Source organism: Sorex fumeus, unplaced genomic scaffold (assembly GCF_029834395.1).
Source record: "Sorex fumeus unplaced genomic scaffold, SorFum_2.1 ptg000169l, whole genome shotgun sequence".
Taxonomy (NCBI): Eukaryota; Metazoa; Chordata; class Mammalia; order Eulipotyphla; family Soricidae; genus Sorex; species Sorex fumeus.
Window position 1 is genome coordinate 2,278,602 of NW_026606226.1, and position 142,184 is coordinate 2,420,785.

Sequence of the window (142,184 nt, forward strand, 5' to 3'; positions counted from 1 at the left end):
GGAGTGATTCCTGAGTTCGGAGTCAGGAGTGAGCTCTGAGCATCGCTGGGGATGGCCCAAAAACAATCTCCCCCAAAAGAAATAAAATAAAAAATAAAAATCAATTTAAAGTGTGTAGCTTGTGTTCAGGGAACGGCACAGACAAGGCAGAAAAGGCTGAGTTTGTATCTCAGTGGTCCGGGCCCGGGGGAGGGGCGGTCTGGCCGTTCTACGGAAGCCAAGCGGTCAGCACCCCTTGGGATGCAGAGACTCGGGTTCCAAGAGCCTCATTTACTGGGCAACAGTGTCTGTGTTCGACATCACAGACAACAAAAATAAATTAAAAAGATGTAAAAAAGAAACAACCCAATCAAAGGGGAAAACAAGGGGTTGAGGTGATAGCACAGTGGGTAGGGCATTTGCCTTGCATGCGGCTGACCCGGGTTCGATTCCCAGCATCCCAAATGATCCCCTGAGCACTGCCAGGAGTAATTTCTGAGTGCAGAGCCAGGAGTAACCCCTATGCATCGCCGGGTGTAACCCTTCCCCCTAAAAAAGCAAAGAAGAAAACAAACCCAAAGTAATTTCCTTGGAAAAAAGGCCCAATTGTAGATAGGCAAAGGCTCACTGGACGGAAGCCGCTCAGAGCACTGGAGGAGGTGGTGTGAGTGGTCCTGTCTCGGGATGGACAGATAAGACCAGTTCAGAGCTGTACAACCTGAAATGAAATTCCGGGTCTGCAAAGTGCAGTGATGGGGGCTGGGGGGAGGGATACTCAAAGGCCGATGTGAACAAACGGAAGGAAGAATCAGTGAATCTGAAGAAGGAGCACAGTGGAGATCTCTGAGGCTAAGGAACAAAAAGCGGAAAGAGAGACAAGGAGAGGAACGCGGCCTGTGGGCCCTCATGAAGTGTCCGGGAGACCCACAATGAGAAGAGAGGGAGGGGCGGGGCATATTTGGAGGAATAATATTAGTAATAATAAAGGAAGGACGAAATAGCCTCTAATCAAATGAAAGACAAGGTGTCCAGGAAACTCCACTAACTCCAAGTGGGATGAACTCAGGGTTCCAAATGGAGACACGTTGCAGACTTGATTTTTTTTTTCTTTTTTGGTTTGGGGTCGGAGCGATAGCACAGTGGTAGGGCGTTTGCCTTGCACACAGCCAACATGGCTGACCCGAGTTCGATTCCTCTGCCCCTCTCAGAGAGCCCGGCAAGCTACCGAGAGTATCTCGCCCGCACGGCAGAGCCTGGCAAGCTACCCATGATGTATTCAATATGCCAAACACAATAACAACAAAGTCTCCAATGGAGATGTTACTGGGCCCACTCGAGCAAATTGATGAACAACGGGAGAACGGGAGGACAATGACAGTGACAGTTGGTTTGGGGCCACACCCAACTGTGCCCAGGGCTTACTCCTGGCTCTGAGCTCGGCAGTCACTCCTGGAAGGGCTTTAAAGGACCATATGGGGTGCTGAATCTGGGAGGGAATTGACCATATGTGGTCAATATGAATGGGGGATTTATTAACCATGTGTGGGGGATTGAACCCGGGTCAACCATACACACGGCTCTACCTGCTGTATTATCGCTCCGACTCCATATTGCAAACTTTCAAAACCCAAAGACAAGATAGTAAGCAGTAAGATAGAAGCAAATGGTGACACACAGAGATTCCTAATTCAGTCATTAGAAAGTTTTTTACCATGCAAGCTGGAGGGTAGAAGGCACTTGACCAGCTGTCAATGTACTAAAAGAAAAAAACCTTTCAATCATGATTTCTTTGCTGACAAAACTGCCTGGCAAAAGTGAGGCTATTTCCCGACGAGCAGAGGCCATGGAAATTCATCTCTGCCATACCGTCCTGCAGTAAAGACTCACAAGAAACCTGCCAGGTAGAATCAAAGGACTTTGGACAGTGTCTTGAAGCTCAGTGGAAAAGTGAAGATCTCGGTAAAGGCATCAAATGGACAATGATCAAAATTAGGATTGTAGCAGTGGCTCATAACCCCCTTAATTTGGTTTCCACATGCTTTAAGACACGATGCATTTAAGACAAAATCAATACAAAAGCAGAAATGAGGGACAAAAATGTTTTAAAGCTTACAGAAAATAAATAGTAACCCGACGGAAGTAAGTCCCTTTTATGAGTAATTTTAATGAACTCCAGTACAAGACAAAGATTGGTAAAATGGCTTAAAACACATGACCATAACTTTACGTTCTGCTTCTATAATAGGCTGTCTTTTACTACAGACACAAACAGTTTGGAAGGGAAAGGAGGCAGAGAGGGTCGGAGTGATAGTCCAGCGGGGAGGGCGTTTGCCTTGTGCTCGGCCAACTCAGGTTTGGTTCCTGGCATCCCATAGGGTACCATGAGCATCGCCAGGAGTAATTCCTGAGTGCAGAGCCAGGAGTAACTCCCGAGCATTGCTAGGTATGTGGCCCCCCACAAACACACAGAAAGAAAGGATGGAGAAAGATATTTCATACAAATAGTAACTAGTAGAGACTGGGAATGACTCTCCTAATACCGGACAGAATAGACTTAAACGAAACAAGTTTCAGGAAATAAGAACATTTGGGTCAGAGCAATAGTACACTGGGTAGGGTGTTTGCCTTGCACACAAATGACCCAGGTTCGATTCCTGGCATCCCATAGGACCTCCTCAGTATCACCAGGAGTAATTCCTGAGTACAGAGCCAGGAGTAACCCCTGAGCATCCATTGCTGGGTATCACCCCCCCCCCAAAAAAAGAAAAGAAATAAAACATTTATATCTTTTTATATTTAGGATCTTATGGATCTTTTTTCATTCTCCCAGTGTAGTTAGAATATTTATATTAATGAGAGCATTGTTAAGGCAAAAAGATGTTACAGTCACAAACATTTACACAACCACAACATTTACACACCTATAACAGACCTTCAAAACATATAAAGTGCAAATTGGGAAGAATTGGAGGGAGACATGGAAAATTGTTCAGTAACAGCTGGATACTTCGATATTCGTCTCAGAACTGCATAGAACAACCAAACAGAAGATAGGAAACTGAGGACTTAACCCAAGGCGTGGAGATCTAGCAAGATTACAGAATACTCTGGGAGCTGTAGCACACACCTCCTCAGATGTGTGGGGGTACTTCCCGGGACATTTTCATGATATATTTCATGATAAATTAAATCGGTGTATTTAGAAAGGTAGCTGTTATTTAAAGCATCTAAGCGTTATGATGGTAAAAATCAGTAGCAGAAGGAAAATTGGGAAAAAAATTTTAAAAAGTAACCAAACAAAAATTTAAGTACCAAAGAAGAAATCCCCAGGGAGGATAGAAAATGCATCGTGACACAATGAAAATTAAACACATATCAAAACTTATGGGGCCCAGTAAAGGCAGTGCCCATGGGGAAATATAAATATACATGCTTCATAAATATAAATGCTTACATTAATGACAGAGAGAGGATCTCAGATCAGCTCCTAACTTGCCAATGCAAAGGACTTGGAAACAGAGAAACAAACTAAACCCAAAGCTAGATGGAAGAAGGAAATAATAAAGATTTGAGGCAGAGAGAAATGAAATAGAGAATAGCAAAACATTACCGGAAATGAAACCAAAAGTCAGTTCTTTGTAAAAAGATACATAAAATTGCCAACCTTGAGCTAGATGGACTTTTAGAAAAAGACTCAAATGACTAAAATAGTAAGTGGTGATGTTACCACTGAATCCACAGAAATAGTTATGAGAATACTATAATATTATTCCAAAGAATTGGGCACTCTAGTTGAAACAGACAAGTTCTTAGAAGCATAAAGAAATAGAGAATCTGTGTAAGCTCTGACTACTAAAGGGATTGAATTGGTAATAAAACAAAAATCTTCTGAAGGGGTTGGAAGTGCAGGTTCATCTGTAGAGCACTGCACTGTCTGCAGTGTCCTCCCGTTGTTCATCGATTTGCTCGAGCGGGCCCAGTAACGTCTCCATCATGAGACTTGTTGTTGGTGTGTTTGGCATATCGAATACATCACGGGTATCTTGCCAGGCTTTGCCATGTGGGTGAGATACTCTCGGTAGCTTGCCCAGCTCTCTGAGAGGGGCGGAGGAATCGAACTTGGGTCGGCCGAGTATGCAAGGCAAATGCCCTATCTGCTGTGCTATCTCTCCAGCCCATCTGTAGAGCACTTGCAGTATTTGGGGGTTCCTCCAGGCTCTGTGTCTTGGGGGGATGTTCCCAGGGCACTTGGGGAGCATGTGGTGTCAGAGCTCGAACCCAGGACTCGGGCTTGCCGTGCAGTGCTCAGTCTGTTTAGCTACCTCTCCAGTCCCAAGATGCTGTATTCTTTTTCCCGTATTTGTCAATGGGATGGTTTTGTAATTTCCATTTCAGATCGTTTGCTCTCAGTGTATAGAAATGCAACGGAGTTTTCGCATGAGACTTTGTGTCTTCCTACTTGGCTGACTTTATTTATTAGTTCTAACAGTTTTTTTCTTAATGTTTTCTTAATGTTTCTAGGTTTCTCTACATAGAAGCTAATATATTCTGCAGACATAGTTTTAATTCTTCCTTTCTGGTTGAAATGCCTTTTGTTTCTTTTTCTTGCCTAATTGCTCTGGCAAGAATTTCAAATGTCGAAGAGAAGCAGTAAAACTGGCATCTTTGCCTTCTTCCTATCTTAGATGAAAAGCTTTCAGTCTTGGGGGCCGGAGCTAGTATACACAGCAGGTTGGGCATTTGCCTTGCACACTGTCAACCCAGGTTCCATCTCTGGCATCCCATATGGTCCCCCAAGCACTGCCAGGAGTAATTCTTGAGTGCAGAGCCAGGAGCAACCCCTGAGCATCGCCGGGTGTGACCTCCCCCACCTCGGAGCCTAAATAAATAAATAGATAAAGCTCACTAAACCATATTTTTTAAAAGAAAGAAAAAGAAAAGCTTTAAGTCTTTCACCATTTTGCATTGCATTTTCTGTGGATATATATATATATATATATATATATATATATAGTACCTGGTTTCCATCTATTCCTGGTGTTTATAGTGCTTTTTATCATGATTATCATGGTGTCAGATTTGTCATATTCTTTTCCTGCATCAATGTTCCTGTGGAAAGGGCTTTCCTCCTTAATTCTGCTGGTGTAGTGTGTTCCATTGATCAGTTTGAGTTATTGTTTCCTTTCTGAAGTAAATTCCACGTGGTCATGCACGGTTTGTGGCTCACCATAGAATTTGTCTTTAGAATGTGGCTCCTTCACAAAGGCTCATGAGGGTCTTGGTCTGTATTCCACTTTCTTGCAGTGTCTTTCTTAGCTGTGGCCTCATCAAATAAGTCAGAAGACGTTCCCTCTTTGTCAGTAGCTTAGAATAAATTCAAAAGTTGAGATTTTTTTCTTTTTGGTTCACACCCAGTGATGCACAGGGGTTACTCCTGGCTCTGAACTCAGGAATTACTCCTGGTGGTGCTCGGGGGACCATATGGATGCTGGGAATCGGACCCGGGTCGGCTGCGTGCAAGGCAAACACCCTAACCACTGTACTATCGCTCCAGCCCTGAGCTTCATTTTTGTTTGGTTAATTTTTGGGGATCACACTTGGCAGTACTCAGGGAGACCAGGTCCGAGCTGCCAGGTCACTGGATCCTGGCTCAGTGGAACAGCTGGGCGCCGATGGAGAATTCTGACATCCGTCATTTCTGTACTTGCTGCCAGCCCAGTGCCGGGCCCCTGTGTCTCTGCATGCATGACCAATAGGGAAACAGAGGCGATGGAGAAGGAAGGCCCAGCCAGAAGTCGAGCTCTCCGTTGTGGAGCTGTTGGGGGCGCGTCCCGGAGGTTGCCCGGGTTGTACTGGTACTTCCCGTGAGCCTCAACACCTCCAGGCTCTTCATTTTCATCAGGAAGATCAGCACGAAGCTCCCCAGGGCCAGGCACTGCTGACAGGCTGCTGAGAAAACCCCGGGCCCTGCTTCTGTTCTGTTTTTAGGCAGTGCTCAGGGCTGACTCCTGGCTCTGTAAACAGGGATCACTTTTGGGGGGGCTTGGGGTGCCGGGCATCGAATCCTGGCGTGGCTGTACCCACCCCTGTCTTCCTGCTCTCCCCAGTGCTCCTTTCTAGAAGTTTTCTTATTGTTCCACTGCTTTCTCCTGGGGCCCCCTCACATGCCTTCATGCTAAGTGGCACGTAACACAGATAGCGTTGGCCTTATTGATTTATTTTTTTGCTTTTGGCGTCATATCCGGTAATGCACAGGGGTTTCTCCTGGCTCTGCGTTCAGGAATTACTCCTGGCAGTACTTGGGGGATCATATGGGATGCTGAGAATCGAACCCGGGTTGGCCGTGGGCAAGGCAAACGTCCTACTCGCTGTGCTATCGCTCCAGTCCCTTTGGCTTCGTTCATATATTTAGTCTTTGTGTGTGTGTGTTGGGGGGGTCATACCCAGCTGTGCTGAGGGCTGCCTCCTGGCTCTGTGTGCAGGGATCAACTCCTAGTGGGATTCAGGACCCCATATAGGGTGTCAGGGAAGGAACCCAGGCTAGATGTAAGCACGGCAAGTGCCTTATCTGCTGTACAATCGCTCTGGCCCAGCATTCGTGCATCTAGAATGCTGCTGACCTCCATCTATAATAAAGACGCAGGGGTCTTAACTCCCCACCCTGCTACAGCTATACTGTAATTTAAAATGTATCAAAATTTAATATTTATGCAACTGTACCTGTGTGCATATCACTGAACTTCTGGAGTTATCACTGAGTACTGCAGTAACTTTTTTCCTTCCCTTCTTCTCATTTTTCTGGAGAAATAATTGTCTTGCTTTTTAATTTGCGTAGCTTTTTTGTTGTTGTTTTGGGGCCACATCCAGGAGTACTCAGGGGCTCAGGGGTTACTCCTGACTGTGCACTCAGGAATATCTCTTGGCGGTGCTCAGGGGACCATAGGGGATGCCGGGATCAAACCTGGTCAATCACGTGCAAGGTAAATACCCTACCCACTGTCCTCTTGCTCTGGCCCCTGATTTGCTTAATTTGAAGGTCTTCACTGCCAGTATTTCCTACACTTCCTAATAGCCTCTCAGTCTGATAACCCAAGGTCTATCTCTCTAGGTGGTCTGTCACATGTATTTTGGGGTGGGGGTGCTTGTATTTTGCTCTGTTCCGGTCTGTTCTGGTATGTTCCAGTCTGTTCTGGTCTGTTCTGTTCCGATCTGGTCTAGTCTGTTCTCCCTTCCCCTCCCCTCCCCTCCCCTTCCCTCCCCTCTCCTCTCTTATCTTCTTTTCTCTTCCCTCTCCCCTCCCTTCCCCTCCCCTCCTGGATATCTCTTCTGGAAAGTTCCATTTTCCCCCTTCCTGGGTAATCACGTCCAGGGTTCCTCTCTGTACCCCAGTTATTCTGGGTCTTTCCTGTGCTGCTGCTCTCGGGCTTCCTAGGCATCTCTCCCATGCTGGAGTTCTTGCTCTAAACTCTCCTTGACGTCTTGCTTTTCTGCCTTGTTTTGGACACATCGCCCCGCCCTCAGCTTCCTCGCCTTGTGTGGGGTGGGAAGGCCAGGGGCTGCCCGTCCTCCGCCCAGCCTTCGAGCTCCGTTTGGCCTGACGGTTGTCCCCGCATTGTGGAACATCCCCCCCATTCTCCCCTCGCTCTGCTCTCCCCGCCCCTGTCTGTCCGCTCCTGTTCTTGTTTGGCAGAGGGGAACATTCCTGTAACCTTACAGAAAATTACAGGATACCGAGCTTTTGAGATTCTTTTTTTTTCTTTTTTAAAAATTTTTATTAGTGAAACACCATGAGGTACAGTTGTAGACTTACAAATTTTTGTGCTTGGGTTTCAGTCATACAATGATTGAGTACCCATCCCTCCACCAGTGCCCATTCTCCACCACCACTGATCCCAGCATCCCCCCCCCCCCCCCCATCTCACCCTACCTCTGTGGCAGGGCATTCCCTTTTGTTCTCTCTCTCCTTTTGGGTGCTGTGGTTTGCAAAAGAGGCATTGAGTGGCAATCATGTTCGGTCTATAGTCAGCACGCATCTCCCATCCTGAGAGGATCCTCCCAACACCCTTTATTTGGTGGTCCCTTCTCTATCTGAGCTCCCTTTTCCCCTAACATGGAGCAAAATTCCTGGTACTAATTTTGGTCATTCTTGGATGTTTGTCTCCTATTTTGTTACTTTATGTTCCCCAGATGAATGCAATCTTTCTGTGTCTGTCCTTCTCTTTCTGACTCATTTTGCTTAGCATGATACTTTCCATGTAGTACCACTTGTATGTAAGAGATTTGTTTCTTTTGGAAGCTGAAAATTCTAATCGAGTTACTTCATACTTGCTGATGGCTTGGTTGGGTCCATACTCCATGGTCGTCCCGGTGTCAACCCCCAGTTCGTGTCGTTCTTCCTTCTCTGAGCATGCTGCCTCAGACACACCTCACCTTGTTGAAGTTAGGCACGGTGGATTCCAGCCCAACGTGAGCAGGACTTAGTCTTCCGACAGAGGCTTTGAAAGATGGTCCGTCGGAGCCTGCATCACTTCCTGTCAGCAGTGCCTGCCGAGAGTTGCCTCACTGGGCAGTTTTTCTAGTATCATTCATGTGGGTTTCCACAGCCCGGCCGGTGCAGCCTCCTACCGCCGTCCTTCATAACCGCCGATAAACTTGGCTTCTCTGTGTGGCGCCGTTTGCTACCCAGCCAACCCCTAGGCCAGACAACCAGTCTTGGTTCTGTTGCATTTTGTTTTCTCCATTCCCAGAGATCTGTCTTGGTCGGCCTCAGGTTGGGACAGCGTCAGTGCGAGAACAAACAGCTCCGGCCTCTGAGTGGCTTAAAACAATGCAAGTTGGGGGCTGGAGCGATAACACAGCGGGTAGGGCGTTTGCCTTGCACGCGGCCAACCCGGATTCAAATCCCAGCATCCCATATGGTCCTCTGAGTACCGTCAGGGGTAATTCCTGAGTGCATGAGCCAGGGAATAACCCCTGAGCATCACCGGGGTGTGATGCTCAAAAGGAAAAAAAAAACCAATGCAAGTTGATTTCTTGTTCAGCTCTTCAGTGGAGAGAAGTGCCCAGCATCGTGCTCTGCAGGCTGCAGAGCCTCCCACATCTAGGATATTCGGTCCCAGCCACAAAGAGGGCCTGAGGGAGATTAGTCATGCACCCTCAGATCTACCCGGGGTAGGAGTGAGGGAGCCCAGGACCCCGGGACCCTCCCCCCTTTTTGTTTTATTAAACCAAATTTATTGGGAGCCTTTTCTCCCCAGAATATTTCTTTCTTCTTTTTTTGTTTTAATTTTTAGTGAATCACCATGAGATGCAGTTACAGATTTACAAACTTTCCTGCTTATGTTTCAGTCATACAATGATCGAGTACCCATCCCTCCACCAGTGCCCATTCTCCACCACCGACGTTTCCAGTATCCCTCCCGCCACCCTCTCCATCCCCCCCTCTGCCTTCTTTGGCAGGCACTTTCCCTTTAATTGACCCCGTGACCCTTCTCTGGACACCCCACCCCCACCCCCACCCCCACCCCCACCCCCTGCTCTTTCTTCTCTCCAAGCTCCAGATCTGGGGCTGCCTTTTCTCGTTCTGGGTAAATTGATTCAATTTCCTGTCTTTATCTTCATATTTTTTTTTTGTTTGGTTCTGTCTTGGGGCCATACCCAGCAGTGCTCGGGGGTAAGTCCTGGCTCTGCTCTCAGGGATCACTCCTGGCAGTGCTCCGTATTATAGGGAGCTGAGGCCTGAACCCGGGTCAGCTGTGGGGTAAAGCAAGTGCCTTATCTGCTGTACTATTGCTCCAGTCCAATGCCCTCTGTTTTATAAATTAAAAAAAAAATCCAGGACTCGGGGTGAAGGTGTGTCTCCCGGGGAGGACCAAGCTTCTAGCACCCCATTCTCTGGGGCGTGACCGTGGCCCGTGCTGTCTTCCTGCCCCAGTTTCTTTAGGAAGGGCAAGAACGGGCCTGTCCACTACCCCTGGGGCTGCCGTGAGGGACATCAGGGAAGGCCTTGGGCCAGGCCCGTGTGTGTTCTCCTGGGGGTCCACTCAGGCCACCAATGACCCGTGGGAGTGTCCAGTGGTCCCGTGTGCCCCTTCTGGGCATCCCTCCTGGCATTGTCCATAATGGCCTGACCCTGTCTACCTTTTTCCTCGCAAGTATTCCAGGACTTGGCTGCCCTTCCCCAGACACCTCAGGTAGGCACCCCGGAGGGGGCTTTGGGGTTTAGGCGTGCCATGGGGTCTGTCCCGCCACCTTGTGGGAGGTGTCCCAGGCCTGGCCCACTGCTGCCCGTGCTGGCCCTCATGGGATGTTCGTATCGTGGAGGAGTGCCAAGGCCAGGGGAGGGGCGTGAGAAGAGGCCTGGGCCCGGGGCAGGGTCTGAGAGAACCAGGAGGTACTCAGGGGCCCGGCACAGGACGGGGATCTCATGCATATGCTTACTCTTCAGCACCTGGGCTGAGCCGCCTGGGGCCTGGGCACTGTCCCCAGGGTGCAGGGCTGTTAGCCAGGCTTACCTCTGAGAAGTGTGGCCCTTGGGAGCCCCACTGCTTCTCAGTCACCTACTCTCCTTACTCTCCCTTGGCCCTCCCCTTACCGCCCCAGAGAAAAGGCGGTGCTGGGGGAGGAAGTTGAAGGTCTCACACTTGTCCCGGGGCCTCCCTAAGTCCCTGAGCTTCTTCTGGGCCCTTTCTTGCCGGCTGTCCCTGTGAAGGCAGTGATCAGGTTGCCGGAGCACATGTGGTTGCACCAGGGTTCGAACCCGTGACCTCGAGCTTGCAGCAGGGTTCAAACTCGCACCCTCGAGCCTGCTGGGCAAGGACCTCAAGCCACTGAGCATCTTCCAGGTGACTGATACTTTGACTCATATTCTTTCAGCCTTTTCTGCATATGTGAGTACATATATTATTCATAAAGAAGGATTTATAGGTAATATCTACCATTCCTACATATCTGCAACATAGTATAAAATAAATATGCTTCCGCAGTGTATATGCAAGATTATGCATGTAAAATATGTGACATATTTCCACTACAGAATTACCTGTAATTATAAATCATAGTAATATATCTATCTAAGTAGGTGAGAGGAAGGAAAATGAGTGCCTGCCTTAATTATTGCTTTTTAAATAGCCTTTCCCTTAGAATCGCAAGTATTTTTTTTTTTGGTCATTACATATTATTTTGTAGTATTTTGTTTGACTCTCCCATTATTTATTTACCCAACCCCTTATTACTATATATATAAGAAAGAATCGTTTCTAGGTTCTGCTGTTATAAACAGCTGGGGATCTGAAAATTAAGAAAAGTGTAAAACTTTGTTTTGGTTTTTGGGCCGTACCCGGCAATGCTCAGGACTCACTCCTAGCTCTGGACTCAGGAATCACTCCTGGCCCTGCTGGGGGTGGTAAGGGTCATGGGCTGGACCATCTGTGATGCTGGGGATCGAACCCAGGTCGGCGGCGTGCAAGGCAAGCGCCTTCCTGGCTATACGAAGCGTGAAACTTGGCATCCGGCCATCTGGCCTGTGGGAAGACTGCCCCTCTGTTGCTTCCCTGTGGGGAGGGGGTGTATGGCCCCCCACTGAAGACAGGCAGGCCCTGCAGGCCTGGTCTTGCCTTCCCGGGAAGTGGGTGAGCTTGGGCTGGTACCCAGATGGGAGAGGCTGGGGCTCGTCTCTGGGTCTCTGCTCCCCTGTGAGACACCTTGAACCCAGCTGGGTCCTGGAGTGCCGTGTGGGGTCTGTTGTGGGCAGGTAGGGCGGACCTCAGCGGCCGATTGGCTGGCTCGAGGGTCGTGGTAACCAGAACAAATATTTGGAGGTCGGGATTGCTTCGTTTCCCTCCTTGGCGTCAGCTGACTCTCGGAGGCTGGGATTAATTTGAAGAAATTTACTAGCGGAGTTTGTGGCAGATAAAACAGTTCGCTTATTTCACACTTGTGTGGCCACCTGCTAGGAACTGTTTGTTCAGTTTCGGATTCTTTAATTAAAATCAACATAAAACAGATTGAAAACATCCCAAGAAGGGGATGCTTGATTTGCTGGAGGATATTGTAGAAAAAGATGGAGCGAAAGCGCTTCCAAAAGTGCTTTGTCATCAAGCATGCCAGCGGCCGGCTGGCTGGCTGGGTGGTCTGAGCTGGGCGTGTGCTTGTGCCCACATACGGCCATGGGGTGCAGGGTGCAGGGTGCAGGCACATGGCGGGAGGGAGCACCCTTTCCCTCCCTCGCAGAGCAGCGAGGAAGCCCCATGCAGCTGCCCTCGGGCAAGGGCCCAACTCCTGATGACTGACCAGTGAATCCCTGGGTGGACGCGGGAAGGACGTGCCATCTCTTTGACCTTCTGGCACTCAGAACGAGCGAATGTCCCTGCTGGACCTCCCAGTGGTGGACATCAACTTTGGGTCGCTATGGGAGTGGGGAGGAGCAGCCTTGGGGCACACTTCAGCAATGCCTGGGGGTAGGGGGAGAACGGCCTGGGGAGGGGGACGGAAATTGGTGCCCTGGGAGCCTCACTCTGCCCCCTGCTGAGTCCCGGCATCGTGGTCTGTCTCGGAGGCACTGGCCACGTGCCTCCTCCGAGCCGGCCACCACGTGAACTCTTCCCTGGGCTCGGTGTTGTTCTCTTTCCACTGAAGGATGGCGAGAGAGTGGTCTGCAGAGGTTAGGCGTGGTGGGATGCGCCCTGATGGGGCTACCCCGGGGTCCGTATACCGTCAAGCATCAGTGAGCCGCTTTATTTGGGGACACATCTGGGCTTTATTTGGGGACGGGCTTCATGACATTCCGGGGGGCTCAGGGGGCAGTCTCACACATTGATGACCCTCCAGGCTCAGCCATTGGGCAGGGTGGGTCTTTGGGGGGTGATTCCCAGCGGGTTTCTAGGGATGCCCCCCGGGGATCAGTGGATGAAGCTCCGTGCTTCCCGTCCCGGCTGGGCATGGCTGGGAGGATTTTCAGATCTTGGGCTCACTGGTCAGGCTTGACCCCCTTGCCCTGCAGAGGGGCTGAGCAGCCCACGGCAGCAAGGATGGCATTTGCACTGGGGCCCATGGTGCCCTCTGGCAGATTACGGAAGGGACGTCGGCTCGGGGCTTCCTAAGGAATCCTCCGCCCCTCTCGGAAAGCCCGGGAAGCTACCGAGAGTATCTCGCTCGCATGGCAAAGTCTGGCAGGCTACCTGTGATGTATTCGATATGCCAAGCACAGTAACAACAAGTCTCACAAATTTGTTGTGAGACGTTACCGGTGCCCGCTTGAGCCAATCGATGAACAACGGGAGGACAGTGCTACGTTTTCAATAAGGAATGGGCATCTCATTTATATTGAAAACAAGAAGAAAGTAAGGCGGGTGGTTCTCAGCCAGAAGGGACAGCTGCCCCCTGTGGGCATCAAGCACAGTGTGATACAGGGACCCTGGAACGAGAAACCTCTGCTCTTGTAGCCCATGTCCGTTTTACTTTTTTATGTAGTGATTTGTTTGGGGGCTGTATCCCCCGGTGCTCGGGGGCTTCTCTTGGCTTGATGCTTGGGGGAAATGGTGCTGGGGGTTGTACCCAGGGTTCCCACATGTGAAGCCCGTGCTCGGCCCGTCGGCATCTCCCCGCCCTCCTGGATTTGATTGGCACAGAATTACCATCAAGTGGGTTTGCAGGATGGACACTGATGGTCCAGCCCCTGGGGGGAGAATCGAGGCCTCCTGCCCACAGGCCACCCCAAGAACCGGCCACAGGGCCTGGCTTGTGTTTGTCCCACCCAGCCCCGCTTGCCTCCAGCCTGAGTGGCCTCCTCCACCAACCAGCTTTTTTTTTTTTTTGGTGCGGGGGACACACCCGGCAGTGCTCAGGGCTTACTCCTGACTCTGTACTCAGGACTTAGTCCTGATGGGGCTCGTGGGGCCGTATGGGATGCCGTGTGCAAGACCAGTGTCCTCCCCGCGGTGCTGTCCCTCTGGCCCCCTCCCAGACTGCTCTGTACGTGGCCCTCGGCTGGGGGAGTGGTCAGGCCCGGGCCGGGTGTTTGCCCTGCCCTGTCCCCCCGGCCTGTCCCCAAGGGCCCCGCTGCAGTGCTGTCCCCTTTGTGCTGTCCGTGGAGGCCGCCTGCGCCAGACATCAAAGCCTCAATTAAACGGGCCGCTCGCAGCCCTCTTGCAAAACTCTGATAAGAATAGAATTTTCTCTTGGAAAATGGATTTTTATTTAGTTGTGTGTACTGTTGGCTAAATGACCTACTCTATACACAGGCGCTGAGATTCCGGGACAATTAGGGGCTCGTCAGGAGCTGGTTATCGGAAGGAAGCAGACGCCGGGCTGTCTCACACCCGACACGGCCGCAGAGAGGGGATAGCGCCGTGTCAGGACTGCTGTGTGTGAGAGTGTGAATGTGTGTGTGTGTGTGAATGCATGTATGTGTGTATGTGTTTGAGTACATGCATGTGAGTATATGTATGTGTTTGTGTGTGTTTATATAAGAGCATGTATATGTATGTATATGTTTCTGAGTATGTATGTGAGAGTATGTGTGCCGTTATAGGAGTGTATGTATGAGTGTGTGAGAGTATGCATGTGCATGTATTTTAGTGTGTGTGCATATGAGAGCATAAGAGTGTATGTGCACATGTATGTGAGTATATGTGTGTGCATACATAAAGTGTGTATGTGTGCAAGTATGAGTATATGTGCATACATGCATGTGAGTATATGTGTGCATGTGACTGTCTGTGAATGTGTGCTTGGGCATGTGTTTGAGTATGTGTCTGTTACTATATGTGTGTGCATATTATGAGTGTGTGTGAGAGCATATGTGTGCATAATGTAAGTGTATGTCTGTGAATGTATGTGTGTGTGTGCATGTATGTGAGTGTGTGACATAGTATGTGTGTGGGAAAGTATGTGAGTGTGTGTGAGTGTATGTGTGTACATGTGAGTGTGTGTGAGAGTATGTATGTGCATGTATGTGACTATATATGAATATGTGTGTGCAAATGAGTGTGTGTCTGTGAATGTGTGTGGGCATATATATTAGCGTGTGTCTGTGAGTGTATGTGTGTGCATGTATGTGAGTGTGTGTGAGAGTATGTGGACATGTATGTGTGTGTCTGTGAGTGTCTGTGTGTGTGTATGTGAGTGAGTGTATGTGTGAGAGTATGTGTGAGCATGTGTGTGAGTGTGAGTGAGAGTATATGTGAGCATGTATGTGAGTGAGTGTGAGTGAGTATGTGTGTGCATTCACACAGTGCGGGAGTTTCTGGGAGTCCCTGAGCGTCACCTGACCTCTTTTGGGGAGAGCGGACAGCTGAAAGGGTGGAGGGTGGCAAGGCCAGATTGACCCCAAGCCACTTCCAGCTGGTGGGCGGCTCTGGTGGACGGCCCTTCCTTTGTCAGGGCCCCCTCCCCCCTTAGCCTTCCCTGCGTGCAGCAGAAGCTGTCCCCTTGCCGGGGCACACGAGGGCGCCTGGGTCTGCCCCTGACTCAGACCACTGCTGTGTGACTCTTTTGGTTGTGCAGCCCCTTTGGCAGAGGGGTGTCCTCTGTCCCCGTCCCTTCTTCAGCTCTGTCTTCCACTGGAGAAAGCCTCTCTGCGGCCGACCCTCTGCCTCCCACTGCATTTGCTTCTGGAATCAGGGAGTGGGTGAGGGTGTGTGGGTGAGGGGTGTGTGTGTGTGGGAGAGGGTGTGTGTGGGGGAGAAGGGGTGCCTGAGTGGACAGTGGGCAGGAAGGCGCAGCATATGAGCTCACCCATCCCTGTGCTCACCCATGCTCACTGGCACTCAACCATCACCCATTGGTACACACCCCATCACCTGTTGGCACACTCCCTCATCCATTGGCACACTCCCCCATCATCCATTGGCACACTCAACCATCACCCGTTGGCACACTCCCCCATCACCCATCAGCACACGCCCCCATCACCCACAGGCACAATCAACCATCACCCATTGGTACACACCCCCATCACCTGTTGGTACACTCCCTCATCCATTGGCACACTCAACTATCACCTGTTGGCACACTCCCCCATCACCTATCAGCACACTCCCCCATCACCCACTGGCACGCTCCCTCATCACTCGTTGATACACTCCCCCATCACCCACTGGCACACTCAACCATCACCCATTGGTACACACCCCCATCACCTGTTGATACACTCCCTCATCCATTGGCACACTCAACCATCACCTGTTGGCACACTCCCCCATCACCCACAGGCACACTCAACCATCACCTGTTGGTACACACCCCCATTACCTGTTGGTACACTCCCCCATCACCCATTGGCACAGTCCATCATCCATTGACACACTCAACCATTACCCATTGGTACACACCCCCAAACCTTTGGTACAGTCCCCCATCACCCACTGGCACACTCCCCCATCACCTGTTGGTACACTCCCTCATCCATTGGCACACTCCCACATCACCCATTGGCACACTTCCCCATCGACGCCTGCCTCCCCTGGCGAGCCCGCAGAGCAGGACCGTATTGATTCAATTATTCCCTACAATGTAATACTCGTATTTGTGTGATAGCAACAAACAGAGTTGAAAGACATACAGAAATAAATGATCTGCGAGTTAATATGGCTGAATGGGCATCTGTGCACTCGAGGAGAGGTTTTGTCTTACATTGTGAGATCGATGGTGTGCAGAACAATGTCCCGACTCCCCCCCGGGGACCCGCGAGCCCGCTCGTATCGATCGCCATGCAAATTAATTGAATTCATGAAATCCACATTGCCGGGTAATTGATGCTTCTTATAATTACCTCGGAGTTATGAGCTTTTAGGGGATCACATCGATTCCTGGGCACGGCGAGGGCAGGGCCCCGGGGAAGGGGCAGAAACTGGCTTCCGGGACCTGCCTGCGGAGCGGGGGGTGGGGGATTGCCGGGGCCAAGTGCATTTCCCTTCTGTTGGGGAGTACTCACCACCCAGTTTGCCAGTTCAGCCTGTCGTGGCCAGGAGCTGGGGCAAACCTGGACACAGAGGGCCCCATCCTGTCCCGGAGCATGGCCGCCTGGCACTGGGACTCCGGGAGACGAGAGCCCCTTGGGGAGTAATGACTGCAGGCGCCCACTTGGCATGGTAATGCATCATTCCGAGTACTTTTTCCCACATAAATCTCTCCCAGCAGCCTTTGCGGTTTGCATGATTATCGTCCCTCCCGATGGGTGGACGCATGAGACTCAGGGTAAGTGAGTGGCCCTGGGTCACACAGCAGAGAGCAGGAGAGAGGGTGCTAATCCCTGACCTCCGCCAGTGGCAGGAGCAGGACACCGAGAGTGTGCCGGTCCTAGGGGCCTGTGGAGGGCAGGCTGGGCGTTTGCTTTAGGTCAGCACCGAGCCTGGCCATTGCCCGCCATGGGGGGGATGTGTGGGTTCCCTCCACCCTGTGTGCTCCCTGACCTGGGGGATGACCTCTGAACTCCCCCACAGAGCAGGAGCAGAGTTGGGGGGGTTGTCCCCAAAGTGCCACTGGGCAGGTGCTGGCTCCCCTGGGCCAGTCGCTGCACACAGGAAGCAGGTGTGTGGGGTCAGGGCCAGGACTCAGCCCTGCTGCCCCAGGCCACCTGCCTCTCCTCTGCCTGGGAGACCCGCGGGTCGCTCCGCAAGGCCCCCGAGAGCCTGGCCTGTGGCGGGCTCAGCCCTTCTCCCCGCTGGGGCTGTAGGGAGATGTGGGTGCTCTGGGCCTCGGGTGGGCTGGCCAGGGGGTCCCAGAGGCAGGTGGCTTCTAGCAGGTGCCAGGGCGCACAGCTGAGGGGAGGTGGGGGCAGGGGGGCTGCACCTTGGGATTGGTCCGGAGGAAGCTCACTTCTCCCCTGATTGGCCAGGCGGGTGCCAGGACTCACTCCCTCCCTTCCCCTTTCCTTCCCTCCCTTCCTTCTCTTCCTTCTCTCCTTTCCTTCCTTCCTCCCTCTTTTCCTTCCTTCCTTCCTTCCTTCCTTCCTTCCTTCTTACCCTCCCTCCCTCCCTCCTTCCTTCCTTCCTTCCTTCCTTCCTTCCTTCCTTCCTTCCTTCCTACCCTCCCTCCCTCCCTCCCTCCCTCCCTCCCTCCCTCCCTCTCTCCCTCCTTCCTTCCTTCCTTCCTTCCTTCCTTCCTTCCTTCCTTCCTTCCTTCCTTCTTTCCCTCCTTCCTTCTCTCCCTTCCCTCCTTCCTTCCTTCCTTCCTACCCTCCTTCCTTCCTTCCTTCCTTCCTTCCTTCCTTCCTACCCTCCCTCCCTCCCTCCTTCCTTCCTTCCCTCCTTCTTACCCTCCTTCCTTCTCTCCCTTCCCTCCTTCCTTCCTTCCTTCCTTCCTTCCTTCCTTCCTTCCTACCCTCCCTCCCTCCCTCCCTCCCTCCTTCCTTCCTTCCTTCCCTCCTTCTTACCCTCCTTCCTTCTCTCCCTTCCCTCCTTCCTTCCTTCCTTCCTTCCTTCCTTCCTACCCTCCCTCCCTCCCTCCCTCCTTCCTTCCTTCCTACCCTCCCTCCCTCCCTCCCTCCCTCCTTCTTTCCTTCCTTCCTTCCTCCCTCTTTTCCTTCCTTCCTTCCTTCCTTCCTTCCTTCCTTCCTTCCTTCCTTTGCTTTCATGGGGTCCTGTACAGGAACAGGTGTCTGGTCTGTTTTTGTTTGGGGGCCACACTTGGCAATACTCAGGGGTTACTCTGACTCTGTGCTCATAGATCACTCCTGGGGGTGCCCGGGCATCCATGTGGATGCAGGGGATTGAACCTGAGTCGGCTGTGTGCCAGGCAAGCGCCCTCCCCCCGTATCCACTCCACCCCAAAGGTGTTTGGATTTTGCCTCCCTCCCTCCCTTCCTTCCTCCTTCCCGGTGTCGGGGTTGGGGCCTCTCTGTGAGTAGAGATGAGAACTGGCATGAGGGGCCGTCCGTGTGCGGGATGTGTCTGTGTGCGTAGGTCTTGCCATGTGTCAGGAATTTCTTGGGGTTCCCAACTAATGAGCCAAGGAGGAGGAAGAGGAGGAGGAGACGGCGTGGACGAGGATTCTCTTGGGGTCTCGTTCTATGCCATGAGCAGCCACGCCCTCAGCCCTGTCACCCAGGACATGGTGTCATTCCACCTCACCCCAAGCACTGCAGAGGAGTCCTGATGTGCATGAGTCCCCGGCTGGCTCGGGGCAATGGTTCTGGGACAGAGGTGGCAGCTTGCTCCTCCCCCTGTCCCGTGCCTTGTCGGGAGGCCCCTTGGCCTGGGACTGTCCCTGCAGGGCCCGCTTATGGGCTGTGCGTTGCCCCGTCACGGGCCCCTATCCCAGCTGGCTGGGCCACGGGGTCCAGGGTTTAGGCACTGAGGGAGGGGAGGGAGAGGAAGTTGCTTTGCTCAGGCACCGCTTGGGCATGGCTGGCCCAGGAGGTACGTCAGGAGGGCGCTTGGCCCAGGGCCGAAGGGATGGGCCCCCAGGCCCACCTCTGCCACCCGACTGTCAGCTGTGTGTGGGGTCTGGCCACTGACCGGACGGGACCTGGGCACGACTCTGGACACCTCTGGAAGCCCTGCTCCCTGTCCCAAACAGCTTTCCTCCCGAGTGGGCAGCTGCCCGACAGGCTCTCCTGCGTGGGGGGCCGGGCCATCACCTGAGCTCTGTGGTGTCCTAACAGGCACCCCTGCACCCTCCATCTCCGGACAGAGCCCCAGCCTGGTGCTCCGTGACGTGGTGACGCCTGACTCCCTGGGAGGGTTTGTCCCTGGGGGCTGGAGAGATAGCACAGCGGGGGAGGGTGTTTGCTTTGCACGAAACCAGCCTGGGTTCGATCCCCGGCATCCCTTTGGGTCCCCTGAGCACCGCCAGGAGTGATGCCTGAGTGCAGAGCCAGGAGGAACCCCTGAGCACCGCCGGGTGTGATCCAAAGCAGAACAATCTCCCCCTCCACCCAAAACAAACAAACAAAAACAAACAAACAAAAACCCACCAAACTGTTCGTCCCTCTCCAGCAGTGCTGGGTGATGGGGAAAGGTTCCGAGAGGCTCGGTGCATCGCCTGAGAACACACAGCGAGCAGGTTCAGCCCGGCTCCCCTGGGCCCAGCCCCGCCCCCTCACAAGCCCCGCCCCCTCACAAGCCCCGCCCCCTCACAAGCCCCGCCCCCTCAGCCCCCCAACCTGGAGGGGGTGGAGCTTCATTGCCCACTGGCTCCCAGCTGGGTCCAAGCCTCATTTCCTCTTAGGTTTCGGTGCTGGAGGCTGCTTGTCTCCTGGCCCTCCAGTTTCCCCCGAGGGCTGGCACACAGCCCGTTCAGGCTGGAATCCACCCCCTTGAGCCCCCGGCCCCCTGGGTGTTTGCCGCCTGCCACGTTCCCCCCCCCCCCCCACCATGGCCCTGCCCCCCGCCGTGCTCTGGGCTCCCAGACCCCCAGCCTCTTTCTGCCTTAAACTGATTCAGCCAGATCAACTCTTCATCCAGCCCCACTCCCCTGGCCCCTTCGGCGTTGTTTCAGGAAGCGTTGTCCCTCCCACCTCCCCGGGTACAAGGCTTGACCCCTGTACCCCCACAGCCACCCCTCACTCCCCCCCGGGGAACACAGACCTATTGCTGTGCCGGGCTGCCTCCTGCACCGGTCTCCAAGGTTACGGGACTGTGGGGCTCCGGTCCCTCCACCCACTCCCCTCACTGTCCCCCTGTCCCCTCCTCTCTGTGCCCCCCTCCTCTTGTCCTCCCCTCCTCTCTGTCACCCCCCTCACTCTTGTCTCTCTCTGGGTTTTTTTTTGTTTTTTTTTTTCTTTTTGGGTAACACCCAGTGATACTCAGGGGTTCCTCCTGGCTCTGCACTCAGGAATTACTCCTGGTGGTGCTTAGGGGACCCTATGGGATGCCAGGGATCGAACTGGGATTGGTCGCGTGCAAGGCAAACGCCCTACCCACTGTGCTATCGCTCCGGCCCTCACTCTCATCTCTCTCTCTCTCTCTCTCTCTCTCTCTCTCTCTCTCTCTCTCTCTGCGTATCTTTCTCTGGAGCTCTGGCTGCGTTGGCACCTCTGCTGGTCTCTGACCCCTGCTTGCCATTTCCCGTTCTGAAGCTGCGGAGACTGGACCCCACGGGAGCCCTCACTGGAACCCCCATCTCTCTGAGAAATTTGAAGTTAGGACCCCAAACTAGGGCTGTGGTCAGGCATGGCGGTCCCCTGGGGGCTGAGGTAGGACATCCCACTTCTCTCTTTATTTTTTACTTTTTATTTGATAGCACAGCGGGTAGGGCGTTTGCCTTACAAGCGGCCAACATGGCCGACCCGAGTTCGATTCCTCCGCCCCTCTCGGAGAGCCCGGCAAGCTACCGAGAGTATTCGATATGCCAGACACAGTAACAACAAAGTCTCCAATGGAGACGTTACTGGGCCCGCTCGAGCAAATCGACGATCAACGGGAGGGCCTTTACCTTTACCTTTACCTATTATTATTATTTTATTTTTATTTTTTGCTTTTTGGGTCACACCTGGCAATGCACAGGGGTTACTCCCGGCTCATGCACTCAGGAATGACTCCTGGTGGTGCTCAGGGGACCATATGGGATGCTGAGAATCAAACCCGGATTGGCCGCGTGCAAGGCAAACGCCCTACCCACTGTGCTATCGCTCCGGCCCTCACTCTCATCTCTCTCTCTCTCTCTCTCTCTCTCTCTCTCTCTCTCTCTCTCTCTCTCTCTCTGCGTATCTTTCTCTGAAGCTCCGGCTGCATTGGCGCCTCTGCTGGCCTCTGATCCCTGCTTGCCGTTTCCCGTTCTGAAGCTGCGCAGACTGGACCCCACGGGAGCCCTCACTGGAACCCCCATCTCTCTGAGAAATTTGAAGCTAGGACCCCAAACTAGAGCTGCGGTCACGTGTGGCAGTTCCCCGGGGGCTGAGGTAGGACATCCCACTTCTCTCTTTATTTATTTTTTACTTTTTATTTTATTATTATTATTTTTTTCTTTTTGGGTCACACCTGGCAATTCACAGGGGTTACTCCTGGCTCTGCACTCAGGAATTACTCTGGGTGGTGCTCAGGGAACCATACCAGATGCTGGGAATCGAACCCGGATTGGCCACGTGCAAGGCAAACGCCCTATCTGCTATGCTATCACTCCAGCCCCCCCCTCTCTTTTTAAAAATTTCTCTCTTTGTGGGGGAGACCCCACTCTCTGGCCCGTTGGTGTCACAGATGGGTGGGGGGAGGTCTGAGCCCACCCACCTTCCATGTGTTTGGCCAGATGCTCAGAGGAAGCTCCTGTGCACCCCCCCCCCCAACACACCGGCCGTGTACATGTGAGCTGGGCCCAGAACCCTCGGCATCCCCCCTCCCCCTGCCCCCCGGGGTTCTCGGGACATTATGTAATGCCCTTGGAGAAATAAAGCTTTCCCCGAGAACTTGGGGTAGGGGAAGGGGGGGAGGCTTTTCTAGAAAGATTAACAGATTGTTTTCCTTGGGGAAAGTCCATTTCCCTCGTCTGCGGATTTCCATTTTTCTTTCAGACTTTCATATCTGCACCAAAACATAGTAAATGGCTTCTGTATTTCAGCGCCATCATTATAGCCTAATGCATCTCCTGTTCCCCAGCTAATAGCGGTGTAACTGCGGCCCAGGAACAAGATTGCATCCATGCGGGCTCTCCGCCCGGTTCCTCGGGCCCGCTCCTGGCTGTCCGTCTCGGACCCGTGTCCTGGGACGGGTGGAGGTGCGGTGTCCTGAGCCCAGAGCAGGAGAGGTTCACCCATGGGGGCCTCCAGCCTGCCCCAGGACGCCCCCAAAGCTTCAGTTCAAGGATTCCTCCCTAGACCCCCTTTCTGGCTTCTGCCCCAGAGGCCTTGGGTGGGCAGAGGAGGGTCGGGTGCTAGCTTGGCCCCCTAGGAGAATGAGGGGGGCCGTTCATGCCATTCTGCCCAGGATTGGGGGACACTCAGTCTCCAGAGCAGCTCTGGGCCTTCCCTCAGCTCCGGGGAAGCTGTCTGGGCTTCTCTGTGCATCTATAATCACCTCCTTCTCCAAACTCACCTCCTCCTGGAAGCCTTCCCTGCTGACTCCATTCACTAGGAAGGAACTAGGTGGTGTGTGTGCCACTGGCACGAGGAAAGCCTGAGTGCACGGTGCTTGCTGCGTGTTGGGGTCCTACCCCCAACGGAGCCCATGAAGAAGTAGGTGGTGGTCAGGCTCACAGGGGGGCCTGCAGGTGAAGGAGGCCCCACCCCTCAGGCACATGGGCACCTGGCGCCTGTCCCGTCCTCTGCGGAGTCGCCCTCAACCCTGAATCAGGGGCTGGGAAAGGCCCCTTTAGGCACTAGCGTGAAACGGGTCCTTCATGAGACAGAAACGCACTTCCTGGTCAGTCTGTAAACATGTCCCATGGTTAAGGTAGAAAAGTGGATCTTTAATAAATAGCAGTGCTCCTACATTATAAAAGAAAAAAAAAGAAAAAGAAAAGAAAGAAAGAAAAGAAAGAAAAAGTGCAGGTTTATTTATTTATTTTTTCTTTTCCTTTTGGGTCACACCCGACGATGCACAGGGGTTACTACCTGGCTCTGCCCCTCAGGAATTACTCCTGGCGCCCTACCCACTGTACTATTGCTCCGGCCCCAGGAAAGTGGTTTCTAATGAGACACGGATAGGGGAGGAAATTGATAATATGTAAATAATCATCTCCCCCAAATAGAAAATGTAGCGGAACCCCAGCTGGACGCTGATGACCACCTTTCGGAGGGGACACTTGTCTCTCCCTTGCTGGACCCTGCTGGGGGGCAGGGCAGGGCCCGGGAGGCAAGATACGGAGAGTAGGGGATCCCCATAACCCAGGGCCTCGCGTCTCTCTGGAGCAGAAGGTCCTCACTCGACGCTGCCCCCGCTGACCGGAAGATGCTGAGGCCACCGTGCTGTGGCTTGCAGGTTCGTGGAGGTCATCCCTGGCCACGAGGGGGCGCTCTGCAGCCCGGCCGCCGCGTGTGTCCGCGCCACCCCGCAGGGAGGGCGGGGCGGCAGTGCCGCATGCGGCCGATAGATGGCAGCACTGCACCGCTCAGGCGGGATGGCCAGCGGGCACAGGCTGGACCCTCCGCCCTGGACACTGGCACCGTGACTGCAGTTCAGCGCGACCAGAGGGCCTTTGTAGAGCGAGGCTGGATGCGGCCAGCGTTCCCTGCCCGCTCCATCCGCACTCCTGTATAGCTTCTCTGGTGACTGCAGGCACCGGGCAGGGAAGTGGCCAGGGGCAGGTACAGGCTGGCCCAGGGGTCAGCTTTCCTCCAAGTCCAGCCCTTGCACCTGCTGGGCTGGGCTGGGATGTCCCCCACAAGTCACTGAGCCTCCCTGTGTTCCCCCACCTTTCCTTGCTTCTCTGACTCTATTGTTTCATGTTTCCTTGAATCACCCTGAGATAGTTACAAAGTTGTTTGAAATAGTTACAAAGTTGCTCATGCTTGGGTTTCCTTCCTACACCTCGTCCCTTCCCCAATGCACATTTCACACCACCAACATCCCCAGTTTCCCTCTGGCCACCCCAGTCTCAGCCTGCCTCTATGTCAGGCACTTTTCTTCCCTGCCTGTCCGTCTGTCTCTCTCCATTTCAGGCACTGTGGTTTGCAATACTATGACTGAAGGGGTAACATGCATATCCCTTCATCTCCTGTCAGCACCCAGTTCTTGTTCAGAGAGACCGTTTCCAATTATGATTGTCACCGTGGCCCCTTCTCTGTCCTAAATGCACCATCCCCCGTAACTTGTGAACTTCCTACTGTGGACCCATCCTCTTGGCTCTCATTTCTACAGTCTTTGGGGGTCAGTTTCATACTGTCTGTTGTCCTTCCCCTGCGATTCAGCAGTGCAGACCCCCGAGCCACACCCCAGGGGAGAAGAATCACTGTCACTGTCACTGTCCTCCCGTTGTTCATCGATTTGTTTGAGTGGGCCCAGTAACGTCTCCATTGTGACAATTGTTACTGTGTTCGGCATATCGAATACGTCACGGGGAGCTTGCCAGGCTTTGCCAGGTGGGTGAGATACTCTCGGTAGCTTGCTGGGCTCTCCGAGAGGGGTGAAGGAATCAAATTTGGGTTGGCCATATGGCCGCTTGCAAGGCAAATGCCCTACCCACCATGCTATCGGGGAAGAATGTCAGGATTTATTATTTCCAGTTACTTGGTATTTTGTTATTGCTCTTTTTTTTATTTTTACAAAGTAGTTCACAATATTTGATTACATTTAATATTTGAACGCCAATCCCACCACCATTACACCTTCCCAACACCATATTTGGAATGTTCCCATCCCGAACCCCAACCCCAGCCCCAAAGCAGAACCGAAATAATTCATTTTGTATTGTTTGTTGTGAATAAATTGCTGAAAGTGATCCAAGAAAATTTCCTTAGAGGAAAGTGTGTGAAGATTGTTGTTTTTCACCCAGGGGCCATTAAACCCTTCTAGAAGAGATTACTAACATGTTGTTGAAGGTTGAGCCTTGTGTGCTTTCTATATATTATATAGACATATTTATATGTAAAAATTTATTTTCCCCTAAGATTGGTTGCTTTCTACTTTAAACCCCACCAAATATGGTGCGCTCTTCATGGAATATTAGTGGTGTGAGGTATGACATGTCATGTGGCCACGAATGTGGTCCAGGAGAAAGAACACTTGTGGGTGAGGCTTGGCCCAAGCATGTGGAGAGCGGCTGTGAGCATGACAGTGGTTGAGTTTTGGAGGTTTTCGGCTGCTGGGGGTGGGTCCTTGGGGCGGCGAGGGGCCTTACCCCGCCCCCTTCGGGGTGCCCTGGATGAAACCGCCTGGCGCGGAGTCTGGTGGCATGGCTATGGTGTGTCGTTTTACGCTCTCTTCTGAGAGAGAAGGACCTATTCTTGATCTTTTGGGGGCCATACCGGGCGGTGCATGGAGGTGAGTCCCAGCTCCCTGCTTGGGGGTCGTTACTGGTCTTGGGGACCTTGCAGAGCTGGGAAAACCCAGGCCTTCTGCTGCCCTGTCCTTTGTCTCCCCTCCCCCACCCCCAATTTGGCCCTTTCAGAACTTTTCCTCATAGTCTTTACCCCAATGTATCTATTTGTCCTTGTCCCCACCCTGTCTCAGGCTCTCCCCTCGGTAGCAGCTCAGCAGGACTTGACGTTTGGGGATGTGACCCCCTGCGCCACTTTCCTGAGGCTTACGGAAAGGCTCGACGAAGGGGAACAGGTTCAGATCCAGTGTCTTAACTCAAGGTCACACTGCAGAGCTGGGACGCTGGCCTGGATGCCCCGGCCGTCCCTCCTCGGACCCCTGAGTCCAGTCTCATACACCAGGCAGGTCTGGAGCCCTGTGTCCTGGGGCTGGGGCAGCGGGAAGCAGGCCCACGGGCTGACCTTGCTCAGGGGAGGAGGAGGTGAGTGTCCAGCCCTGCCCGTTGCCCGACGCCCCCGTCAGTGCTGACTTGTTAGCCCAGCGAGCTGACGCCCTAACAGGGCCTGTCAGACGCCGATGGGTTGATGATGTGGAAACTGGTGATTAAGCGAAATAACAGTGGTTTGGTTTGTCTGCGGCTCTGCCCTCTAAGTGCCCAAGTGGCAGCTGGCTTCTGCCTTGGGGGCTACTTTCTGAGCAGCCCGAGGAGGTGTCCTCGGTGTATGGGCGGGGGCTGGGGAAAATCCCAGGAGTCCAGGGAAGGAAGGGCAGGCCCGGGAGGGGGTTCCTGTGCGGGGTCCTCAGCACTGCAGGGCAAGTGGACCAGGGTGTGGGGGACATAGTAGCCCCCTCTGGGGCTGTCTCCAGCCTCCTGCCCAGGTCTAGGCCAGCACCCAGATGGGAACTCTGGGATGGGCTGAGCTTTATGCCTAATCACTGTTCAGGCTCGGGGCTTCGCCTTCTTTGCAAGGGAAGGTTTGAACGGGGACCCACATGCCCCAACCCAGCTCATTCCCGGAGCCGTGGGCAGACGCTCTGCTTCCTAACCTTCTGTGCTCGATATCCGATAAGGGGCACATTGCCAGGGCTTCCTCTCCTCCGTCAACATCCCGTCCGTCTGTCTGTCTGTCTGTCTGTCTGTCTAAGTGATTGGCTGCAACAGTCTGCCCTGCCACAGTCCCTACCCCTCCCGAATGACCCCCCACAGGGAGCTGAAAGCCAGCAGCTCTGACCCCTTCCAGGATGGCCTCCGTGCAGTCACTTGTCCATGTGCTTCAGAAACAGGAAGAGAAATCAAAGAGATTACAACAGGATTAACCACACACACGCACACACACACACACACACACACACACACACACACGCATTTAAAAGTGACTACTGTGGGGCTGGAGCGATAGCACAGCGAGTAGGGTGTTTGCCTTGCTCACAGCTGACCCGGGTTTGATTCCCAGCATCCCATATGGTCCCCTGAGCACCACTCGGAGTAACTCCTGAGTGCAGAGCCAGGAATAACCCCTGTGCATCGCTGGGTGTGACCCAAAAAGAAAAAAAAAGGTGACTACTATGTATGTACTTTTGTGTGTGTGTGTGTGTGCGCGCGCGCACATCTGGCGATGCTCAGGGTTTACTTCTGGCTCTGCACTCAGGAATAGCTCCTGATGGTGCTCAGGGCGCCCCAGGGGTCCCAGAGATTGAACCCGGGTCTGCCATGTGCATCCAGCCTACCTGCTGACCTATGTTACTGGCTCTATAGAACACCTTTTTTTTTTTTTTTTGGTGCGTGTGGTGTTTGGGCCACGCCCGGCAGTGCTCAGGGCTTCCTCCTGGCTCTGTGAGCCCTGGCCGTGCACAGGGGGCCACATGTAATGTTGGCCCAATCTGTATCATCTGAATTGATATCCCCCCCCCCCCCACTTCCTGCCCCAGCTCCCAGGAGGCCCCAGGCCCTTCTCTCTCCCAATACCCCTCTGGGAGGGAACTCATTCATCTCCGTGCTCAGGTCAGGGGGCTGAGTGTCCCCCTTGCTTTCATCCTCATCCCGCCCCACCCCGGGCCCGCAGCTGGCTCTGTCCTCCAAGTGTGTATATGGGAGGAGGCCACCACTGAAACCCACCCCGGCTGCCTCAGTTTCCCCATCTTGAAGGCACGCACCTCAGGGCTGTGGGAAGTGTCTGTTTGGGGTTTGGGTTTTTCTCAGGGTGCCGTTGCTGGCATGACTGGACACACCACATCATGTCTGTGGGCGCACTTACCAGCGGGCATACATGCCTGCATTTCAGCACAAAATGGGGCTCTAGGTCCTGGAGGTACTGCCCGAGCTAATAGTTGAGCCTTTTGGACAGACACCAGGTGGTAGGGATGCCCTCCTTATGGCAGTGGCCACTGGAGGGCCTGTGCTGTGTGGTGGCCTTGGAATGGATCAAGCCATCGACAAGGGCTCGTCCTGGGTGGTTTATCACAGTTTCACAGAGTAATCTCGGCTGCCTGCCCGGAGGTGCTGTCACTGTGCCCACCTTGGAGGTGGTTCTGGTCTCCTGAGTCATTCCAGGGGCCGGTCACGCTGGGGGCCCCGAGCACGGGCAGCCTTCCAAGTGCTGCAGCCTTGGGTGACGTCCTTGTGGGTTGGGTGTGTGGAGGGAGGGGCCGGAAGAGCCCCGAGAAGGGAGGGCCACAGCACAGGGGTGAGACCCCCTTCCCAGAGAACAAAGCAGAGGCAGTGTGCTGGGGTTCCGGGGTTGGGGGGAGACGGCCAGGAGGTGCCCCCTGTGAGCGGAGACCAAACGAGGGACCTTTAGACAGACAGGTAGGTGCGGGGGCTTTTCTGGCTTCTTCAGTTCATTGCTGAGAACAGAGAGGTCGCCCAGTGGTCAGCAGTCAGCATGGAGCTGGGCCCAGCCCTGCTCCCCAGACCCGTGGCTGCTCAGCTGTCCCCCAGCTCTCTCTGTCCATCTCCTGGAAACATCGGGTTCCCCAGACTTCCCGCCTGGCAGCTGCCTCTCTGCACCCCCAGAGCCGGGCACTGAGCCCCATCCGCGGGCAGCAGGATCTTGCTCAGACCCGGCCCTGTGCGGGGCGGGGGCACCAGGAGCGAAAACCCAGCAGGCAAGAGGCTCCTGCCATTAATTGCTCAGCGCAATAAACCCAGCGGAAATCGGCCTTCTCACGGCCTCGTTTAATTAATGCTAAGTGACTGGGGGGCCCGTATGGATTTATACGTTAGAGCCACATTAACACCGATCACGAGTAACTGCTAAAGTAATGAACACACGCACTTCCCAGCTAGCGGGGGACGGGCCACCCCAGCCTCCTGCCCAGCGGGGGGCGTCCATGGGTTTTATTCCCAGGGCTCTGTCCCCCCGCCCCCACCCCTAAGTTGTCATTCCCCTAAGTCTGTCCGTGTGTGTCTGCTATGTGTGTGCACATGTGTCTGTGCTCACGTGTGCATGTGTGTGTCTGTGCTTACACGTGTGTGCATGTGTGTGTGCATGTGTGTGCCGTGTGTGATGTGCGTGTGCATGTGTGTCTGTGCTCACACGTGTGTGAGTGTGCTACGTGCGCCGTGTGTGTGCCGTGTGTGTGCCATATGTGTGTGCTGTGCTCACGTGTATGTGTGCTATATGTCTGTGTATGTCTGTGCTCACACATATGTGCATGTGTGCTCTGTGCATGTGTGTGCCATGTATGTGATGTGTGTGCATGTGTCTGTGCTCACACATGTGTGCATGTGTGCGTGCATGTGTGCTCTGTGCATGTGTGTGTCATGTGTGTGCATGTCTGTGCTCACACATGTGTGTGCATGATGTGTGTGTGCATGTGTGTGCTCAAGTGTATGTGTATATGCAGTGTTTGTGTGCTCACATGTGTGTGTGCGTGTGTGCACATATGAGCCATGTGTGTTTCAACCCCCCCTGGGTCAATGGGGAGGTGCATGTGACGGTGAAAGCTGCCCACCTGCGAGAGCACTGTGCCGCTGAGGCATGTACCAAGTCTTCTGCATATTTGGGGGGTGGTACTTGTCAGTGGGCAGAAGAGCAAAATGTGCTTGTTGGGGACCCATCCACGGAGGCAGCTGGATGTGATGCCCAGATGTAGCCTCAGGAGCCTTGTTCATCCCACTGCCTGGCCTGGCCTTCTGGACACTTCTTTCCGGGGCATCTTCTGGCTTCAGGGAAGGCTGCCTGGAGGAGGAGGGCTTTGGAGGGCAGCCTCAGGCCGGGGTTTGCGGGTGCAGGGTATGGTGGGTGGATTTTCACCTCTCCTGCAGCCCTTGTCCACTCCTGCCTTTCAGCCTGCCGTACTCACACACTGCCCTTCAGTCTCCAATCAGGGAGACCAGCCAGTGCCCCCTGCAGGGGGGAATTGGAAGTGCACCTGGGTGCGGGCAGAAGAGGAGAGACTGGGGTGCCCCACTGGGTTGAGATCATGCGGGAGGCTCTGGTCCTTGGCTCTCCACCTGCACCCAGGGCCACAGAGGCAGGGCTCAGAGGAACTCTCCTTCCTCTCTGCGGGCGGACAGAGATGCGGGTACGTTGGTCTGAGCTGCCTGTCCAGGGCTGTGCTTGGTTTGCTCAGCCCATGAGCCAGGGTGCAGGGGGATATGTCCAGCCCCAGGCGGGACGCGTGTGAGTGAGGCTGCAGAACTCAGGGGCTGCTCACTTGTGCCAAGGGAAACGGGGGAGGGCGCCCCCTGGTGGGTGGACGGGGCCTCGCATCGCTGTGTTGCCATCAGGGCCAGTCAGAGGTGCAGAGGGCCTTGGGGGCAGGCTGGGTGTCAAAGGCAAGAGGAAGGGACGTTTTCAAGCCAACGTGGGGGAGGGCAGCCAGGCAATCAGCACTCAGAGGAATGGGTGAGGGCCAGAATGGTGAGCGGGCATGAGGGTCGGTGTAGGGTGCCGGGGGCCTCTGTGCTTGCTGCGATTCTGCTCTTCACCAGCGGAGACCCTCACCATCCTTCTGGGGAGTTTCAATAAGTGGACAGGGTCCTGCCAGCCAAAGCCAGATGCAGGCCCTCCCCCGAGCCCCCCGTTCTAGCACCTCTAGTCTCTGCACCCCACCCCCACATCCTTCCAGCCCCCCAGAGCCATCCCTGAGTTCTGCGAGGCTTCGAGGATCCATGCCAGCTGTGTGTGGACCTCAGGCTGCCCCCCCAGTCTGCGTCATAGGGGGCAGTAACTGTGGATTTTCCATCCTGGACCTGTGAAGACACCACGGCTGATCCCCGCCCCATGGTCAGCTGTTGGTGGGCCTCTGGCTGCTTTCCCTGTCAGAGCGATGAGGAAGATGGTGAGACGGTCTTCCTGAGTGCGTGACAGTGAGGTGAAATTTCAGGGGTGTCCAAGCAGGGGTTACCCCGATGCAGTCCCTCGGCATCACCTGGCCCCTGGAGCACCTCCAGATGTAGTCTGGGGGGGTCCCAAACACTGCGGGTGGCCCTGGCATCCTGGAACCCGTTGGCACGAGCACCACCAACCTCCTTGGGCCACTGCATGGAAACATCCGGCCAAGTGTCACTGGGCATGGCCCCTGGACCCCCAGAGCACTGTTTGGGAGGCCATCCCCTCTCTCCCCATTTTTTGTTTAGACCCAGAATGGTTGTTAGATTGAATTAAGATTTTGGTGGATGTTGGCATGGGATGATGCATTTTTCCTGGGGGGAAGGATGTGAAGTCGGGGGGCCCAGAGGGGCCAAGACAGAGTTTCCCCAGGAACACTTGGGACCCTCCTAGCCTGCCATTCCTGTTCCTGGGACCCATTGGGAATGAGGGTCTTTGCGGCTGTGACGAGGCAGGGTGATGGCCATGGCTCAGGCCCGTGATCGCAGGTCCCCATGGGCTCAGTGGGCTATGTCTTTCCTGCATTTACTGCATCTGTGGACTTGCACAGCTCTCCCTGGTCACATCACTGAGGGTCACATCTTCCTCCTGCTCCCTGTGGAGCCAGTTACAAGGAACAACTGGGGAGCAACTGGGGTTGAGGACGAGCCCCCGAGACTTGGCCCTACAGGGTCAGGTGGTAGGTGCCCCCCCGTATCTTCCCCCTTTTGTTTTATTTTTATTTTCATTTGAACCCTATCAAATATGGTACGACAATTCCGGAAGATGGGTATTTAGTGTCTTACGATGTGTCGCGCGGCCGCAAAGTGGCTGCGCGGGTCCGGAAAGCGTCCTGGAGTGTGGCGACGGCTGGGTAGTGGAAGTAGTGTCAAATATGGTAACACCTACAAGGGTGATTAGAGGTCGCTCCAAAAGCCTCTATCCCTCTCGGAAAGACTGGCAAGCTACCGAGAGTATTCCACCCGCACGCAAGAGCCTGGCAAGCTATCCGTTGTGTATTCGATATGCCAAAACCAGTAACTACAACTGGTCTCATTTCCCTGACCCTGAAGGCTTCACCGACATGGCAGCACTGAGAAGGATGAGAAAGGAGAGGCCGACAAAATCTCAAGGCTGACCTAGGTTGCCACAATGAAGGAAGACAAAAATGATCGTCTGTACTTTCAATGCACGTACGCTAGCATCAGATGCATCCATCGAGGACCTGATGGTGCAAGCGCGAATGATCGAGTACGACATCATTGGTCTGACCGAGACAAGAAGGCACGAATCTCACCATGCTGTTTTCGACACTGGAGAAGAATTGTTCCTCAGAACATGCGATAAAAGAGGTGTTGGAGGCGTCGGTGTCCTTGTCAACACAAACTTGGCCAAGAGCATTGATTCATTCGAATGCCTAACAACCCGAATCGGACGTTTACATTTGAATAGATGTGGCTCACTGCCTGCAGTTTCTATCTTTGTTGTCTACGCACGAACATCTCATTATGATGAAAGAGAAATCGAGAAGTTCTACATGGAGCTAGAGAAGTTCTATAAAGAAGACCACACCTTCTACAAGATCATTGTGGGTGATTTTAATGCCAAGATAGGACTGAGAAGATCAGCTGAAGAACTTCACATCAGGACCCATGGCCTAGAATGGAACGAACAGGGTGAGAGACTGTCTGAGTTCATCATGTTGACCAAGACCATTCATGGTAACTCACAGTTCCAGAAGGCAGAATCTAAACGATGGACATGGGAGTCTCCCGGTGGACGATTCCACAACGAAATAGACCACATCATATTCAATCGACGGTTTTGCCTGACTGATGTCGCTGTTGTCCCAAAATTTCGAAAGGGATCGGACCACCGTCTCCTTCGTGCAAAATTCTACTTCACAGAGCGGGGAGAAAGGGCTGCAAAGTTCAAAAAGAGAACTCCCAGAATGACCACCAACTGGGAACTCTTTGGTACTATTGTGGCAACATGGGAAGATGCCATTGTTGACAACATTGACGAGAAATACGATCGACTGGTTCAGCACCTCCATGAATGTGCGAGGAACGCCAAGAGAGAGATAGCCACAAAAAATTGCCTATCTTCGAAAACTCTTGAGCTAATTTGCCAGTGTGGTTTGGCGCATGCCTCAGGCAACCGCAAGCTAACATCCGAGCTCGCAAAGCAGTGCAGAGATGCGATTAAGGAAGACCTCAAAGAGAGAAGAGCAGAAGTACTGGTAGATGCAGCAGAAGCCGGGAAAAGTATTCGTAACGCCCGCCTGTCCTTCGCCAACTACAAGACCAAGATGACTGCCCTCCGACGTCCTGATGGATCCATCACATCCTCCAGAATGGCAATGGAGAAGATTATCCATGACTTCTACTCAAATCTCTTCGATAGCCATGTCCACTTGCCGACATACCAAATTCCACAGGATGGATATGTCGTTCCCAATGTCATTCCCTTCCGAAATCCGACACGCTATTTTGTTGGTAAAGAAACAAACAGCACCCGGCCCAGACAAGGTCAGACCTGAACACCTGAAGAACCTGCCGTCAGTACTCATCAATACACTGGCTCGGCTCTTCACTCACTACCTGTCTGAATGCAAGGTTCCGTCCCAGTGGAAAACCAACAGGACCGTACTACTGTTCAAGAAGGGAGACATCCATGACATTGGCAACTATCGCCCAATCTGCCTATTGTCTGTCATCTACAAGTTGTTCACTCGAGTCATCCTAAATAGGATTGGCAGAACACTAGATGAAGGACAACCATGCGAGCAAGCCGGGTTCCGCAAAGGATTCAGCACCATCGACCATATCCACACAAGAACCAAGCTCATTGAGGTTTCTCAGGAGTTCAAGATGCCGCTCTGTTTAACGTTCATTGATTTAAAGAAGGCCTTTGATTCTGTTGAGACGGAAGCGGTCATTGAAGCCCTAGCCAATCAGGGCATTCAAGCCCAATACATCAGGATCCTCCGTGAGCTGTATTGCGGATTCACAACCAGGATCTCACCATTCTACAAAGAAGTGATTGTTGATGTCAAGAGAGGGGTGCGGCAGGGTGATACCATTTCACCAAAACTCTTCAGTGCCACCCTCGAGAACATCATGCGACGACTGGAATGGGAAGGAATGAGGTGAAGATAGATGGTCGGCAACTACACCACCTCCGCTTTGCTGATGACATTGTTTTAATAACATCAAACATCAGCCAAGCGACACAAATGCTGGCCGACTTTGACCGTGAGTGTGGAAAGGTAGGACTACAGCTGAATCTTACGAAGACAATGTTTATGAGAAACAGCCTCGTTCCTGACGCCCCATTCGCTCTCAATGGAACGACCATCTCCGAATGCAACAGCTATGTGTACCCAGGTCAAGAAGTCAAGCTGCGCAGGAGGAAGAGAGCGGCTTGGAATGCCTTCAAGAACGTCGAAGAAATAGCTAAGAGGACCGGCTCCGGGCACAGCTCTTTGATTCCACTGTTCTTCCTGCATTAACATATGCCTCAGAGACCTGGGCCCTATGCAAGCAAGATGAGAACGCTATTCAGGTCTCCCAAAGAAGAATAGAAAGAGCTATGCTTGGAATATCACGTTTCACTCAAATGAGAGAAAGAATCCGGAGTTCTGACATCCATCGACGATCAAGAATCAGGGACGCTGTCTCATTTGCCAAGGTGTCGAAAATCAGATGGGCTGGTCACGTAATGAGATTTAAAGACGACTGCTGGACTAGAGCTGTTACCAACTGGATTCCACGGGATGTCAAAAGACCGCGTGGCTGCCCACCTACCAGATGGTCAGACTTCTTCATCAAGATCATGAACGATCGGTTTGAGGCTCTTCATGTTCCCAGAGCGAACAGATGCCATTGGGCTACACTAGCACGCGACAGGGACAAATGGAAACGTTACTGGCGCCCGCTCGAGCAAATTGACGACTAACGGGAAGTTAAGTGATTAAGTGTGATTAAGTGATTTATTTTCATACAGTTGTTTGCAATAGTTCATTAAAAACAATGTTCAAACACCAACTCCACCATCATGCACCTTCCCACCACCCTAAGTGGAAAGTGTGTGAAGATTGTTGTATTTCACCCTGGAGCCATGTAAGCCCTTATAATAAGAGATTACAAGCATGTATATTAAAACCAAACAAATGAGTGCTACTTTGGATACATCAATGGTCTAGTGTGTAAGAGGACATGTGGTCGCAAATGCGGCCTCATGTTCCAGGAAATTCTGTGTCACTTTCTTCTGGGAGCTTTATTTCATAGTCTGGGTCTTGGTTGTTGATGTTAGATGGTGCCGGGGGCAGTTTGTGGGTGTGACTGCCAAGCTACCGGAAAACTGGGGAGCTGAGGGGAGGAGGCCCAGTCCCGTTCCGAGCAGGCTTGGAGGTCTGAGCCACGGGTTCTGCATACCTGGGTTTTTCTGCCGGTTCCCCTGCAGGTGAGGCTCATAAGAGCAGGTGGAGAGCGGCCTTGTAGCTTCCCTTTTGGATTTCCTGGTAGCTGCCCCTCTCCTCTCCCCTCCCCTTTCCCCTCGGGCAGCTTGTGTGGCATCCAGCCAGCTGGGTGGGACCAGGGGACGACTGAGCAAACAGGGACCAAGAAGGAACGGCAAACCACAGCATCCTAAAACCTTTTTGCAAGCGTGTGCTGAATATCCCATGCAAAGAGCTTCTTCCCTGTTTCTTGAGGTACAGAAACCCGACCCTGCCTGCAATCAATCACCTTCTCCCTGCAGACGCCCCTGAGTGTGTCTTTGCACACGGCCCCCCTCGTGCTCACTCTCCCCAAGAGGGCTGTTTCCCACACCTACCCCCTCCTCCCCGCTGCAACCCGCCAACCCCAACCCCGCTACAGCGTGTGATGGACTGAATGAGGTGGGCTCGCGTGGCCGAGTCCTCATGCCACCGAATACACACATGTCTACAGACACACGTGTTAGTAAGATGTAGGGTGCATTTCACTTGCTTTGAATTTCTGGAAACCCTCGTTGAGATTTTGAAAGGTGCGCCTTCAATCTGCGACAGATCAATTCGGGACCCTCGGTATCACTTTGATTGAGTATCGTGGTCTATGAACACAGTTGGTTAAGTTAGGTCTTCATTGGTTCCTTTTATCAGAATCTTACCACTTCACTTCCTTTATTTTGGGGTAGAAGGTATAGGGAGTATAACTTATTGTTTTTGTTTGTTTTTTGCTTTTGGGGTCACACTCAGCAATGCTCAGGGGTTACTCCCACCTCTGCACTCAGGAATTACTCCTAGCAGTGCTTGGAGGACCATATAGGATGCCAGGGATCGAACCCGGGTCGGTCGTGTGCAAGGCAAATGCCCTCCCCGCTGTACTATCTCTCCAGCCCCATAACTTGTCATTTTCTTTTTTAGTTGTAAGCAAGTATACAACTTAGAATGGATATGAGGCACTTCTTGCCATAAATGGATTTTCCTTCGGTGGCTGAAACAAAGTTTAAAAATCAAGAAATAGCAAGGAAAAGCCACCCCGGCCGGGCGCGGAGTCTGCCGTGGGTACCGCGTTCCTTTCAGCAGATGAAAAATGCCGTGTGGCGTCCGCTGGCTTCTGTGGCTTCAGATGAGAGATTGGCTGTCACTGGAATCGGGGTTTCTCGATAGCTTTGTTGTGGGCTGCTTTTCAGATGTTTAATTTGTCATTTAGCCTGTCAGGACTTAATTATGCTGTTTCTCGATACGGGTTTCTGGAGAGATGCCGCTGCTTGGGGTTTGTGCAGCCTTTGGCTTGGTAAGTTTGTCTCTGAGACTAAACCAAAAAAAAAAAACTGTTTGGGGCAAAAAAAAAAAAAAAGGTAAGCTGTTCACTGTGCTCAGGGCTGACTCCTGGCTCTGGGCACAGGGATCACTCCTGGCCCAACTCCGGGGACTATATGGGATGCCGGAGATCAAACCTGGGTTGGCCACATGCAGAGCAAGCACCCTCCCTGCTGTTCTGTTGCTCTGCATTGACTCCCCCCAAATGTCAGTGCCTCTTATTTGTTGGAATGATTTTCCCTCTGCCCCCCCTTCCCGCTCTTGTTGCAGTGATTGGGGTTTGCACACTTGCTGGTGCAGTTCCCGGGTCTTGGCCGTCAGGTTGTGTGCGATGTTTGCACACTTGGTTATGTGCGATGTTTGCACACTTGGTTATGTGCGATGTTTGCACACTTGGTTATGTGGAGTGCCTGGGGCCATCCTCCTTTAGTGATGGCGCAGCTCTATCACGCTCAGATTGCAGTGCTCACCAGGCTGGCGCTCCTAGCCACAGTGCTCATTCTTTGCTGTGGTCCTGCCCCTGGCTGTGGTGTGCTGAGAGGACACTGTCGTGTCGTGGTCTGGGGGAGTCCCACAAGGCACAGCTGCTGGGACTATGCTCGGCGCATGTGCGTGGCTGGCGCATCGGACTTGCAGTCTCACACCTGCCAGGTGGGTGCTTCCTACCCAAGTCAGAGTCTCTCTCTCTCTCCCTCTCTCTCTCTCCTTTCTCTTTCTCTCTCCCTCTTCCTCTCCTCTCTCCCTCTCTTTCTCCTCTCTTCTCTCTCTCTTCTCTCTGACTCTCTGTGTCTGTTTCTTCTCTCTCTCTTCTCTCTTTGTCTCTGTGTCTCTCTTCTATCTCTCCCTCTCTTATTTCTTTCTATTTCCTCTCTCTTTTTTCTATCTCTCTCTGTCTCTCTGTCTCTTCTCTCTTTTCTCTCCCCTCCTCCCTCTCCCTCTCTCCCTCCTTCTCCCTCTCTCTCTCCCCTCTCTCTATGTCCTTCTCTCCCTCTCTCCCTCTCTCTCCCTCTTCCTCTCTCTCCCCCTCTCCTTCTCTCTCTCTCTCCCTCCCTTCCTTTCCCTCCTTTTATCTCCTCTGGGACTCACTCCTGTGGACACTGAATCTGTCTCCCCCGAGACCGCGCTTGCTCCTCCCAGATGTGGCTCTCTCTTGTTCCGGGACCATTTCTCTCTGCTCACTCTATTCTCCTCTTCCTGCCACTGCGGCTCGAACCCAAGGAGATGGCTTCTCCCAAAGCCTCTTGTCGGCCGTTCCAGAGCTACGGGCTGGCTCTTCCATCGTCTCTGAGACTTCAGGCTGCGTCCTGCTTGTCTATGTGGTTGTTTGTCAAATCAACAGGTTTTGTGAGTGATAGTGGCCGTGATGATGACCATTATTATTCTCGGTCACACGTGCGGTGCTGGGCGCCTCCCTCCTGGCTCTGTGCTCAGGGCTCCTCCTGGTAGTGCTCAGAAGACTGTGTTTAGTACCGGGAGCGAACTGGGTTGTCTGTGTGCAAGCACCTTAACCCCTGGACTGTCTGCCTTGCCCCCCTCCCCTTAATTGAATACTGAACCTTTTTTTTTTTAAATTGAATCACCGTGAAATACATCTACAAAGCTTTCATGCTTGAGTTTCAGTAGACAACGATCGAGCACCATCCTTCCACCAGTGCACATTCCCTACCACCAATCTCCCCAGCATACCCCCTCCCTTTCCAGCCCTCCCCCTGCCTCGATGGCAGACAATTTCCCCCATACTCTCTCTCTACTTGGGGCATTATGGTTTGCGATACAGATACTGAGAGGCCATCACGTTTGGTCCTTTATCTGCTTCCAGCACACATCTCCCATCCCGAGCGATCCCTCCAACCACCGTTGACTTAGCGATCCCTTCTCTATTCCAGCTGCCTTCTCTCCCGGCTCATGAGACAGGCTTCCAGCTATGGAGCAATCTTCCTGGCCCTTGTCTCTACTCTCCTTGGGTGTCAGTCTTATGTTATCTGAACCCTCTTTGATGGCTCTCAGAACTTGTCTCTTGCCCCAGAGTTCTTGCATCCGACCATACCCATGGCTCTCACTGCCCTCTTGCCATCTCTGCTGGGGACTGGGGGGATCCCTGGCATCTTTTGTCCTGTGTCTAGAGCCGCCGTTTGTCTGGCACACGGGCCTGCCCTGCTCTTGGGGGCACATTCCGGCAGCTGGAAGTTTCAGGGACCAGCCTGGCACGTGCCTCTGACTGTCCTCCCCGGAGGGAGTCAGGGAGCTGGGGGTGAGGTGCACTGTGCACTTGCTGGGCCGGTGCTGTGTGAACAGGGGTGGGCAGGAAGGACAGGCCTTGGAGGCCCTCGGGACAGACAGACAGACACAGCTTGGTGAGGTCATCTGCATGGCGGCCCTGGCCTTCCACTCACTGCCTGTTGGCATGGGGGGATGATGATGGGAGACCCCCCAGGCTCAGCTCAGGGTCCCTCTAGGGGGAGCATGGAGTGGGGGTGGGCACGCCGGGCTGGGACGGGGGGCCCTCTGAGCTGCCTGGCAGTGCCCAGCCTGATGGCCATCACACTGCACTCACTGCTGACCAGTCGGTCAGCCCCAGACCTGATGCTCTCTGGCCGGTGGGGGGTGACAGTGCCCAGCTCATGTCCCCTGACTCCTGACCACCCAGAACATCTGAATTCCCCCCCCCCCACATTCCCGCCCAAATGCAGAAGGAGCGGGGTCTTGGGGCGTGTGGGGGCACCAGGACGGAGCACCCTGGAGGGAAGGCGCCTTGGCGACACCCCAGGGCTCCCGGGCACCCTCTGCCACAGGGACACCCAGGTCCTGGCTGCCCCATTTCCCGCACGCCCAGCTCTGGCCTCCAGGGCCCTTGTCTGTGAGTCTGGACTCTGATTGGGTTTGGGGGTCACTCCCGGGGGTGCTGGGGGCCGCACGATGCAGAGGGGACTCCAGGACCTTTCCCGAGTGACCCGGTCAGCACTTCCCCTCATCTTCTCTCTGAGCATTCTGGGTCTGAGGACTCCCCGTTTCACCTCCCTGTGTTTGGGGTCCCATGATGCCCTTCCGCGGCCTGTGATGGGACACTCCCTCCCCCCACCCGGGGGACTCGGCCAGCCCCACCCCTTCCCCCCGCTGTGCTGATAGCACGTGAGCCCCCTGCACTGGCAGGAGAGTCTGGAGGATCCCCCCACCCCCTTGCTGTCCACTCTGGGCATGGCCAGGAGGGTCCATGTGGACTGTCAGTCTGGGGCAGTCTGTGCCCGGTGGGCTCCCTGGCACCCGGGCTGACCCTTGTGCCCCTTGGGCCTTGCTGGGGGCCAGGGCTGCCCCCGAGCCTGTGCCCAGCTGCTGTGACTGTCTGTGCCCAGGCTCCCCAGGGTCGGGGTCTCCGGGCGCTCCCCCCTCCCTGCCCCCTCCCCCCGTCTCCCTCTCCGCTGCCTCTTTGCCTCGCCCCCCGCCCCCAGTCGGAACCGCTCACAAAGTGCTGATTTTATTGAGTGCGACAAGTGGCAGTTCATTAAAAAGTGGGAGCAGATGGGGGACGGCTTGTGGAGGAAGATTAATGATGCGCACAGACCGCTAAGTAGGGCCAGGTTTGGAGTAAACACCGGCCCTGCTCCCCGCTCGCCCGCCCTTCTCCTCTGCCGGCTAATGCGGGGGTCCCCGAGAGGCCAGGAGGAGCGCTGGGCAGTGGTCAGGGCGCAGTCTGCACTCGGGGCTGGGGGGGAGGGCGGGTGTGGTGGGGTGGGGTGCAGAATGCTGAGGGCCAGGATGCTGAGGGTCGCCCCCATACACCCAGGGCTGCGAGTTCTGTCTGGGGGTGGCCAAGGTCCCCCCCACTCACCCCCAGGGCTGAGGGGCCTGTCTGGGCCTCTGCAGGGGGGTTGGCCAGCGTCCAGGTTGGGGGTGCCGTGAGCTCTCCCACAATCTGGCAGGCTGCACCAGGGCAGAGCGACCCCCGGACACGTTTCTCGGTGGATCCTGGAGTCTCGGGCTCCCGAGAGTCTCCTGAGTGCCCCTGGGCTATTAGGCAGTGACCAGTACCCTCCCCCCCATCCCCACCTCCACCACCCCGAGCAGCATAAGCTCTGGGCCTTGATGGCAGGAAGGGAACAGCTGGGGAAGACCCCCACCCCAAGCCCCTCCTGGCCTCTCATCTGGAGCTTTAGAACCACACGCAGCCCTTCAGGGTTTCTGGAGAGGAGGGGGCACCAGTCCGGAGCTGACCAGCCGTGGCACGTTCTACTGACCGGGAGATAGTCCAGGGCTCCGGGTCTGTCCCGGTGTTGCCCGACCCCGGCTCCCTCCAGCACCGGGTCCCCTGGAGTGTCGCGGGGCCCTGTCATGTGCCCCTCTGACTTGCTTGGCCAAGAATTCCGGGCAGAGAGAACTGCTTTCCCATTATGGATCATAGCTTTGCCCCCACCCTCCAATCCCCAGGCTTTGGGGACAGGAAGGATCCGGAAGCAGAAGAGATGTGGGCTGTGGCCCAAATAACAAAACAAACCAAAGGAAAAGAAACAGTCTGATAGAGATTTAAAATCTAAGAACGTTCTTGGGGCCGGAGCGACAGCACAGCAGCCCAGCAGGGAGGGTGTCTGCCTGGCATGTGGCCAACCCGGGTTCATCCCAGAGGGTCTCCCGAGCCCTCCAGGAGTGATGCCTGAGTGCAGAGCCAGGAGGGACCCCTGAGCACCACTGGCTGTGACCCACAAGTTAAAAAAGAAGCAGAACCTCAGAGTCCTTCTCAAGGTGCCTTCTGGAGGGCCGCTGGCCACTGCTGGCCCTGGCCAGTGCTAAGATGCCTGGTACTGGGCATCTGAGGACCCAGAGGTGCTGGCAGCTCACTCCACTCCTGCTGGGGTACGTGGGAGATCTCCAGGAGAGGAGCAGCCTGGTCAGCACAGAGCCGGTCAGTCTTGTGTCCACAGGAAAGTGTCTTTGCCCAGGAGGCTGACCTGGGGCACTCAGGCTCTGCATGGCCCCTCCTGAGAGGCGGGGGCTGACTCAGCCCCCACTTCAGTCCCCTTCACCTGCACCCTGGGGGGAGAATCCGGGGAGACTGGGGTACCTGTCAGACCTGCAGTGACAGGGTGACTCCCACCCCCTGCCCTCCTCCGTCTGGCAGCACTGGCCTGTCCAGGTGCTGACCTCACTCAGGAACTGAACGCCACCATGCTTCTGGCTGTCCCTATTTGTCTTTTGGGGTCAGGCAGCCCAGCGTGGTTCTGTGCCACCCTGCGCCCGTGGCTGGGGGAGCCTTGGCCTTGCCCTAGGGGGCTGTGGGACACCCCCTTCCCTGTGTTCATGGCTGGGCACCCCCTTTGACTCCTGGCTCTTCATGGGGTCCCTGGGCCTTGTGGGTGTAGCAGCTGCCAGCACCACATCCCGGAAGGTGCCCAAACCAAGAGGTAAGCCGGGGGGTGCCAGGTCTGGGCTCCGTGCCTTGTGGCGATGGGAAAAGGACCTGAGACCCCAAGCTTCTCGCTGCGTCTAGTTTTGTTTTTCGCTTTTTGGGTCACACCTGGCAGTGCACTAGGGGTACCTCCTGGCTCTGCACTCGGTAATCACTCCTGTCGGTGCTCGGGGGACCATATGGGATGCTGGGAATCGAACCCGGGTCAGCCACGTGCAAGGCAAATGTCCTACCCGCTATGCTATCGCTCGAGCCCCATCCCTGCCTCTGTTTCTGTCTCCGTGACGTGCCAGATTCTCCCGGTCAGCGCCCCTAAGGTCAGCGGAGTCTCAGGGCTGTGGCCAGGGGTCCGAGTGGCCGTGGGATGCCCCTCCCTGAGGCAGCGCTCCCGTCCATGGCGGACTCCCTGGTGGAATGGCACACAGAGCGAGGGACTGGGCAGGGGTGCAGTGATGGAGCACGCGTCTCCCGGGGGCTGGACAGCAACTGGACAGCAGCTTGTGTGCTGACCCACCAGCAGGGGGGCCTTCCTTACACTCTGTGCACCCAGCCCAGGGGGTTTCTCAGCCCCTGAGTCCCGGCTAAGCTGCCTCCCGGGGACTGACTGGGCCGGCTGTCGGGGCTGGACTTGGTGGCCTGGAGACGTAGGTGCCCCTCCTGGGTCTTTGGGGTCTCTTGGCTTCACAAGACAAGCTGACCCGCCCCCGCCCCCGCCCCCAGCATATGTGTTCCCACTTTGGGGGGGTTGGGGAGCGTGAGGGGGGAGCACATGGGGGGAGCACATGGGGGAGTCTGGGGAACATGTGGGGGGCACGTGGGGGCTCTTCCCGGCTCTGTTCAGTTCTGACCTTCCGGCTTTCATTTTTGTTCTTTTGTTTTGTTTTGTTTTTTAATGTATATATTTATTTGGGGGCCGGAGAGATAGTACAGCGGATAGGATGTTTGCCTTGCACATGGCCAACCTGCGTTTGATCCCCGGCATCCCATATGGTCTCCCAAGTACCGCCAGGAATACAGGAATAATTCCTGAGTGCAGAGCCAGGATTACCCCTGAGCATCGCTGGGTGTGGCCCAAAAGGCAATATATATATATATATATATATATATATATATATATATATATATATTGGTTTTGGATCACACCTGGCAATGCCCAGGGTTTACTTCTGCCTCTGTGCTCAGGGATCACTCCCGGTGGGCTCGGGGGACCATATGGGGTGCTGGGGATTGAACCCTGGTCAGCCGCATGCCAGGCAAGCACCCTCCCAGCTGTGCCGTGGCCCTGGCCACTTTCTGGTGTTCTGGTGCACAGGCACTGGGCTGAGACCGGTCAGGCCCTCGTGTGTGCTCCTGTGGGTGTCTCTCCAGGGCGGGCCCCTCAGAAGGTGGAAGGAGGTGCTCTGGGAGCATCTGGGAGCAGGGCCGGGCTCCCTCTGCCGTGGATCTGTAGAGGGGAGGGGGGCGCACATGGTGAGGCTGGGAAGGCCCCAGGGCCCCCTCTCCTGACTGAGGGGGGTGCTAGGGGGTGTCAGGAGCACAGCAGGGAGGCTCGGGGAAGGGTTGTGGGGAGACCCCGATGCCCCTCTCCTGCTCTGCCCTCCCTTGGTTTCTTGGGTGCCGGGCGGGAGTGGCCGGAGAGACCCGCAGTCCTGCCAAGGCCCTGGGCAGATCAGAGGGGTCGGCGCTGGCAGCCTCCACCCAGCGATCAGCGGATCTGACTGTCCCCCGCCCCCGCAGCCCCGACCCCCTCCCTTGAGCTCCCCGTGACAGTTTAATCCCCCTAATTGAAAGACTGCGGGGATCAAGCCAGGAATTTATCAAAGGGAAGGAGGGGAGCACGGTGCCACTGGGCTCTGGCACATTTGTCCTTCAAATCCTTGCAGCTCCGTTCAGTGCTCGCTGGGGAGCAAGAGGGGACGGGCGGCGAGCGGCGGGCTTTTCAGGGGTGAGGCCCCGCCCCCTCGGACGCTGGGGGTGAGCTGAGGCTTTCAGAACTAGGGGTGCAAGGATTGGAGCCATAGTACAAGGGGGGAGGGCACCTGCCTTGCAGGCAGCCGACCAGGGTTTGATTCCTGCCACCCCATATGGTTCCCCCCCCCCAGCCCCACCAGGAGTAATCGCTGAGCACAGAGCCAGGAGTAAGCGCTGAGCACTGTGGGGTGTGCCGAAACAAAAAGAACCAGGGGCACAGTGCTTAGGGACTCTAGGGGTCTGGCTGAGGGGGTGCAGCTGGCGGGGAGCGGTCGGAGGAGGGGGCTCCAGGAAAGGGACTGGGGGCATTCATGGCTCCGGCTGACGGGATGGGGCAGCCCGGAGCCACATCCCGGGCAGAGGTTGGGGTCCCCTTGTCACCCCATCTGAAAAGGTTCCCCGTGGGGATGGTGGCAGAGCCTGCCTGGACGGCAGCGTGTCCAGAGGGGGCTGGGGCTTGGGAGAGGAAGAGGGTCCGGGCTGGGAGGGAGTAAAGGGAGGCATGGTAGGTGACCCGAGGCATCTGTCCCCAGGGAGCTCGGGAAGGGGGTCCTGGCCATGAATCGAAGGATGGAATGAGCGAACTTAAGGGGATCCGTCAGAGTGCGTGGGGGCGACTGAGCCACCCTGGGTGGAGCTGAGGGGCCCCAGGCAGGCAGGGCGGAGGGAGAGGGCTCAGCACCCACTGCCAGGATCTAGCAGGGCCTGGCCAGGCAGAGGAGCACACGGGCTCTGGATTGTTGGAGCACTGTGTGGTGAGTCCTGCCTGGGGCTCTGTGCGGGCAGTGCTCCCTGCAGAGGGAGCAGGGAGTGTCTCAGGCAGGGGGGCTGGCCTGTCCCATCCCTGTCACCCCACAGACGTGTGCAACCCGCCTTGCAGGAGCTCCTCAGGGCGCCTCCTGGGAGCGTTTTGCACTGACTGCCCAGAGTTCCCGGGAACTTTGGTCCTTCTTAATGGGACCAAGAAGATGTAAGCACCTTGGAAAGGACGCAGGGGCCAGTCAGGGCCACCAAGCCAGGCATGAGGTGGACTCCAGGGTCCTGGTCAGTAGCTTCCAGACCCATGGCTCATGCTTAGGAATCACTCCTGGCAGGTTTAGGGGATGAGATGTCATAAATTGATCCCAGGTTGACCACGTGCAAGGCAAGCGCTCTACCCACTGCACCATCTCTCTGGCCCCTCCACACCCTTCCTTCCCTTCCCTTCCCTTCCCTTCCCTTCCCTTCCCTTCCCTTCCCTTCCCTTCCCTTCCCTTCCCTTCCCTTCCTTTCCCTCCCCTCCTCTCCCCTCCCCTCCCTTTCCCTTCCCTTCCCTCCCCTTCCCTTTTCTTCCTTTCCCTCCCCCTCCCCTTCCCTCCCCTTCTTCTTCCCTCCTCCTTTCTTCCCCTCCCACTCAGGTATGCCCAGAGCTGACTCCTGACTCTGCACTCAGGGATCACTCCATCATCCACCACTATTACCACCATCATCAGCATCATCCACCACCATCATCACCACTATCATGGGGCCCGGCAGACCCAATGGGCTGCCAGGGATCAAAGCCAGGTCAGCTGCATGCAAGGCAAGCACCTACCCACGGTACTATCTCTCCAGTCCCCCCAGCCTCTTTGTCCCTGTTCTCCCACAGACACCATCACTTTCAAAGATCCCATAGAATTCCAGCCCCTCAGAGACCCGGGAACATGGCCAGGCACAATTGGAGGGGACACTGGGAAAGTCTGGAGCCAGGCCGCTGCCCAGGGAGCGTGGGTATGGGGGCCCAGGGTCAGGGGCTGTGTCGTCTGTGGCCTAGTGCGGGAGACCGGGGGATGCGAGGGGATGGGGGAAACGAGGTTTGGCTGAAATCTGTGCCAGTAAGTGAAGCCCCTTCCCTGAGAAAAATCTGTGATCCCATGGGTCACACAAAGGTGCATGCACGGAGATGTGGGCTGCCCACTCTCACTCTCACAGCCGTGCTGTTGGCTGGATGCCCCTGAGGGCATCAGGAGGCCAGGAGTGATGACAGCAGTCGTGATGGTGGTGATGGTGGTAGAGGATTATGGGGGATAGTGGTGGACGATGCCGATGATGGTGATGATGGTGGGGATGATGGGGATGATGGTGATGGTGGTGGTGATGGTAGTGATGATGATGGTGATGGTGATGATGGTTATGATGGTGATGATGATGATGGTGATTATGGTGGGGATGATGGTGATGGATGATGGTGATGATGGTGATTATGGTGGGGATGTTGGTGATGGATGCTGGTGATGATGGTGGTGATGGTGATGTTGGATGACAGTGATGATGCTGGTGATGATGGTGGTAGTGGTGATGATGGTGATGGTGATGATGTGATAATGGTGGTGGGTGGTGGTGATGGTGGTGATGATGATGGTGATGTTGGATGCTGGTGATGGTGATGATGTTGATGGTGGTGGTGGATGATGGTGATGATGGTGGTGATGGTAGTGATGGATGATGGTGGTGATGCTGATGATGCTGATGATGGTGGTGATGGTGATGATGGTGATGGTGATGTTGGATGCTGGTGATGCTGGTGATGGTGATGATGGTGGTGGTGATGGTGGATGTTGGTGATGCTGGTGATGGTGATGATGGTGGTGATGGTGGTGGATAATGCTGGTGGTGGTGACGATGGTGGTAGTTGATGATGATGGTGGTGTTGATGGTGTTGATGGTAATGATGGTGATGATGGTGATGATGGTGGTGGTGGTGATGATGGTGATAATGATGATGTGAGAGTGATGATGATGGTGATGATGATGGTGTTGATGGTGGATGATGGTGATGCTGGTGATGATGGTGGTAGATGATGGTGGTGGTGATGATGATGACGATGATGGTGATGGTGATGGTGATGGTGATGATGATGGTGGTGATGGTGGTGACAATAAAGGTGATGGTGGTGGTGATGGATCGGTGACACCCCAGAGGCTGACAGGTGGAAGGATATGCCTCCCTGTCCAGGCATTACAGGGGTGGTCTGGTGGGATCTTGTGCCTGGAACCCCAAGGGGTGTGAAGAACCATGTCCCCCCTGCCTGGTTCTGCTTGGGGCTGAGCATGCAGCTCCACTGTGGGCAGGCAGACGCTGCCACGCCCACCGGTGCGTGCGAGGTTGTTGCCCCTCTTATGTCTAATGTTCTGGAAACCCATTAGACCCCCGAAATGGACAAGTTCTCAGCTGGTGATTTTAATTATTGGGAAGACTCGGTCATGCCCGCCTATTAGCAATTATGCACAGCGGCTCCCGACTGCGAGCTGGGGGCATTCCCGCTCTCCGGCACCCGTGGGGGCCACAGGCAGGCAGGCAGGCGCCGTTTTCAGGGGGCTGGAGACGCCTGGTGGGGCTCCACTCCTGCTTCCTCCCTGCCGCCAGCTTCATTTCACAGTGGGAGACTGAGCCCTCCCCAGAAGGCTGACCCGACGCTGCACTGCCCTTGGTCAGTGGCCACAGGGGTCACCTCCCCCCACCCCCAGCTCAGCCCTCCCCTGCCCCACTCCGCTGTCAGCACATCTGGCCCTGACCAAGCTGCACAGAGACTCTGTCCTGGGCGAGAAGAGATGGTATTCGGGGATGGAGCAATAGCACAGTGGGTTGGGCATTGGCCTTGCACGCGGACAATCCGGGTTCGATTCCCAGCATCCCATATGGTCCCCTGAGCACCGCCAGGAGTGATTCCTGAGTGGAGAGCCAGGAGTAACCCCTGAGCATCGGCTGGGTGTGACCCAAAAAGAAAAAAAAAGAGATGGTGTTCGCAGGGACAAGAGGGACGAGAGAGAGGACAGAGACCTCTGTCCCCTGCTTGTCACTCCTTGCTGTGCCTCCAACTTGGGCTCCACACACACTCCAGGCTTCCGTTCAAGGCCCGTTTGGTTTGAGATCGTGTCCCCTCCTCCACCCCCATCCTCTTGCCAGGCCAGCCTGCAGGTCAGTGGGTGTTACTGACCAGTAATGCCTCAGGGCCTCCCTCTCCCCCTGGACCAAGGTGGCAGCACTGGGATAAGAACAGAGGGTTGGGAGGGATCGGAGTGACACAGGGTGTTTGCCTGGCATGCAGCCAGTCCGGGCTCCATCCAGCACCCCATATGGTCCCTGAGCACAGAGCCAGGAGTCAGCCCTGAGCATCGCTGGACGTGGCCCCAAACCTAAAAATGAATAAATATAATCAGAATCGGGGGTCGAAAGGAGGCAGCTGCTCCCCCAGACCCCAGCAGTGTCCCAGGAAGATGCTGCACTCTCTCCCCACCCCACCCCCCCCCAGCGGGGCCCCCCACCCCTGGGCTGTGCCAGGCAGCCGGCCGCCTGTCTCTGGTCCGATTTTGAGAAGTGGGGGACGAGGCAGGAGGGAAGAAGAGAAAGCGCGCATGTGAGTAATGGGCCCCGAATGAGGCGCGCGAGATAACACTGAATAATAACACGTCAGAAACTACAAGATGTATTTTTTTATTTCCCACTGGAGTTTCCATTGCGCTAATCCATCACTGTAGAACAGGCAAGATGCTGCTTCCCCCTCCCCTGGAAAAAAAAGACCCGCAAAACTCTGGGAGATAAATGTGAGTAAATTAGGGTTTATTATATTATTTGGGCGATATAATTTCCAAGCGGGCCCTTATTAAATTCCTTTCTCTGGCGCGCGGCGTCTCCAGCCCGGGCCTGGCACCTTCGCCCCTCCCGGCTGAAGCTCCTTTGTGTGCTAATGTCTCTCATCATTTCTGGGTGCGGGTGGGGTGCGGGGAGCTGCCAGGCGCTGAGTCACGGCGGGCGGGCAGGCGGGCGGGCGGGTGGCGGGCACTGCGTTTCCTCCTCCAGAGACCGCCCCGCCACCCTAGGATGGACACTGTGACTGTGGCCCAGCAGGGAAAGTGGATAGCCTAAGGCCACACAGTGGGAGGGGCAGGAGAGAGCAGAGCCCATCCCTTGTGAATGCAGTTTCCTTGTGCCCCAGCAGATGCAGTTCCCCTGTGCAGAGTCTTTCTAGATCAGCCAGTCTCTCGGGTGGCAGGACAGGGCTATGGACCTTTGGGGGCTTTGGGCATCTCCTGAGAGACAGTCCCAGCAACCCAATAAGAAGTGGGAGAGAAAAACCCCGTCCAGAAGCCTTGGTCTGGCTGGTGTGCTGTGTGGCAGCAGGCAACTGTCTTCGCCTCTCTGAACCTTTGCTGCTGGCTGGGGTTGGCTGCAGCTCAGCAGGTTTCTAGGGTGTTTCTGGAACCTGCAGCAGGTGTTCGAGCTGGGAGTAGGTTTCCTCTAATGGGGGAAGGTCATGGCGCCTGGCCAGGCCCACCCCCAGCCCTTCTATCTTTCAGCACCTGCTTTTCAGGCCACACCTGGTGATGCTCAGGGCTACTCCTGGCTCTGCACTCAGGAATCGCTCCTGGAGGGGACCAGGGATGGAACCCGGGTCAGCCGTGTACAAGGCAAATGCCCTCCCCACTGTTCTAGCGCTCCAGCCCCCTTACCACCTGGTTTGAAGCTCCTGGACCCCCAACAGGGTGCTGCAGTGTCTCCCTGGCACTCTTGGCCGCTGCTGCCCAGGACCCCTCCATCCCGGGGTTTTCCGAGCATCCCCCAGCCCCGACCCACCCACTGTCTTCTTCTCTAGGTCACCGCTGTCCAGTGTGGCCGCACCCCAGCCCTGAGAAACCGACTGATTCCACTCCTGCGTGTTGCTCTCAGTTTCCTCATCTCTAACATGGGACAGTAGCAGTTTGAGCTGTGGAATCAGAAATGAGGACCCTACAGAGAAAACACTCCCGGGGGGGCTAGCCGGGAGCCGAGAATTCCACCCTGGGACCACCACCAAGTCTCACCCTTGCGAGGCTTTGATCCGAGGGCTCCTCCCAAGGCTGGGAGATGCTTAACAAATGGATAAATGGTGACTGTCACTTTTATTAGCCATTATGGTAATGGGCACCGTGGGGAGTCTGCGGTAAATACGGTAAATAAATTCGGCTCTGTCCTCCTCTCCAGGGACGCCCCCTGCAGCCTTGCAGGAGAGGTGGAGGGGGAGGGAGACTGGGGAAGAAGGACCCCAGCCCTGCGTTGTTGTCCTGCCGCCCACCCCCAAGAAGCCCAGGAGCCCTTTAGCTCAGCACAGCAGTTTGTGGGGACAGGAGGCCACCACTGGGGCACGGGAGGTGGAGTGGCTGGGGACCCCGGCTCAGGCACAGACACTGTGTGTTCCGGAGAGAACACCCATCACTCTGCACCGGAAGGGGTGAAGGGAGCACACAGGTGTAACGTCTAAGGGAAAGGGAGAGCGATGGAGCCCCCAGCACCTATTCCCCACTTATCTCCCCGTTCCCAGTTCCGAAAGAGATAGGTACAGCCCAGCGTCCAGACTGGCCCGCAGTGTGGGTGTGGGCGGCTGAGTCTGTGTCCAGGGGCTCTGAGGAGGGGCCTTCGTGGGGGCTGGTGAGGACCCCGGGCAGCACTTCAGAGTTGGGGTTTGGATTTTGCTTTTGGGTCACACCTGTGGTGCTCGGGGATCACTCCTGGCTCTGTGCTCGGGGATCGCTCCCAGGTCTGTGCTCAGGGATCACTCCCAGGTCTGTGCTTGGGGATCACTCCTGGCTCTGTGCTCGGGGATCGCTCCCAGGTCTGTGCTTGGGGATCACTCCCAGGTCTGTGCTTGGGGATCACTCCTGGCTCTGTGCTCGGGGATCACTCCCAGGTCTGTGCTTGGGGATCACTCCTGGCTCTGTGCTCGGGGATCGCTCCCAGGTCTGTGCTTGGGGATCACTCCTGGCTCTGTGCTCGGGGATCACTCCCAGGTCTGTGCTTGGGGATCACTCCTGGCTTTGTGCTCGGGGATCGCTCCCAGGTCTGTGCTCAGGGATCACTCCCAGGTCTGTGCTTGGGGATCACTCCTGCCTCTGTGCTCGGGGATCACTCCTGGTGGGGCTCGGGAGTATCATCAGGGATGCCGGGGATGCTGGGTCGGCCACATGCCAGGCAAGTGCCTCCTCACTGTCCTGTGGCTCCAGGCCCTCTAAGGTGGAGCTTTACCTGCCCTCCCCCAACGTCTCCCTGGCATAACCCCATGCCAAGATTGGGCTGCCAGGGACATGGGATCTTGGAGGAGCCTCTTAGAACCCTGCTGGTCCTGGGAGGTACCAGAGGAGGGACTTGAGGCTGAGCAGGTTTCCAGAGGTGAAGAGAGAAGGAGGGGTCGGCTCCCAGGGGAGTGGGTGTCGGGCCTCTCGAGCTTGTGATGCTCCGGGGCCTGATGGAGTGTTTGTGCTGGTGGAGGGTGGCAGTGAGGAGAGGTGACGTGGTGCTGGTGGGCCTGGGAGGGCCTGGGGTTCCCCACTGAGAGAGGGGAGGTTCCAGAAGAGAAGGGGCTTGTGTGACCCTGAGCCTCTCAGAACCTGGGTCAGTCTGGGGGAAAAGAAATGTCCTTCTTTTTAGCTCCTTCCTTCCTTCCTTCCTCCTTCCCTCCCTCCTTTTTCCCTTCCTTCCTTCCTTCCTCCCTCCCTCCCTCCCTCCCTCCCTTCCTTCCTTCCTTCCTTCCTTCCTTCCTTCCTTCCTTCCTCCTTCCCTCCCTCCTTTTTCCCTTCCTTCCTTCCTTCCTTCCTTCCTTCCTTCCTTCCTTCCTTCCTTCCTCCTTCCCTCCCTCCTTTTTTCCTTCCTTCCTTCCTTCCTTCCTTCCTTCCTTCCTTCCTCCTTCCCTCCCTCCTTTTTCCCTCCCTCCCTCCCTCCCTCCCTCCTTCCTTCCTTCCTTCCTTTCTTCCTCCTTCCCTCCCTCCTTTTTCCCTCCCTCCCTCCCTCCCTCCCTCCCTCCCTTCCTTCCTTCCTTCCTTCCTCCCTCCCTCCCCCCTCCTCCCTCCCTCCCTCCCTCCCTCCCTCCCTCCTTTTTTCCTTCTTCCTTCCCTCCTTCCTTCTTCCCTCCCTCCCTCCCTCCCTCCCTCCCTCCCTTCTTTCTTCCTTCTTCCTTCCCTCCTTCCTTCTTCCCTCCCTCCCTCCCTCCCTTCCTTCCTTCCTTCCTTCCTTCTTCCCTCCCTCCCTCCCTCCCTCCCCCCTTCTCCCTCCCTCCCTCCCCCTTCTCCCTCCTCCCTCCCTCCCTCCCTCCCTTCCTTTCTTCCTTCTTCCTTCCTTCCTTCTTCCTTCCTCCTTCCCTCCCTCCTTTTTCCCTCCCTCTCTCCCTCCCTCCCTCCCTTCCTCCCTCCCTCCCTTCCTTCCTTCCTTCCTTCCTTCCTTCCTTCCTTCCTTCCTTCCTCCTTCCTTTCTTCTTCCCTCCCCCCTCCTCCCTCCTCCCTCCCTTCCTCCCTCCCTCCCTCCCTCCCTTCCTTCCTTCCTTCCTTCCTTCCTTCCTTCCTTCCTTCCTTCCTTCCTTCCTCTTTCCCCTTTCCCTCCCTCCCTCCTTTCCCCTCCCTCCCTCCTTTCTTCCTTCTTCCTTCCCTCCTTCCTTCTTCCCTCCCTCCCTCCCTTCCTTCCTTCCTTCCTTCCTTCCTTCCTTCCTTCCTTCCTTCGTTCCTTCTTCCCTCCCTCCCTCCCTCCCTCCCTCCTTTCTTCCTTCTTCCTTCCCTCCTTCCTTCTTCCCTCCCTCCCTCCCTCCCTCCCTCCCTCCCTCCCTTCCTTCCTTCCTTCCTTCCTTCCCTGTCATTTGGGGGCAGACCCTCACTCTGGCAGCCTGGAGAGCCCTAGGACAGGGATGTACAAGTTCTGCCCACTTCCCTCCCCCCACCCCCAGAGAGGAGCAAAGAGGAGGCTGGTCCCTGTGTGGAGGCAGTGGGGAGAACTCCAGTGCTCCGGGGACCCTAAGAGAGGAACCAGGCCCCAATTACAGGTGGCAGGAGCCCTGGGGGCAGGCGAGGGGCCCCCAAGAGTGTTCCTCCTGGTCCCTCTGCCCATCCTGGCGCTGGGGGGAGCCCCAGACTGGCTCCAGGAGTTCAGCTCTGGGGGCGAGTGGAGCCAGCAGGAAGTACAAGACTGGGAATGGGCTCTGTGTCTCTGCTGGCAGCTGTGAGGGAGGGGAGGCTGTCATTAGGCCTGGCATTTTGCATGAAAATTGTTCCCATCAGCCAGTGACATTTTCGTGTTCCTTTTGGTCAGGAGACCTTTCAGCACCGCCAATTCAAATGACTCAAGCAGACCCGTTTCCCCTGCACCGGGTAGAGAGAGACCAAACCTCCCCCCCACCCCCCCAGTCCCCCTGGCCCGGAAGCCCACATTAGCCAAGGTTTAAAAAAAACAGAAAGTGGGGGCTGGGGTGAGAGCACCGCGGGGAGGGCACTGGCCTCACTTGTAGCCAAACAGGGTTCAATCCCGGAGTCCCCATATGATCCCCGAAACCCACCAGGAGTAAGTCTGGGGTAGAGGGGAGGGAGGCACTGAGCATCTCTGAGGACGGCCGTGGGGGTCTCGGGCCCTCTGGGGTCATGACTGCTGGGGATGCGGTGCCCCCTGCACCGAGACAGGCAGGGGAGGAGGAGGTGGGGTGGCGTGGAGGGCAGCAGTGGCCGTAGCTGCCCGCATCCCCTCCCGGGCATTCCTGTCTCAGGACTGGCTACTATGGAAGGACAATCCCCCCCACCACCCCAACCCTGCGTCCTTCTGACTTTGGGAACATCCCAGCACCTCCCCTTAGTGCCTACCACCCCCTGGTTTCTAGGGAGCGTGTCCAGCAGCAGCGGGCACCCCCTGCCCACCCTGCGCCCCCCCTGCCCGCATTCGCTGGGGTCTGGCAGGTGGCGATGCCCGTGTCCTGATGCCCGTGTACTCAGCTGCCCACAGCTGCTGTGGCCCTGCCGGAGGCCTGCTCTGTTCCCTGCATCCGTGGCGCAGGCTGGCACCAGAGGTGGGGCCCTGGCCCAGCTCAGACACTGGCGTTGTCTGCGTCTGTCCCTCCAGTTGGTGCCAGGAGCCCTTCTCAGTCTCCCAGGCAGAACCCCAGTGCCCAGGCCCCAGACCTCAGAGGTCTGTCCACTGGGATCTGTCTGCTTGTCATGCGCCCAGAGGTCTCAGGGCGAGGCTGGCCAGTGCCCCCTGGGACGCAGTGCTGGTGGGGACGGGGTGCCCGGGAGATGTTCGGTGGGGCCCGTTTGCACCCGCTCCAATCTGGGGGAGTCTGGCGGGGGGGTGTCTGGCCAGCTTCAGTGACAGACCCCCTGTCTCCTGCCTCCCCCCTCCCCCCGCCGGGCCAGTGGCTCTGAGCCCCTTCTCCAAATCTGGCCACAGGGCAGAGGAACTCAGGGTCTGGCCGGAGCGGGGGAGGTGGAGACCTTGCAAAGTTCCCCCTCACGTGGCCCAGGTGGGATGTTCTGGGAAGACCCCAGGACACTTCCTGAGAAGGGGACCTGGGGGTGGGGAGGATGGTTCCTCAAGACTTGTACTCTGTCCCGGTCCAGCTCTGCTCCCTCAGAGAGGACTCTTGGGCTCCTGGGGGTGAGCAGGGATCCCCAGGGGTCCAGCCTGGCCACCAGGAGTCCTCAGGAGCACTCGGGCCACCTGAGGCCAGAGGCCAGCCTGGGGCAGGTGGAGCCCATGGGGGGCACATGGACCCCTGGGAGGGGCTGGACCCGGGCTTGGGGGCCAGGGCTCCCATCTGATGTGGTCATTTCCCACATGCAGAGATCCTCCAATGCTTGGACTGGGGCGATAGGACAGCGGGGAGGATGCTGGCCTTGCACACAGCCGGCCCCCATCAGAAGTGACCCCCGGGCACTGAGCCTGGAGTCGACCCTGAGCACTGCCGGGTGTGGCCCCCAAAACAAAACAAAACTTCAAACCCATGCAGAGGGTTTGGGGCCCCAACTCTGTGGAGGAAACCAAGGCTGGTGCTGACCTGTCAGGGTGGCCATCACTTTGGGGGACACGGGGGTCAGACCCTGGGAGCCCAGTTCACTCTCCCAGCCCCACCCTCACAGCTGTGCCCTTTCCGTCTGCTCTGTGTCTGGGCCGTGGCATGGGGCAGAGTCCCCAGCTGAGCCAGCAATGAGCCCTGCACATCCACACCAGAGGGGTCCCCCTGGCCCCTGCCCAGCTGCCCGTCCCTCGCTCTCACCCCGGGGGGCTGGCCCTGCGGGGGGTGGTCTTCTGTTGCTGCCCCCTCCACTGCTCCGGCCGCCGCTAAACTTTACACTGGGCTCTGTCATTAGCCCAGCAGCGAGCTCCCTGTTTGACTAGCCCTGTCCAAATTTGCTCGGCGCGAGCAGGAACCCATAGTAAGTAAACGGGTTTCTGTTGATATTTGAGCACTAATGAAGAGGCAGTGCGCGGAGCCCATTAATAACGGAGGAGATGATGGTGTTTGCAGAAGCCCTGCTCCCTGCCTGCCGGCCCGGCTGCCCACCCAGGGCCCGCCTCCTCACTGATTTCCCCAGGAACTGCCCTGCTGCCCGCCCCATCCTGCCCTCCCTTCCCGGGACTTGGGGGGGGGGCCCTTCCAGGAGCTGCCGCCCACCCAGCAGGTGCCCTTTGCCTTTGTCTCAAGGGAACAGGGAGTCTCTTTCATTCTCCTTTCATTCACTGTGTCTGGATTGAGCCTCTGTCTTAGAGAGGGCGCCCCACTAGTGTGGGGGAGCCCCACAGGGTCGTGCGGGGCGGGGGATGGACCCCAGGCCCAGCCATGGCGCTGCATCCCTCGCCCCTTGAGCTACCCCGGGGTTCGGATTGAGCGTCTTCTACACGGTATCTCTCTGCTAGTGACCTAGACCTGGCATTCCCACTCAAACAGAGCTGGCCCTGGACCATTGTTTGTATTTGTGGGAGGCAGGGATGGTGCATGCGTGGGTGCGGGCAGGTTCTGCATGGACCCCTGAGCGGGTCTAGTCTTCATGCACTCCCCTGAGCCCCGCTCACAGCTCGTCTTGAGAGAAGGGCTCATCGGGGCGGGAGATGGCTCTCTCTCTCTCTCTCTCTCTCTCTCTCTTCCCCCCACACCCTCATTTTTGGGGCCACACCCAGCAGTGCTCAGGAATTACCTCTGGCTCTGTACTCAGGGATCACTCTTGGTGGGGTTTGGGGACTCTACGGGGTGCCAAGGATTGAACCAGGGTTGGCCCCTGCCAGGCCAGAGCAGCACACGCTGTGCTCCATTTCCAGGCACGTTTCTCCTTCTGTCCATGGTGACGACTTCCCTCAGGACGGCCGGGTGGGGCTGTGCTCAGGCCCTTTGACTCGTATAACCCACATCTGTGCTTCCTGCCTCCCCGGTGGTGCTGCCTGCGCCCCTTCCAGTCCTAGAGCAAGGCCATGGCCAGCTCCCTGAGCACCCGCGCTGCCTTTAATCCTGCAGCTCTAGGTCAGGACCATGGCCAGCTGCCGGCCACCTGGACCTTCCTTCAACCCCTTAGTTCTAGGGCAGGACCTTGGCCACCTGCTGGTCACCAGGACCTGCCTTCAACCTGGCATCTCTATTCCAGGATTATGTCTAGCTCCCGGGATTGTCCAGACCTTCTTGGACCTGAGTGGACAGCTCCCAAGTGCCGGCCCCTGCTGAGTCCCCGATTCTGAAGCGGAACCATGCAGTCTCGGGGCACCCTGGCTCCTTAGAGGGGGGCCAACCTGGCCCGAACATGAGCACTGGCAGGCTCCTGGTTATTCTATTTATTTATTTTTTATTTTTTGCTTTTTGGGTCACACCCGGCGATGGTCAGGGGATACTTCTGCCTCTACACTCAGGAATTACTCCTGGCAGTGCTCGAGGAACCATATAGGATGCTGAGAATCGAACCCAGGTCGGCCGCGTGCAAGGCCAATGCCCTACCTGCTGTGCTATCGCTCCAGCCCTGGCTCCTGGTTATTGCGGGCGTGGCTGGTAGTCATCTCTCTGGAAACCTGGGTCCTCCGGCTTGCACTCTCCAACCTCCAGGCACTGCATGACCTCCCAGTGTCATCCCTGTCATCTCCCACCCCCTGGGAGGGCATGTCCCTTCCGGGCCCTTCAAGCTGCATCCTGCCATGCCCTTCCTTGCCCTCTCACCATCTTGCTCTTTCCTCCCCAGCTGCACCCAGGACCCCTGTTCACTGTGGGCAACCCAGCTTCCGGGCCCCCTTCTTGATCCAGCCACGCCCTCCTTCCCCAGGGCGCCGACAGGGGCCGTTGGTGGTGGTTTGCCCAGGCTCCATCTTTACTCTGTAAAGTTCACAACAAACCCTGTTTCTGGGGGCACCCACCCATCTATCTGTCCACCTGCCCACTCACCCATTCACCCACCCATCCAACCATCCATCTATACATCCACCCATCTATACATCTAGGCCATGGATCTGGTCTGGAGCTGGGGGGTTGAAGGCAGGTCTAGGTGGCCAGGGGTTGGCCGTAGTCCTATCCTAGAGCTGCAGGGTTGAAAGCAGGTCCTGGTGGCCAGCAGCTGGCCATGGTCCTGGCCTAAAACTGCGGACTTGAAGGATGCTCAGGGTGGCTCCCACACTACCTGTGGCTTTAGGGGAAGTGGACTTGCCGTAGGTCCCAGGGGCCTGAGGTAGCCCCATCACCAGCTCATCGGCAGTGCACTTGCCTTGGGCCAGGTCGCCTGTCCCCCAGCACTCTGACATCCTTGGTCAGTGCCCCGGTCATGCATCCAGACACACTCTTTCTTTAAAAGAGACTGAAGGGGTCTAGACTTTACAGAGTGGGAAGAGCCATGCTTCCCTCCAACTTGGACCCCCGGGGCACCGAGACTGGGGTGCTCACCCAGCTCTTCCCTCCTGGAATCAGTTGAGCTTCTGCAGCCAACCACGAGATAAGAGATAAGCAGAGGGACTGGAGCAATGGCACAGCGGGTAGGGCATTTGCCTTGCACGCGGCCGACTCAGGTTCAATTCCCAGCATCCCATATGGTCCCCCGAGCACTGCCAGAGTAATTCCTTAGTGTAGAGGCAAGAGTAGCCCCTGAGCATCGCCAGTTATGACCCAAAAAACAGAAAGAGAAAGAAAAAGAGATAAGCAGAATGGACTCAGCCCCCCACAGGAATCTGAGCCGACCCAGCAAGCTGAAGCCTCCCAGGGCTGGATCCTTGGAGACTCCCCCTCTGCCTCCTCTCTGCATCGGAGGGGTCCTCGCGGCCTCCTGGCTGAGGGGGGAGCTCTGTTTCACAGGGACAGACACCTACTGAGTCTCGAGAAGAGGGAGGCTTCAGCAGGCACCCCCCGGACCCAGCAACCTTTTATTCGCGATGTCCTACTCACACGGGGAGGCGGCCACAGCCCCCCAAGTGTGCTTCTCCTGCCCATGTACACCCCCACCCCCGCTCTCCCCGCTCACTCTCCATCATCCGTCAGTTAGCTTTGCTGATGAGCAGGCTCACCATTAATGTCCTGCATCCCATAAAACCCGCCCATCGGAACAGCCGCTCACACTTCGGAGATCCTGGCCAGCTCAGTGGCATTGCTCTCGCCAGTGGCCCATAGTAGAGCACTTCTAACACCGGCTCTATGAAAAAGAGCCCGCGCAGGGCTGCGTGTCTCCTAGCACAGGGACCCCCAGTGTTGCCCCATGGGCTATCTTTTCTAGAGAGTTCCTGTCCGTGGGACCATGCCGAGCCTGGCCTTCATGTGGCCTCGTGGTTGAGGCTGAGGGTTCTCCCTCTTTGTTGGGGGAGGAGGAGGGACCCCAAGCAGCCTTTGAAGTCCCCTCCTGGCAATTCCCAGCCAGACATGCTGGAGGCATCTCAGTGGGAGGGCAGGATACCACAGTGCTCCCGGTGCCTGAGTGCCGGAGATTTCACTCGGCCACACTGGGGTTGTGTCTGGTACCTTCAGGGTTAGGCCAGGGCACCATGTGATGCCAGCAAGGAGCTGGAGTTGACCGTAGGCGAGGCAAGATGCTAACCCTGAAGGAGTGCTCTGACCTGGATTTATTCTTATTGCGAGTGGCAGTGGTTTCTTTCTTCTTATAGCTGGCAAACCATGGGCTGATTTTACAGTCTGTCCTGGGCTGATGGACACTGGGCTCTCTCCCAGTTTGGAGCTATTAGGAATCCTGGGGCTTGGGAGATAAAACAGGAGGTAAGTAAGGCACATTGCCTTGCGTGGAGCTGACCCACGTTCAGTCCCCGGCACCACAAGTTCAGTTCCTTGGGCGCCGCTAGAGGTCACTCCTGAGCAGAGGGCCAGGAGTAGCGGGTGAGCACAGTGGGCTGCGTGTGACCCTGAAACCGAAAAAGAAAAAAAAAGAGGCAGGATGGGACTTGTCACCTTCCTTTGCAAGCCATCAGAATAATAGATTTCTTGGGAAATCTAGTTCGGAGTGAAAGCCCAAAGCAAGCATTGCTTGGGGGAGGCAGAGTGAGCTTTCTGGAGTTTTGCACATACCATATTCAGGGGCTTCAGTTGTACTGGGGGCCAGGGGAAGGGGGGTGTTCAGTATTGCAGGAAAGGAACCGCAGACTTGGTTCCTCTGCCTTGGATTCGTTGCCTGGGGCCCTGAAAATGAGAGTGACAAAGGAGAGATTAGCAAGAGAAAAACAAACAGCTGATTATCGAGTACCTCTCTGCACACCTGGGCATGCTGTGATGCGCCGCTCAAGGGGGTGGCGGGAACGCGGGCTTATGGAGCGTCTTAAGCGGGAGCCGTAAACCTTTAGAGCAATGATGAGACGAGGGGGCAGGGGGCTTAGGCTTTTAGGGGCAGTGCGCGGGGGGAAGGAAGCTGGATGGAAGCTCATGGGATGGAGAGTTTTGAACCAAACTTGGTATGTCCAGGCACCGTTTCCCCGCAGTCAGGAGCTCACCCTTTGCTTGCTTCTTACGTCTTTGCTGTTTGGGGGTCACACCCTGTGGTCTCAAGGCTCACTGCTGGCTCTGTGCTCAGGGATCACTCCTGCAGGGCTTGGGGGGAACTCTGCAGTGCGGGGGATTGAATAGGGGTCAACTGAGGGCAAGGCAAAGGCAAACGCCCTAGCCCCTTGCACTTTCTCCCTGGCCTGCTTTGCTTTATTTTTTTTAACCTTTTCTCTTTCTTTCTTTCTTTCTTTCTTTCTTTCTTTCTTTCTTTCTTTCTTCTTCTTCTTCTTCCTTCTTCCTTCTTCTTCCTTCTTCTTCTTCCTTCTTGTTCTTCTTGTTCTTGTTCTCCTCCTCCTCTTCCTCCTCCTCCTCCTCCTCCTCCTTTTCCTTCTCCTCCTTCTCCTCCTTCTCCCCTCCTCCCCCTTCTTCTCCTCCTCCTCCTCCCCTCCTCCTCCTCCTCCCGTCCTCCCCCTCCTCCCCCTCCTCCCCCTCCTCCCCCTCCTCCCCCTCCCCTCCCCCTCCCCCCCTCCCCCTCCCCTCCTCCTCCTCCTTCTCCTCCTCCTCCTCCTACTCATTCTCCTCCTCCTCCTGCTCCTTCTCCTCCTTCTCCTCCTCCTCCACCTCCTTCTCCTTTTTCTCTTCTTCCTCCTCCTCCTCCTTTGCTTATTTTGGGTCACACCCAGAGTTGCTCAGGGATTACTCCTGGCTGTGCACGGTGGTGCTTGGGGGACCATATGGGATGCTGGGGATTGAATCCGGGTTGGACATGTGCAAGGCAAATGCCCTCCCCACTGTGCTATCGCTCTAGACTGTGGCTTGCTTTTCTAAAGATTATCTTCAGTGCAGTCATCCTTAGGCTATAATGGCGTGTTGGGGGGGGGGGTGACCCCTTTTAGCATCCTGGTGAGGGTAGTGGAAGTGAGAGGTTTCCAGGGGTCAAAGGCACTGTCCTGGGGGAGGGGTCCTTGAGGTTCTTGGGGAACATTCTAGAGGTGTTGGCATGGTTGCAGGTGCCCAGTCAAAGATCCTGGGTTCGCTACTTAGCGAATGAACCAGCTAGCGAGGAGGACAAGATCCTAGACCCTGCTGTGGGGAAGGGCATCATGGGGGACCCAAGAGCTAGACTGACTCCCCATGTCACTGTGTGTCCTTGGGATGCTGAGAGTTGACTCCACCTTGCCTACAGACGCCCCTTCTCCAACGAGAGGCAGACCCCCACTCACTTCTCCCCCATCATTTGTGGTCTTCAAGGTCACAGCCACAGGGGTCAGTACTGTTTAAATGTTGATTACAAAGATGGTGGGAGCTGCTCCGATTTCTAATTAAGATTAAAAAGAGTCCGGGCTTCTGACTGGTTCTCAGGAATGTATAATTTGATGAACAGTTTTCTCTGGGCACTGGGATTTCGGGACGTGCGCACGAAGGTGGCTGCTGGCTCCCGGCAAAGTTGGGGGGCAAGCAGGGCTCTTGGAGGGAGAATGAGGCCCCTTTCAGACGCCTAGGTGGGGCCAAGCAGTGCCAAAGCCCAGCTCTGCAATCACAGCACTCAGGGGGCCTTGGCTGTGCCTTGGGCTCTCAGAGAGGCCCCTAGGGACCCTCCAGCCAGGTCCTCTCCTCTGTCCTCCTTGTCCTGTTCCCATTCTAGCTCCCAGCCCCAGGTCTCTTTAGGGAGCACTACTGAGTGCTCCAGGGTGCCTGCGCCACCTCCAGGGCTGATGGAGCAGCTACCCCATCCTCACAGGGCCAGGCCCCCTCTAGGCCCAGGTGGTCCCTGGCATTCCCCTGGCCCCTCTTCACTGTGCTTCTGAAACTGCTAACTCCTGCCGAGGGGCTGAACTTGCCCACCCCCACCTAGACGGTCCTGCCAAGTAGGACCCTGCCTGCTGCTGTGACCCTGCTTGTCCTCGGGTCCAGCCACTGGGCAGTGAGTGGACTTTAGGGCCCTCTCTCCCTCTCTCACCCTCAACCCACCTTCCAGAGGTGTGACTGTCCTACTTCTGAGGGTTGAATAATAAGTGCCTGTGACGGCGAGTCCCACTCAGGGAAGCAGTGTAGAGAGAGCCGGACTTTAGAGGAAAAACACAAGGGAGGAATTCTGCCTGGGAGCTGGGAGGCCCCTTGACCGTGCCCAAGCAGGAACTTAGCCAGGGTCTGGCCTAGGGCAACCCCCAGCCTCTGGGTCGGTGGGATCTATTGAGAGAACCAGAAAGCAGGAGGGGCTCTGTCCATGGTAAGGAACCCACATCACTGCTTCTCACCCCCAATACAGGGTGTTTCTCGGGAGTTGGGCTCCCCCTGCAAAGGCCAGGGTGGGCCTCACCACCAATGTGGGTTGCAGCACGGGGACCCTCCATTGGGCCTGCCCTAGTCTTCCCATCACTGTCAGTCCCCGTGGAGGGGGGAGCCCCACCACACCCAGTGTGTGTGTGTGTGTGTGTGAGGGTGTCAGTGTGTGTGTGTAAGTGTGTGAGTGTGTGCGTCTGTGTGCATCTGTGTGTGTGCGTGAGTGCATATGAGTGAGTGAACATGTGTGAGTGTGTGTGTGTCAGTGTGTATGCATGTGAATGTGTAAGTGTGCGTGTGAGTGTGTGCATATGTGCATCTGTGTGTGCGTGTGAGTGCATGAGTGTTGTGTGAGCGTGTGTGTCAGTGTGTGCATGTGTGTAAGTGTGCATGTGTGTGCGTATGTGTGCGTCTATGTGTGTGTGAGTACATATGAGTGTGTGTGAGCGTGTGTGTGTGAGTGTATATGTGTGAGTATGAGTATGTGTATGTGTGTGTGCATGTGAGTGTGTGTGTATGTGTGAGTGTGTGTGTGCGTGCATGCATGCGTGTGTGTGCGGGGGGACTCCGTGCAATCAGAGCCTGGCACACACCCAGTCAGGTTGGCACTGACGGGCTGCACTCCCCATCCACCTGGGGCTCTCAGAAAGTGGGGTGAGCGTGTGAAATGGCTTCTGTTCAGTGGGGTGTGGTGCTGCCGGTGCTGGGCTTAAGTCCATCCAGGCCAGCAGTTGGAGCAGGTGGACCCTCCTGTATCCTGGACATACCCCTGGGAGGGGCTGGGTGCCCTCCGCGGTGCATTACAGGTCTCCAGAGAACCTGGGGGACCCAGAGAGGGGCTCTGAGCTTGTGCTGCTCCTGTGCCAAGCCCCCCTGCACCTCCTGCCGCACCCCCTGCAGCTCAGACCTGCAAGGGGACACTACAGGTGTCATCTGGGGAGCCTGAGGGGACCTTGTGGAGGATAATAACCAGCACTCGGAGCGTTTTTGTCTTCCAAGTGCTTACAAACAGGACCTAATTAGCGCGCAGGGGCGGGGCCTGCCTGGTTATTCATTTCTATACCTTCCCCGGCACAGTGTGTGGGTGGGCTGGTTGGGGCGGGGGAGGCCCCTCCCTCCCCCGCACCCCCTGGACTCTGCGGGGTGTGGGGGGCGCATCTCCTTTATTCTCAGCTGCGTTGGCATGCCATCATGCCATCGCTGACTCAGGAGCCCAGAGGTTACCTGCTGGGGGTCAGACCACTCAGTCTGCGAAGCTCCCGGCACCCTACGGCCACGCCCACACCTAAGTCCCCCCCCCCCCGCCCCCAGCCCCGCCCCCAGCGAGGGCCCGCGCCCTCCTCTCCCCCGCCCCCCCACCCCGTTTGGCCAAAACTGTGGCGGGCGCCCAGCATCCCCGCTACACCTGAGCGGGGGACAGATGTGCATCAATATTTATTCGGAACTCCCAGGAAACCTGGATGAAGTGTAATTATCTCAGCTCAATCAGCTCGGATTAGCATAACATCAAGTCACCCATCAGACGGAGGGTTTGATTTGGGGGATCAAAGCGCCGCGCTGTAGCCGCTGATTAATCAGGGAGAGGAGAAGAAAGAGGCGCGGGCCCCGCCAGCCGCAGCTGTGCCGCTTTGATGCTCCGATTGTGCCAAGTTAACTCCGTGGCTCGGTGGTTGGCGGCGGGGGTGGGGCTCCCTGGCCACTGCGCCCCCACCCCCCAACTCTAAGGAACCACCGGTGGCCGGGGGAGCAGGGAGCTGCGGGGTCTAGTGGCTGAGATTCTAGGGGGGATGGCAGGGCCTCCCCCAGGGCTGGAACCCGCGTTTGCTGTGGTCAGCTCTGTGTGGGCACTGCTGGGCATGTGTACCACCCCTCAACCCCTGGGAATCAACCGACGCCTTTCCCAGTGGGCAGCTTCCGAGGGTCCCACGCCTGCCCCAACCCCCTCTGGCTTCGCAGCCCTATGCCCCGGTCCGGCGAGGGGCCCCGCTGCCCCTCTCCTCCCCAAAGGCCTTCCGCCTGCCCCGTGTGCCCTCTCCCAGGCTGGGACTCATGTTGAGATGACCCCCACCATCCCCTCCCATCTGCAGCCCCCCCACCCCCGCTGGGCACCAAAGGCCCCTTCTTCCCTAGTGGCAGTTCCCTAGGACATGGCCCAGGGCCCCTGTGGACTGAGGCTCTTGCCCCTGCTAATTCTGTCCACTCTTCCGAGTCATGTGTCCACAGGGCTGGCCTGGGAGCCACCTCCCTGCTCCTCCTGGCCAGGCTCTGAGCCGCCTGGAAGTCTCCCTGTTGGAACACTCGGCAGGGTGCCCTGTGGTCTGGAAGCTGAGGTGGTGGCAGCCCTCGGGCATTCCTGCCACAGACATTCCTGATTATGGACATTCCTGCCCATGGACGTCCCTGCCCACGAACATTCCTAACTATGGACATTCCTGACTATGGACACTCCCGTCACAGACATTCCTGCCCACAGATATTCTTGACTATGGACATTCCTGCCCATGGACGTCCCTGCCCACGGACATTCCTGCCTACGGACATTCCTGCCCATGGACGTCCCTGTCCACGGACATTCCTGCCATGGACATTCCTGACTATGGACATTCCTGCCGTGGACATTCCTGACTATGAACATTCCTGACTATAGACATTCCTGCCCATGGACGTCCCTGCCCATGAACATTCCTGACTATGGACATTCCTGCCCATGAACATTCCTGACTATGGACATTCCTGACTATGGACATTCCTGCCCATGGATGTCCCTGCCCACGGAAATTCCTGCCTATGGACATTCTTGCCCACGGACATCCCTGCCTACGGACATTCCTGCCCATGGACATCCCTGTCCACAGACATTCCTGACTATGGACATTCCTGCCCACAGACATTCCTGCCATGAACATTCCCGACTATGGACATTCCTGCCACGGACATTCCTGCCCACGTATATTCTTGGCTATGGACATTTCTGCCCATGTACATCCCTGACTATGGACTTTCCTGCCACGGACAGTCTTGACTATGGACATTCCTGCCACGGACATCCCTGACTATGGACATTCCTGCCCATGGACGTCCCTGCCTACAGACATTCCTGCCCATGAACATCCCTGTCCACGGACATTCCTGACTATGGACATTCCTGCCCACAGACATTCCTGCCACGAACATTCCTGACTATGGACATTTCTGCCCATGGATATTTCTGACTATGGACATTCCCGACTATGGACATTCCTGCCACGGACATTCTTGCCCACGGATATTCTTGGCTATGGACATTTCTGCCCATGTACATCCCTGACTATGGACATTCCTGCCACGGACAGTCCTGACTATGGACATTCCTGCCCATGGACGTCCCTGCCCTCAGAATTCCTGCTCCCGGCATTCCCCTCCGAAAAGACAGCAGGGCAGGCTGAGGAAGGGGCTGCTGGGGAAGCCCATCGGGCAGGCCGCTGCATCTCAAGAGAGGGTGGGTCCGCGCCCGGCCCGCTGCCGGCAGAGAGATGATTTATCTCCATTCCAGATCTTGGCTCTGCAACATCGTGGATCTTTCTCTCCCCTTTAATTAAGTACTAAATATAGATCTTAATTAAGACACTGATGAATTTAATTTAGAGTGGCATTAGGGCCTTAACTTGCGGAGCCCAACGCTGTGTTTGTATAATGTGGGATATAAGCTAAATGAGTGCCTGCTTGTTACCACTGTAAATAAGTCCCTGGCAGCCCCCTCGCACGCCTTGGCCCATCTAGGGGCCTTCATGGACACCCACTGCCCGGTTCCTCTGCCTTGTCTACAGCGCGGGGCCATCTCCTCTGGCCTCCCTGCCCTGACCAGACTTGGCCTTTCCCACCCTCTGTGTTGGGTCTGCTGGGCTTCACCATCAGGGTCGACATGCCCCCCGCAGTTCTTCCCAGGCCAGGCCTGAGCCCCAAATCGTTCTCAGCAGCAGCACGGACTCCACAGCTCCTCCTTCCTGCTGGCCATTTCCTCTCTGGCCCTCACCAGGTGGCCAGCCAGGGAATGGGCTGTGTCCAGGGGGGATGCATTGGCCATCACTTCCTCTGGGTCCAGGCTCTGTGGGCCCTGCCCCGTTCTGCAGGGCAGCATCCAGACACACGCAAGGGCAGGGAAGGCTGGACCCGATCTGATTGGTCACACAGATCTGATGTCCAGAGAGGAAGACCAGCAGGCTTTAGGAGCTGGAGTCCTGGGGGGTCCGTGCTCCCGTGGTTAGGGGGTGTCTTGACACTCTGTCTTGGGGAGCCCTGACTTCAGAGTGAGGGCACAGTGTCGCTGGTCACAAGGCTGACCTCGCTGGAGACCAGTCACTTCCGGTGGGTTTGAGGAGCTGGCCGCATCACTCACTGTCCACAGGAAGATGTGGGGACGCTGGGAACCCCGCTCCTCTGTGTCCACCATCTCAACCCCAGGGTCTCTCTGCTATGCCCGTCAAGCTTCTGGCCTGTGAAACGAGGGAGTGTGAGGGGTGCAGTCACCGTGCACCCCCTCACCCCCATCTCAGAAGGGACTCAGTTTCAAAGGACACGCCCCCTGGTGGCAGGCGGTGGCACCCTGAGGCTGGAGAATGGAATGGGGTCCGACCCAGCCCTCTGTACTGCTGCCTCTAGACACTGCATGAAGAGCTGAACCATGCCTGTGAGACTCGGAACTGGGGGACCAGATTGGTTTATTCGGGGGGCACACAGCTGGGCACACTGGTTTCTACCCACTAGATGGTTGGGGGAGGGGAGAGAGAGAGAAAGAATTAAATAAATAAATCCAGGGGCTGGAGCGATAGCACAGCAGGTAGGGCATTTGCCTTGCACGATACCGACCCAGGTTCGATTTCCAGCATCCCATATGGTCCCCGGAGCACCGCCAGGAGTAATTTCTGATTGCATGAGCCAGGAGTAACCACTGTGCATAGTCGGGTGTGACCCAAAAAAGCAAAAAAAAAAAATCAACATCAGACACTCAGGGGGCAGTGGCATGGACAGGGGCTCAATGAGGTAGGGCTGGGTAGTGGTGGTCAAGTGCAGAGAGGAAGTAAGAGGCATCTCCCAGGATGTCAGCACTGTCCTCTCCGCCCGAGTGAGGGGAGGTGGGCACAGAGAACACTCGGAGGCCCAGAAACTGCCCTTCATGTGCTGAGCATCCCACAGCAAGTAGGCGGCTATCACAGGGACCTGAAACTGTGTGTATGTGCATGTATACATGTGCACACGTGTACATATGTACATTTTGCATATATACTTGTGTGCACATGTTTCTGGGCATGTATACGCTTGCATGTATATGTTTGTGTACATGTGTGCTTGCATGTATACAGGTGTGCACACATTTGTGTTCATGTGTATGTATCTTCATGTGAGTGCATGTGTTTGTGTACATGTAAACATGTGCGTGCACTTGTACATGTATGTTTGTGCACATGTATGCTTGTTTATGCATATATGTGTGTATGTGCATGTGTGTGTGCACGTCTACATGTGCATGTATTTGTGTGTTTCTTTTTGTGTGCGTGTTTCTATGCACGCATGTGTGTATATGTGTGCAAGTGTGTGCATGTGTGTGTCTGCACATGTGTGTGCATGTGTGTACGTGTGTATGTGCATGTGTGTGGGTGTCAGTTGTCTCTCGCCTTTCCTGAACTAACGTGCTGATTTGTGGTGCTTTGAGCGGGCTGACCAAAGCAGACCAGAGAAGGTCTCGGCTTGTTTCTAGATTTGGGCTCTTTTGATTTTGGATTGATGGCGTCGGTTTTCCTTGGGGGCACCCAGCTATGCTTGGGAGCCTGGGGATTACCCTGGCAATGTTTAGCAGGTGCTCGGGCCCTGAGGTGCCATGCTGACTCTGCAGGAGGACCCTGGGACTATGCCTCCTGGGGCCTGGGGAAACCCAACTCCTGCATGCCCCGCGTGTGCTCCAACCCTCAGACTCTGTTCCTGCACCTTAACAGACTCTGTGAATGGGTTTATTTGGGGGCTTCCTGGGGTCCGGGAGACTCAGTGGCCCATTTGGAGACTAGGTCCAAGTGGAGGTGTGGGTTCTGCTCCATACGGGTGGAGCTTGGGGACCGACATGGTAACCCCAACCTCTATTCTACCTCCCGGCTCGAGATTTTATTTTCCACTTGTGTTGGGAGATGGGGAGGCTCAGGGGGCTGCTCCTGTTCCTGTGCTCAGGATGGACCCCTGGCTGTAATTAGGGACCCAAACGTGGCGCGGGGGATTAAAACCTGGTTTGGTGGGATGCAAGGCAAGCACCTTACCCCTCTGGGCTATGTCTCTGATTCTTCAATTCTAACTTTTCTTTAAATCATACCCTGAAATTCTCAGAGTCTCTGCTCTGTGCTCAGCAATCACTCCTGGTGGGGCTCGGAGGGTCATATGGGATTCCGGGGACCCAACCCGGGTCAGCTGTGTGCAAGGCAAGCACCTTCCTCCGGGATTGTCTGTCCTTCCAGCCCCCAATCTTACTCTATTAAAGCCGTTTCAGGTTGACAGAAAGATTGAGCAGACCGTCTGGCAGGTTGCCCCAGCCCCTTTCTGCTCCTCCTGTTTCCTGTGCAAATGTCCTGGGGAAGGCCACCGGAGGACTGATTCTCAGAGCACTACACCTGCTGGAGCCATGTGTGTGCACCTCACCGGCCCCACCCCTGCCAGCCCTGGGAGAAGCGGCAGAGGGGAGGGAGTGGGATGAGAGAGCCTCAGACTCAGCGTCCTGCCAGCGTGGGGGGCTGCTGGCTGCAGCAACCAGCCGGTTCAGACACACCCTCCTGAGGGCAGCTTTTCGACCCACACCCGCTCGCTCTTGACAGATGGGCGATGTTTTGCATGCAGCATTCCAGGATCATACAGAATCGTTTCCCGGCCCTGAAAGTCCCCGAGACTTCATGACTCTCCCCCACAACCCTCGCCGACCACTGACCTTTCCACTGTCTCCACAGGTCCCCCCACTTCTTGAAATTTCTCTCTAGGGGTTGGAGAGATAGCACAGTGTGTGTGGGGTGATTTTGCCTTGCACTCTGGCCAGCCCAGGTTCCATCTCCGGCATCCCATAGGGTCCCCTGAGCACCGCCAGGAGTAATTCCTGAGTGCAGAGCCAGGAGGAACCCCAGAGCATCGCTGGGTGTGGCCCCCAAACCAAAATCAAGCAAAGAAAACGACCCCCCCAAATCTCACCCCTCCCCCAATAAAACCCAAATCTTTAGGACTTCTTAGAAGACCCCCTCTTGGATCTCTAGACCCAATTAGAGAGGGTTTCCAGGGAGCCTCTGGGCCTCTCGGTGGGGTGGGGGCGGGGTGAGGTGTGAGCAGAGGCCCCTGTGTCTGTCTCCTGGATACTGACCCGGCTCCCGTGGCCCTTCAGCCTGTCTTCACTGGCCGCTTGTGGGTAGGGGAGGAAGAGGCGGGGAGGTCCCTGGAGACCCCCACGGCTCTCGGGCTCCTTTGCATCCTCGCCCTCCACCTCCCATCCTGGCGCCTCCGGCTCAGCCCGGGGCAGCCTCCTGGCAGGCAGGATCCCCCCAAGTCCCCCTTTCATTGCTAAACAGACAGGAAAGCCAGCGATTGATTTCTGCAGGCTACGGGCGGGCGCGGGAAACATTAATAGCAACAGCGGAGGGGCGGGCTGAGGATCTCCCCCCTTCCCCGCCCACCCAGAGCCGCCCTGTGCCCTGTGGTGGGCTCCGTGATGTTCCCCGGGACAGGCCCTGTCTTCTGTCCCCCAGACACTGATGCTTAGTTCTCCATCAGCCTCCTAGGGGTGGGAGCTCACACGGTAGGGCTGCGGGGGCATGAGGTGGGAAAGGACCTTGGGACTTGGCCCAAGGCAGCGCTGCCTGCTGTGCCCGAGGGTGCTGGCAACACAGACGGCGCTGGGGATACAGAGGGTGGAGGGTAGAGGGGTTGGGGGGATGCAGGGCGGTGGGTCTGCCAAAGTTGATGCTGATGGGGTCAGTGTCCCCCGCTCAGTCAGTGTCCCTCACTCACAGTCAGTATCCCCCACTCATGGTCCGTGTCCCTTACTCACGGTCAGTGTCCCCGCTCACGATCAATGTCCCCCACTCACAGTCAGTGTCCCCCGTTCATGGTCGGTGTCCCTGCTCCCGGTCAGTGTGCCCTGCCCTGCTTGCCCTCAGTGGATGGGACAGGGAGAGGAAGAGTTGCCCTCTCTGGCCTGCTGGGCCCTTCCCCTGCTTCCCTGAGGACCCTGGCCAAGTCCCGTCTTAGCAGCTCAGACATGTCACCAGAGCCACACTCGCGCCCCCTCCGCAGGGCTCCCTAAGGGGCTCATCTTGGGGTGAGGGGTGCCAGCCGGAAGGTTCTGGAGCGTCAGTCGAGACGAGTCCATGTGGCCTTTTTGGGCCTGTTCAGCCCATTGCAGGCTGGGTGAGGCCAGGCCAGTGTGGGGTGTATGTGTGTGTGTGTGTGTGTGTGCGCGCGCACACATATGTCAGTATGAGGGTGGATGAGAGTATAAGTGTATGTGTGTGAATGTGTGTGTGATAGTGTATTTGTGTGTTTGCATATGCATATGACTTTTGTGTAGTGACTATGAAAGTGTGTGTGACTGTGTGAGTGTGTGCATGTATGAAAGTATGTGGCTGTGTGTGACTGTGTATGTGTGTTTGCATGTGTGAGTGTGTGAGTGTGTGTTCTGTGTGTATGTCTATGAGTATGTATATTTGCATGTATGACAGTGTGTGACTGTATGTGTGTTTGCATGTGTGACTGTGTGACTGTATATGTGTGAGCATGTGTGTTTGCATGTATGACAGTGTGTGGCTGTGTGTGTGTGACTGTGAGTGTGTGACTGTGTTTTCATGTATGACAGTGTGTGGCTGTATATGACTGTGTGAGTGTGTGACTGTGTGTTCGTATGTATGACGGTGTGTGACTGTATGTGTGTGTTTGCATGTATGACAGTGTGTGGCTGTGTGTGACTGTGAGTGTGTGACACTGTGTTTGCATGTATATCAGTGTGTAACTGTGTGTGCAGGGGAGGAAGGGGGGTGGGAGCACTGGACAGGCAGCCCTCCCCCAGGGGATTCAGGGTGACCTGCCCTGTCAGTGCCGCAGCTTCTCTGCAGCATCACCCCGTCGGGCACACTCAGTTCCAGTCCCCTGCTGGCCTGGTGGGGACTGGTGGGTTGTGACACTGGCACATGGATGGTGCTGGAGGGAAGATTGTGTGGGTCCAGCAGGGGCTCCACCCCGGGGGCTGTGCCCTACGGCATCCCTGTGAATGGGGACCCCAGAGCACAGAGCACAAGCACAGGGTGTCCCCCTCCTGGGTTTCTGCGTTCCCGGTGCATGCTGGGAGAGCGAGTGACTGGGGGATGGACGAGGCCGAGCACCCAGGGAGGAGCCTGGGGGCTGGCGGCTGGTGGGGAGGCCAGCAGAGGGGCAGAGGAGTGAGCGGGGCCTGGTCGGCACCATGGGAGGCTGCAGCATCTGCGGGCGTCACCACACGGTTGGGCCTTGGAAGCCCTGTGTGCCTGTCCCTGCCCCCCACCCCCAGAGGCATCCCGGAGCCTCTCTGAGATAGGGACCTGGGGCAGGAGCTCCCGGGAGGATGGGGTGGGCCGGCTGCCGTGGGCCTGCCCTCCGGGCACGTGCAGGCAAAGGTCAGATGTTATGGGCAGCCCTGGACACAGGTCCCTGGGGTCATCCCTCTGGGGCGGTTGGTGGCTTCTGGTGACAGGCGTGGTCTTCTCTCCAGCGTGAGCTCTGCGTTCAGCTGTTGTGTTGGGGACAGCCCCACTGTGTGTCTCTGTGACAGCCCCCCCTGCCCCCCCCACACACACACTTCTGGGAACTTCCTGCCTGATGGTAGAGGCCCAGCGCCCCAGGCAGCCTGTGGGACGCAGGGAGTGGTAACCTCAGCAGACGCCCCGGCACAGAGGCCACGTGGCATCCATGTGCCAGTGTCACAACCCACCAGTCCCCGCCAGGGCGGTCAGCTGAGGCCAGCAGGGGCTGGAGCACTGTCCTGGGACTCACTGATGCTGAGGGTCCAGGCGAGCTGGGCTGGCCGCCACCACTCTGCGGTGCCAAGGGGGCCTTGTGAGGTGGTCCCCCCTCCTAGTGTGTGGGGGTCTCCCTGTCCTGCTCACTGTGGGGTGGGGCTGCTGACTTCTGCCCCAGACCCCTGCGTGGCTCTGAGCCGCTGCTCCAACAGACACTGGAGCCCGCGTGGGCCCAAGTGTCCTTCCCAGGAGCCGGCCCCTCAGAGCAGGTGACTGTCCCGGCATGGGCAGGTGGGTCACCATGGGTGACTGTCGCCGGGCCCCCTGCCACTCCACTGCTCTCCCAGCACTGCCCAGGCTGTAATCCAAGTGGACAGTGCTCCTTTGCCAGGGGAAGACTCTGGGTCCCTACCCGCCCGCCATGCCTCCGGCTCCTGCACCCCTGCCTCGAACACCTGGAGTCCTGGGAGCTCTTCTCCCGGCTCCCTGTGTGGAGTCGCACAGGCTGGGCCGTGGGGGTGCAGCAGGGGTGGGGGTCTGGGCCATCCTCCCCTGCCCAGGGCCTCGCAGCAGTAGCCCCTCACCTCCTGCCCTGCCAGGTTGCCCCTCCTCGCCACCTACCCCCACCTCCCACTGAACTCGGAATTCTGTCCTCGGCCCGAGGACCCCCATGTCCTCCCTGGTTGCAGGGCCACCCCAACCTGGTGCGCGTGGCACCCCTTCTCCGCGGGCATGTCTGTCGCTTGCGGTTTATAACAGAAGTGCCTAAAAGGCGGATCAGAGATGCAACTAATTTGCTCCTTGGTGAGAGGAAATCCGCCACTGGAGATGCCCCTGAGAAAGTGAGCGCAGTGCAGTGACAGGCGCTCACGGCTGTACCTGGTGGACACCTGCAGGCCCCCTGCCCATTCCTGCTCCTCCTCCCAGGCCTGTGGCACTCCCGCTGCCGACACCCTGCTGCTCCAGCGAGCCCAGCTGCAGAGGGCATGTCCCCGAGGGGCCAGGCATGCCCTGACGTGCTGCCAGCTGGGTCTCTACGCCGGTCCTCCCCCCCACCACCACCGCTGTCTGTCCTCCAGCTTCCGGCCACCTGTTTCCATTGGCCACCAAGCTACCCTGCCCTGTGTGGCCAAGCATGGTGAGTTGGGACTGAGTAGGTGTGTGTGTGTGTGTGTGTGTGTGTGAAGCAATTGCCCCCCCCCCCATCCCATGGACCCACCCCAGACATCACTCACGACCCCTCGGACACCGGCACTGCCCCCGATCACATCGGGTGGCACTCTGTCTGCATCCTTTGGTTTCATCTCGCAGGTGCCTTGCAGAGGAGGGAAGCCCCGATTGTCCTCACTTTATAGATCTCCATATATCGGGGTTCCTGGGGTTCCCCCCTGCAGGGGCTGTAGAGACAGCAGGTGAAGCCCAGCTTTGTGGCTCTAACCACTAGGCCACGTTCCTGCCGGCCCCAGAGGTGGGGTTGGGGGAGGGGAACTGGTGTTTCAGGTCTGACTGAGCCACAGTCCAGGCCCAGGCCCCCCTGCTTCCTGCCCCTGGGGCTCCCTCTGCTCTTGGTACAAGCCACCATGGGTTGATCACACAGAATGTGACTCGGAATATCAGAATGTCGCTGTTGCATCTCTGATCCGCCTTTTAGGCACTTCTGTTATAAACCGCAAGCGACAGACATGCCTGCGGAGAAGGGGTGCCACGCGCACCAGGTTGGGGTGGCCCTGCAACCAGGGAGGACATGGGGGTCCTCGGGCCGAGGATAGAATTCTGAGTTCAGTGGGAGGTGGGGGTAGGAGGCGAGGAGGGGCAACCTGGCAGGGCAGGAGGTGAGGGGCTACTGCTGCGAGGCCCTGGGCAGGGGAGGATGGCCCAGACCCCCACCCCTGCTGCACCCCCACAGCCCAGCCTGTGCGACTCCACACAGGGAGCCGGGAGAAGAGATCCCAGGACTCCAGGTGTTCGAGGCAGGGGTGCAGGAGCCGGAGGCATGGGGGGCGGGTAGGGACCCAGAGTCTTCCCCTGGTGAGTCACTGTCAGGGAGAACTCAAAGGGGAGCTGCAGTTATTTAATTCAGAGAGTGCGGGCAGCAGGTGGGATGCCCAGCAGCCAGGGTGGCCGCGCCGAAGCCCCCCGCCGAGATTCCCACCTGGCACCCCGGCTCTCCCTCCCCTCGTCCCCGCCCACACTGCTCTCCTGGCCTCCGCTGGCATTTCCTGAGGGATGTGCCCTCCCGGAGTCTGAAGCCCAGCTCCCGGCGCTGTCCGGCTTTGACAGTGCCCCCTTACCTTCGACAAGGGGGTGCTGGGAGCCTCCAGGCGCACCCAGACATGGCGATGCTGCTGACGGGCACTGTTCCTGACAGCAAAAGCACATGGTAATCAGTAGCCAATCAGCTAAGCTAAACCAACCAGGTGCTAATAAGCCAGTCCTGGGGGCTGGAGCAATAGCACAGCACGGAGGGCGTTTTCCCTGCACGCGGCCGACTCGGGTTCAATCCCCGGCGTCCTTTAGGGTCCCCCAAGCACCGCCAGGGGATTCCTGAATGCAGAGCCAGGAGCAACCACTGAGCATCACTGGGTGTGACCCAAAAAGCCAAAAAAAAAAAAAAAAGAAAGAAAGAAAGAAAGAAAAAAGAAAAAAAAATAAGCTGGTCCTGGGACTGTCAGTCTTGCTCTGATACCAGTGAGTGGCACCTTATTGATCACTAATAATGCACTGAGAAAGCCGATTACAGCCTTAGCCTCCTTTACATCTCCCAGACGCTATCTCTTCCCTCTTCAACAAGGGCACACTGAGGCTCAGAAAGGGTTACTCCAAAGGAAGCCAGGGACTGGGACTCCAGAGTTGTGCGGGGGGTGGGGGGGCTCATGAGCTAGGAGATGCTGGAGATGCTGGTGTGCACCCTGGCACAGCAGGAGGGGCGTGGCCAGGGCTGGGATGAGGACTGCCTGGAGGAGGTGGTGCGTGCAGGCACTGGCAGGAAGGCTTTGCTCTCCTTTCTTTCGTGTTGGTTCTGGGATGGGGGGACGGGGTGCAGAGGGCAGTGGCAGTGTGTGGGTGTCGGGGTTTCTGGCAGGGACCTGTAGCAGGTTTTCGATGGAGCTGGTGTCCCTCTCTGCAGGGCGGGCTGGGCACCTCCGGAAAGGGTTGGGGAAGACGAGGGGAGACTAGAGACGTGGGGTGGCAGAGAAAGAGCAGGCGTCTTCGGAGTTAGCTGCCCGGCACCTGCCTGCCCCAGCCCCTCTGTCAGGGGGACGGGAGTGAGTGGTCCCATGGGTCTTGCTGGAGTCATAGTTCCCAGGTGGCCGAGTCAGCTCCTGTCCAGGGCCAGGCCCGCGGAAGGGGGCCACCCAGCCTGGCAGGCTCATCACCCCCGGGTGGCCAGCCCTGTGCTCAGCCCTCTGTCCTGGGCAGCCCATGCAGGGGGGCCCACCCCGCCTCCTCCCTCTCTCCCTTCCTCCCCCAGAGCCCCAGACCCCAAGGCCAAGTGTCCGAGCCCAGAGGGGGCAGTGGGGACGAGGGATCTGCGGTCTCTGGGCCAGCTGGTCAGTGGGGTGTGCATGGGGCTCCCAGCAGCTCCCACCACTCCCCCTACCTTCCCCTTCCCCTTCCACTTCCTTCCACTTCCAGGGGCAGCCAAGAGGTTTCCGCACGTGAGCGCCTCACTGGGGCTTTACAGGGCTTCTCCCCTCCTCACTCTCCCTCTGCTGTCTCCTGTGCAGGACTTCGGGTACCTACAGCTCGGATGCTCTGTCCATCTGCCCCAGGGGTGCCGGGCCTTCAGTGGGCTTGTTTCTGTGATGCGTCTCCCAGCATGTTAACTCTGTCTTTCTGAAACCCAGTCTGCTATTGAGCAATTTCAGTGGGGTTGCCTCCTCCTCCTCCTCCACCTCTTCTTCCTCCTCCTCCTCCTCTTCTCCACCTCCTCCCCCTTCCTTCTCCTCTCCCTCCTCCTTTCCTCCTCTCTCTCCTCCTCCTTCACTTTTCCTTCCTCCTCCTCCTCTTCTTCCTTTCCTCCCCCCCTCCTTCTCCCCCTCCTTCTCCCCCTCCTTCTCCCCTCCTCCTCCCCATCCTCCTCCTCCTCCTCCTCCTCTATTCTTCCTTCCTCCTCCTCCTCCTCCTCTTCTTCCTTTCCTCCCCTCCCCCTCCTTCTTCTCCTCCTGCCCCTCTTTCTCATCCTCCTTTCCCGCCCCTTTTCAACTCCTGGTGCTGCTCAGGGCTTACTCCTGTCTCTGCACTCAGGGTTCATTCCTGTGTCCTAACACCTGGTAGTGCTCGGGACCGTATGGGGTGCTGGGGATGGAACTTGGGTTGACACTTGACAAGGCCAGTGCCTTACTAGGTGTACTATCTCCCTGGCCCCTTCGTTAGGTTATTTTTCATAGTTTCTGTTTAGCTATGCAGACGTCTTGTCTGGCAAGTCATTGGCATTGTGTAGTTTAAACGGGGCTCCTTTGCATTCTTCGAACACGTTCTCATCGCTGATTTGGCATCTTTGTCTGTCAGACCCAGTGTCCCTGCCTGTTTGGACTTGATTTCCATTAACTTGGTTTTGTTTTGCTTTGTTTTCCTGGGTCACTTTCTTATTTCTTTCCCTGTCGTCTTTTAAATTTTTTTTTTCTTCGAAATTGGACACGTTAGAGAAGATGTGATACAAACTCTGGATTCTGATTTTCTCACTGGGACTGGATTTGGGGTTTTGTTTGGTTTTGTTTAAGTAACCTGTTTGGACTGAATCTGGGGAATCGATCTCCCCGGGGGAACCTCTTTCTGTAGCTTTAAAAAATTTTCATTTTGGGGCTGGAGCGATAGCACAGCGGGTAGGGCGTTTGCCTTGCATGCAGCCAACATGGCTGACCCGGGTTCGATTCCCAGCATCCCATATGGTCCCCCGAGCACCGCCAGGAGTAATTCCTGAGTGCATGAGCCAGGAGTAACCCCTGAGCATCGCCGGGTGTGACCCGAAAAGCGAAAAAAAAAAATTTCATTTTAATAGGCCAGAGCACTAGTACAGCAAGTAAGGCACTTGCCTTGCACACGGCCCACCCAGGTTCGATCCCCGGCATCCTGTGTGGTCCCCTGAGCACCGCCAGGAGTGATGCCTGAGTGCAGAGCCAGGAGGAAGCCCTGAGCACCGCCACGTGTGACTCCCAAACGAACACACACACACACACACACACACACACACACACAAAACCCCCAAACCTTTCTTTTTCAGTCTGTACACTGTGCCAGCACGCTGCCCGCTGTGCCAACACCCTGCTCCTGTGCCAGTACCCTGCCCGCTGAGTCAGCAGCCCAGTCTCAGCTCACCGCTCTGGCTTCTTGCAGCCCAGCCTGGTTGCAGCCCGTGGTGGCTCTCCGCTCAGTCTGCTTGTGGACTACGAGAATGACCTTTTTCTCACCTTTTCTGCCAGAATGAGGCTTTGAAGTCTTTGGAGTGTGATTTATAATCTGATTATATTCAAATGTGGGATCTACATGGCAACATTCCATTAAATTCATTTTTGGTTATCATTTTGGATGGCTTTTAACATATTTAATGTTTCCCGTCAGCAGCACCGGCGCCCTGCGCTCCCCGGGCACCCTTCCAGCCCCAGAACCGCTGAGTTTCATCGTGCCTGTCTGTTGGGGAACCTGGAGCCCAAGAAGCTGTCTCTTCCCCCCACCACACCCCGTCTCTGCCCACAGACGTCAGGGGCTGGGCTGCAGCCAGGGATAGCTGGTCTGTGAGCAAGTGTGTGTGTGTGTGTGTGTGTGTATGTGGATGCGATTGTATGTATGTGTATATGTGAGTGTCTGTGAGTAATTTGGTTTATATTTGTGTGTAAGTATATGTGAGTGTGTGTATCTGTATGTACGTGAGTCTATGAGGGCATCACTGTCACTGTCCTCCCATTGTTCATCGATTTTGCTCGAGTGGGTCCAGTAACATGGTGAGACTTGTTACTGTGTTTGGCATATCGAATACGTCATGGATAGCTTGCCAGGCTTTGCCACGTGGGCAAGATACTCTCGGTAGCTTGCCGGGCTTTCCGAGAGGGCCGGAAGAATCGAACTCGGGTCAGCTGTGTCAGCTGCGTGCAAGGCAAACGCCCTACCCGCTGTGCTATCGCTCCAGCCCTGCTATTGCTCCAGCCCAATGAGAGTATATGTGTGTGTATATGTGAGTGTGTTTGTATGTAAATGTATGAATGTGTATGTATGTGTGTGAGTATCGATGTATGTGTGTTTGTATGTATATGTGAGTGTATTTGCTTGTGACCATGTGAGTGCATATGTGTCTGTGTATGTGCACGTATGTGTCCATGTGAGTGTGCATGTGAGTGTGTAAGTGTGTGTGAGTTTATATGTGCGTGTGGAGTGTGTGGCGGGGGGATGCATTTCTTTTGGGAGGAGAGAACATCAAATGGAATAGGTTCAGCTTGTTATTTTAATATTTCTTCTTTTAATAACCAAATTACTAATGTCAGCAAGTATTAAAGCTTAATCCTGCTGCTTCCTGTCTGAGCCAGCAGTGATCCCTTAAACAGGCTCTGCATTGGCCTTCATGGGGGGGGGACAGGCAGGAGGGAGGGGGATTGGGGCTGGAAAGCGGCGCTGGCCCCTCCCTCCAGCCGCCCCTTGGCCGAGGTGGTGAGCAGGTTCACAGTGGTCCGACCTGGACTCTTCCCTGCCTGTCTGCCCTGCATCCCCGGAAAGCTCCCGGCTGCCTCGGATCCTGGATTGAAATCTGTAACACGGGGTCTGGAAGGAAGGGACAGCCATGAAGGTGCCACCAGTCTTGGTTTGAATTGAGCGCAGAATCAGGAGTACGGCCTGAGACCATCTCCAGACCACAGAGCCCTGCAGGAACCTGTGGCCGGGCTGTTGTGCCCTGAACCAATGACTGTTGGTTTATGGGACTGAAGGTGGCGTAGTGGGACCCTGGGTGCCACGCAGGGCGAAGGGATCATGGGGGCTGAGCTTTATTCCCCCTCCACCTGCCGGCTTTGTCTTGGTTTTGTTTGGGGGGGAGCGGAGTGGGAATGTCAGACCCAGCGGTACCCCAGTGGCTACTTCCTGCGGTGCTGGGGAGTCTATCCAGGGTGTCCTGCATAGAGCCTGACCCCAGCCCTCCTGCCTCCCAGCCAACCACCTCCCAGCCCTCCAGGCCCATCTCTGGGGGTGTCGAATCATTGGGGGAAAGAAGTTGGAGCAGACTGAGGTGACCTAGGGGGTCCTAGGGTGGGGTGAGGTCTGGAAGGTGGCAACCGGCCCCCAGCAGAGCTGGCTTCCCTCCTGGACTGGACGAGCTGGTGCAGTTTTCTGGGCACTGGTTCCCAGGTCCCGCGGGGGCTGTTGTCTGCGCCCCAGCTCTGGGCCCCGGCGACACTGCAAGTCAACAGCCGTTGTCAGAGTTCACTTGACGTTGATATTTTTATCACATATCAGGGCCTGGTTCCATGGCGAAGAGTGACAACAGCAGAATGCTAAATCGTGTCTCTCAATAATGCACGCTCCCGGGGCTGCCTGTGGGGAGGGGCAGGGAGGGGCTTACGGGGTTTCTGTGAGGGGCCCCGAGTGCCTGGTGACTCCCTCTGCATACCCCCAGTTCTGATGTTCCCAGCCTCAAGGGGCTTGTGGGCACTCCTGACGGAGCAGGGGTTACACCCCCAGCCCTTTCCCCTGGCCACGGAAGCAGGTGGAGGGGCTGGAGCGACAGCACAGCGGGTAGGGCTTTTGCCTTGCACACAGCCGACCTGGGTTTGATTCCCAGCATCCCATATGGTCCCCCGAACACCGCCAGGAGTAATTCCTGAGTGAAGAGCCAGGAATAACCCCTGTGCATCGCTGGGTGTGACCCCCCCAAAAAAAATAAAAGAAGAAGCGGGTGAAGCAGAGGCGGGAATGGGGGGCACAAGGAGACACTCAGACTAAGCAAATATTTGTTGATTTGGTTTGAAAGAGGCAGAGCAGAGCTGGGGACGGAGAGAGGAGGATGCCAGGGAAGGGGTGAGGCGAGGCAGCAGGATGCTCGGACGGTGCAAAGCCCAGCAGAGGAGAGAGGAAGACTTGGGCCTCTGTGCCCCTTTGAGAGTGGGGCGGTTGTAGAGACCCCACAAAGGGGAAACTTCATCCTTTGTGTCTTCCAGGGCTGGGATCTCCTGGAGGCAGAGGCGCTGACCCCAGTTTTAGGAAGGTGGGACTGGGGTAAGGTGACCCTGAGTCCTAGTGACCCACAGCAGACCTCAGCTCTGCAGGGCTGGGGGGAGTGGGACCCCAGGACCTGGCGGACCCCACGGGACCCTGGTGAACGTCAGCCATTCCCATGGTTGAAAATGGTTCTGAAAAAAAGAAAAGAATAAACAAACAAAAATTTAAAAAAAAAAAAGAGGGGGGCTGGAGTGATAGAACAGTGGGCACGGTGTTTGCCTTGCACACGCCGACCCGGGTTCGATTCCCAGCATCCCATATGGTCCCCCGAGCATCACCAGGAGTAATTCCTGAGTGTAGAGTCAGAAGTAACCCCTGTGCATCGCCGGGTGTGACCCAAAGAGAAAAACAAATGCTAAGCGTGGGGCTGGAGCAATAGCACAGCGGATAGGGCATCTGCCTTGCATGCGGCCAACCCGGGTTCAATCCCCAGCATCCCTTATGGCCCCCCGAGCACCACCAGGAGTAAAAAAAAGAAACTGGTTCTGGGAGTTGAGTGTTTGAAAGCTGACCCATCATGGTGCCAAGTGCCCCGGGAGCTTCTCTCCACATGCTCCAGGCCGCTGCCCAGAGGCTGGTGTCCAGAGCTGGGCTGGGGGGTGTTGGCGCTGGTGCAGGGTCCCTCTTTCTTTTCTTGAATGCTGGGTGCTTGCCCTCCAGGCTTGCAGGCTGTCTGGGGCTAGGATCTGGAGCCGGGATGGCACAATGGGGTGGAGGGGGAGCACCCTGCCCTCTCGGCAGATGCCCACACCCAGCCCTGTCGCCACCCCGGAGGCAGCACTAGCTAATCCTTTTCGACACATTTCATTGAGATATAATAACATTTTTGCATGGCGTTATTAGATAAATAAGGGGTGACTCGAGGCGGTGCTTATTGGGGAATGTGATATGGAAATTCATTTAATAGGAGAGATCGCGGACGCCTCCGTTTATGGTAATGGATTGATCGCAGATTGTATCTTGTAATGCCACGCAGATACGTTTCAGCCACAGCATCCGTCAGGGTGTTCTTCGGCCCACGGGAGTGCCCCACTCCCTTCAGAAGGGACGGTTGGCCGCTCCTGCGATCATCCTTCTGTAATTAGGGAGTCCCATTGTGTTCAGGGGTGCCCAGTATGAGCAGGGTTCTGGGTGGTCTCCGATGAATCCGGAACCTCAGTCCTCTGGGTCCTGCCAGCAGAGCGAGGAGCCCCAGGCCGGGGGTGGGTGAAGCCTAGGGCCAGGCAGAGGTCAAGGGGTTCTGCGCCCGTAAAGGTCCAGGCCGCTGCTGGCTCAGATCTCTGATCCCCGGGGAAAGAGGTGGGGCACAGCTGATGCGCCATGACACGCCATCCTCCCCGGGTGAACTGTGAAATCCATTTGTCCTTGGCCCAGGGAGCCAGGCCACGGTGGCGGTCACTCCTGGGGACACTTGCAGGGGCCGGGCAGAGCGGGAGGCCCAGCTGCTGGCCCGTCTCCCAGTGCATGCCCTGCTACTCGGCTTGTTTCTCGGCCTCTTCCTTTCCCGGGGAGAAATGGAAACAGTTCCCTTTGAAACGTGACATTTCCTAATCCGGCACGCTGACAGCGGGATTAGTGTGGGGGCATCTCCCAACGCGTGGGCCCCCCAGTTCTGCTCCCAGCCCCCTGGTCTCAGTGACCCCCTCCATCAGCTGGTGTGCTGGACACCCCACACAGAAATGTGCGTGTGTGCACGTGTGTGCATGCATAAGTATGGGTGTGTATGCCTGTGTATGTGTCTGTGTGTATATGTGCATGTGAGCATGCGTGTGCATGTTTGGGCATGTGTGTCTGTGTGTGCGTGTGTGCCTGTGGGTGTGTGTGCACATGTGTGTTTCTGTGTGCCTGTGCATGTCTGTGCATATGGATGTGCCTGTGGGTGTGCACTGTGTGCGTGTGTATTTCTGTATGCATGTATGTGTGTGCGTGTGCATGTGTGTGTGCCTATGGGTGTGTGCACATGTGTGCATGTGTGTATTTCTGTGTGCATGTGTGTGCATGTGTGTGCATGTGTGTGCGTGTGTGTGTGTGTGTGCGCGCGCGCAGGGGGAGTTTAGTCTCATCATCAGGAAGGAAATGAGAGTGCCCAGCCCCGGAGAGGTGAGCTCCGGTCTTGTACCTCAGCCTTTCTTATACCCCCTCCAGGCTTTTATTGGGGGTGGAGGTGACTCTTGAAGGCTTCTTAGTTCTTTGTTTGTGGGGCCACACCCAACAGTGCTCAGGGGCTGCTCCTGGCTTTGCACTCCCTAGCGGTGCTGGGGGACCAAATGCAGTGCTGAGGATTAGTCCCAGGTGGGTCATTTGCGGGCACGCTCCCTCCCCCTCTGCTGTCTCTGGCCCAGGAGTTCTAAGGGCCCCTCCTGGCCATGCTCGGCCCCCTGGGCCTGCGGCTTACTACACGGCCCCTGCGGTCCTGGGGATCCCCAGCACACAGCCGCAGAGCCTCGCCTGTTGGCTCTGAGGGGTGATGTGGTGCTGGGGATTGAAACGGCGTGGGCGGCATGCAAGGCCAGGCCTTCAGCTGGGCGTTTCTGCCCTGGAAGGGAGCGGAATCATGGAATCACGGAATCTCGGGAGTTGGTCTCCCCCTTTCTGCTCCCAGCAGCCACTGGTTCCCTTAGAGGCTTTTGTTTCAGGCCAACAGACTCTGAGGAGGCTGCATTGCCCGTCCCCACAGGGGGCTCCCTCCAAGGGCTATCCCCCCACTTTGCTCTCTGCCCAGTGCTAGGACTGGTTGGGGGCTTTGCCTTTGTCCCCCCCCCCCCCCCAAGAGCAGGTGACACCACCCCTCTGCCCTCCTGTGTGTGGCCTGACCTTCCAGAGTTTGAATGCTGGAAGCTGGCCCTCTCTAGCTCCTCCCCCCAGGCCAGAGAGCTGAGGGGCGTGCTCAAGTCTTAGTTCCCACGCCCCCTCCTCCCACCATGCCCACATCCCTGCCCCAGGGGCTGCCTGTCCCAGCTCACCCCTGGGTCTGCCTCCCCCACACCACCTGGAACTCTGGGCCACTGCAGAGTTGCATTTGGGCAGTAGGATGGTCTGGTGCTGGGCACCAAGCGCCCTGGCCTGGATTCTTGGTATCTCCAGCGGCAGACCTTTGGGTGGCTGGGTTGTGAGCCCGTAAGATGAGGGTGCAGAGAGCAGACAGCCCAGCAGAGACCCCCCCGCCCCCCCCCCCACCACCACCACCACCAGGAATCCTGGATTGTTCCTCACTCTTGCATCCACAGGGGGTGGGTCCTCACCCTCGCTCCTGCCGAACTGCTTTTCGGAATCTGGCCAGGAGAGGTCAGTCTGGGGCTGGGAATGGAGGCCTCTCAGGTTTGGCAGAGGGGGGCTTGGAAATCTCAATCTGGGGCCTTGAACGTTTCTGAAGATCTCGGTCCTGGCCTTAAAGCCCAAGGGGCAGCAGAGATCCGCAGGAGAAGGCCGGGGTGAGGGTGGGGTGTCGGAGGGAAGGAGGGTGCTGAAGGGTGAGAGTTCTGGCTCCCCCAGCTGCATCTGGCTCCGCACAGGTGAAGCAGACACTTGGGGGGCTCTCGCAGGGCACAGGGGGCCCCTCCTGTCCCCTCACTCTATCTGGAGAGCTCCTGATGATCGAACAGCTGGGACCCGGTCGCCCGGACAGGGGCTCGACCCACAGGGAGCTGGGGAACAGGGCAGGAGAATCCGTGTGGTGGAAGGAAGGAGCGTTCGGACGCAATGCTTCTCTGTGGTCTGAGTTCGACCCCCGCATGGTCACTGCTGCAGAAGGACAGTAACAGCAGGATAGCTCAGCTCAGCTCCCTGCCAGCCTCGGGCAGACTGGGGCTGGGCTTGGGGCGCCTTCTTGGAAATAAGGCTTGGCGGCCCCCAAAGACCATGGGCACACCTGCTGAGCGAGACCATGGTCACCAGACTGTCTTCTCTCTGCCTGGAAGTTTCCCCGACAGGCCCTGGGGCTGGGGTGTGTTGCCTCGGCCCTCCCTTCTTCTAATTCTTTTTTTCCCCTTGGTTTTGTCTTCCTGTTATTCCTTTCTCCCCTTCCTCAAGTGGGTGTGCATGTGTGTGTGCGTGTGTGTGTGTGTGTGTGTGTCCCTCTCTCCCTCTGTCTCCCCCTCCCTCTCTCTCCCTCCCTCCCTCCCTCCCTCCCTCCCTCCCTTTTTCTCTTTCTCTCCGTCTCTCCCCCTCCCTCTCTTTTATTCTTTCTCTCTCTTCCTCTCTCTCTTTCTGTCTCTCTTTCTCCCTCTCTTCTCTCTCTTTCTTTCTCTCTCTCCCTCTTTCTCTCTACCTCCCTCCCTCTCTCCCTATCTTTGTCTCTCTTCTCTGTCTCTCTTTCTCTCCTTCCCTCTCTCTCTCCCTTCTCTCTCTCTTTCCCTCTTTCTCTCTTTCTCCCTCCCTCCCTCTCTCTCTCTCTCTCCCTCCCTCCCTCTCTCGCTGTCTGTCTGTCTGTCTGTCTGTCTCTCTCCCTCTCTCTCCCCAAGCCCAGATGGATCTGCTGACCCCCGCATTAACATTCACCACCTCCGGCACCAGCCACTTAGGCCCGAAAGACAGCTCCTTGGAAACACAATTGAAATATTTTTATAAATGACCAGCAGAGTTTGAGTGACATGCCCTTCTTAGGCTAAATAAAATTAAAGTTAAACCTTCTAAAAAATACATGAGGCAAACATCCTCCACACATTTCATTATGCAAATGCAGCTGCCCGGCCCGCCGCACAAATTAGCCATCCTTTGGAACTCGCCGCCTCTCCAGTCCCCTTGCTTTGCTGTGTTTTTTTTTCCCTCTCCCTCTCTCTTTTTTCCTCCGGGTTTTGAGTGAACCGGCTTTGTGATGTGCGGCTGACAGCTGGAGGCTGGGGAGAGACTGGAGGTGGGAGGGTCTGTGCGCTCCCTCTCTCTCTCTCTCTCTCTCTCTCCTTCTCTCCCTTCCCCCTCTCTCCCCTCCCCCTCTTTTACTTGGTCCCCTTCCTGCACTCTTGGGGGGAAGGCAGGGAGGGAAAAAAAAAAAACCCCCGCATCCAACTAGAGCAGGCCTCGCTCTTGCCAAACTGCTTTGCGGGGTCTGGCCAGGAGAGGTCAGTCTGGGGATGGGAATGGGGGCTCTCCAGGTTTGGGGGGCGGGCGGGGAGGCTCGGCTCTCAGCAATCTTTCAGCCTGGAGGCCTTTGGCGTCTGCAGCCCCCAAACCCCCAAGATGGACAAGGATGGTCCACACAAGAGCCGTCCCACCCCAGGCCTGGTCACCCTTTCCCCAGGGCCTCAGGCTTGCTGTGGGGCATCTTCCTCATTGCCTGAAGGACAGAAAACAGAGTTGTTCTAGAAGGGATGGCCCCTCCCAGCCAGCCTGAATGGGCGGTCCCTATATATTGCTTAGATTGGGTATGGTCACCCTCCTGAGGCCGCAGGCCGGTCCCCCTCTCTCCCATGTGAATCCTTGCTGTATGTGAAGGTGTGAAACATCCCCGGTCTGTCCTGTCCCACCAGAACTGGGGGGGGGGGTGTGTGTAGGGCCTCAGGAGGTGGGGCAAGGCAGTCCAGCGGGGCTAGCTGGCTCTGCTACTCTGCGCCAGAACCGTTCTGGGTTTCCTGTGTTCCCGCTGCAGGCTTGGGGCCTGGCTCTGGGCTGCGGCCGGCCTTGCACCCACCCCCGCTACTCCCCTCCCACCCATGTCCCGGCCTGTGTCAGCTCCAATGCACTGCACCAGGAGCAGGACCTTCCGCCTGGGCCCACTTCCGGCACCCTCCCCCACGTGCTGGGTGCTCCTACTCTGGCTCCCTCTTTTCTTGCTGTTATTGTTTTGGGGTCACACCTGGCTTGCTCAGGGCTTACCCTGGCTCTGTGCTCAGGAATCACTCCTGGTGGGGCTCAGGGGGGACCCTATGGGGTGCCAGGGATCAAACCTGGGTCGGCCACATGCAAGGCAAATGCTCTACCCACTGTGCTCTCTCACCGCTCTCTTTTCTTTTTGGTAGTGGGGAGCCTCCCATGTGGAGCTCAGGGGTTGAGGGGAGTCCTTCCTGATCGTACTCAGACAACCCAGCCCACTGGGGCTGTGAGGGGGTCTGAGGCTGCGGTGTGGGGCCAGGGATCCTCACCTCTGTATTACCTCCTCGGCCCAGCCCTGCCTGCCTGTGGCATGTACCAGCTGTGGTATGGAGGAGAAGCTGCCTGTGAAGTCGAACACGTCGTGGCCTGGGGCCTGTTTCTCACTTTGCCACTCCCTGATTTCCGTGTAGTCTGATCTGCGGTATAGACGGCGGCTTCACTCCTGCAGTGTGGATCATGGGGCTCCTTCCTTGGGATCCTGCCCTGGGGTGACCGTTTTTTTTGCTTTATGGGGAGACGGGGGAGTCACACCCAGGGGTTACTCCTGCCTCTACACTCAGGGATCATTCCTGGCAGTGTTCAGGGGACCCTATGAGATTCCGGGAATCGAACCCAGGTCGACCGCTTACAAGGCAAATGGCCTACCCGTTGTGCTATCGCTCCAGCCCCTGACCTGGGAGGGTTTGCCCCGGTCCTCCCTCTCGATTTGAAGGCACCGAGGCAGCATGGACAGGGACTGGATGACCTTGTCCCCTGGGCACTGATGACCACCATCTCTTCCCTCTGGTCCCACCTGGACTAACTCAGCTCCAGCTGCTCCAGAGAGAACCTTCTGGAAGCTGCTTTTATTTATTATTTTTGCTTTTTGGGTCACACCCGGCAATGCACAGGGGTTCCTCCTGGCTCTTGCACTCAGGAATTACTCCTGGCGGTGCTCGAGGGACCCTATGGGATGCCGGGGATTGAACCCGGGACGGCCGCGTGCAAAGCAAATGCCCCCCGGAAGCCACTTTTACCTCCTCACGTCCTCTTGCCTTGCATCTTGGGGGTCCTTTGAGAGAGCTATCCCTGCCACAGTGCGCCATCTCCCTTAGCTTAGACACTCCAGACCACTGCTGCTGCCCACAGCGCAGAAGGGAGAATCAATGCCGTGTCTTAGCTGTCTGGCCGGCCGGCCAGCCTGCCCACTCTCTCTAGCTTCCCACTGTCCCCCCGAGTGACCACACCGCCTGCTCCCCTCTTCCTGAGGCTGCTCTAGTCCCTCTCCTGTTCCACTGGTCTCTTTGTACCTGATTTAGGGTACAGCAGAGAGAGGACAGTAGGGAGAGTCCCTGTCTCACCTGCAGCCAACCGGGCTTCCATCCCAGCGTCCCAGACGGTTCTGCAAGCTTGCCAGGAGTAAACCCTGCCCATTGTGACCCCCAAAACAACCACCAGAAAATTGTGGTGACATCAGGACTCTTTTCCTCACACCCCTGCTCCTTCCTAGCCTGTGGTCCAGCTGCATCTCGGGTCCTCATAGTTCATCCTTTGAGCAGGCCAAGTGTCAGCTCTGGGAGGGGTCCACGTTCTTTTCCTGAATGACAGCCAAGGGTGACAGGTGGGAAGAGAGGCCCCAGGAACCTGGGTGTAGGGTGGGCATCTCACCGCTGCGAGGTGCTGACCTTGGTGGTCTTTCCTGGCGTTGGGAGGTGTTCGTTTCTGCAGCCAAATCTCTGCTTTCCTGAAGGACACGGTGGCCACCACGGTGCTACCCTTGTGCCTGGGTGTTCCCTCCATGACCACTTCTCTGTGGCATTTCCTCCATGACTGTTTCCTTGCTTGCATCAGCGTGCTAAGAAATTCCAGCTAGAAAAGCCCCCCTCTGGGGCTGGAGATAGTCCCACAGGGAGGGCGACACTTGCCTGGATGTGAGTTTGATCCCTGGCATCATGTAGGGTCTCCTGAGCCCATGCAGAGTGACCCCTGGGCTCAGAGCCAGGAGAAAGCCCTGAGCAGCGTTGGGTGTGGCCCAAAGAAACAAAGAAAAAGGAAAAGAAAAGAAAAGGAAGGAAAAGAAAATGAAAATTCAACAGGTTTATTTTATTTTGCTTTTATTATTTTGGCTGCATGCAAGGCAAACGCCCTACCCGCTGTGCTATCGCTCCAGCCCCTGGAGCGATAGCACAGCAGGTAGGGCGTTCGCCTTACAAGCGACCAACATGGCCGACCCGAGTTCGATTCCTCCGCCCCTCTCGGAGAGCCCGGCAAGCTACCGAGAGTATTCGATATGCCAGACACAGTAACAACAAAGTCTCCAATGGAGACGTTACTGGGCCCGCTCGAGCAAATCGACGATCAACGGGAGGGCCTTTACCTTTACCTTTTATTATTTTATTTTTTTAACTTTTTTTGCATTTTGGGTCACACCCGGCGATGCTCAGGGGTTCCTCCTGGCTCATGCACTCAGGAATCACCCCTGGCGGTGCTCGGGGGACCATATGGGATGCTGGGAATCGAACCTGTATCGGCCATGTTGGCTGGGTGCAAGGCAAACGCCCTACCCGCTGTGCTATGGCTCCAGTCCCTTATTTTGCTTTTAGAGCAACACCTGACAGTACTCAGGGTTTACTCCTGCCTCTGTGCTCAGGAGTGCCCCCGGAAGTGCTCGGGGGAATTCGATGGAGCATTGGGGATTGAACATGAGTCAGCTGCCTGCAAGGCAGGTGCCTTGCCTCCTGCACAGGAGACATGTCCCCATCCCTAGCAACAGTTTTGAGCAGACTAGGATTGAGTTGAATATTCTTCTGAACAGAGCAGTATTGGTCAGCTGTAAAAAAAAAATGAAATGGAGAGGGAGAGGAGGTGTGTAGAGGGGAGCTGAGACAGTGGAGGAGGGAAGCGGATACACCAGCAGAGGGTTCGGGCTTGGAATGTTGCCTGCATGATACCCTGTCATGAGCCTGTCATGTAAATCCCTGTGCCTCAAGTAAAAAAAAATAGTAATAATAGTAGCAAGGAGGTCATTATTTGTGATCCTGCAGATGGATCTGGAAGGCATCATGCTGAATGAAATAAGCCAGGCAGAGAAATCCTGTGTGAGGTGGATGAAGAGATTCCAACCCATCCACCAAACCAGTTGGAAAAATGAACTCCCGGGGGGTGGCGGAGTGATGGCTCTGCAGGGAGGGCTCTTGCCTTGCACACTGCCAGCCTAGGTTCAATCTCCAGCATCCCATCTGGTCCCCTGGGCACCGCCAGGAGTAATTCCTGAGTGCAGAGCCAGGAGTAACTCCATGAACATTTCCAGATATGGCCCCCAAACCAAATAATAATAACGACGACGATGATGATGATGATGATGATAATGTTGGCTAAATGCACACTGGAAGGAAGTCAGACCATGACTCAGAAGCAGAGGCAACGAGGCAGGAACTGGGGAAGAGGCGTAGGCTGTGCTTAAAGAATTCATGGCTCAGGGTGGGACACACAGTCAGAGAACCAGGGCCCCTTCCTCTGAACGCTGCTTAAGAAAGAACAGGGGCAGAGCTGGAGAAATAGCACAGTGGGTAGGGCGTTTGCCTTGCACGCAGCCGACCCGGGTTCAATTCCCAGCATCCCATATGGTCCCCTGAGCTCCGCCAGGAGTAACTCCTGAGTGCAGAGCCAGGAGGAACCTCTGTGCATCGCCAGGTGTGACCCAGAAAGCAAAAAAGAAAGAAAGAACGGGGTGGGGGGGCCGGAGCTGAGGGGGCGGGGGAGCATTTGTCAGAGAGTCTCCTCACAAAGAGAAAAATGTTCCTTTCTTCTCTTCTTCCTTTTTTATCGGCTCTCTAAGAGAAGAGGGACCTCGGCTGAACCTGTTGTAATAGCTTTGCAGCATCCGTAAATCAAACCGTGGTGCCACGGCCCTGAGCTTCTGTAGTGGCATGTGTCAGTTCAGGCTCAGTGACGCTGGGAAAACCCTCAAAACCATCAAGTCAAGGACTGTTAGACAATGACAGCATTTAAATAAAAAGTAAAATTGTTGTGCATTAGAAAAATTTGCGTGTCATCCTTGCGCAGGGGCCATGATAGCACAGCGGTTAGGGCGTTCGCCTTACAAGCGGCCAACATGGCCGACCCGAGTTCAATTCCTCCACCCCCTGGGAGAGCCCGGCAAGCTACCGAGAGTATTCGATATGCCAGACACAGTAACAACAAAGTCTCCAATGGAGACGTTACTGGGCCCGCTCGAGCAAATCGACGATCAACGGGAGGTCCTTTACCTTTACCTTTACCTTTACCTATTAGAAAAATTACCTGTCGAGGGCCAAAGAGATAGTACAGTGAGTAGGGCACTTGCCTTGCATGTGGCTGAGCTGGGTTTGATCTCCGGCATCCATATGGTCCTCCAGGCACCCCTAAGAGTTAGCCCTGACTGCAGAGCCAGGAATACGTCCTGAGCATCACCAGGTGTGCTCCCTCCCCCCAAATTGCCTGTTATACTGCCAAGAGTTCACCAGTGTATCGATTTAAAATGAAATACCTAACTGGGTATAACGTCAGAGGCAATCCACTGATCCATTTCTTTTGTGCAAAACCAAACCAAACCAAAAAAAAACCACCCTTATTCAGATAATCTTAGTTACCAAAATGTGGGACTGGAGTGATAGCACGGCAGGTAGGGTGTTTGCCTTGAACGCGGCCGACCCGGCGGGCCTGAGTTCGATTCCTTCGCCTTCAATTCCCCGCCCCTCTCGGAGAGCCCGGCAAGCTACTGAGAAAATCTCCCCCACACGGCAAAGCCTGACAAGCTACCCGTGACGTATCCGATATGCCAAAAACAGTAACCAGTCTCACAATGTCACTGGGCCCGCTCGAACAAATCGATGAACAACGGGAGGACAGTGACAGTGACCAAAATATGCGAATGTTATATTTTCTGAAAACAAAACCCAAAAAAGTTACCTGTGAAAATAAGGTCATAGGATAACAGAATAAATATCTAAATGTCTTTTTTTTTCTTTTAGTGTTTGCACTAACCTGGCAGTGCTTTGGGCTTACTCCTGGCTCTGTGCTCTGGGGTCGCTCCTAGAGGGGTTCAGGAGAACATATATGGGGGGCTGGAGTTTGAACCTGGGTCGGTCATGTGCAAGGCAAGTGCCCTAACTGCTGTGCTATTGCTTTAGCCCTGTAAATATTTATTTTCTGTTCTTTTTTGCCGTCCTCTTTAATTTTTTAACCATCTTTATTGAGGTACAATATGGCTCATCACACTTTCCGTGCTCCCACCATCATGCACCACACCTCGGGCCAAGAGTCTGTTGCCCTCCAGCAATGCCCCAAGACACCCCCACCCCCCGCCAGGCACCCCCAGGTCCACTTCAGAGGCAGAATCTCAAGTTCCAATCACTTTGGCCATTTGTTGTTTGGTTATTGGATTTCTTTATATCCTACACATGAGAGACATCTTTTGTTGTTTCTTTCTTTCCTTTTTTGGGGGGGGTCACGCCCAGTGATGCTCAGGGATTCCTCCTGGCTCTGCACTCAGGGATTACTCCTGGCGGTGCTCGGGGGACCATATGGGATGCTGGTGATAGAACCCAGGTCGGCCGCGTGCAAGGCAAATGCCCTACCCGCTGTGCTATTGCTCCAGCCCCACATCTTTTATTATTACTTATATTTGGTTTAGTTTATAGTTTGCTGCAGGTTGACTTTAGGTTGACCTTGCGACCACTCACTACTTTCGGGCTGGAGCGATAGCACAGCGGTAGGGCGTTTGCCTTGAACGCAGCCTACATGGCCGACCCGAGTTCGATTCCTCCGCCCATCTCGGAGAGCCCGGCAAGCTACCGAGAGCATCTCGCCCGCACGGCAGAGCCTGGCAAGCTCCCCGTGACGTATTCAATATGCCAGACACAGTAACAACAAAGTCTCCAATGGAGACGTTACTGGGCCCGCTTGAGCAAATCGATGATCAACGGGAGGGCCTTTACTTTACTTACTAATATTTGGTTTGGGGACCACACCTGGTCACACCAGGGCTTACTCCTAGCTCAACACTCAGTGCAGGGGACGATTTGTGGTGCTGGGAGATTGAACCCCAGTGGGCCATGTTCAAGTACCTTCCCTTCTGTACTGAATATTTGCTAGATATTTACTAGCTATTTAGTACCTTTTCTGCTGTTCTAGATAGTTCTGCTGTACTAGATAGATGCCGCACAGAGATAGTTTTATTTTTATTGTGCCAGTAGTGACTCCCACATATATACAGACGTAGCACTGTAGCACTGTCCTCTCGTTGTTCATCAGTTTGCTCGAACGGGCACCAGTAACATCTCCATTGTGAGACTTGTTGTTACTGTTTTTGGCATATTGAATACGCCATGGGGAGCTTGCCAGGCCCTGCCGGGGCTCTTCGAGAGGGGTGGAGGAATCAAACCCGGTCAGCTGTGTGCAAGGCAAACGCCCTACCCGCTGTGCTATCGTTCTTGCCCATATACAGATGTATAAAGCTAAACTCCTTAAATCCCACACAATTGTCTATCAATGTCCAATGGATGGAAATATTTTTTCCAAAAACTATATTTATTTTTTTGCAGATATATAATTTAAAAAAATGTAATAGTATGAATGATTCTGTGCTGATGCATTTTAAAATTTACACAAAATAAGGAATTTGAAGGGAAAACCTGAATAGGTCTATAAAAGTATGTTTTGTACTAAAAAGGAAATACTTGCTTTATGTTAGAAAATATTTTATTGTAGAAAATGCTTAAGTGCTACATTCGTAAGTAACAGGTTGTAGTAAAATCCTCCAGAGAGGTAAAAGAAAAATCATTTGAATAGATATAGAACATTCACTATGACTGAAACGTCAATCCATTATTGAAAAAGTATAAAGTCCCTTAGCAAAGTAGGAGTAAATAGGCCTTCCTTAAGTGTCACAATGAATGAGATGCATTGGCACTTGCTGAGAACTTTGTCTTGTCCTTGGAAGATTCCTGCTTGTGAAACTGGCTTCAAGGCTCTAAATCCCCTAAACTGTTGCCTGCCCGTGAAGCTCCTTATCATTCCCTCAGATCCGAATGATAATGTAGCAGGGCTCAGCGTTCTTGGGGAGGTGTTCGATTCACTGAGTTGTTCTTAAACTATCTCCCTCCATTCGCTTCTGGCTCATAGAGTCTCGTTTGATAGCTCTGCTGTGAATTGTACGGGCTTTCCTTTGTATATAAGTTTCTTCTTGAATCTTGTTGCTGTCAATGTTCTCATTCTGTCTTTGGCTTTTGTCATTCTGATTACAGTGTATTTTATTTTTTTTAAATTTAAATCTTTTTGTGCTGGGACCTTTCAGGTCTCTTGGATCTCACTGCCTGCACTCCTCACCTTTGATTCTTACATATGATTTCTTTCATGTTTAAATTCTATTTTGTTGTTGTTGGCGGGCGGGGGGGGGGGAGAGAGTGTCATACCTGGTGTTGCTCAGGAATTAGTCCCGGCTCTGCACTCAGAGATCACTCCTGGCATTGCTCTGGGGACCATATGGGATACTGGGGATTGAAGTTAGATTGGCCGCGGGCAAGGCAAGTGCCCTACCTTCTGTACCATCACTTTAGCCTCTGTACTTAAAATCTTACCTATGATTTCTTTCTTTCTTTCTTTCTTTCTTTCTTTCTTTCTTTCTTTCTTTCTTCTTCTTCTTCTTCTCCTTCTCCTTCTCCTTCTCCTTCTCCTTCTTCTTCTTCTTCTTCTTCTTCTTTTGCTTTTTGAGTCACACATGCTATGCTCAGGGGTTACTGCTGGCTCATGCACTCAGGAATTACTCCTGGTGATGCTCAAGGGACCATATGGGATGCTGGGAATTGAACCCAGGTCAGCCACGTGCAAGGCAAACGTCCTATGGCTCCAGCTATGTGCTGGTCAGCCACGTGCAAGGCAAACGTGTTATGGCTCCAGCCCCACCTATGATTTCTTTAACTAGTGTTTCTTTATTGAATCACCTTCCTGTTCCTCAGGGACTCAATGATTATGATACTGCTCCTCTTGTCATGGTTCTCTGTGGCTTTGATTTCTTGTCAGACTCTTTCCCAGCTTCTGCTGTTCTCTGGAGGGTCTGAGAGTCTCATCTTGAAGCTCACTGATTCTTTCCTCAGACCCGTGACTCTGTTGCTTAGACTTTGTATTGATTTTTTTTTTTACCATCACCTCCCATTCTCCCTATTGCTGTCATTTCTGATTGTGGTTTTCTCATTTCCTTGTCTCATTTGTTCTCGTGCTTTTCTGACTACCTGTACCATCACATCTTCAAGTGTATGGAGCATCCTGAAGCTGGTGTTGCTCAAGTCTCTCTATGAGAGCTGACAGAACCGGTTGGTGCTGGTAGAGCCTTCTGTGTGATTATTCTCACTCACTGGGTTTGGTGGGGTACTGAGGTCTCTCTGCCATGTGTGGTCCTGCTGTGCTGAGGGTGAATCTTGGTAGCCCTGCAAAAGTCTCTGAGGTCTTAGGGTGGGTGTTGCTCTTTTCCTTCTCAGCTGGTCTTCACCGGTGATGGGGGAGTCCAAGTGTGAGCAGTGTGAAGGGTGATGAGTCAGGCCTTGGGCCTGCCTGTTTCTTAGGGTTTGTTAGAATTCTCTGGGGGCTTATCTGGGCTTGGTGCTCTATCTTGGGTAGGTGGACCGCTCTTCTGCGGTGGACTGGGGCTAACTATGGGAATTGATCCATTAGCTTGTCCAACTTTGATATGGTTAGTTTCAGGCGGTTTATATATTTTCTGTAAATTTATCCTTTTGCTCGGATTCTTAAATTATTTTGCATAACGATGAGCAGAATACTGTCACATTATGCTTTTAATTTGATCCGTTTCTATGGTTATTTTCCCATTATAATTATTTATTTGGGGTGTTTCAGTTTTCTCCCTTTGGCTTAATAGTGTTAGCTAATGTTTTGTCCATTTTATTAGCTTTAAAAAATAGAATTAGCTCCTGGATGTATATATTAATTCTGGGTGTATGTATTAATTCTCGAGTTCTTTAATTGAATTTGTTGTAGTCCACATTTATAGAACTAATGTCTTCTTTCTGCTTTGCTTAGCTTCAGTTTCTTGTCTATTTTCTAAATTCTCACGTTAGGGAATGGGATGGTTTAGAAGCATGCACCTGATCCAAGCTAGATCTGGTACCACCTGGTCCTGAACACTGCCAGGTGCAGCCTTAGCGGTCCCCAGAACTGTCGGGTGGTCCCTGGCATAGAAGGGCTTACTGAGTCACACAGCATCCTTGGACCCTCACATGAAACTTCCTGAATGACCAAGAATCGCAAGTTTCAGGAGTCATAGTACTGCAGGTAGGACATTTGCCTTGGACATGGCTAACCAAGATTCTATCCCTGGTACCCCTGATGGTCCCCTGAGCCTACCAGGAGTAATATCTGACCTCAGATCCAGGAGTAAGCCCTGAGCATTGTGGGGTGTGGCCCCAAACAAACAAAAAAACTGAAAAAAAGTGCTTACTCTGGAAGCATGTGTACTAAAATTGGAACAACAACAAAAGAATCACAAGTATCCCCCAAACTAAACCGAACTCAAACAAACATAAATTCTCAAGTTGGATGCTTTTCATTTTTATCTGTGCGTGCTCTTTGTGGAGAGTGGTTTGTGGATGTGTCAGACTTGGGGCACCAGCAGGGGTTGGGAGATAACTGGGATTGAATTGGGATCCACTGCACGCAAGACATGTCCTTAACTCCCAGTACCCTCTCTCTGATCTTTTTCCTAGCACAGGTTCTTTGTTTTGTTTTGTTTTGTTTGCTTTTTGGGTCCCATGCAGCGATGCACAGAGGTTCCTCCTGGGTCTGTACTCAGGAATTACTCCTGGCGGTGCTTAGAGGATCACATGGGATGCCGGGGATCAAACCCCGGTCAGCCTCATGCAAGGCAGGCACCTTGCCCACTGTACTATGGCTCCGGCCCCAGTGATCTTTTTTCATTAGGACGATTTAAAGCTGTTTTGCGAGTCCAGACTTGATTTCCTCTTCATTCCGCATGCTATGGAAGAGACTCCAAATTTCTGAGTGGAAAAAAAGGATCTTTCAAGGATCCAGTTTCATTAGTCTCCAGCCCTGAGAGTTCTCCTTTAGAGTGGAAAGTTTGGGGGGTCGTTTTCTGAGAGCATGTACTGAACTCTCCTCCTCCACCACTTCCTCCACCCCCCTTCCCCTGCAGCCTGGGGAGGTATAAATATTTTTAACCTTGAGAGCCTCAAGGGGAGGGTGCTCTTCGTCAGGGAATATTCCCCTTTTTCTGGTCGACTGCTCCCCTGCTTCTCCACTCGCGCCCCGAGTTTCATCTTCTCCCCCTCCACAGCTTGCCCCCCATCTTGTTCGCTGGACCCTCTCCTGCCTTCTCTCCTCCTTTTCTCTTCAGCCCCTTTTACGCGATTGTGCTCTGAGCTAGGAGCAGGAACTCTGATTTCATGATCTAGTTTGGGAAGAAAAATATTTTAGCAAGGAATAAACCACCCCATTCCTAGAAATGGCATGAGAGGCGTATTTGGGCTTATTTTTTCTCTCCCTTTCTTTGAAATCGTGTTTTATATTATCCTTTATGGTTTTATTGCTGCTTCATTAATTTTTTCAATCTTTTACTCCGTGTTCTGTGTCCTTGGTTTTTATGTGTATGTTTCTTCTAATAATTTGAAATACTTTTCATTCACCCCCTCACCCCCATAAACTTTACTGGTTAACTGTTGATATCTATTTCTCTTTCTGTTTTTTAGTGTCCGTTAACTATATTTTTCTCAGACTGACAGAATTACTCTATTTCCACCGAATCCACCCACCACCACTACCTTTAGTTGACTTCATTATTCCTAGTTGTCTTTATTTTGAGGGGAGCGTGGGTCGAGTCACACCTGCCAGTGCTCAGGGGTTATCCTGCATCTGTGCTCAGGAGTTATCCCTAACAATGATCAGGAATCACTCCTGGCGGGGCTCAGAGGACTATATGGGGTGCTGGGGGTCAAACCCAGGTGGGTGGAAGCCGCATATAAGGTGAGTGCCTTACAGGTGTACTATTGCTCCAGCCCCCTACAATTGTCCCGTTTTCCTCAATTTACTCATCCCTTCCCCCACTAATAATCAGTAACTACTAATCTGTTCATAGAGTATCACTGTATCACTCTGTTGTTCATCGATTTCCTCGAGCAGGCACCAGTAACGTCTCCTTCGTCCTAGCCGAGATTTTAAAAAGTGCCATATTTGAGGCTCTTTCAGGGTCAGGAGAATGAGACCCATCATTGTTACTGTTTTTTTGCATATTGAATACGCCACGGGGAGTTTGCCAGACTCTGCTGTGTGGGTAGGATACTTTCAGTAGCCTGCCAGGTTCTCTAGAGTAAGAACTAGATAATAAGATGTCGCGCGGCTTCTTATGCTTCTTATGCTTCCAGGACCTGGGTTTTAACAACAAGTTGTTCACTCGAGTCATCCTAAATAGGATTGGCAGAACACTAGATGAAGGACAACCATGCGAGCAAGCAGGGTTCCGCAAAGGATTCAGCACCATCGACCATATCCACACGATAACCAAGCTCATTGAGGTTTATCGGGAGTTCAAGATGCCGCTCTGTTTAACGTTCATTGATTTAAAGAAGGCCTTTGATTCTGTTGAGACGGAAGTGGTCATTGAAGCCCTAGCCAATCAGGGCATTCAAGCCCAATACATCAGGATCCTCCGTGAGCTGTATTGCAGATTCACTACCAGGATCTCACCATTCTACAAAGAAGTGATCGTTGATGTCAAGAGAGGGGTGCGGCAGGGTGATACCATTTCACCGAAACTCTTCAGTGCCACCCTTGAGAACATCATGTGACGACTGGAATGGGAAGGAATGGGAGTGAAGATAGATGGTCGGCAACTACACCACCTCCGCTTTGCTGATGACATTGTTTTAATAACACCAAACATCAGCCAAGCGGCACAAATGCTGGCCGAGGGATGGGCACTTGATCATTGTATAACTGAAACCCAAGCACAAAATTTGTAAGCCTATAATTGTACCTCATGGTTTTTCACTAATAAAAAAAGAAAAAAAATAAAAGTAAATTAGATTCACAGGAAAAAAAAAGAAAAAAAAATGCTGGCCGACTTTGACCGTGAGTGTGGAAAGGTAGGACTACAGCTGAATCTTACGAAGACAATGTTTATGAGAAACAGCCTCGTTCCTGACGCCCCATTCGCTCTCAATGGAACGACCATCTCCGAATGCAACAGCTATGTGTACCTAGGTCGAGAGGTCAACATGACAAATGACCTGGCACCCGAGCTGTGCAGGAGGAAGAGAGCGGCTTGGAACGCCTTCAAGAACGTTGAAGAAATAGCTAAGAGGACGAAGAACCTCCGGCTCCGGGCACATCTCTTTGATTCCACTGTTCTTCCTGCATTAACATATACCTCAGAGACCTGAGCCCTACGCAAACAGGATGAGAACGCTATTCAGGTCTCCCAAAGAAGAATAGAAAGAGCTATGCTTGGAATATCACGTTTCACTCAAATGAGAGAACGAATCCGGAGTTCTGACATCCGTCGACGATCAAGGATCAGGGACGCTGTCTCATTTGCCAAGGTGTCAAAAATCAGATGGGCTGGTCACGTAATGAGATTTAAAGACGACCGCTGGACTAGAGCTGTTACCGACTGGATTCCACGGGATGTCAAAAGACCGCATGGCCGCCCACCTACCAGATGGTCAGACTTCTTCGTCAAGATCATGAACGATCGGTTTGAGGCCCTTCATGTTCCCGGAGCGAACAGATGCCATTGGGCTACACTAGCACGCGACAGGGACAAATGGAGACGTTACTGGCGCCCGCTCGAGCAAATCGACGACTAACGGGAAGTTAAGTGATTAAGTGATTAAGTGGGTCTTTGCCGTTGATGAGATTACACGGCGCGGAGGGGAGGGGGGGCAGTTGGTGGGTGTAACGCCTACATATTGGAAGATGGGGGATCTGGGTGGAGGAGGCCCAGTCCCAATCTGAGTAGGCTTGGAGATCTATGCCCCAGGTCCCGCACATCTGGATTCCTCTGCCGGTTCCTTCATGAGCGTGAGGCTCATCCGAACATGTGGAGAGTGGTCTTAAGCATGGCTGTGACTGGAACTGTAGAGCATAAGAGTTGATATTTGTTTCATTTATTTTGTTTCGTTTGCTTGGTTTTCGTGATTTCCCACCTATGAGAGAAACCATTGGGGGGTGGTCTTTCTCCATCTATTTCACCGATGGGTCAAGATTTCATCCTTGTAGAGTAGTTGAGTGACTTTCCCTTCTGTTAAGTGCCAGGACCATCATTTTTCCTTATTCCCCAAAATGCTTCTCTTGGCTGAGCCGTAGACTCCTGCGAACAGTCCACAGTGGTCTTTGTGAGCGTCTGGAGCTGAGTTTACTGAGACTCACTCTGGATGGCTTGAAATGTGGTTCCAAGGGCCGAGCACAGGATTTCCACGCAGGGGTCCCGGGTTCAGTCCCCACCAGCGGAAGGTCCCCTGAGCATGGAGCCGAGAGAGTGACCCCTGGGCACTGCCGCTGACCGCCCTCCCCCAAACCAAAGCCGCACAGAGAGATGGTCCCAGGAGCCTGGCCAGGAGTGGGGACTCTGCTCTCCCTCTTGACCCTGTCTCCCGGGACTTTTGTCCCCGGTCTGCTTGTATGCAGGTGACGGGGGCAAGGGGCCTCCTGACGGTCCCTCCCACCACCTTGGATGGAGGGAGAGAAACAGGCCCAAAGACAAGGAAGCTGCTGAAAAGACTCAGGGGACAGCAGAGCCCAGGCTGGCCTGTGTCCCTCAGGGCACCCCAGTCTCTTGGGAGGGGTGAGGGAGACCCACCCACACAATTTTACTCTGTGGGTTTGCCCACAGATCAGCCCCGAAATCAGGCTGTGAGGAAGGCTTTCCTGGAGCATGGGCCCAGCTTGGCTCTTTTCACTTCTGTAGTTTTGAAAAAGCCGCTGGTGGGCCGGAGCAATAGCACAGCGGGGAGGGCGTTTGCCTTGCACGTGGCCGACCCAGGTTCAATACCCGGCATCCCATATGGTCCCCCAGCACCGCCAGGAGTAATTCCTGAGTGAAGAGCCAGGAGCATTGCTGGATGAGACCCAAAAAGCAATAAATAAATAAATAAATAAAATAAAAAGCTGCTGGACGCTCAGACGCTTCTGGACTCTGCTGGACCCCCAGGGTGAAGCCCAATGAGAGCGCAGTGGCAGGGGCTGGGCTGCCGTCTTGTCTCTCTGCACTGCCTTAGGCCCAGAGGGAAGGTCTTCAATACACTTGCCTTGAATTGAGTTGAAATTTGGATTTGCGGGATGGGAGATGTGTGCCGAAAGTAGACTGAGGACCAAGCATGATGGCCTTTTAGTATCTGTATTGCAAACCATAACGTCCCAAATTAGAGAGAGAGTAAGAAGGATTGTACCTGCCACAAAGGCAGGGGGTGGGGTGGGGCAGGGGTGGCAGGAGGGATACTGGGGATATTGAAGGTGGAAACTGTACACAGGTGGAGGGATGGGTGCTCGAGCATTGTATGGCTGAAACGTGATCATGGAAGTTTGAACTGCCTCTCACAGTGATCCAATCAAATTTATTTAAAAAAAAAAGAAATTTAGGTTTGCGGGGGGCTATGTCCAGTGCTCTCGAGAGGAACGAGAGCCAGGCCTAGGTTCCAGTAGCTCCTTCTCAGAAGAAGTCACGTGTCCCCACGTCCATCTACCTCCTGGGGCGTCTGACCCAATGCTGGGTGGCACACCTCGAGCCAAGGTCATCTCTGGGCCCCCTGAGTTGGGTCGGCCCTGGCACCTGGCTCAGCCTGTGAAAGGCACCAGATGGGTTTGAAGGAAGCTTGAGGGCCTGAGGCTGGGAGTTTGTCTCAGGTGGGAGCATATGTAGGCTTTGCCTGCGGGACACCCCCAGTTGCATCCCTGGCACCGCATGGCCTTCTGGAAGAGACCCCTGGGCACCACTGGGTATGGGCCCAACCAAATCAAAGTAACACAAAGAGAGTTGTCTCACCTTTCAAAGAGGTCTGAGTTCGAATCCCTCTACCTCTTAGTGTGTGACTCTGGGGCACGTTACTTCAACGGGTTGACTCTTTTCAGTCATCACACTGGGCTGGTAACACCTACCCCTTGCAGTGCTGGGAGAATTAAAGGCAGCCCCCACTTACACCCTTCCCCCATCTCTCTCCGCTCGCACCCCTGCATCTCTCTCTGCTACCTGCTGTCTCGCCTTTGAACTTTCTTTCGCTTCCTCTATCAGCCTTCCGTATCTGCTGATCCATCTCATCCATTGATCTGTTAATCGATCTACTGAGCCTTGCTCAGTTTCTGGCACGCGCCAGGGCCCGGTAGATATTGGTCTTGTAAACTGAGGAGGGCAGATTTGCTTCATGACCTGTAGCTTAGGGAGGGGCCACCTTTGCCAAGGCTATTCAGGTTTTTCTTTTGGGGGAGACCTGGGCAGGGTGGGGGACGACGCGGGCCTCTTGGTTCATGACTCAGACTCCACAGTATGGGGTTTCCTGGGACCCCGGGTGCTGGGGGCCACCAGGGCCACTCCTGGTGGTCCCTGAGGGTCCTACAGTGTTTGGAGAAGCCTTAATCCAGCTCAGGGCTCTGCATGCAAGGAGTGTGCCCTGCCCTTGGTGCCACTTCCCTGGCCCTGCTCACATTTTTGATTTATGCCCCCATCTTACCCAGAGAAGTCACAGCAGCAAAAACAATAATAATTATAATAGCTGTCGGCACTTGGCAACTCCTTTGCTTCCTGTCCACTGGCTCAATTCCTGTCTGCTGGAAATGCCCGCAGAGCGCCCCCACCCCATGGCATGCAGACCCTAGCATCCAGTGGCAGAGGCAGAACTGGGCAGAGGGCAACCGCCCTCATCATCCAGCTGCCGCTCCTCTGGTCCAGAACATTCCACCATCCTTGCCCAGAGGCCTGAAGAGAAAGAAAGTTTTTCTGGAGGCCAAGGGAGATTTAAAAAAATAATTTTTTAAATTAATTTATTTTTGTATGGGGGCCACACCTGACAGTGCTCAGGGGTTCTTCCTGGCTCTGCACTCAGGAATCACTCCTGGTGGAATCAGGGGATTGAACCCGGTGTGCTATCTCTGGCCAGTCAAGGGAGATTTTATTTATTTATATATTTTTTTACTTTTTTGGGTCACACTTGGCGATGCACAGGGGTACTCCTGGCTCTTCACTCAGGAATTACTCCTGGCGGTGCTCTGGGGACCATATGGGATGCTGGGATTCAAACCCAGATCGGCTGCCTACGTGCAAGGCAAATGCCCTACCCGCTGTGCTGTCACTCCAGCCCCTCCAAGGGAGATTTTAAAGGGATTTGACCTTGACCGCCCTTAGCCGAGGTGTGGAGGTGGCTGGGATCTGGGCCTTCTCTGCCCCCTGCAGCTGCTCAGCTGCCAGCTTCCTCTCCCGTCCCCCTCTCCTGGGCGTCCTCGTTCACTGGCCGCTGGGGTCAGCCTAATCGCTGTGGTTCTGGTTCCTCCTTCCCTCTCCCTCCCTGCTCTCCCCCAAGAACTGCTCCTGGCTTCCCACACCCGGGCCGCCGTCTTGATGAACAAGATGTAAGTATACAAGTTATTAATCTTCCCGCCCAAGCAGTCCCCAGCCCTGCAAAGTTCCTCCTCGGCCACGTCGGACCCTCGATGACAACCTTATCAGGTTAGCAATTTCGGATCTGCATTAAGTGTTCAGAAATCAATTTTCAGCTTATTTTGTGTTGCAAAGTTTGCCATGCCTGAGACCGCGCTGCTAATTGAACAAGAGCAATTGATGTTTTAGCAGTAATTAAAGATGGTAATTATGACCAGCGCTCCCCCATGGCCCTGCCGTGTTTGCTTTTGGACCTGGCAGAGCGGCGGGCGGGCCCCATCAATCTTCATGAAGTTGGCACCTCGCGAGTCTCCCTGGAAAGGGTGGCACTCTCGGGCGGGGAATCGGGGGAGCCTCGGGGAGCAAGGGGTGCAGGGCGGCCTGTTGCGGTGACCAGTGAGCTGACAGTCAGTGGTGTGAGTAGTTGCCCCCCCTGCCCCAGGGGTCCAGCCTTCGAAATACAAGGCCAGGCCATTGTGCGGGACTTGCTGTCGAGATGCCTGTGGCATCTGGACGCTCCCAGAGCAGCCTCAGAACACGGTGCTGACCTGCTGCCAGGTGCCAGGGAGCAAAACCAAAGACCCCCCCCCCCCTCACCCCTCAAAAGAATCTACACACTGCCTGGCCCATTCTGGCTTGACTGTCTCATAGCCAGCCCTCGGGGGCGCCGTGTGGAAGGAGCTGGGCTGATGTGTGTGTGTGAGACCCTCACTGTGCTCCCCAACTAAAAGGCGCCTGCCTGCTGGGGCCCTGGTCTCTGATCCTGAGCACTGTGCAGAAGAGCATGGGGGGTCACTGTCGGGGTCTCTGATTCTGAGCACTGTGCAGAGGAACATGGAGGGGATGCTGTCGGGGTGTCCTGATGCTGTTCAGCTGTGTCCCCAGGTCTGACCTGACCCCCACGGTACTCCTGGGCCCAGGCCTCTGTGCTGGATGTAGGATGGCAGCTTCTCTGTGGTGAGGGTGGGGCTCCTGAGCACTGCTGGGGAGCCTGGGGGCCCCCTCTGGGGCTGTTTGACCCACCAGGCCTGATGGGTCAGTGGTGAGTGTCTCCAGGGCACCCAGCAATGACTGGGGTTCCTGTGTCAATACCCTCATGCCCTACAAGAAGAGCTTCAGTCCTTCGATCTGTAACACTCCCCCAACCCAGGCCGCACAGGTGATTTTTTGGGAGGTTTGTTTTTGTTTGGGGGCCACCCAGGAAGTGCCCAGGAGCTCATCCTGGCTCTGTGCTCAGGGGGTCTCTCCTGGCAGTGCTCAGGGGGGCCGTATGTGGTGCCAGGGTTCGAAGCCTGGATTGGTGGACTACATACCAGGTGCCTGACCATGGTCCTTTCTCTCTGACCCCCACAGCCCAAAGGTGATTTTGTTTTGTTTTGTTTTTTGGGGGATCCACACCTGCTAGTGCTCAGGGCTGACTCCTGGCTCTGCATCCAGAGATCACTCCTGGTTGGCTCAGGGGGCCCTCTAGGGTGCTGGAATCGAACCTGGTTTGGCTGTGTGCAAGCAAGCACCCTTCCTGCTGTCTGGCCCCGAACATGATTTTGCTGTGAAGTCCAGCAACTGCTGGATGTGTCGGCGGTGGTGAACAGACAGGACCAGGGTGACCTCCAGTCTCTGGGTGTCCCTGGCCTTCAGGGGCAGTTCTCTTCTACAGCAGAGCAGAAGGTGGTCCTTGTGCAGAGTTTGTCATGTCCAGAGCGTCCGGGGGCAGCAGGGCAGGCACAGGGGCCAGCCGGGAGGTAGAGGGAGTGTGAGAAAGGCAGGTGAGGACATGAGTGTGGCATCCGCAGGCCTGCAGTTGGAAAAACGTCCCTGGACTTGGGGCAGATGGGACCCATCTGTCCTGGTGTGAAAATTAACTTATCCTGGGGTGTCAGTGCTGTCCAAGGGTCAGACAAGGGGTTGGCTGGCTCCTGAGAGGCATGCTCTGTGGCATGGGTGTCACCTTTGGGAGCAGCTGCTGCCCTGAGGGCCAGTGCCCTGAGTTGGTGATCAGCCATCCATGCGTCAGAGAGGAGCCTGTCGGGGGCTGTTCTGCCACCCTGGTGGGCGCCATTGGCCTTCTGCTCTGTGAAAAGGAAGTCCTGAGAACAGTCCTGCACACAGCCACAGCACCAGGGACTCAAGGACCCACCCAGCTATGCCAGCATGCAGCTACCCAGCAGGGCAGCTTCTGGAGACCAAGGAGAGTCTTCACCCCAGCCAGGCCTCCCTCAGGCTGGTGCTTGGGGAAACCTGGAAGAGACAGACACGGGACGTGTCCAGGATGGGAGCGGGCCGGGCCAGGCCGGGTCTCTCACCAGCCCTAGGACCAGTCTCTCTGGGTCTGGAGACAGTTTGTTTTTTTTTGTTGTTGTTGTGTTATTGTTGTTGTTTGCTTTTTGGGTCATACCCAGTAATGCTCCGGGGTTCCTCCTGGCTCTGCGCTCAGGAATTACCCCTGGCGGTGCTTGGGGGACCATATGGGATGCTGGGAATCGAACCCGGGTCGGATGCGTGCAAGGCAAACGCCCTACCTGCTGTGCTATTGCTCTGGCCCTGGAGCCAGTTTTGTCTGCTCCTTTCTGGGGCTGTCTCTGCACCTGCTCCCGGGACAAGAGCCCAAGGGGCCCTTAGAGGCCACGCTGGGAAGGTGAGACCCACCCCCTTTCTCCCACTCCCTCCAGTTCCCTCCACCACCTTGGGTGCCACCCTTGCTCCCGACCCCTCTCTCCCCGCCAGCCTGTCTGTGCTCCCGAAGCTCCTTCCCTGGATGGGTGATTGATTAATTGATTTACATATTTATTAAAATGTATTTTAGTGGCGTCTTTGCCTTTGATGCCAAATCTCATTTCCTATTGTGGGGCTGCTGACAGCCGGCATTGTAAATGCAAAGACACTTTACAAAACAATTTAAATAGCAATTGCCACCAGCTTAAAAATGAGCAAAACAGACAAATAAAATACTGATGAGGAAATTGGCAGCTTCGGGACCAGGAGGACCAGGGGCTGCTCGGCAGCCATGGGTGAGCTGCGTCCTTGTGTGTTTGGAGTCGCTCAGGTCTGGGGTGTGGCTGGGGTGAGGGGAGCACAGGTGACCCTCTGCGGGGAGCTATCCCGAGCAGCGGGTGCCCGTGGGGAAGGAGTGCTGGGTTTGCACCCTGGACCTCTACCCTGCAGTCTAGCCATGAGGACTTGCATCGGCTGTCCCAAGGAGACTGGGGCCCCGAGACCGGCTGGCCTGAAGGTCCAGGGACCACAAGGCAGCTAGTTCTGGGCCCGGCTGCAGTGTGGTAAGAGGGTGGCCGGGATGGTCAGGCCTTTGGGTTCTCACACCAACCGAAATGGGCTGGAGAAGTCCCAGTACACTTGCTCCCTTGGGGCCCCTGCTTCTTTTCTAGGACTCGCCTTGGTAGAAATCCAGGAGCAACTAGCCCAGGCCACTGGAGACCTGGCATGGAGCCCTGCTCTCCTTGCTCTTGCTGTGTGACTTCCAGCAGGACGTATGCCCTCTCTGCGCCCTCGTTGATAGCCTGAGCTCAAAGGAACTGAGGCTCTGTCTAGCATTTGACAAAAGTGGGTGTTCAGTTGGGGGCGAAGCGAGGGAGGGGGATAAACCTGTCCTCCCCCTGCTGGCCAGACTGAATGGGGTGGCGAGAGGGTGTGTGGTCCGAGTAGGGATCTGCAGGGTAGGAAGAGTGATCATACCAGAATTTGGAGCGTTTCCCAGGGAACTTTCTGAAATGGGCGGACACCAGCTGTGGCGGGATGGGGGTGAAGTTGGGGATGGGGAGGGCGTGGCCCCGACACTGGGGTGGGCGTGGCTCTATCACTGGGGGCGTGGCTCGACTGAGGTGGGCGTGGCTCCAGCACTTGGGCGTGATTCCAGCACTTGGCTGGAGGGCATGGCTCCAGCACTGGATGGGAGGGGGCGTGGCTCTGGTGCTGGATAAGGGGCGGGGCATGGCTCCAGCAATAGGTGAATAGGTGGGAAGGGGGCGTGGCTCTGGTGCTGGATAAGGGGCGGGGCATGGCTCCAGCAATAGGTGAATAGGTGGGAAGGGGGCGTGGCTCTGGTGCTGGATAAGGGGCGGGGCATGGCTCCAGCAATGGGTGGAAAGGGGGCGTGGCTCTGGCGCTGGATAAGGGGCGGGGCATGGCTCCAGCAATGGGTGGGAAGGGGGCGTGGCTCTGGCGTTGGATAAGGGGCGGGGCATGGCTCCAGCAATGGGTGGGAAGGGGGCGTGGCTCTGGCGCTGGATAAGGGGCGGGACGTGGCTCCACCACTTGGCAGGGGAGGGGGCGTGGCTCTGAGGCTGGCAGGTCTGTGCGCACCATCTTCGGGGCCTCTGCTGGGGTCTCCCTCCTCAGTGTGCCTCCCGGGCGCCCACTCTTTCCCAGCTTCATTCTTGGGGCCGCCTCCCACCGCACCCCAAGGCCCCTCCTGCTGTGGCCTTTCCCTGCTGCTGTGAGATTTACTTCCTGCATGAGCTCATTTTGCAGCCATTCTCTCTTTTTCCAAGCGGCTCGGATTTTCATTTCCAGTCTTGACCTCTTCCCAGAACTCTGGTCTCATAAATCCAGCAGCCTGTAGGACATCTCTCCTTAAATGTCTCGCTGTCACCATAAAATGTCTAAAGCCACATTCGCCATCTTCTCTCACAAATCGCTGTGCACCCGCCCCCACCCCCATGACCCTGGGAAGGCAGCGGCTTTTTTCATGCCTTCTTTTCTCTTTAGCCCTCTGTGTTCAGACAGGCACGGAAAGAAGCCTGCATGAGGTGTTTATGGGGTTCAAGGGCCCCTTTTGTGCCCGATCCTCTGTCTTGGAATAAGTGTGCATTGAGCATCTATTACCTGCCATGCTGAAATCAAGAGTAGATTGGCGAGACCAGCCCCTACCCTGAAGGCACTCATTGCTGCAGTGTCGCTCTGCCTCTAGCTCCCAGCTGGGTTGTGACCTTGTGGATACACCAAGACACGCTTCTCATGGGTGTCTCCTGGAGACGGCCACGCAGGATTTGGTTCAATGTGCAGGATCCAGATTTTTTAAAAAATTTTTTTGGCCAAAAACATGGAAAGGCCCCAAGTAAGCAGAGCAGAGCACTGAAGTCTGGGGAGTCCACAGCTAGAGCCTCTGCCTTTATGTTGCCCGGGGGGTGGGGGGAGACTGCCATGGAAGTTAAGTGGCAGAGCCACACATCCACAAGGGTTGTTGACAAGGCAGCGCTAGCCACTCTTCTGTCCATCCACCCAATGCATCCTAGTCCACCGTGCCACTGTGGCAGGCTCTGTGCTGGGTGTGGTGAGAGAGGAGATGAAAGAAAGGAATGCGGGTTGAGAGAGACGCACGAGCAAGGCATAGTGTGGATGGGAGCATGGCATGGATGGGCATGTCGTGGATGGGGCAGGTTGAAGATTGGAGGGTGTTGTGGATGGGGGCATGGCATGGATGGGGGATGTGGACACAGTGACAAGAGATGATGCATCTCAGTGCAGAGACCAGGGCGGCCCTCTGCAGGGACCCTCTGAAGTCACTCTGAAGGGACCCATGGGGTGGGCATCAGTCAGCACACAGAGGTGGGGGGTGGGGGGGGGAGCAGGCACTGCAGAGACCAGGGATGGGGGGACTGTGTGGCCCAAATGTCTGTGCATGGTGGGAGGAAAGACAGAGCGCTGACTTCAGCCGGGAGAGCCCATCCAGGGAGATTTCCCCGGGTTTCCTGGAGGAAGGGGTTCCAGTACATTCTGGTGAGGCAGGAGGAGGCGATTTATTTGCCCTTCAGCACTCCTGGCCTCGTGAGGTCTGAGCCCCTAGGTCAGCCTGGACACTGACAGGTCAGCCACCTCTTTGTCCCCTGTTTTCCAAACGACCCATCCTAAGTGAAACTGGGGCATTCCCAGCTGTCCCCAAGCTGGTATTGAACCCGGTTCGGCCGTCTGCAAGGCAAACACTCTACCTGCTGTACTATGGCTCTGGTCCCCTCCTCAGGTATTTACAAATGACAGCCAGGGGCTGGAGTGATAGTACAGTGGGCAGGACACTTGTCCTGCATGTGGTGGACTCAGATGAGATCCCAGGCATCCCATATGGTCCCCCTGCATACCACCAGGAGTGATTGCTGAGTGCAGAGCCAGGAGGAGCGCTGAGCACTACCCCATGTGGCCCCAAATCATTACAAGAAATCTTGCCTCCCTCCCTGAGTTCTGGGGCTTTGTGGATGGAAGGGCAGGAGGTGGCTGTGGGGAGCTGGGTGGGGGACCCCCAGGGAACTGAGGGGGGTGGTCCCTGCAGCCTCTCTTCCCCAGGGCCTCCAGCCTAGGCCATTCCCAAGGCAGACCTGAGTGTGTATTGGGGGCCAGGAGTGGGGGCTGGCGGGGAGGGTAATGGAGCATTATTTGCTGCAGGAAAGAGGAAGAAAGGGCAAAGGAGAGCGGGTGTGGGGTGGGGAGAGAAAGAAGGGGGGCGGACGGGAGAGAAAAAGGAGAGAGAGAGAGAGAGAGAGAGAGAGAGAGAGAGAGAGAGAGAGAGGAGCCGCTTTTCTTTGGGGGAAAATGGAAATTTAATCAGATCAGTTTTTATAGTGCAAATAGAAAATCAGTTTTAATAAAGCCAAAAGGAAATGCAAAACAGTCGCTTGAGATGGAGATTGTGTTAACAGACAGCTCCTGGGAGGGGGCTCGGGCTGGGCCCTTATTGTGCTCAGCCCACCGCCTCTCCAACGGGCCTTTGATGGTGTGTGTGTGTGTGTGTGTGTGTGTGTGTGTGTGTGCGTGTGCGCGCGCACGCTCAACCCGCCAGCCCTTCCCACCCAGGGCTTCTCTGTCCTGAAAGTAAAAATCTCCCAAAGGGAGAGGGGGAAGAGTGGGCCCCCTCTGGGCGGGCCAGCGACTCTCCAGCGCCCCACTCTGGGGTGCAGTGCCCCCGGACCCCAGCTCCCCCACCCTCCCACACTCTGGACTTGCCCCCAGCGTGGCCAGGCCCACTGCTTTCTGCTCCTGCCTCTAAATCCTAGTTCTGGCCCAGCTCTTGGTTTTATTGCTTTCATTTATTATAAAAAGACCAGTGTCTGTTTTCTGAAACGGCTATCTGGTCAAATCGCGGCTGATAAGCAACACTGAGCTGTCTTTTTAAGACAGGCCGAATTTATCACACTTAAAAAAAATAAAATTAAAAAAAAAAGGCAAGCCTTCGGTGGCCTATTAGAAAGTCCCCTTCCTCCCGAGTGACGTTCAGTAAAAGGCCCCATTTCTCCCCGTGGCTTGCACCAAACCATCACCTTGAGAGTGAGTGAGAGAGAATGAGAGCGAGAGTGTGGGAGGGAGAAGAGAGGAGAGAGGGAGAGAGAGGGAAAAGAAGAGAGAGGGGAGAGATGAGGAGAGGGAGAGAGGAGAGAGACAGACAGAGGAGAAAAAGACAGAGACAGAGAGGAGAGAGAGCGAGAGAGTGAGAGAGAGATAGAGACAGAGACAGAGACGAGACAGAGAGAGAGGAGAGAGAGAGGAGAGGGAGGCAGAGAAAGAAAGGAGAGAAGAGAAAGAGGAAAGAGACAGACAGAGGCAGAGAGAAAGGAGAGAGGAGAGAGAAAGAGAGATAGGAGAGAGCGAGAGAGAAGAGACAGACAGATAGGAGAGAGGAGAGCAGTAGGGGGAGAGAGAGAGAGAGAGAGAGAGAGAGAGAGAGAGAGAGAGAGAGAGAGAGAGAAGAGAGGGGAGAACCCAGAGGGAGCCGTTCGCTCTGGTGAGCTCTCTCGGTGGCGGCTAGGGTAGGCCACCTGGACGGGCTGTTGGAGCTGGAGGTTTGGGGAGTGCTGGGGAGAGCCGTGGGAGCCCAGAGCCCGCAGGGCTGGGGCAGTTCTTTGACGTTCTCCTTTGCCAGTGAAGCCAGCAGAGCTGTGGCCCAGCCTGGCCTCTGCACCAGCCTCCCCTCTGCCTGCCCAAGTGGGAGGATGCCCCCTCCTGGCACACCCAGGGGCCCAGGGGCCTCTGTCACCATCCGGAAGGGAAGGACCTGGACTCCTGCCCAGCGTTCCTCTGGCCACGCGGTGTCCCCACGGGGCCAGCATGTGTGGGTCATTCCATGTTCTCATCCTCCGTGTTCTCAGAGGCAGGTCAGGACTCGAACCTGGAGAGGGCGCAGACCTGTGGGGCGGGAAGCCCAGGGCGAGTCTCAGCCCTTGGCCCTTCACTGTGGCCACCGGTCACGGGGGACCCAGCTGCAGGCAGAGCTCAGCGTCAGAGAGCGCCACCCAGCCCGAGGGAGGAGGTCACCAGCCAGCCGCAAGTTCTGTGGACAGACCAGTACCGCCCAGATGCCACTCAGGCAGGTGAGAGGCATGTGATATTTGCTCAGTTCAAGAAGGTAGATTTCAGGGGCTGGAGCACACACGAGAGCACAGCAGGTAGGGTGTTTGCCTTGCCCACGGCTGACACAGGTTTGATTCCCAGCATTTCATATGGTCCCCTGAGCACCGACAGGAGTAATTCCTGAGTGCAGAGCCAGGAGTAACGCCTGTGCATTGCTGGGTGTGACCCAAAAATTAAAAAAAAAAAAAGAAGAAGGTAGATTTCCTGGGTGGTTTTATGTATTCATCTGGGAAGAAGGCGACAGGGCATATGAAGTTGGTGCAAACTTTCTGGAGTAGAACTTGGGGGCCCGCTGGCCAAACAGGTATTGATGCTGCCACCCCCAAGGCTGAGTAATGACAGGAAGTGCTCAGAGCAGAGGGCAGGAGAATGATGGGCGGGTGGGAGAAGGGGTTGACTGAAGCCTGTGCAGGGTGGGTGTCCTTGGTAGCTCAAGGGCGGGGTGACCATGGGGGTACGGGAAGTCAAGGGGGGCTTCCCAGAGGAGGTGGAGGAGAGGTTCTGAAGGTAGAGGAGACGTTTGCCAGGCAAAGGGGGTGGAAGGTGGAGCCCGGGGGACAGGACTGGAGAAACCCAGTTAAGTGTGGACGCAAGCTGGGCACTGTGTGTGTGTGAGTGTGTGTGTAAGTGTGTGAGTGTGTGTGAGTGTGTGTGAGTGTGTGAGTATGTGTGAGAGTATGTGAGTATGTGTGTGAGTGTGTTAGTGTGAGTGTGTGAGTGTGAGTATGTGAGTGTGTGTGTGTACATGTGTGAATGTGTGTGAGTGTGTATGTAAGTGTGTATGTGTGTGAGTGTGAGTTGTGTGTGAGTGTGTATGTGTGTGTGAGTGTGTGAAAGTGTGTGTGTGTGTGTGTGTGTGTGTGAAAACAGCTCGCCCCCTCCTTGCCCAGTGGGGATGGCAGGACTGGGGGAGGAAGGGGGAGTGGGGGACCAGGTGAAGGTTGGGGAGGCCCTTGCTTTCTCCTGCGCTTCCTGGTCCTGCTCCTGAGGCCTGGCAGGACATACAAGCTGCTCCGTGCCAGCCCTGCTGGGTTCCCTGGCACGGCCGGACGCTGGTGGGTGGCCCCAAGCCCGGGGAAGCAGCTGGTGGCTGGTGGAGGGCTCCCATAGGCCAGAGAGGCCCAGAGAGTGGCCTGCTGGTCACTAGCTCTGGGGCCAGCAGGGACTGAGAACCTCCCTCCCCACTGTCAGGACTAGGGTGGGGGTGTGGTAGGGGCGTGTCAGAGCTCAGTGATCACCACCTGAGCTGGGCAGGGACCGGGGTGGCACCCAGAGCACCATGGACCTCGGTGGCGGAGAACTCCGGGGGACCCAGTGTGGTCCCCTGAGCACAGAGTTGCAGGACGAGCTCCCTCGGAGCCACGTGGTGGGGGCACCGTCTGGTGCCCCCCCTGAATGCGTTGGGAATCAGATGGCATCAGAGGCATGGCCTGAAGCATCTGTATCTGGCTACCAGGCGCGGGGTAGGGGGCTCGGGGGGCAGGGGCAGGCCTCTGGCTTCCACCCAGCCCCCTCCTCTCTGTATCTGGCCTCAGTGCATGAAACCCCATTAGCTTCCCTGCCCCACCTCCGGCTCTCCCCGCTGGTCGCGGACTAGAAGTGCGTTTGTAAGGGCACCAGACGAGGGGGGGGGGGGGTCCGCTGTGTGAGGTAGGGGAGGGGACAGGGGGCAGGGGTAGCACATGTGGGTCCACTCCTGGTCACTCACGAGGGTCTCTCTGGGCCCCGTTCTCCCTGACGCCAGCCCTCCCTCGCGAGTGGATCACTTTGTCCTCTGGGTCCGCGGATCTTCCGCTCACTCAGGAGGGGGTCTCAGGAGCCAGTCACCCCGGCCCGCCCCCAGGAAGGAGGTGTCCTGGCTAGTCCTTCTCTCCCCCCAGAGCCTGAGAGCCTGGCACCAAGTAGGAGCTCAATAAATGTTAGTGGAAAGAAGGAACAAACGTTTGAATAACAGAAAGCGCTGCAGCGAGGATTATTGGGAGGATCAAAGGAGATAATGCCCAGGAAAGCACTTTGTCAATCGCGGGAGCGCCATACAAATGCAAATCAGACGCAGCCTTGGTGGAAATGATTAGTCGAGTTATTATCAGCCTTTCCCCCACCCCGAGAAGGAGAGAAGGAGGGCCTGGAGGAGAGGGCAGTGGGGTCGGACCCTCCTGGGACTGGCCCGGTCCTGGTGGGGGGCAGGGCTCTCTACCAGACGCAGGGGAGCCCCCTTGAAACCCTCTTCCAGCAGGTGCCTCCTAAGCTGGGCCTGGCCACAGCTGCTCGGGCTGGCCGGTGGCGCTGGACTCGGGCCGGTGTGGGGACTTAGCTCCAAACACAACCTGCTCTAGACTCTAAATCATGAAGATTTTCTTTTCTCTGTGGCATTTGTCTATCTCTCTGTCTGTCTGTGTCTCTCTCTTTTTCTTTTCTTTTTGAGTCACACCTGGCGATGCGCAGGGGTTACTCCTGGCTCATGCACTCAGGAATTACTCCTGGCGGTGCTCAGGGGACCATATGGGATGCTGGGAATCGAACCCGGCTTGGCCGCGTGCAAGGCAAATGCCCTACCCGCTGGGCTATCGCTCCAGCCCCTATGTCTGTCTCTCTTGCACACTCATTCTCTCGCTCACTATCTCTCTGTCTCCTTTTTGTTTTGTTTTGTTTTTGTGCCACACCCTGCAGTGCTCAGGAATTGCTCCTGGCTCTGCGTTCGGGGATCACTCCTGGCGAGGCACGTTGAACCCTATATGGGATGCTGGGACGAAACCTGAATTGCCCGCATGAGAGGCAGGGGTCTTACCACTTCTCTGGCCCAACCCCTCTCCTTTTAAAAGAGGGACCGGTGGTGTGGTAGAAAAAGGGGGTGATTGGAGAGACAGGCAGACCCTCGTGCCCCCCAACCTGGGTTCACCCTCTTTTCCCACGCTATTATCTAGGATCTCACGCCTCTGCTACCCCTGGCCTGGGGGAGGGGGGCCAGCCGCCCGGGCAGCTGAAGTGATTGATAATTGGCGACTGTAATTCTATAATTCATCTCCCTGCACCGCGGTGAAATTAAAAGAGTTTAGGTTCCCAAGCATAATGATCATCAATTAAACGCCGGGGAGATTTAGTGTCCTCATTTGAATTTTGTTTTATTTATTTAAAAATGTGTCTCTTTGTGGGGTGGAGGAGAGGAGAGTGAGGGGCCGGGGAGAGGGTACGTGTGTATGTGTGGGGGGGTGGGGCTGAGGCAGGGAAGGGTGGGGTGGGGCCCCCTCCCCATCTCTGAGGAGGAACGGGGCTGCTGGGGCAGCGGAGGGTGGAGCGAGGCCCCAGGGGCGGCGGGTTTGGGTTTGGTGAGACAGGGGATCCATCATCCCCGGCCTAATCAGTTAATGCTGATAAACTGCCAGCAATAACTGCCAATTGCGCCGCCTTTCTGCGGCTGTGCCAGTTCATTCATTTAGGGAGTACGGCAGCGGGTGGCAGCGGCTCTGGGGCCGGCCTGGCCGTGGGTTTCGTGCTCAGTGTGTGTGTGTGTGTGTGTGTGTGTGTGTGTGTGTGTGTAGGGGGGAGGCAGGCGGGTGCAGGGGTGCCGGCAGCGGCTGGTGCGGGCATCTCCACCGGCTTTGATGTTCTTTCTCTTTCTGCCGCTGGGCCAGAGAGGGAAATCCCAGGAGCCAGGGTAACTGCCCTGGGCCTGCTGGGGAGACTCAGTTTCCCTTCCTGGCGGCTGGGCACACTGGCTTCTTGAGGTTCTTCCAGTTTGGGGGCTGGCCTAGAGGGGGAGTGGTAAGGCTCCCTCAGCCTCTTTCCCTGCACCCTCTCGCCCGTCCCCAGCCGGGCGCTGTCCACATGCCTGAGTAGCTGGGGCTACTCTAACTCCTACTTCTCACTTGCAATCAAGAAACTAAAAATAGACCATAAAGGACCACCGAAGTGCTGAAGTGCTGAAGTGCAGGCTCCTCTAGGGAGTGCTACCTCGCGGCAAAGGAGAGGGGTGAAGAGAAGGGCAGACCCTGAAACACACACGCACACACACACACACATGCACGCACACACACACGCACGCACACACACACGCTCAAACGCATACGCACACACACATGCACAGACTCACGGGTTAAGGAGAGGGGGTAAGAAAGGGCAGACCTTGAAACTCACAAACAGACACACACACACATGCACGCATACACCCACGCACACATGCACACACGCACACATACACACATGCACATCATGGGTTAAGGAGAGGGGTTAAGAAAGGGTGCAGGGTGTGATGGGGGAGATGGGGGGGTGGGAGGGATACTGGGATCAGTAGTGGTGGAGAATGGGCACTGGTGGAGGGATGGGTACTCGATCATTGTATAACCGAAACCCAAGCACAAAAATTTGTAAGTCTACAACTGGACCTCACGGTGTTTCACTAATAAAAATTTTTAAAAAAGGGGGCAGACCCTGAAACTCACACACACACACACACACACACACACATGCACACATACACACATGCACAAACTCATGGGTTAAGGAGAGGGGTTAAGAAAGGGAAGACCCTGAAACTCACATACACACACACACGCACACACACACACACACTTGCACGCATGCACGCATGCACACATACACACATTACACGTACAAACTAGCGGGCTAAGGAGAGGGGGTGAGAAAGGGCAGACACTGAACCGGAAACTCTCTCTCTCTCTCTCTCTCTCTCACACACACACACACACACACACACACACACGCACACACCAGGAGGGTGTTCGGTGTTCGGTTGCTGCGTGGTGAGACCCACCCCTTCCCAGACTCCCTCTCCCCTGAAGTTGACTGAGCTGACATTCACCAGGTGGCTGGGACCGTGGGGTGCTGTGTGCCCACGTGCCGGGAGGGGGCGCCCTATCCCGAGTTTCACAGAGACTGGCACAGGCTGAGCTGGCTGGGGGCTGGGCTGTGCCCTGACCTTCTGGGCCTCTGTGGCCCTTCCTGACCTCATCGACGGGTGCTGAGGATGGCAGAACAGCGACTCACAGCCTCTGGGGCTCAGCCAGGATGGGGTGGGGGTGGGTTCAGGCAGGATGCACCCCCGGCTGCCCAGCTCCCTGGAAGGTCAGTGGGCTTGTGTGGGGCTGTGGCTGATTCTGGACTCGGTTCCTCTGGGCCTCGGTTTCTTCTCTGGTCTCCTGGGAGGTATTGCCAAGAAGCGGGGGAGGGTGTTTTTTGGTGGGTGGGCGTCACTCTCTGAATGCAAAGGGTCATGTGAGAGCTCCCATCTCTCAGGAGAACAGCTTATCTGGGACCCGGCAGGTGTGCGGGGGGCCTTATCTCCCTCCGGGCTATCTCTGGGTCTTGGGGAGGAAGGGAAGTGACTGAGTGGCACCCGGACACTCGGACACTTGCCATCTGGGGCCAGGGTTCAGATCAAGATAGTGTCCCTCAGTGTCCTCGCAGCTCGCGGGGCTCATTCCAGCTCCTGCACCCAGGCCTGCTCTGTGGAGAGAGATGCTCTGGGCCTTCTCATGGGGGGGAAACTGGGGGGCATCAGGCCCTGTGGGGGTCGGGGGGTCTGTATCCCTGAGCCGGGCCTGGCTCTGTCTCCTCTGTCTCTTGCTCTCTCCCTCTCGCTCTGGCTCTCTGTCTCTCGCACTCTCTGAGTCTCTCCCTTTCTCACTCTGTCTCTCGCTCTGTCTCTTGCTTGTTTGCTCATTCTTTGTCTCTGTCTCTCTCTCACTCTCTCTCTCTGTCTCTCTGTTTCTGCCTCACTCTGTTTCTGTCTCTGTTTCTCTCACTGTCTCACTCTGTCTCTCTCTCGTTCGCTTATTCTCTCTGTCTCTCTCACTCTGTCTCTCTTTCTCACTCTGTCTCTCTTAATCTCTCTCTGTTTCTCTCACTCTCTCTGTCTCTCTCTTACTCTGTCTTTCTCTTTTACTCGCTCTCTGTCTCTCACTTCCTCGCTTATTCTCTTTCTCTGTCTTTCTCTCTGTGTCTCTCTATTTCTGTCTCTCAACCTCTGCCTTCCTCTATTTCTGTCTGTCTCTCTAATGTGTGCTCTCTCTCTTTCTCGCCCTCTCTCTCTTTTTTTTTTGCCACACCCGGCAATGCTCTGGGCTTACTCCCGGCTCTGCACTCAGGGATCACTCCTGGTAGGGCTCAGGGGACCATATGGGATGCCGGGGGTTGAACCCGAGTCAGCTGTGTGCCAGGCTTACATTACCCACTGTGCTATCGTGTAGCTCTCTGTCCCCTTCCTTCCGGAGGGGGCTGGGAGCAGGCTGAGGGGCTGGGTGTGCTGACCACTCCTCAGGCTCTTCGCTTCCCCCCGACCTCTCAGGGGTGCTCTGTGGCTCCCCGGAATGTGCTCTGTGGCTCTCCGGGGGTGCTCAGCAGAAGTGCCTGGGGGCTGGCACTCCGAGGGGCAGACTGCCGGCCCCCGCGGAATCTGTCTGCATACCCAGCCCAAGTGGGCGCTGAGCCCGACAAAGGCTTTAAAAATTACCATGTGCTGTCCTTTCCCTGATTACAAAAGTAATACATATTCATGTTAAAATTTGGGAGGAAAGGGATTAAAAAAAAAAAACCAGGAAAGCACAAAGAAAAAAACTCATCCGTATTCCACTCCCCAGAAGCGACCAGGATTTGTGTCTGAGAAGTCTCACCTCGCCCGCGTCCCTGTCTCTGTCTCTCAGTCTCATCTGTCTCAGGAACCTCCCATGGCTGCCCCTTCAGACACTGACCTACTTCACAGCAGGGTGCAGGGGACAGTTCCACCCCCCACCCCCCACAATGGGAACTGCACTCGATGTGTGTTTGGCCTGGGAAACCAAGAGCTCAGGGGGGTCCTTTATTTTTTTGCTTTTTGGCTCACACCCGGCGATACATGCACAGGGGTTTCTCCTGGCTCTGCACTCAGGAGTTACTCTTGGTGGTGCTCAGGGGACCATATGGGATGCTGGGAATTGAACCCGAGTCAGCCATCTGCAAGGCAAACGTCATACCCACTGTACTATCACTCCAGGGGGTCTTAGCATTGGCAGATTGGGGTGTGCATGGCCAGTGGGCCCAAAAGACCTCAGAGTCCAATGGGCAGTGGCTGAGTGCTGGGCAGTATGCGGTCCCTGCATTCAGAGGGGTGAAGGAGGGCCTCTCCCTGTAGAGGTCCAGAACAGGTGCTCCCTAAGAGCTCCCTAAGATGTGCTCCCTTGGGGCACATGGATTTTTTTTTTTTTGGTTTTTGGGACACACCCAGTGATGCTCAGCGCTTCCTCCTGGCTCTGCACTCAGGAATCTGTGCCCTTCCCCCCAAACAAACATCCCTGCTTATCTGCAATGCCTCCCAGGAGACCAGAGGAGAAACTGAGGCCCAGGGGAATGTGGAGTCCAGAATCAGCCTTCAGGCTCCTCCCCTGCCTCCCCCTCAGCCCCACACAAGCTCATTTACCTTCCAGGGAGCTGGGTAGGCCAGGGGCTGTGTCTGTGAGAAGGAACACCAAAACGGTGCCCAGGGGACCCTTTGAGGTACCGGGGATCAAACCTGGGTCAGTCGTGTGCAAGGCAAATGTACTACCTCTCCGACCCCAGGAGTGGTTCTTGAGCACAGAGTCAGGAGTAAGCGCTGAGCTCAGCTGGGTGTGCCCCCACCCAAAGCAAAAGCAAAACCCATCAAAACCAAGGAGACTAGGAAGCCTGTCTCCTTTTCACCCACCCAGTCAGTGTCCTCTTCAAACTTTCCCCACAACGCACCCTCTTCATCAGCACCGGAAAACTCCCAATTAACCATTTAACCATGAGCAAAGGACTTGACTAGACAGCTCTCCAACAAGGACGGGAAAAAAACGACCAACAAGCACATGAAAAAGGGGATAACTGGTCATCAAAGAATAAATCTAAGGCCCAGGACTTCTCCCCTCCTACCCATTAGGGTGACTGCCCTTCAAAAGGTAGAAAGGGACAGAGTGGGCAAGAGGGGGGTGGCCAGGGACAGGATGGAAGCCCTGGATGTCCCTGGCCAGGATGCAACTGTCAGTGGGATACTATGGTGTGTGTGTGTGTGTGTGTGCATTTGTGTGTGTGTGTGTGTGGGGGGGGAATTGTTAAAGGCAAGCTCCTTGTGATCTGGCTTCCTGCTTCTGGGTAGACATCCCAAAAGAACTAAAAGCCCCTTTTTTTTTCTTTTTGGGTCACACCCAGCTATGCACAGGGGTTCCTCCTGGCTCTGCACTCAGAAATTACTCCTGGCAATGCTCAGGGGACCATATGGGATGCTGGGAATTGAACCCGGGTCGCCGCCGCGTGCAAGGCAAATGTCCTACCCACTGTGCTATCACTCCAGCTCCTTGAAAGCACATCTTGAGATCGTCGTACAAGTACGTTTGCCATTACACCAGTCGCAGTGTTCAGGAGTGGGTGCATCCCGAGTGGGACAGGCTGAGGCCAGGAGGAGAAGGTGTAATGAAGGTGGTTCCGCCTGAGCCAGCCCGGGGGGAGCCTGTGGCCGCGTTGGACACTGTGTGGCACTCAGGAGGCTTCCAGCGTGGTGTGCGCTGTGGAGAGCGGAAGTAAGAGGGGGTAGGAGCGAGGGATAGGGAGAGCGTTTGCCTCACACACAGCCCACCCGGGTTCGATCCCCGGCGTCCATAGGGTCCCCTGAGGACCGCCAGGAGTGATTCCTGAGTGCAGGGCTGGGAGTAACCCCTGAGCATCGCTGGGTATGACCCAAAACCAAAATAATAATTTTAAGAAGAAGCAGAAGTGGAACAGAATGATGGCCTGTGGGGATCCGTGTCCCTCGGCCGTGCTCTCCGACGTGAGCGGCACTCAGGGTGACTGCCTGAGATTCTGGGAGGAGGGGTGACCAAGACCAGAACAGGGCCGGGTGATGCGCCATGGGTGAGGGGCCGTGAGGGGTATTCTCCGGAGCAGTGGGTGGATGGATCATTCCCCGCCCTCTCTGCGCTTTCCTGTTGTTTCTGTTTGTTTATGTTCTCCCCCCCCCAAATCCTCGAGTCCATCCTCCCTGCAAAGGGACCCAAGGAACAACTCCTTTCCATTTCCAGGAGCTGGGGGAGAGGGAAGCAGAGCATGTTGTTTAATAGGTGTAGTGTTTGAACTTTGCGAGCTGGAAAAGTGTTTTGGAGATCTGTCATACCACAGTGTGAATGCATTTGGTTTTACTGGATTGCATGAATCCATACGGCCAGAGGGTGATGAGTGTTCCAGTCCATGTGTTTCTACCCGATTACAATTTTTCAAAAATGCTCTTCCTGGGGCCAGAGCAGTAATACAATGGGTAGGGCACTTTCCTTGCACATGACTGACCCGGGTTCGATCCCCAGCACCACCTACAATCTCCCAAACGCCACTGGGCACAGAGCCAGGAGTAAACCCTGAGCACCCCCAGGAGTGGCCCTAAACTTAAACCCAAATCAAGCGAACAACCAAATAAACAGAAAATGCCCTTCCTGCCTTCTCTGCCAGTCTAGCTGGGAAGAACACTCCTTTTTCACACACACCCACCCCTCCCATGTGTTCTCACTTCCCGTGGCCTTTTGTATGTGTGTGTGTGTGTGTGTGTGTGTGTGTGTGTGTGTGTGGTGGCGGGGGGGGGGTGGTTTGGGCCACACCAGCAGTGCTCACAAGCTACTCCTGACTCTGTGCTCAGGATTCATCCCTGACGGTGCCTGAGGTACTGCATATAACCTGGAGATTAAACTGGGGTCAGCAGGGCTAGAATGATAGTACAGCGGGGATAAGGCATTTTTGCCTTGCACACAGTCAACCTGGGTTCGATTCCCAGCATCCCATATGATCCCCCGAGCACCGCCAGGAGTAATTCCTGAGTGCAAAGCCAGGAGTAACCCCTGTGCATCACCGGGTGTGACCCAGAAAAAAACCCCAATAAACTGGGGTCAGTCTCATGCAGGAAAAACACCTTCACCCCTTCTTAGGTGTTTGCATCTGAGCTTTCTCTTGCTCGGGTTCTCTGAGGGGGATAAAGTCTCTGCCCACCACACAAGGCCTCAAGCGGAACAGCAACCAGGTTAGACGGCACTACGTGGATCATTGGTCTGCACTCAGCCTGGGGACATGTGTGGCAGGTGATTGAGAAGAGAGAATGGGGAATCTGGCAGAGTGTGGGGATGTGGCCCCCATGTCATGGCCGCCTCTGTGTGGTATACATGGCTGCCCGCTGCTCCTGGTCACCGTCCACTCACGTCCACTCACTCACTCACTTACTCATGTGCATGGCCCACGGGAAGGAAGAGTCCAGGCCATGCACACCCAGTGCTGAGCTTGAGGCAAACGCATACACTGAAACACTGTCCTCCTGTTGTTCATCGATTTTGCTTGAGTGGGCCCAAGTAACGTCTCCATTTTTAGACTTGTTGTTACTATGTTTGATATATTGAATATGTCACGGGACGCTTGCCAGGCTTTGCCATGCAGGCGAGATATTCTCGGTAGCTTGCCTGGCTCTCCGAGAGGGGCGGAGGAATCGAACCTGGCTCAGCCGGGCTGGCTGTGTGCAAGGCAAACGCCCTACTGCTGTGGACAGACATGAGAAATGTGCGTGGGCCCTTACAGAGGTTACAGCAGTGCTGGGAGACCCCCCCCCCCCCTCAGCCAGTGTCCCTGGTAGCTCAGGATGACTAGTGGGCTTCATTTGATTTTGGTTTGGGGGTCACTCCCTACTGTGCTCAGGGCTTCCTTCTGGCTCTGCACTCAGGGATCGCTCCTGGCGGGGCTCGGGGGACCCTGTGGGGTGCCAGGATGGAACCAGGATCGATCACGGTGCAGGACAAGTGCCTTGCCCGCTGAGCTGTGTCTCCAGTCCCCCGAATGTTTTAGAATTCCCGCAGAAGCCATCTCCCGCTCTCTCAGGAGCCCCGGGCCGCGCCTTGACAACTCTCGGACAGGCACGTGTGTCCTGACCCCTCACCTCGGTCCCTGCGGCTGCCGTGTTGGCGTCTCCACCGAAGTACAGACACGGTCTAGCATGGCAGCCTGAGAGGCGCTTGGAAAAACGGGACTGTCGTGGAATAAAGATTCCCTCGCTCCCAAGCCCGGGCCTGCCCCTCCGCAGCTCCTCGGCTAAATTAATTGTCTGGCTCTCCTGGAAAGCAATCTTTTCCCCCAGTTCGTGTTCCGTTTCTGACCTAACATGGCCATTCTTGGCCTTTTGAATGGGATTTGCTTCTGGTCTGGAATTAAATTTCCATAGCAACCCGGCAGCCATCTTGCCGTGCTCCCCGCTGAGCCTGTTATCCTCCAGATCCTTCCAGGGCCCTGGGAGGCCCTGTGGTAAGTCGGGAGTCTGTTTACTCTGTGTTTCAGTCAGGGCGAAGAGCACTGTCAACTCAGAGCGTGACGTGTCGGCCTGCTCTTATCTCCTGGGCTCCCTGCTCCTGAGGAAATATTGAGGCCTACTAGTCTAGCTTCACTCTCTCTCTCTCTCTCTCTCTCTCTCTCTCTCTCTCTCTCTCTCTCACACACACACACACACACACACACACACACATACACACACACACAACAGCCATCCTGGCCATGGGAGGTTCTCATCTTACATACACTCACACACACACACACACACTTGCACACACACTCACATGCATACACTTGCATACACTCATGCACACTCACAATTGCACACACTCACACACACAAAACACCCATCCTGACCAAGGGAGATTCTCATCTTACACACATACACTCACACACACATTCACACATGCACACACACTTGCTCGCACACTTTCACGCATTCACACTCACATACACTCACCTTCATACTCACACACTCATATACATACACACACACTTACAGTTGCACACATACACACATGCATAATATACACTCACACACACCCTCACATACACTCATACACACACTCACATACACTCACATTCATACTCACACACACACACACACTCACATTCATACATACCCATACACATACACACTCACAGTTTCACACACGCACACAAACACACACGCGTGCGCACACACATCCCGGACATGGGCGGGTCTTGTCTAATTTCGGAAACCGTCCTTGTTCTCCAAGTGAGGTGCTCCTGTGACTCTCTCTTTCACTCCCCAAACACTCTGTCTCGTCCTGTCTGTGTGAACCCATTCTCGCTTCTGTAACACTCCAGCCTCGGTTGGTCCCCCCAGTCCCCACCCCTGACTCTCCCTGCCAAATGGGGTTAAAATCCCTCTTGTCAGAACCCCTCAGCCCACCTGTTGGGCTGCCCGCTGCTGTAAGATCCCCACGGGTACCTTGGGAGCTGTTCACTTCCCTCTTCCCAGAGAGCAGTCAGGCAGAAACTTCCAGAAGCTCTCCCAGCTGGTTTGCCCATCCCTGGGCAGCATAGCCCCGGGTCCCAGTGAGTCAGAGGCTATTACCTGTATGTGTCATGTTGAGAGGGGCTGGGATGGGGGAGCCCTTCTCTCAGGCTCAGCCCCAAGCTGCCTCCCCAGCATAGCTCTCCCAGACCCCCTTCTAGAAGATTGTACCTATCTTCCTGGAGTGTTTGAGTTCGCTCTGCCTGGGGTTTTATTTCTTTTCAGCAGACATCTCTCTGCTCAAGCCCAACCAAAGTTTGAAGGAATTTTTTTTTTGTGTGTGGGTGGGGAAGTTTGGACCCTACCCGGGGTCAGGGCTTACTCCTGGCTCTGCACTCAGGGGTCTCTCCTGGTGGGGCTTGAGGGATTGAAAGAGAGTCAGCTGCGTACAAGGCAGCAGCCCCCGACTAGCCCTCTGACCCTGAGGGTATTTTTGGTTTGGTGCTGAGTGTATGTAACATTGGGATTTATAATCAGAAATTGATATTTGATCTTGTTTCTGGTACTGAGCTCTGAAAACCTTAGAACTATCCTAAGGGATGAGAGTGGAGAGGGTTGTCTTTGGTACTATTGGATGAGACTATGTTTAGAAAGCCCCTGTCCCCTTGTGCCCTCGCCTCCTCCAGCCTCTGGGCAGGGCAAAGGATTGATCTGCATCAACAGGCAATCTACGATGATTCCGTTAGTCCAGCCTATCAAAACTGAAAGGACCACAAAGAACCAAAAGTTTGGAGCGCATCCTGCTTGGTGACCTGTGGAGATTTGGGGAGCGATGTACACTTGGGGGACAAATGGAAACCCCATGTCGTGCCCTTTCCCATATCTTGCTCTAGGCATTTCTTCCATCTTGCTGCACCTTTCATACCTTTTTTTTTTCTTTTTGGGCCACACTTTGCAATACTCAGGGCTTACTCTGCACTCAGTGACTCCTGGTTACTCTTGGCAGTGCTCAGAGGACCATATAGAATGCCAGGATTCGACGGCATGCAAGGCATGTGCCCTACCCTTGTGTTATTATTGCTCTGGGCCAGATTGTGCCCTTTATATCAGGTTAGTGATAGTGTAAATCACATTTTCCTCTGAGTTCTGGGAGCTGCCCTACCTGAATGGCAGAATCACAGGAGGGGCTTCTGGAAACTCCTGGTTTACGTCCAGTGGATCTGAAGCACAGGTGACAGCTTGGATAGCAAGTGTCTTTGGCATCCTGGTGGGAGGAGCAATGGGCAGTGGTGGAGGAGCCTGTCCCTGACCATGGTGGCGACTGCCTTCTCGCAGTAAACAGTGTCAGCATTGGTTTGTGCTGCAGGCAGCCACCAGTGCTGGCCAACTCGCCTGCCCCCGGCCACGGGGGAATTTAGTGGACAGAATGCAGGAGAGCCTAAAACTCACCTGCTATGACCTTGGGACTCCTTCAATGTTTTTGAAATCTGGAGTGTCTGTGAATTGAGATTTGTCCTCGAAGCCTGGTCCCTTGATAGATTGATCTCACTCCAGCGACCCCCCCACGGCTCAAAGTGTGTTTTCGAGAGTCCCTTTCTAAAATTAACTTTCAGAAAAGGTTTAGGAGCCAAAGAATAAAACTAGTCTCTTTCCTTTAGAGTCAAACTAGGCGTATTTAATTTTCATTTTGTTGTCATTGTTAGTCAACAAATATTTATTGAACCCCAGGCACATCGTTGTTCTTTACAAAAAAAAATTTAATATCAGCAACTTGTCTACCTTATTGGCAAGATTTAGCTCCAAATAAGTTTAGTCTTTTTCCAGAAATCGAATCTACCCTCAGAATATTAAAGGCTTATCATCGTGGAGCAGATTTACAACAATGAAAGTGAGCAATACAGACAGAACAAAACAAAATCACACGCACAAAAAAATTACGGAAAAACAAAATCACCCAAAAGAAAAAATAAATAAGCCAGTAGTGACGTGGCTGGAATCTGTGCAGAACCTCCCTGAGTGCTGCTTTGCAAGGGACGGTATTAACCTGGTACATGATCCTGGGAGCTTTTGTTCAAAGGACCCAGTTCCCCTGGCTTATGTCACCCCGTGTACAGGTGCGCTGTGTGCCATTCAGAGCAGGTTGACTCAGTGGAGTGTGTGGTCAGAGGATTCATTTGCATGTGTCAATCACTCCGTCATTTGAATTCATTTGCATATTATTTGCATAGACCAGTGGCTCTCTGGGCCGTTGCCTACCCAGCTTGGGCCCCCTTTGGCGTCATTTAAAGTCTCTGGCAGTGACTTGCCTAGAGCGGGGGTGCTGATTCCTGTTTATAGGGCTGCTGTACAGATAGATGCATGTTGACTCCGGCGCACAGGCCTATCCCCCCAGAGATCAGAAAGGGCGAGGAATCGACTGCTACCTTCCAACTTTGCACCTCTAGACTGAGTCTGAAGGTGTGTCTGGCTTCCTCTGAGAACAGCGGGGACCTGGCCTTTGTCCATTTTGGAAGTGCTCCGAGCCGTATCTGGAGAAGAAATTCCCCCCAGGAGGGTCAGGTAGGCAGAGGATGGGTGCCTGAAAAAGACGGAGGGAGGGCCATTTGTTGCCAGGTGGGAGAGGCTGGTGGGACTGAGTGTCTGCAAGTGACTCCCGACTTCTTCCAGCAGAGCAGGCAGCAGAGCCTGCTGCCCCAGACCCCCAGACCTGGCCTTTCTCCTCAAGGAATCACTATCACCCCAGACCCCCTTTTATGGGTGAGCTCACAATTGCCCTGAAAGGCCTGTGATTGACCAAGTCCCACAGGGGCAGGGGCAGGCTCTGAGCTCACTCAGCCTGCCCACAGTCTCCTTGCTCCTGACTGTGCTCTTTCTGACGGGGCCCCTTAGGGCTGAAGCTATAGAGCAGGGGATAAGGTGATTGTCATGCATGTGGCCAATCCAGGTTCAATCTCCAGCATCCCATTTGGACCCCAAGTCCCTCCAGGAGTGATCCCTGAGTGCAGAGCTAGGAGTAAGTCTTGAGCACCACTGGGTGTGGCCCAAAACCAAACAAACAAAAAGAGAAGGTGCCTGTTAAACCAAGTGAGTGAATAATGTATCAGATTTACTCTTTTATTTATTTCTTTGCTTTTGGGGTCACTCCAAAGAACTGAACTCCTGGCTCTGTGCTCAGGAATCACTCCTGGTGTGTTGGGGGGACCATATGGGATGCTGAGGATCGAACCCAGGTCGGGTGCATGCAAGGCAAGCACCTTCCCCTCTCTACTGTCTCTCCGAGCCCCTCATATTTATTCTTTTCCCTCCTCTCATCACTGTCGAGGCTCTTCAGGATCAAGAATTTTTTTGTGTTATCTGATTAACTGCACAATCCCTACTCCGTAAAACAATGGAAGCACACATAAGAGATTCTTGATAAATATTGAATCAGATGAACTGTTATATATAATACAAGCTTTCAGATGTTTTTCCTCATATAAGATAAGCATATTGTGTTTTTTTTTAGGGTTCATGACCTCAGTTTCCCTATCTTATAATAGCTTGCATTGTACAGGTGGGTTTTATCAGTGTTCCAAAGCAATATGCAAGGGCCAGAGAGATAGTACAGTGGGTAGGACACATACCTTGCACACAGCCGACCCGGGTTGGACTCCCGGCCCATATAAATGGTCCCGGAGTCTAGTCAGGAGTGACCCCTGAATGCAGAGCCAGGAGCAAAGCCCTAAGCATCATGGGTTGTGGCTCAAAAACTAAGCCAAATAAATCAACATACCAACCCTGCCCCAGCAAATATGTGTTCCTAGACTACAGCCTGTCTCCTGTGGGCACTTTTCTTGATGAGGGAACTGTCGTAAGCCTTGGGGATCAATTAATCTTGGAGTTGTCGGGGTGCATAGATGTGCTGATATTTCCCTTTTCTTAAATGTCAAACAAACGTCCTGTGGGAAGCAGGTCCCCTCTCTGCCTCAGTGCTGGGCACCTGCACACAGTTTAGTCACCCACTTTTCCTGTTAGTCCCTAAGCGGAGTCTCACGATTTTAGTCTAGCCCCACCTTTTACAAAGGTAGAGGAGGCGGGGCTTGGACCTAAGAGGTGGAGCTTGAACCTTGGAGGTGGGGCTTTGACCCTGGAGGCGGGGCTTGACCCTGGGGGTGGGGCTTAACTCTGAGAGGCGGGGCTTGAACCTGAGAGGTGGGGCTTAGATCCTGGAGGCGGGGTTTGCTCACATCACAAAACGGGAGGAGTATTTGGTGAAATCTGGTCCACCAGCAGCCCAGGGGGCTTTTCTGTTGTGGTGAGCCCTGGGTAGAGCATCTGGTCTGGTCGAGCACAGGAACAAATGTCACTGGTGCAGGAGATGGTGAGCTCCAGAGAAAGGAGGACAGGGAGGTGTGGAAGCAAGTGACAGGTCATCTCCTGCCCTTCACCACCACAGAACTACGGTGCTCATTGGCAGCCCCTTCAACTGATGGGATTTTCAGCAAATGGGAGGGAAGGAGGTTTTTCTCGTCCCTCCTCCCCTACACCCCCACCCACCTCCATTGTAATTAGTTGTCAAAAAAATTTTAAGATGGAAGGGGGAAGGCTCAGGTCCTGATGAGATGATACAGCAAAGATTTCATTTCATCTTGAATTTGACATTAAACTTTAATAGTCTCAAGGACAAGAAGCCAAGAGATATCAGATGTAATGAGATAAAGCAAAGTTTCTCTGACAGCAAATTTGATCACAAATGGGCTCCAAGATTGCTTCTTTGATATAAATGAAACATAATTCATCTTCCAGCACCCCGGATGGGCTCTCGGGCTGGGGGTGAGGCTGGCATCGCCCTTGCCTGGCGCTGACAAGTAGGAGACCCGGAGGAGGAGGTGGCGCTCTCCCTGGACCTGGTCCCTTGCCTCCCCCAGCGGTTCCGGCTCCATCCCCAGCGGTGAGGGCGAAGGGGGTGCATGTGACAGCACCTGCTGGGTGAGATTTCCCCTTGGGAGGCTCTCCTGGCAGAGAGGGGGCACACCAGACAGGATCCCCCTGCCAGCCTGACTCCCTCTTATTTGTGGTCCCAAGAGGGTGCAGCTGTGAGTTCCGGAAGGTTCCACTGCCTCTGTGAGTTGCCTCGGCATACGGCCCCTTTTCTTCCATACCCCTGGGGCTGCCCTGTACAATTAATGGGGTTAATGTGGGGGCAGGGCAGAAGGCGACGGGGGGGGGGTGTCCCTTGCTTCTCACCAGTGGCTGTGACCAGTAGAAGCCCGTGGTTGGACCTGCTGTTCCTTCTCTCTCTCTCTCTCTCTCTCTCTCTCTCTCTCTCTCTCTCTGTCTCTCTCTCTACTACTGGAGCAACTTGGGCCCATAAGAGCCTCCTGTGGGGCTCGGAACTTTCTTGCTTGTCCCTCATCTTGTCCCTCCCCAGCTCCCAAACCTGGAGCTGTGTGGGGCCCTGTGGCACCTGCCACCCCCACCACAGCCGCGCCTGTCTGCTCACCCCCCCCCCACTGCCTGAGTTTGTACCTCTAGGAAGCCTTCCCTTTTCCTACCCCCATTTTTTTTGCTTTTTGGGGTCACACCCAGCGGTACACAGGGGTTACTCCTGGCTCATGCACTCAGGAATCACTCCTGGTGGTGCTCAGGGGACCCTGTGGGATGCTGGGAATTGAACCCGGGTCGGCCGCGTGCAAGACAAATGCCCTACCCGCTGTGCTATCTCTCCAGCCCCTCCTACCCCCCGTTTCTGCCCGAGGGCCGTGCCACCCCTCCAAGCCCCTGGACCCCTTCATGCCTCAGACTCTGCTCCCCACTATCCTCTGCTCCTCCCGCACTTGTCTCCCCTGTCAGATCTGGAACTCTTCAGGCCCTGCCAGGGATCTGATTGTGACCCCTGAGTCCCCATCACGGATCGGTCTGTGACCCTGGTCCCCACGCCTTTCACGGTGCTGTGGGCAAAATGGGTCTCTGTGAAGGCAGTGGAGGAAACAGGATCCTGGGCCCTGGCATGGGCTCTGAGTGTGCTGGGCTAGATTTGGCCAAGAGCTCGCCCCAGAGTTGCAAGGCACAGAATGTGTGTGGACTTGCCTCCACACTAGGGTAAGGTTTCATGCATACAACATTCTAAAACTGAACCACTGACATTATGTGTATATATATATTACATATATATACATATACATATACATATACATATATATATTCCCATCATGCTGTTTTCAACACTGGAGAAGAACTGTTCCTTGGAACATGTGATAAAAGAGGCGTCGGTGGTGTCGGTATCCTTGTCAACACAAACTTAGTCACGAGCATTGATTCATTCGAATGCCTAACAACCCGAATCGGACGATTACACTTGAATAAATATGGCTCACTACCGGCAGTTTCTATCTTTGTTGTCTATGCACCAACATCCAGTTATGGTGAAAGAGAAACTGAGAAATTCTACATGGAGCTGGAGGAGTTCTATAAAGAAGATCACACCTTCTACAAGATCATTGTCGGTGATTTTAATGCCAAGATAGGACCAAGAAGATCAGTCGATGAACTCTACATCGGAACCCATGGCCTGGAATGGAACGAACAGGGTGACAGACTGTCTGAGTTCATCATGTCAACCAAAACCTTCCATGGTAACTCACAATTCCAAAAGGCTGAATCTAAACGTTGGACATGGGAGTCTCCCGATGGACGGTTCCACAATGAAATAGACCACATCATATTCAATCGGTGGTTTTGCCTAACCGATGTTGCTGTTGTCCCAAAATTCCAAATGGGATCAGACCACCGTCTTCTTCGTGCAAAATTCTACCTCACAGAACGAGGAGAAAAGAATACAAGGTTTAAGAAGAGGACTCCCAGAACAACCACCAACTGGGAGCTCTTTGGCTCTATTGCGGCAACATGGGAAGATGCCGTCATTGACAACATTGAGGAGGAATACGATCGAATGATTCAGCACCTCCATGATTGTGCAAGAAATGCCAAGAGAGAGATAACCACAAAAAACCGTCTTTCTTCGAACACTCTTGAACTTATTCGCCAACGTGGCTTGGCACATGCCTCAGGCAACCAAAAGCGAACATCCAAACTGGCAAAACAGTGCAGAGAAGCCATCAAGGATGACCTCAAAAACAGGAGAGCAGCAGTACTGGTAGATGCAGCAGAAGCTGGGAAAAACATTCGTAATGCCCGCCTGTCCTTCACCAACTACAAAACCAAGATGGATGATGACATCATGATGGATCTATCACATCTTCCAGAAGGGCAATGGAGAAGATTATTCATGACTTCTACTCAGATCTCTTTAATAGCCACATCCACTTGCCCACATACCACATACCACATGATGGATATGTCGTTCCCAATGTTCTCCCTTCCGAAATCCAACATGCCATCTCGTCGGTAAAGAAACAAAGAGCACCTGGCCCAGACAAGATCAGACCTGAACACCTGAAGAACTTACCATCAGTACTCATCAATACATTGGCTCGACTCTTCACACACTACCTATCTGAATGCAAGGTTCCATCCCAATGGAAAACCAGCAGGACTGTACTACTGTACAAGAAAGGAGACATCCACGACATTGGCAACTATCGCCCAATCTGCCTATTGTCTGTCATCTACAAACTATTCACTCGAGTCATCCTGAATAGGATTAGCAGAACACTAGATGAAGGACAACCATGTGAACAAGCTGGATTCCGAAAAGGATTCAGTACCATCGACCATATCCACACAATAACCAAGCTCATTGAGGTATCTCGGGAGTTCAAGATGCCGCTCTGTCTAACGTTCATTGATTTAAAGAAGGCCTTTGATTCTGTTGAGATGGAAGCGGTCATTGAAGCCCTAGCCAATCAGGGCGTACAAAGTCAATACATCAGGATCCTTCGTGAGCTCTATTGCGGATTCACTACCAAGATCTCACCATTCTACAAAGAAGTAATCATCCATATCAAGAGAGGGGTTCGACAGGGTGATACCATTTCACCAAAACTCTTCAGTGCCACCCTCGAGAACATCATGCGACGACTGGAATGGGAAAACATGGGAGTGAAGATAGATGGTCGGCAACTACACCACCTCCGCTTTGCTGATGACATCGTTCTAATAACACCAAACATCAGCCAAGCGGCACAAATGCTGAACGACTTTGACCGTGAATGTGGAAAGGTCGGACTACAGCTGAATCTTACGAAGACAATGTTTATGAGAAACAGCCTTGTTCCTGACGCTCCATTCGCTCTCAACGGAACCACCATCTCCGAATGGAACAGTTATATATACCTAGGTCGAGAAATCAACATGATGAATGACCTGGCACCTGAGTTGCGCAGGAGGAAGAGAGCGGCTTGGAATGCCTTCAAGAGCATTGAAGAAATAACTAAAAGGACAAAGAACCTCCAGCTACGAGCACATCTCTTTGATTCCACTATTCTTCCTGCATTAACATATGCCTCAGAGACCTGGACCCTACGAAAACAGGATGAGAACGCTATTCGGGTCTCTCAAAGAGGAATCGAAAGAACTATGCTTGGAATATCACGATTCACTCAAATGAGAGATAGAATCCGGAGTTCTGATCTTCGTTAATGCTCAAGAATCAGGGACACTGTCTCATTTGCCAAGACATCAAAAATCAGATGGGCTGGACACGTAGTGAGGTTTACAGACAACCGCTGGACTAGAGCTATTACTGATTGGATTCCACGGGACATCAAAAGATCACGTGGACGCCCACCTATAAGATGGTCAGACTTCTTTGTCAAGACCCTAAATGATCGGTTTGAAGCTCTGCATGTTCCTAGAATGAACAGATACCATTGGGCTACGCTAGCACGTAACCGGGATGAATGGAGATGTTACTGGCACCCGCTCGAATAAATCGATGAATAACGGGGATTAAGTGATTAAGTGATGATTATATATATCATTGTATCACTGTCATCCCATTGTTCATCGATTTACTCAAGTGGGCACCAGCAACGTCTCCATTCATCCCAGCCCTGAGATTTTAGTAGCCTCTCCCCAACTCGTCTCTCCCAACGCTGTCACATTGGAGGCTCTTTCAGGGTCAGGAGAACAAGACCCGTTATTGTTACTGTTTCCTGTTTTTGGCATATTGAATATGCCATGGGGAGCTTGCCATGCTCTGCCATGTGGGAGGGATACTCTCGCTAGCTTGCTGGGCTCTCTGAGAGGGACGGAGGTAGCACTGTAGTACTGTCCTCCCATTGTTCATCGATTTGCTCGAGCGGGCCCAGTAACGTCTCCATTGTGAGACTTGTTGTTACTGTGTTTGGCATATCGAATACGTCATGGGTAGCTTGCCAGGCTTTGCCGTGCAGGTGAAATACTCTCGGTAGCTTGCCAGGCTCTCTGAGAGGGTCAGAGGAATTGAACCCGGCTCCCCTGGCAGCCTACAAGGCAAACGCCCTACAGCTATGCTATCACTCCAGGAATGGAGGTGCTCCAGGAAAAAAAAAAATATATATATATATCAATAAAGATGGGTTCTATAAATTAGAAGTCCTCTCAATCCTGTATCCCTTCTAAAAGAAGCATCCTCCCACCCCTCCAGGAGCGTGTGCTGTATTTTGGAATGTCAGGCAGGATACAGGGAAGGAGACTTTTGCTTTGTTTTGTTTTGTTGCTTTTGGGTCACACCCAGCGATGCTCAGGGGTTCCTCCTGGCTCTGCACTCAGGAATTACTCCTGGTGGTGCTCAAGGGACCATATGGGATGCCAGGGATCGAACCTGGGTCGGCCGCATACAAGGCAAGCACCCTGCCTGCTGTTCTATTGCTCCAGCCCCTCCCCTCTTCACCTCTCTCGTCTGCTCTCTTCCCCTCCCCTCCCTACCTCTCTGTGGCAGGACTCCCAAGCAGTGCTCGGGAGGCCAGGGTCAATTTCAGCGACACACTCAGCCTGGTTCTATGGACCTGCCAGGTTTGGTGGGGCTCAGGGGACCATGAGGTGATGGGGTTTGGGGGGAACCTGGCCCGCTACTCATCATACCTGTGTTGCAGCCCTTGGAACCACCTTACTTCCTGACTGCTTTATTCTCTCCCACAGAGCCGGGCTATTATCCGTGACCAGGGCTAGGCTCAGAGCCCAGCAGCCTGCAATGGGCGCGTCACCACAACCCTGCCCTCCCGAACCGGTCACTCTCCCTGCTGTGAGGTAGGCCCAGGAGCTGCCGTTGAACTGAAATAGTCAGGACAGATAGCACTGGAGTTTGGGGCCTCTCCATGTCAGTTTGATGCGTTTTCATGCCATGGCTGTGTCAGGGGCATCTCTTGCCTTACACAGTCGCCCCTTCTTTGTGTGTGTGGTAAGAACGCTTAAGGTGGGGCCGGAGTGATAGTACAGCGGGTAGGGTGTTTCCTTTGCACACGGCCAACCCGAATTCGATTCCCAGCATCCCATATGGTCCCCCAAGCACGGCCAGGAGTAATTCCTGAGAGCAGAGACAGAAGTAACCCCTGTGCATTGCCGGGTGCGACCCAAAAAGAAAAACAACAACAACAACAAAAACGCTTTTAAGCTTTCTGCTCTTTGCAGTTTGTGATTCAGCAGTGTTGACACTCAGTACCACGCAACATGTTAGATTGCCACAAGTTCCTCATCCTCTTGCTGTGCCAGGCTTCACCCTTAACCAGCCACTCTCCGCTTTTCCCATCCCCCCACCCCTGGGAGCCACTTACTCTCTGCTTTTTCCTGGTTTTTTAGGTCATGCAGAGATATGATACTGGCCAGAATTTCTTTTTCCCTCGTGTCCTTCATTCAGCCTCGTGCCTACTACCCAGGTTCTTGCAAGCCAGAGAATTTCCTTCTCTCAGGTCTGAATAATGTTTTGGGGCCCCCGAGTCTCTCCAGTGTGAATATGTCACAGTTCCTCTCTGCTCTCGTCCCCCGGTCACCATAGCTGCCTTCCTTGGCACTTGTGAATGGTACCGTCATGGTCACAGGAGTGTAGGAATCCTTTTGGGATGATGTCAAGTCCTTGGCCTCCAAGCCCACCGTGGGATTCCTGGATCATATGCAGGATAGTGCGGGCTGGAGATATCGTATGGTGGTCAGGGCTTGCCTTGCCTGTGGCTGACCTGGGTTCAATCCCCAGCAGCCCAGAACATTCCCTGAGCACCACCAGGAATGAGTCCTGCGCATCACCGGGTGTGCCCCCCAAAACTAAAACCAAAAACACTTGCAGGATTGTTCAAGTTTTAATTTATTTGAGTTTCCATCATGCTGCTTTCCATGGTGGCTGTCCCAGGCCCAGGGAAGTGCTCCTTCGTGGATGTGCTCAGAGGACATTCCCACGTGTCTACCTGCCCAGTCCCTCTAGGCTCTGAGGAGCCCTGGGACTGAGTCCTTCAGGGCTGTAGCACCAGTTTCCAGCTCTCTAGCACTCTGCAGAGCTTTATGCTTTAGGGGCCGGAGCGATAGCACAGCGGGTAGGGCGTTTGACTTGCATGCGGCCGACCTGGGTTCGATCCCTGGCATCCCATATGGTTCCCCAAGCACCGCCAGGAGTAGTTCCATAGTGCAGAGCCAGGAGTAACTCCTGAGCATCGCTGGGTATGACCCCAAAAAAACAAAAGCAAAAAATAAAAAAATAAATCTTTATGCTTTAATCTCAGAAAACGGCTGGTCTCAGTGACTACGGAGCCGAACAGTGCCTGGACAGTCGACAGAGGTTGCTGTTTCTGCCCATGTTCCTGAGGGCCCTCCCCACCCGGTCCCAGGAAGGTATCGCCCCCCCCCCCACACACACACATGGCACAGCCAGGGTGATCCCGTGAGAGGGAAAAGCAGCCAGCATCCTCTGCAGCTGCAAAGGATCCCCTTTCCCTCAAAAGAGGGAAGGGAAAGCCTTCACGGGGTGTCCGTGGGCCTCTCTGAGCTTCTGGAACCTCATTTCTTTCTGTCTGTTGCTTTGGGGCCACACCCAGCTCAGTGCTTTGGGGACCATGCACTGCTGGGGATAGAACCTGGGGCCCATCCATGCAACGCTGTGCTCCAGCCCTTGGGACCAGCTCTGGCTCCCCCCACCTCAGCATGCATTTGCTGCTCCGGCCACCGACCTTAACTCAGAAGCCCAGGCATCTCAGACTCTGCCCGCCCCCGCAGCCCTGGGCCTTTGTAGTTTCCTCTGAACCTTTGCACTGCTCCTCCATCCCTCCTTCATGGTGCAGCCCAAACCATCTCCTCTCTGAGCACACAGCCCTCCACCCATGTTAAACTTATTAATTAATTAATTTGTTTGTTTTCTTTTGGGGGGTCACACCCAGCGATGCACAGGGGTTACACCTGCCTCTGTACTCAGGAGTTACTCCTGGCGGTGCTCAGAGGACCATGTGGGATGCTGGGAATCGAACCGGGTCGGCCGCGTGCAAAGCAAACAAATGCCCTACCTGCTGTGCTATCTCTCCATCCTCTGTTAAACTGATTTAAAAGGTGAACTTTCTCCCACCTCTTTACTCCACTCTCCTTTCCCCCTAAAGACGCTTCCCTTCTGAGAATAGACAGAGACTTTCCCGACTTCCAGGTCAGAATGCAAACTCCAGAAAAGCAGGGTTCCGTGAAGCAGGGTTCCGTGACTGGCGTAACGAAGTTGTCCCAGTGCTCAGACACGTGTCTGATGCGTGGCGGGAGTGCGGCAGATGTTGGTGTAAGGATCAGTACCACTCACGTAATCGATCAGTACTCAATCTTCCCGACCAGGTAGGGGTTGTAAGCGTCCTAAGAGATTGGCAGCCTTTCTCTGGCCACCGCGTAGCAAACGAGGGTGAAGCTGCTTTGGGGGAACATTTCCTTAGACTTGGGAACCCTTATCCAATGTTCCTTCACCCATCCAACTATCATCCTTACATCTCTCTTTTCCTTATCCCACCAGTCACCTTTGCAGCTCCTCTCTTTGGAAAAATACACCGAGTAGCAGGCACCGTGATATTCCCATGGATCAGAGAATTGACACCCACCCCCAGGCTCTCATTCCCTTCTGGGGTCATGCTTTGCTGGGGGCACATCTCCCAGTGGCTGGGGCTAGGGTCCAGATTTCTGGTCTGGTTCTCAGCACACATGGCTGAGATGGAAAGATTGGGGCGCAGTCCTCTGTGGGCTAGCTTCTCGTGATGCCTGTGAATTTTCATCTTCTTTGAGGGTGCCACCACACCCTCAAACTCTGCCCAGAGGAAGTGTACATGTGTGGGGAGTCTCATCTGAATGTTCTGTTTGGCATCAATGTAGTGGGTACCTGAAAAGTCTGATAGAGGGGCTGGAGCGATAGTACAGCGGTTAGGGTGTTTGCCTTGCACGCGGCTGACCTGGGTTCGATTTCTGGCACCCCATATGGTCCCCTGAGCACCGCCAGGGGTAATTCCTGAATACAGAGCCAGGGTTAACCCCTGTGCATCGCAGGGTGTGATGCAAAAAGAAAAATAAAAAGTCTGGAAAAAAATGACAAGAAGGGCGGCGTGGGGTGGGGGGTGATTTTGAACCAGAGGATGGTCTCTTTAAGCGGTCGCTTCAGTTAAAGATGGTCCTGGCCGAAAGCCACAGGGAGAGAAAGAACCAGCTGGCTCTGTGGATGGGCAGCTCCAGAGGTGAGAGGTTGGTTTCTTAAACCTCCGTCAGACGGAAGCGTCCGCGCGAGGGCATCCTTGAGCCGGGTTTCTTGGCCTGACATGCAAGTAGTGTCCAGCTCTTCTCTATTAGTGAAATGTCAACACGCGCCAACGTGATTCTCATCAAGACTTCTTTTTTCTGCTGCCAGTTGCTGAGAATTAGCTCTCCGATTTGCGCTAAGGGTTTTATGTGCAATATTTTATTTAAAAGTCACGATGGTCCCTCCTAGGGTGCTGTGTTTTACATCGAAGGCAACAAGCCCGGAGAGAAGGGAGGGAAGGAGTAGGCTTTGTCCCAGCCAGGACCCAGAGCTAGAAGGCAGCGTGTGCTCCGACGTGATGCATGCCTTGTAGCTGGAATATAACCTGTGCTTTGATGCGCTATAGAATTTATACCTCTCTGCACAGTACCTCCAGGGAGATAGTTTAGACTCCTGGCTGCAGCCTCAGATTCAGAGTAGACCTAACCGCTTTTTTTTTCTTTTTCGGTCACACCTGGCGATGCACAGGGGTTACTCCTGGCTCTGCACTCAGGAATTACCTCTGGCGGTGCCTAGGGGACCATATGGGATGCTGGGAATCGAACCCGGGTCGGCCGCATGCAAAGCAAACACCCTACATGCTGTACTACCATTCCAGTTCCCAGACCTCACTTGCTGTTTTGGCCCACTTGCTGTCAAATCAGGAAAGATTTGCAAATGGAATCAATCAATTTAATGACGAGTAAGCACGATGATCTGACAGGGCTGTGTGGCTTTCACTGGCTGGTCATCGCTGAGCTGCCTCTGGGGCCCAGTGGGGGAGAGCTGGTCATCTTTGTTCTGCAAATGAGGAAACATGATGAGCAGTGCTGCTGATGGAACTGGACTTTGCGATCAGACTGCCCGGTCCACACGGCCACCCTAGGGGTGTCCTTACTAAGTTTTTCTTTGTATAATTACTCACAGACTAGGTTTCTTTTTCTATGAAACAGGGCTCCTGGTGGTTCGTACACCACGGTGATAGAGGAAGCTAAAAGAGCGAATCATCCCTGCGAAGGGAGTGATGCTGCCAGCACTTGATAAATGCTCATTTTTGGGTCTTGGATCTTGGGCCACATCTGGCAGTGCTCAGGGCTTACTCTTGGCTCTGTGCTTAGGCCTCACTCCTGGCGGTGCTCATGGGACCATATGCTGTGCCAGGGATCAAACCAGGCTCGACTGCGTGCAAGGCAATTACCTTAACCCCTGTATTCTGTTCCCTTAGTGTTCATTTTAAACGATCATTCTATTTTTTTGTCTAATGAGACAAGAAGTCAAATCATGGCATTGCAGTTCTCTTATTGGGGGGAGGGATGTGGGGTTGGCCACCTCCTGGCCGTGCTCGGAGTTTATTCCTGATTCTGCACTCAGCCATTGTTTCTGGCAGTATTTGGGAACCACATGGGGTGCTGGGGACCAAACCTGGACTGGGCACATGCAAGGTGGGTGCCTTAACCACTGTCTCTCCTATCTAGCCCCTGCAAATCTCCTTAGGGACCTGTTTCCTCCTGGTGTTTTCTCAGTACCCCTGTAGAGTATCCTTTGGGGATCCAGAAAGTTGAGACTAAAATCAAATTGACCAACCAAAACCAGCCCCATCTAGCCCCTGTCTTCACACCTGTATGTGCGAGGGAGTATGTGTGTGTGTGTGTGTGTGTGTGTGTAGTGTGCATGTGTGTGTGTGTGTGTGTGTGTGTGTTGGGGAGGGAGGGGGTGGTGCCCGTGTGTCTTTATTTTCCATTTACCTAGAAAAAATTGATAGATTTCCAATTTAGAGCGAGGGGGCACCAGGAGGGAGAAGGAAAATGGAGCTGCCCATCAAAATTAGCCGGGAAGTGGCTAAAGGTCATTTGATCACAGCTTGGCTGCGCTCTGGATTAACCCGCATAACCAAAGCTTGTTGACTCGGCAGCTCTTTAAGGCACGTATTAGCACTGGGACGGAGGCAAGGAGACACCCAGAGAGAAGGTCAATTTGTGGTGGGTCCAGACAGCAGGGCCCCTGGATTTGCGGCCAGAGGAGCTGGCCCTGGACCCTTGTGGGGATGTCTGGGAGGGGGGTAGTCTGCTCTTCAGAGGAGACCCAGGGCTTCTCCAGGGCTGATTCTGAAGTCTCACTGGCCCTAGCAGAAACCCAGGCTGGGAGCTGGGAGAGCCGCTCCCTCCCCGGCCACAGGCTCCCTGGGGTTGCTGCAAAAAAAAAAAAAAAGGCAGAAAGCAAAGGGGGCACCTCCCCACCCTGCCTGGCAATTGCAGGGTCATTAATGATGTGGAAGTGAGCAGGAGGCAGTTATGCCAGAGATGCAAGGACTGAGAGGGAGCAGCAGGGCCTGGGCTGGGGTTATTTTACTTTTATTGTCATTAAATTGCTTCCTCACCTGTGATTTGGGGGGCTGTTGCAGTTACACATCTTTGAGAAGGCCCCAGACACACGGCATCAGACTTCATCCAGCTCTTTTGTCTCCGAGTGGACCCAGCTGGAAGCTCCCATGGTAGCTTCCAGTCCCCTGGGGCAACTGGATACGCTGTGTTTTTTGGCTTGTCAGAGTTCCCACATTTGAGTTCTCTTTAGAATCACCTGTGTGAATTAATAGGGTGTCGCATCACAGTATTGAAAGCTCAGATCCTGGGGTTCTGGTCTTCTAGGGGATTCTGATGTAGATCCTGGCTGAGACCAGAACCCCCTGTGCTCTAGGGGATTTTGATGCCAACAGTCTGTAACTGCCACTTAGAGAGAAGCGGAAGTCATTCAGTATCCTGTAGTGTGCAGAGATGACACCCTCGCCACCCTCCACAGGGCTCCTTGGAAGAGATCTGATCCGTGGGTGTGTTCTAAGCATCCTCATAATTCAACGGCAGAGTTGAGAGAACTGTAGAGTTCAATTCCCAGGACATCCAGGAAAGCTCTCAAAGTCTGCGGAGCGTTGGCGAGTGGGGTCAGAGATGGGGTATGCAAAGCCCACCATTGTCATACCCCTGACAATCTCTGCAGCCGTACCCCACCTTACACACACACACACACACACACATACACACACACACACACACACACACACACCGCACTTTGCTCCTCACCCCATTCCTTGACACCTTCCCCAGGATCTCTGCTCTCCTCTTAATGTGATCAATTTCTCTTAAGCTTGGGGGTACCTGTTCAGGTTAAGTCTTCCAGCACCCTCAGCCACGGGGCCCCACAGGAAGCCCCAGGGCCCATCAGTGGGCGGTGCCTTGCTTTGCTTTGAGGACTTTTACACCTTAGAGGTTTAGCATCTGTATGGTGAGTCACAGGACCAGCTCCAGCGTTCAAGCGCAGTGGCTGCTGGGATGGCTGGTATAGAGCCTGCTCGGAACAGTTGGCCCTGGGCCCTTTGCATGTACTAACCTGGACACTGGTCACCAAACTCAGGATCCAGGGGTCGCTTCATTTCAGAGACGGGAAAACTGAGGCTTGGGAGAGTGAAGGCCCATAGCCGACAGGCGACAGGAATGAGACACATATACAGACAGTTGTCACCCGGTTCTCTTTCTATCCCTTATGCAACAAATAGGGCAAGGCAGAGTCCCCTGTGCTTGGCAGTGATCCCAGACCAAGCACAAGACAATATATGCGGCAGTGCCTGGCACTTCCGCAGTCGGTGGCAGGAGCCCTGGGGCCAGGCTTTTACTCAAACCTAGCCAGACGCAGTGCCGGTGACCTTGGGCTGGTTTCTAGCTACTCCAAACCCCACTCCCGCACCATGGAGTGAAAACAATTGAAGGGAAGACCCCCTCTTTCCTTTCTTTGGGGGGTCTTTCCAACTCGAAGGGGTGATGAGATGTTGGGGGTGGCCAGTGCATTGCAAACAGCAAAGCAAAACAGAAATGAAAGAGATTCTCTTACATGGCTCATGTCTTCCTGCAGCTGGGAACTCCCTCTGGTTGTAGGAAGATGGGATAGTTCTCTTTCTGGTGCCCAGCACCCCAGCATTTTTGGGCTGGTGGGGACTCAGAGGCAAAGGATGAGTGACTACCCCTCCCTGATGCATGAGGGGGCTACTTAGAGACCCCGTCTGTCTCGGGCGCTTTGGCTTCTCTGGGATCTGTCCGTGCTTGGCAGAGTTAATTAATGTCTGCAGGGCAAGTTAGCAGAAATAACGATTGCTTTGATTAAGGGAGAGAGAGTGAGAGTGCTGTGAGCTTTTTTTTTCTCCAAGTGAAGCAGGGATCATAGACAGTGCCTGTGGCCTCCTAGGTGATCCCGGGGGCCTCCCGGCCTCTTCCTGGTAGCTGCCCCTCCTGACAGCCCCCCCCCCCCCGCATGGTCGTGTTTTACAAAGACCCTGGGTTTTGTGATAACAGCAGATAGGAGGGTCGGTACCAGATTTGGAGACTTTGGGACAGACTCCAAGATGGGCTGGAAGAGGGGTGAGTGTGGGAACTTCACTACTGGAAGAAGAGCAGGCCAGCATCACCTGGACAGAAAGTGACTTGGGCGCTGTCCATGGTGCTGCCCAGCTCAGGCTTTGTTCCCGTTAGGCGCTATCCGTGGCACTGCCCAGGGTCAGGAGCTGTCCGCGGTTCTCCCAGACTCAGGAGCTGTCCACGGTGTAGCTGGTATCAGAGCCTGTCCATGGTACTGCGGTATCAGAGCCTGTCCATGGTACTGCTCTAGGTCAGGCGCTGTCTCCGGTCCTGCTGGGGTTGGATGCTGTCTTTCTCCTCCTGGGTTCAGGAGCTGCCCGTGGTTTTGCCCAGCCCTGGTGCTGTCCGCGGTGCTGCTCAGGGTCAGGCGCTGTCTGTGGTGCTGCCCAGGGTCAGGCGCTGTCCCCGGTCCTGTCCAGTTTAGGCGCCATCCCTCGTCCTGCTAGGATCAGGCGCTGGCTGTCTGTCTCCTTCCGGGTTCAGGCTCTGCCTTTGATCCTTCTGGTCCAGTGCTGTCCTCGGTCCTTCCCTGTTTCCTGAGTCTTGCACGCCCTCTCTGGAAGGAAGCGAATAACCTCTGGCTCATCTCAGGGCTGGAGGAGGATGGGGCCATGGTGCTAATGCAGGCCTGCATG